Source organism: Erpetoichthys calabaricus, chromosome 15 (assembly GCF_900747795.2).
Source record: "Erpetoichthys calabaricus chromosome 15, fErpCal1.3, whole genome shotgun sequence".
NCBI lineage: Eukaryota > Metazoa > Chordata > Cladistia > Polypteriformes > Polypteridae > Erpetoichthys > Erpetoichthys calabaricus.
In genome coordinates this window covers 101,668,943-101,796,409 of record NC_041408.2, presented here as the reverse complement: position 1 = coordinate 101,796,409, position 127,467 = coordinate 101,668,943, and the positions used below count along the sequence as shown (strand labels likewise).

The window sequence follows — 127,467 nt, the reverse complement described above, 5'->3', positions numbered from 1 at the left end:
TATTTAATTTTAGTTTAAGAAATCTGAACTACAATTAACCATAAATCATCTAGATTTACAAAGACACGATTTTCACATCACGTAAGTAACTGAGAATACACAGGAAGGAAGAACAGCTTACTAGTATTTTGCATCAAAATGCTGGAGAGCTTCTTCATAAAGTGTATGCTTGGATTCTGACAAAAATTCCTCCCATCAGCCCCCATGTTCTGAAGATGAGATACGGTGGCTTATCTGCTCGTCTGGTGCACCATAAGTTCTTTCCTAGGAAGCACCAACTTCTCATTCCTTTTCTCAGACTAACACCTGATGGTCTGTGCTGCATCTAGCAGTTCTATATTTGGTGGGCTTTGGCACAGACCAGCAGGAGTCTCCCCTTCATCTTAAGTAACATAAAATTGGAATCGGCCCTAAAAATTCAAATGGCTTCAACTTAATGCATACTATATAGAAAATGCGTATTGTCCAAAGTATAACTGAATTAAATTATAATTGTGGCCATATACCTCCCATGTGATGCAACATTCAGTGTCCCGCTGAAATGTTTCCTACACAGGCAACTTCTGATAAAGTTGATTTTAGTGTCCTCAGACCCCAAGCCCATGAGTTGCCTTATTACCACAATATTTTGAACCCAAGTCTCAGTACTTTTTCTCATGAGAAACTTAGGGTAGGTCTTGTGCACAAGGAAATCGCACTGAATACTCCATGAATTACACGGAGGAAGTAGAAATGTTAGATTTGAATACCCAATGGGAGGTCTGAAACTTGAAATCACCCTCATCCTCTTCTTATGAAAAGGACCTGGGGTTCATATTGCACTTATCGCTATCTACATTAAGACAGTGGTTCAAAAGCAGTCAAGAAGGCTAATAGAATGTTGGGTTATATGGCACGATGTATGGAGTACAAGTCAAGGAGGGGGTTATACTTAAGTTACATAATGCACTGGCGTATTAGTAAGATTTGTCGACACAAGGAATGGTAGACAGCAGGACTTTATGGTCCTTCAGGTCTCAGCTTGATGTTATTTTAGACGATCTACGTGAATAGCATGGACTAGCTTGTTGGGCTGAATAGCCTGTTCTTGTCATAATTGTTCTGTGTCTGTATTAGCTCTATTCATGTACTCTGGACTTTCGCTGTATTCCAGAGATGTACAGGTTAGGTTCACTAATAACACTAATTTGGGCCTTTCCTGTCAGTCTCTCTCTCTAATGATTGCACGACATACAAGCTAAGCTCACATAGGCCTGCATAAGACATGCTGGGGTAAATCCTTGCATCAAAGACAAACTGTTGCCGATTGTGATCATTAGGTCACAGCACCTATAAAATGCTACATTTTAACCCTGGTAGAGTTTCTGTTTGAGAAACTAATAATACTGTATGCTGACATAATGGTCACCTCTGTAAAGAAAATTAATGAGTGCTGGTCCACCTTAGGCAAATTAAATAAAAAGGAGGGAATTGTTTTTGTTCTTTTTGGTTCTGTCTTTTAATTTAATTCTGTAGCACAGTCATCCATTTACTTCTGCTAAATGGCAACCGGAAACTGGTTACGGATTTTGATTTTGTTTGAAAGATCCCCAAATATTCCACAGGGGATGCACAAACCAGTGTGTTTCTTCGTGACGGTCCCAAGCCCGGATAAATGGGGAGGGTTACGTCAGGAAGGGCATCCGGTGTAAAATTTTGCCAAATAAATATGAGGAAAACAATACAAATTTCCATACCGGATTAGTCGAGCCCCGGTTTAACAACAACCGCCACCAGTACTGTTGGCCAACAGGGTGCTGGCGGAAATTGGGCTACTGTTGGCCAAAGAAGAAGAAGGAGAAGAAGAGGGGGGAGATGTGTCCGGAGGCAGGAGTAGAGGAGGAAAGTAAAGAGTGGAACTGAGGGTAGGAACTTTGAATGTTGGTAGTATGACTGGTAAGGGGAGACAGTTAGCAGATATGATGGAGAAAAGGAAGGCTGATATATTGTGCATGCAAGAGACTAAATGGAAGGGGAGTAAGGCCAGGTGGATCGGAGGTGGATTCAAATTGTTCTATCATGGTGTGGATGGAAGGAGAAATGGGGTAGGAGTTATTCTGAAGGAACAGCATGTCAAGAGTGTTCTGGAGGTGAAGAGAGTGTCAGGCAGAGTAATGATTATGAAGCTGGAAAGTGGAGGTGTGATGATGAATGTTGTTAGTGCATATGCCCTGCAAGTTGGGTGTGCAATGGGTGAGAAAGAAGATTTTTGGAGTGAGTTGGATGAAGTGATGAACAGTGTACCCAAGGGACAGAAATTGGAGATTGGAACGGATTTCAATGGGCATGTTGGTGAAGGGAACATTGGAGACGAGGAGGTGATGGGTAGGTATGGTGTCAAGGAGAGGAATGAAGAAGGTCAGAGGATAATGGATTTTGGATTGTGTGCTTTTTAAAATGATAAATCAGAGCGATTTTATGGTAATTGGATTTGAAAAGCAGAGCCTGGCTTTGGGATTTCAGGTATACTGTTTCTGACAAACCGACCTGTGCAGTTTAGTCAAAGGAAAGAATGCTTAAGCCCCTGGGTTTCTGTGAATTTCTAGAAAAGTCAGCATTAATCTAAGAAGAATATGCAGTGGTATTTCATACCACCTGAAGGCACTTTATCAAAAGGGCTGCAGTGATTGAATTCAAGGCTTCATTTGGACTTCAAAGGAGCGAGGTGAACTTGGGTTCAGAGTCTTAGAAGATGTAACCTTCTTTACGGTGTGGGCCGTCTTATGTTGTTTTACTGGGGTTTCAATCCCTGAATTAGACTGACTAGATTATGCCAGCTTTCTTGTTATGCCCACCATCTCGCACTTACGCTTTATGCATTTTTCCTGAACTGTATTACAGCAAGTGTGACTCAGTGAGAATGTTTCAGACTTTTAAGTCAGCACAGTTAATTGAAAGGGGCCTTTATTCTTCTAGTCCCCCAATGAAAAGGTTACTCTGCAATCAGGCATACAATGTTTAGAGGAAAAATTTTGCCTCCAGTTATGATGGCAAGTAGTATAGTTTAAACACGCTGAATATGATTCACTCTCTTGAAACTGTGATTAGAAGATGTATTTGATATATTAACTCTGGTAAATTTTCCTTTCTATTGGATATTATGTGTTGTCACCCCAGCAGATAATTTATTGATGAATATTCTGCTGTATAAAACATCTAAGTACATGAAGTGTTGAGCAAATGTCTTAGTTTGCGTAATTGTATTTATAGGAGTTTATACTGTAGATACTGTAGCTATAATGATCCTGAGAAACAATAAACAAAATGTTTACTTATTAAACAAAATTATCTAATATTCAGTGCTCTAAATTAAATACACATATATACACTGCTCCAAAAAAATTAAAGGAACACTTTGAAAACACATCAAATCTCAAAGGGAAAAAAAATCCTGCTGGATATGTCTACTGATATGGACTGCATAATGTGTTAGGAACGAAAGGAGGCCACATCGTTTGATGGAAAAGAAATTATTAACCTGCAGTGGGCTGAATTCAAGGATACCTCAAAATTTAAAGTGAAAAAATGATGAGGCATGCTAGTCCAATTTCATGTGCGTCCTTCCAGTGGTGGACATGCCAATTCTGGTATTCTATGGCAAATGCCAATCGGGCATTTGCCAAGCAGTGAGCACAGGGCCTAATAGAGGATGTCAGGCCCTCAGGCCACCCTCATGAAGTCTGTTTCTGATTGTTTGGTCAGAGAAATTCACACCAGTGGCCTGCTGGAGGGCATTTTGTAGGGCTCTGGCAGTGCTCATCCTGTTCCTCCTTGCCCAAAGGAGCAGATACCGCTCCTGCTGATGGGTTAAGGACCTTTAACGGCCCTGTCTAGCTCTCCTAGAGTAACTGCCTGTCTCTTGGCGTCTCCTCCATGCCCTTGAGACTGTGCTGGGAGACCCAGCAAACCATCTGGCAATGGCACATTTTGATGTGCCATCCTGGAGAAGTTGGACTACCTGTGCAACCTTTGTAGGGTCCAGGTATCGCCTCATGCTACCAGTAGTGACATGGACCGTAGCTAAATGCAAAACTAGAGAAAAAACAGACGAGGAAGGAAAAATGTCAATGGCCTCCACCTGTTAAACCATTCCTATTTTGGAGGTCTTCTCATTGTTGCCCCTCTAGTGCACCTGTTGGTCATTAACACCAAAGCAGCTGAAACTGATGAACAACCCCCTCTGCTACTTAACTGACCAGATCAATAGCCCAGAAGTTTCATTGACTTAATGCTATACTCTGATGTAAATTTATATATATATATATAATATGTTTAATCATCCTCCTAGAATCAACAACTGATCGCCCCACTTACAAGATCTATTTTTTTTGTAGTTATTGATGAGCACCTCATAGAGCTATGGCAGAGTTTACTCTCGCTCCTCCTTGCAGAACTCCTTTGATTAGAAGGCATTTGTCAACAGAGTGAAGCTGCAGACTGCAATACCTCTGACGTCAGTCACAGAACGCCCTTGACAGCGCACTCCATGTAATGACGCGATTATCGTAACACTCTTTCCCAACGTCACTCGCATCATGCCCTCTGCGAGACAGTATTGACACGCTCATTGCACAGTATGCTGCAGTTGTACAAATTACAACAGTTTCTATTTGGACAAACATAAATGACTTCCAGTATCCCACTTAAGCTATCCAACCATTCTAAGCACTTTGCCGATATAAAGTAGTTTTTTTTTTTTTTTACTATTTTGAATGGTTGTTCATTACATTTTCTCTGGAACCGTTACATTATAGTAAAAGTAACAAATCTTATTACCATTTAGTGTTTCAAACAGAATGTACCTCATGAAACTCATACCTAGAGATTTTCAATCTATAAATCCATCCATCCACCCATTATCCAACCCGCTATATCCTAACTAGAGGGTCACGGGGGTCTGCTGGAGCCAATCCCAGCCAACACAGGGCGCAAGGGAGGAACAAACCCTGGGCAGGGCGCCAGCCCACCGCAGCAATCTATAAATGTATTTCATATTTCCACTAACAAATTATAAACATGTGAAACAATATTAAGCTTAATTAATTTTTAAACGGTTTGCAAAAACAGCACTACGTATAAAATTGGTTTTAAAATTGTTAGGGAAACATTTTAGGAAACAGTCAGTCATTTATTTATTGATTTGATCCATCAACGTTTTCATTACTAAAAGCTGTATGTGTGAAATACTGGATGTCATGTCCATATCAATTGAACGGTATATGACAGCCAAGAAATTTTACACTTTTGAATAACTTTTGAGTTTGAGACAATCGTGATTGTTCTTAAACCTTTTTCGTTCAACATTTCAGTAGACCGCAAAGACCTAACTTAGATCAACATAAAAGTTGCACTGAACTGATTGATGACTGAATGATATCGAAAAGGAAAAAGAGAATCCTTACCTTTAAGGCATTTGCTGTGTTTAAGCGGGTAAGAATCATTTCACTTGACAGGGCTGTGCCTTTGTGCAAACCACATTTTCCATGCTACAAGGCACAGAAATACAGATTATTAAATATTATGCATTTCTGCAAATCAATTATGTAGCATTCCAATCATTTTAATACATTACAATTTGCTAACAACTACACATAACCATAAATATGCAAATTCAGTTAATGCTACCTAATGCCACAGATGAAACTGATCTTTGAAGAACAAGAAAAACAGTCAAAAAGTTACACTCCACAAAAGCAAGCCTATGAAGCCATTCATTGCCTAAATTTTAAGAACACTAAACTAAATTTGATACTATTCATAGTACTGGCATAAATAATTCAGTCAACATTTTCAAAAATACATGCATTTTATATAACAGTTTGGGTATTTATAGGTGAAAACACTTGAATTTCTACAGTATTCCACTTCAATAGTCTCATACCACATTATACTTTTACAAAATATATTTTACATTATCACATATGGAGTAAGCATACACAATATCAAGACCTTGAGAAATGAGTGAGTGAGTGAGTGAGTGAGTGAGTGAGTGAGTGAGTGAGTGAGTGAGTGAGTGAGTGAGTGAGTGAGAAAAGGAGAGACAGGCAGCATATGCTTCAGTAATGGAAAAGAAGGGACGGAGAAAGGTCCTGGCTGTTCCCTGTCTTGTTTGGAATTACCGGAAGCAGAAATAATTGCCATTTAATAAATCAGTTAGAGCATACAAACCCCCCATTTTTAAGACCACTATTCTCATCCCCCATAATGCCATTGACACAACACAGGGCTGAAGAAAGACACAAGTAAGTGAAGGCCTCACTGGAGGCCTGGTTTGTGACCTGTTGGTCAAAGACTTTTTGTGAAGTTCTAATATATAAAATTAGTGTCAGAAAACTTTTCAACTGATAATTAGGAAGCACTACCTGTGGTACACAGAATGTCCTTCTGTGGAAACTGAAGATGGCTGTCTTGGCTGGAAGAAAAAAAAAATTCAGAAATACTGTAAGATGACAAATTCTGACAATTGTTCTTCCCTTAAAAAAGTTACACACATTTAATGCTGGCTTTCCGAAGTAAGAGAAGACACCACCATCTTTTAATTTATGGCATGTCTTCCTAAGAAATGTAAATCAGGAAATTGCAATAAATTTTATGAATAAAAAATAGCATGCTATTTCTTTTAATCATAACAAACATTATATAATAAAAGATACAGCCAATGACGCTTTTAAACACTGATGAAAATATATTATATGTTGCCTGTCAATTGTAGGTAATGTAACTCCATGCTTACGTTCTTAAAAATTAAAGTATTCGTACTTTGATCTTTGTCATATTCTACTAAATATTTTAAAATAGAAAATTGTGTTAATAAACAGTCATGAATGAATTAATCTAAAGTTAATCGAAGCAAGCTTTTCAAAAGGTGGAAAAGTACACAGTATACTATTTTGTCAGATAAAATCTTGTTAATGTGGAGATCTAGGTGCATTCAATTGTGTTAAAATTGTCAATTGATCAAAGTTTACAAGTTCTGAGAGCTGCACATCCCTCCGTGGACCACCACTGTCCTTTGGTGGCTTTGTAAGCTGCTGATGAGGCCTGCAGAATCTGATCTTTTATAACAAAATAGACAAGCAAACTCCTGAGCATCAAACACAACTGTGGGTTCCTCTGTGGACTTGAATATACTTATGTGTCTCTGGTGAATATAAAATAGATATAAAGTTCTTAAAACTGACAAATATGAACAAGAACAAATGTTTCATTGTATTTCAATTGAACAAAAAAAACTTCAAAAGCAGTATTTTTGAAGAATGCAGGAGAGGTAGGTATGAAAAGCTGAATATTGTTTTAAGAGTTTAAACAAACTATACTATTATTGAAAGAACTTTACAAAATAATAAAATAATAATAATAACTGGCCGTTCTTTTCCCCATTGTCTAGAGTATAATTTGAACTTTCTTGAACAGGAGGTAATTGAATATTGCTTTAACACTTGACCTTTGTTAGTAGCTACTTGTTAAAATTTTCCGTTATGTACTGTAAATATACAGAACTATGAAAAAAGGTCATCTAAAGTGACCTAAGTGTATTCAAACTTTTGGCTAGTAACATTAGTATACAAGATAAAATAGAACAGTATATCCACTATTAATTGTGGTTGTCTTAGAAACTTGTGCTCTTTATCCTCTTTTCAGTGGAAGATCACTTTATATCGGCTCAATCTCTCTTCTCTATCTTTCTAAAATACCAGGTTACTGATAGGTTTTGCTTCTGATTAACTAGCATATACGTGATATACAGGACAATTATAGGGCAGGGCAATTATAAGTTATTAATCACGGTCACTGATAATTTGATCCGTTATACTTAGCTATGGTCAGTTATACTCAACACCGGACAATTACATATAATATTAGTTGTTATAAAAAATAATCAACAGCTGAATCTGTCGATTTACTATTCCAAACAGCCCTGTAACAATATGCTACACAAACCGACGTGCTTGTTGTTTAATACTTTCTAAAAGCGCTTAGTATTGCATGGCACCTGAAAGTCGATTCAACTAACATCTTTAATACACTCTGGTATAACGTAACCCTACCAGTAAAGTATGATGTTATCTAATATTAATAAAACTTGCAACAAACTCACTGTCGTCTTGATTTCCAACTCAAACTCTGTCTTGTTCTTTTTTCCACAAAAAGCTTTCATAAAGATTTATTCAAAGTCCACCATTCCTTTGAGCGCCGACAAAAACAATGATGGACGTATCGAAACTGACATCAGAGGGCGTTCCGTGAATGACGTTAGGGGCATTCCGTGATATGAAGGGCGTTCCGTGTCTGACATCATAGGTATTGTGGGCTGCAGCTAGACCCTTCTCGCATTTGTTGGTGTGTGAATATGACCGTTGTTTTTCTGTCAGGAATGATCTGGGGCTGTACCCCTGGTCCTTACTCTACTACCCTTTAGCCCCACTCTCCATGGGAGTTGTAGTTTTGCTGGGCAGCCCTGTTGTGAATCTTGGGTGCTGCTAGGGGGAGCTGTTACAGGAGGTTCAGTCGGGCCCAGGAAGTACTTCTTGTTGCACTGAAAGTACTCCAGGGTTCATGTTGAAAAGTAGCCGCTCTGCCTCTTCTGGGAGTCAGAGTTGGAAGGAGGTAGACAACACTTGCTCGGAGGAGAGTGGAAGTGGAGAAGAAAAGGAAAGAAACCAAATGAAATGGTATCTTGACTGATTTACCAGGTGATTAAAACCGGTAAAAGGTATTTTGTTTGGATAAAAACCTCTTTGTTTGAACCCATGACTGTGTGATTTGGTTATGCCTGGGTTTTTGGGGTGCAGGTGTGCCCCCAACAGGACACAAACCTAATACAGGATGGTCTCATGTCCCATGTATCGACTTATTTATATTAGATGAACATGTTATCAGCTATAGGCTAAATGTGCCATCATACATACATACATACACTATAAAGGCTTTGTCTTACAATGGGTTGTTAGCACCACTGTGATTACTGATTGAGTGTATGATTTACTACAAAGGCGTCTTTGTTAAATATTTTTCTTATACATTGCTGTAGTCTAAATAACAGTTTATGTGTAAGTGTAGAAGAAGTGACTGTGGACAGAGTGAGAAATTCTTGGTGGTTCATGTCTTTACCCTGGTTGCTTCCTGCTTTGTGCCAAATGTTAGGTTTCAGCTCCCTATTCAGAGAGCAGCTAAATTGTATTTCTTAAAATTTTTTTGTTCCTTCAAATCAAGTTATTTGCTTAAGCTAATAATTAATGTTGTGTGTCAGTATTTCTTAGGGTTTGTTAATAAAGACATATAAGACAGCGGAGTGGTGGCCCATCTTTTTATGGTACAGCATGCAGATCTCTTCAATTGGGAACTTGTTGCTAGGTAACCATAAAAGACTAGCTAACAATACAAACATTTCTTAGTCAGGATGGCCTTTTGTAATTCAAATAAAGTACGGTACTACAATAATAAATAATAAATAACCCGCTTAATCCAGACCAGGATTGCAGGAGCCTATCCCAGCTAGCATAGGGGCACAAGGCAGGTACAAACCCTGGATAGGGCACCAGTCCATCACAGGGCGATCACACCCAAACACACACACACACACACACACACACACAGACGCAATTTAGCATTGCATGTCTTTGGACAGTGGGAGGAAACCCATGCAGACAGGAGGAGAACATACAAACTCCACACAGGGAGGACCCAGGATGTTGTGGTGGCATTTTACTCCGGCCCTCACCCCAGGCCGCCAGGAGGAGCTCTCCCGACAGCATGATCGTGCCCCGAGTTCCAGCAGGGCCTCATGGACTATGTAGTGTTTATACACAGCCCTGCTGGATACCTTGGGGCCACCGGGAGTCACTGTAGGGGGGCTAGCGGGCTCTTATGTGCCCTATAACCCGGGAGGGCATCATCATCACGTGACAGGAAGGAACGACGTGCTCCCGGGCTGAAGAAAAGGACTGTTTACCCTGACCCGGAGGGAATAAGGACTTGTGGGTTTGGACAGGAACCACTTCTGGGTCAGGGGATATAAAAGGACTGTGGGAAAGCCCAGACACTGAGCTGAGCTGGGGGGTAGGAGGGCGAAGTGTCTGGGCGAGGAGGATTGGTATTTGTATTTAGAGAATTATTGTAGTTTATGAGTGTGGAGTGGAGGGTGCTTTGTGCACGTTATAATTATAATAAAGAGTCTTGGACTTTTACCTGGTGTCTAGAGTGGTACCTGAGGGTTCAAGAGGTGGAGCAATACCTCTACTGCGACAATGTGAACAGTGTGAACAGCTCTCCAGGAAGGCAGCGGGGGTCGAGGAGGTTTGGGAGGAGAGCCCCAATGTGAGCCCTATGCCCGTTGGAGACCCAAGCCTAGGTCCGGCGAGGGAGTCTTACCATAGCTATGGGACAGTAGGGACCCGGACCTGAGGAAGGTCAACTCTGTTTGTTAGGGCGACTCCTCTGCTTCAAGGCCCGTATGGGATAAGCAGAGGAGCCTCCAATTAAAAGAACAATGCACCGGGCTTTAGAGAGGACACTTTTCTGCCAGTTAGTTTTAACCTTGTTTTAATGGATTTATTTATTCTAATTTTAACGTCCACCTCACCTTTGTTTTTAATTTGATTATTTATTTACTGAACTTTCTTGAAGCACTGTGCTTTTTGGACACTTGCTTTGTTTAGTTTTTTTTTTAATAAAAGCACTGAGCACTTTGCACCTTCCCCTCGCTTTGTGTGGTGTCCTCATTTGCTGAGCTCATCCGTTTGAAATATTTCAGGCGGTGGTGGCTTCCGGTGGCACCTGGTAGTGTGGAGCCGACCTGCACTGTCACAGTCCATTTTTTGATTTGACCAGCTGCCCATATGAGGACCTTAGAATGGTGGACAGTGTTTTTTGGTGTCACTCATTCCCAAACCCTCTCACTGTCTCAACTGAGATACCACTGCTACTTATTTAACGAATCTGTTCCATATTGTAGGACAAACTGGGCATTGCCCATTCCACTATGCTTTAGTGGCACAACCAGACCTGTCAAGGCAGCAAATTTAGCAGACATCCAGCTGCGAAAACCTACATTTGCACTGCAAACTGAACTCCAGCTCGTACCAAGATCTTCCTTCACTTCATCTGATAATAACAATGTAAACCAGAGTTGACCTGACATCTTTCCAGAGGCCCCAAGGAGTAGTTGGACTCAAGCAAGGACAAAGAGCTGTAAATCAATAATGAATGACAACTCTGATGGACAGAAGAACTCGCTTATAAGGAGGCACTGATTTTGCAATTTTGTAAAATGATTTCAATCTAATCAGGAGATGTTAGACTTTCTCTTAAAAGAAGTTACACATATATCCTCTGGAATATTCCCTGGACACTCTCACTGAACTCATGGGAGTTTCTCTCAGGACGCCCTGTCTGGGATTCTCTCAGGTGGGGGTTAATCTGCAAAAATGACTGAAAGCCTCTGAAAGCTGCTCTCTGAAACCTAAAGGCTGATGAGTCGTTTCCTGTCTGGGGAGCAGAGAACTGACAACCTCTTTCTCTTTAGGGAATCAGAAATTGACAATCTCCCTGCCAAGCAAAGCCAAGCCAATGGGCTGAAGAGGCTGAGAAGCAGCCATCACATCAAGTAGGGAACTTCAGCATCTAATCTCTTGTGTTGGCAAGAAAGCAAGCAGAGAAAGCCGCATTGCAGAACACGACAAACAGAGGCTCACGCAGTAACATGCACTATGTGGCCCAAAGTTTGTGGACACCAGACCATCGCACCTATATGAGCGGGTTAGACATTCCATTGCAAAACCAGGGCCATTAATATGGAGTTGCCCCCAACACCCTCCCCCCCTTTCCTGGCTATAAGCCTTCTGGGCAGACTTTGCACACTCCCAAAGTGTGTCTGCGGGAATTGGATTTTTTTCTTCTTATTTTGCAGCTCTGGGAGCTGTTCACTATATAAAGATGACATTTCATTCCCCTAGTGGAGAAAACTATATTAGTTACTAGCAAAATACCCGCGCTTTGCAGCGGAGAAGTAGGGTGTTAAAGAGGTTATGAAAAAGTAAAGGAAACATTTTAAAAATAACGTAACATGATTGTCAATGTAATTGTGTTGTCATTGTTATGAGTGTTGCTGTCATATATATATACATATACACATATACACACACATATACACACATATACAGATATATTATATATACATATACACATATATTTTTTATATATATATTTTTTATATATATATATATATATATATATATATATATATACTGCGGTGGGTTGGCACCCTGCCCTGGATTGGTTCCCTGCCTTGTGCCCTGTGTTGGCTGGGATTGGCTCCAGCAGACCCCCGTGACCCTGTGTTCGGATTCAGCGGGTTGGAAAATGGATGGGTGGATGGATATATATATACACATACATACATACATATACACACATAGATGCACTTACAATAACATAGAAATCAATATAAACAACATTAACATCATTATCATATGAGAATATGAAGTAATATATAAGAAGCACATTTCATATAAATATAAATTATTAAACAGTAAAATGTTCTTCTATAATTTGCTACCGTGGCTTTTCGTTGGTCTGTCCAGGATTTTAAATCACCTGTAGCTTGCAAACCGTTTCACCTATTGACTTGAAATCTGGTACACATATAATACGTCACGTCTGCTATCCGCTTTATGGGTGATGAATGTATTACTCTTTTTATGTTTATTTTATTTTAGAATCAACTCCTATCTGCGCACACCAGGGCGGCCGTGGGCAGATGCGTATGGTGTATTCACTCCATGTTATCGTGCATTGCGCTGTCACTGGTATTTTCATAAAAGAATTTGAACAATATATAAGAAGCGTATAAATTATTAAACAGTAAAACATTAACATTTAAGAAGTAAAGTTACATTGAGTACTACTGCAGTGCCTTCGGGTATACCTCATTTTTTGTTTGCCCATTACATGCTTAAATGTATACATTTTTTGGTGTACCTACCCGAGAACACGCGACATATAACCGAGCGTGGGAGAAGCATGGATTTTAAACACGCGTTGAGTTCATCTGCTGGTCTCCCTCGTGGAATAACTGGTAATGTTTGACTAAAATGTACAGCGAGTAAAACGACATTACCTCCTTTTTTTTTTTTACGATCTCTGAGATGTTGCTTTTTTCGGTTCAAGGCTTCATAAGCTCTTTTATGTGCCATGGTGTACTTAATAAGTAGTAATTATCCGAAACCATCATCTTTGAATGTTGCAAGACTTTCGCCTTGTATGTAGATCGGGGTAATTACATTCATTGCATTCCTAGTCTGAATCACAATCTGATTGTATGGGTGGTTACCTGGCACTGTAGGGTTGCCACCCGTCCTTTAAAATACGGAATCGTGCCGCGTTTGAGAATGAAATTGCGCGTCCCGTTTTGAATCAATACTGGACGGGATTTATCCCGTATTTTTTTTATCATTTTTTTTTTTAAAGCAGCGTGTCATGCAAATCATCCCACATGCATTTTATGAAGATGCCTCCTTTCGTACTTTTGATTGGGTAATACTTGATGTCATTGTTAGTTTGATTGGTCTTTTTAACTGTCCAGTGAGGAGGGCGTGTCTTTTAAGTACAGTCTGCAAAGTGTTGGCACTGAGATGTGGCGTCAGCGCCATAGTTGAAGCCCCTAACGTTGCAGTCAGCAAGTCGGCTAACATCCGCCATGTGCCGTCTTTCAGTTGCGAGAAGCAGATCATAGAATGGTTGAAACTGTTGCCCCTAACGTTGCGCCACGGCGTGTGGTTCGTTTATACGTCGTGTCTTCTCATTAAACTTTTATCTCGCGAATATGTTATTGCAATCCGCAGCGGGAGCGTTTCTATAAACTTAATTTAAACTTACGTTTTACACCGTGGTTTGTTTCCCTTATGAACATGCTTGTATGCTTCACTCGCTCCGTTCTCAATTGTTTAATTAATTTTTTTCTGTTCGCTGTTTCCGGCTCTTCCTCCATTTCCCCCTACTTCGTTGTTTTATCTCGCGAATATGTTATTGTAATCCTTAACGGGAGCGTTTCAATAAACTGATTGAAAATAGTTTTGCATTAACCTTTTTAGTAAAAGGCGAGCTTTTAAGCCTGAGAAATCACCCGGTAAATGCACACGTTTAATTGCACATGTGTTAATATGTATGGTTACACAGTATTAAAAGACAGTGAACAACGTCAGTTACCTTTGTTCCCGCGTTTGATAAAAGGTGAGCTTTTAAGCCTGAGAAATCACCCCGTAAATGCACACGTTTAATTGCACATGTGTTAATATGTATGCTTACACAGTATTAAAAGACAGTCAAAAATTAACGTCATTTACCTTCGTTCCCGCGTGTGACTCGTGCTGTAAATGTCTTCCTTGTTTTTAGTTCACGTGATTACGTAGGAGGCGTGATGACGCGATACGTGACTCCGCCTCCTCCATTACAGTGTATGGACAAAAAATATGTTCCAGTTATGACCATTACGCTTTGAATTTCGAAATGAAACCTGCCTAACTTTTGTAAGTAAGCTGTAAGGAATGAACCTGCCAAATTTCAGCCTTCCACCTACACGGGAAGTTGGAGAATTAGTGATGAGTGAGTCAGTCAGTCAGTGAGTCAGTCAGTCAGTGAGTCAGTCAGTCAGTCAGTCAGTCAGTCAGTCAGTGAGGGCTTTGCCTTTTATTATTATAGATTCAGAACTTCTCCTTGTTTCTCATCTCTGTTCTGTTCGAATCTGCTTATATTTGTTTGTGTTAAATAATTGTAGGGAACAGAGTACAATGCATTTATTTCAAAGAATACTGCATACGGGTTTTTATTGTTTTGTGGGTTGTTTATTTTGAGGTAAGGGTGCTAGTTTGCACTATGCAAGAATGGCATTTGGGGGTCGCAAGTGGGGCGACTGCCCCAGGACTCGTGACTAAGGGCCCCGCATTTGAGGTTAATTTCACACTTCCTGTCGAAACACTGAAACTCACGTTTTATTTGTAGGCCATAAATATGTTCGGATATTAATGCACAAACACATGTATCACTAATGATAACCGGCTGACATGACATCAACGTGAGTTATGACTATGACATCCTGCATAGCGAGAGTATACCTGCAATTTGGGTACCAGCAGGGCTGAACTTCTAAGCTTCAAACCCGTGGCCTCACTGTGGGTAAGTGGGGTTGCCCTCTCATGTTACAGGGGAGGTGTTGCCCTGAATATGCCCTTTCCCCTGGTCCTTCCATCACAAGGGCATCCCGACCAGGCAAGGGCCCCGCTCGTCCACCACAATATATATATATATTTATATATATACATATATATATACATATAATATATATATATATATATATATATATATATATATATATATATATGGAAGAGAAGGTCTGTGATACGGTTTGCATATTTGCAGTTGGAGATCCACAAAGGGAGAAAAAAGAATCACGTATCATAAAATAGTTTTATTCCTGAGCTTTCAACCCCTGTCAGGGGTCTTCATCAGAGGATAATGCTTAGACTTACAAGAATCAAAGGCAATATATTGGCTATCAGATGAAAATGCCATCAATAGACACTTGGACATAAACCCAGCATATGCCAACTTAAGAAGGACATATGCACTTTAATTTAATGATACACCCCCCCCCCCCCCTTTGATCATACGGACTTAGTCACCTCCACCCACCCCCCACTGAATGTGATGCTATATATTGCCTTTGATTCTTGTAAGTCTAAGCATTATCCTCTGATGAAGACCCCTGATAGGGGTTGAAAGCTCAGGAATTAAAACTATTTTATGATACGTGATTCGTTTTTTCTCCCTTTGTGGATCTCCAACTGCATATATATATATATATATATATATATATATATATATACTGTATAATATACACAGTACTGTGCAAAAGTTTTAGGCAGGTGTGAAAAAATGCTGTAAACAAAGAATGCTTTCACAAATATAAATAAAGATTGTTTATTGTTATCAATTTACAAAATGCAAAATGAGCTAACAAAAGAAAAATCCAAATCAAATCAATATTTGGTGTTACTACCTTTTGCCTTCAAACCAGCATCAATTCTTATAGGTGCACTTGCACAAAGTCAGGGATTTTGTAGGATTATAGTCAGGTTTATGATCAACCAATTATACCAGACAGGTGCTAATGATCATCCATGTCACACGTAGGCTGAAACATAGTCATTAACTGAAACAGAAACAGCTGTGTAGTAGGAGGCGTAAAACTTGGTGAGGAACAGCCAAACTCTGCTACCAAGGTGAGGTTGTGAAGACAGTTTCATGTCATGGCAAGATTGAGCACAGCAACAAGACACAAGGTAGTTATACTACATCAGCAAGGTCTCTCCCAGACAAAGATTTCAAAGCAGACTGGGGTTTCAAGATGTGCTGTTCAAGCTCTTTTGAAGAAGCACAAAGAAACGGGCAACGTTGAGGATCGTAGACGCAGTGGTCGGTCAAGGAAACTTAGTGCAGCAGATGAAAGACACATCAAGCTTATTACCCTTCGAAATCAGAAGATGTCCAGCAGTGCCATCAGCTCAGAACTGGCAGAAACCAGTGGGACCTAGGTATGCCCATCTACTGTCCGGAGAAGCCTGGCCAGAAGTGATCTTCATGGAAGAGTTGCAGCCAAAAAGCCATACCTCCGATGTGGAAACAAAGTCAAGCGACTCAAGTATGCACGAAAACATAGGAACTGGGGTGCAGAAAAATGGCAGCAGGTGCTCTGGACTGAGGAGTCAAAATTTGAAATATTTGGCTGTAGCAGAAGGCAGTTTGTTCGTCGAAGGACTGGAGAGCGATACAATAATGAGTGTCTGCAGGCAACAGTGAAGCATGGTGGAGGTTCCTTGAACATTTGGGGCTGCATTTCTGCAAATGGAGTTGGAGATTTGGTCAGAATTAACGGTGTTCTCAATGCTGAGAAATACAGGCAGATACTTATCCATCATGCAATACCATCAGGGAGGCGTATGATTGGCCCCAAATTTATTCTGCAGCAGGACAACAACCCCAAACCTACAGCCAAAGTCATTAAGAATTATCTTCAGCGTAAAGAAGAACAAGAAGTCCTGGAAGTGATGGTATGGCCCCCCACAGAGTCCTGATCTCAACATCATCGAGTGTGTCTGGGATTACATGAAGAGACAGAAGGATGTGTGGAAGCCTACATCCACAGAAGATCTGTGGTTAGTTCTCCAAGATGTTTGGAGCAACCTAACAGCCGAGTTCCTTCAAAAACTGTGTGCAAGTGTACCTAGAAGAATTGATGCTGTTTTGAAGGCAAAGGGTGGTCACACCAAATATTGATTTGATTTAGATTTCTCTTTTGTTCATTCACTGCATTTTGTTGATTGATGAAAATAAATGATTAACACTTCCATTTTTTGAAAGCATTCTTTGTTTACAGCATTTTTTCACACCTGCCTAAAACTTTTGCACAGTACTGTATATATGTGTATATATATATATATATATATATATATATATATATATATATATATACATATATATATATAAAATATAATATATGTAAAGAGAAAAATAAAACATGACTGAACTGGCAAAGACGGTGGAGCTTCTGGTTTTCAGACCTCCCGGCAGGAAGAGGCAGGACCAAGTGGATGGACACTGGCAGGGACATCAGTGGTGTTATAGCCATCAATCGTATGGTCTACAGAGGGAGGAAAACGGAAAGGCATGAGGACACAGTGCCAACTCCTGATGTGGCAGTAGAATTAGAGTCACTAGAACTCTTCACCTGTCCTCTATGTACGTGTGTGTGACAATCTGCTGTACATATTTATTTGACGCAAGAACAATTCATAGAAAAGTAATGATAATCTTCTCAATAGTTCAGTAATAATAATGAAATGTTATGGAACATGTAGAAAGCACCACAGTTGTTAAGGACAACTCAATCGTTCAATATATATATGTATATAAATTTTTTTTGGCTTACTGATTTGTAATTGATGCCTACAGTGATATTTACAAATCAATTAAAAGACACTATTTTAATCAAAATAATAAAAAGCTGTCATTATCTGAAGGAACATATTAATATTGAAATTGATTCTTTGCGGAAACTATTTCTAAGATTTTATTTGCTTTTGCTTGTTGTGTGGAAATGTTTTAGACCACTGGTCTGTGACTTCAGGAATTCTGTTCCCCATTTTAAGCTCATTTACTGGTCTTTGTACTCGTTCTTCGTTTAGTCACTTTCCTCTTTTTTCTGACCTCATTTGCATGCTGCTGAAAAATTCACAGTATTAATTCACCTCTCTCCTTCTCAGCAGTGTTTTCCTATTTTCTTAAAAGTGTAATACATTTCGATATCCACTTTTTGTTCACTGTTATGACCAAGAGTGGCATTTGGGGGTGGCAAGTGGGGCAACTGCCTCAGGCCCTGCACCTAAGGGGGCCCCGCTTTTGAGGTTAATTTCACACTTTCTGTCGTAAAACTGAAACTCACGTTTTATTTGTAGGCCATAAATATGTCCAAAAATTTATTGCACAAAAACATGTATCGCTAATGATAACCGGCTGACATGACATCAGCAGAATATACTTGCAATTTGGGTACTTTTCGAGACGAGGCCCTGCTAATTTCCGCATGACACTGTATCGTATTTCGCACAGTCGTGGTATTGTCATGAATTATGAATTGCACTTTTTTAATAGATTATATTGTTATATATTTTGATAAACTCCACGTGTTATCTTGCAAAAATATAGCTGAATACTATCATAAGAATATCCGGTGTATGTTAACATTATTTTTATTAAATTTGTGCACAAGTTTATACAGTCCACACATAACGGTAACAGCATTTGACGTAACCAGCCCTGCGTGGGGTTGGTCAGCTTTAGGCCCAGCACACCCCTAAGGCCACCTCTGGCACTGTGCTTCATACTCATCATCTCTTATTATGAAAGTGTGGGTGCTGCTGTCAGCGTAAGCAACAAAGCAGCTCCATGTGTGGCTCTGACTGGACTTTATTACTATAAGACAAAATAAACACATCCCACAAATAATTGAATTGCCACACTGAAACCAACAAACTTTAATATTTTGCTCTTTTCTTTCTGAAGGGAGTAGTGTGTGACCTCTTTTAATAAGATTACATCAAAGTCTAGTTTTCTTTACAGCTTCCCTCTCCCGCATAGTTTTACAATTACTTTCCACAACGTAATACAAACTAAATTTGTGCCTGAAGGCGCCATTGTGAGCCTTCATGTAATTAAGAACTTGGGATATATCCAGTAGTGCTGCTTCCAAGTAGTCAAAAACATTACAGACTCTCCTTCAGTCTATGTATAGGAATGGGTTTTGTGGACGAAGGTTCGAGGCAAACAGCAGGCAGACAGCAGATATAGAGTAAAAAGCAATTTCTTTATTCTTGATAGGCAGAGAGACTACTGCAGCTCCTGTCAGCTTGTGTCACTGACAGTTACCAGCAATAGCCCAATCTTGGGGGGGTAAGCTTCCTTTTCATAAAAGAGATTTACATCTTAGAGACAGTCTGTCATAAGACAAGGTTACACAATTCTTTGGGGGAATTTAGTAATATTACAACACATTTGTTCAAAACAACTTTAGAAGAAGTGAAAGAACCTATTGCTGTTGATTAAACAAAAATCACAGATGTTTGGAAAATAAAAAAGATTAGCAGTTTTCTTGAGTACAGACTATAAGTCAGCAGTTTGACAAAAATGTTGCCGGTTTGTTCTTTCAGCTTTGCGTACACACTTAATTTTTATATGTAAGTCTTATTAATAAATAATTAATCTTTAGTTCATTGGTTTAAGTAAGTCATATTATTAAACAATTAATCCATAGCTCATTAATACAAACTAGTAATATACTTATACTGTTAAAATGATTATACAGGTAATGGTTTTCCTCTTTTAACAATCTTAATGCATTCATATGGTTAACACAAAGAATTCTTATACTTGCAAATATATAAACATATACATTTTCTTTGCATCAGCTGGTTTGCATAATAATATTTTTTCCATCCACCCAGATGCACACAGATAGTAATCATCAAGGCATTTTAGATTTGTTTATCTAAGTACAAAAAATAGGTCAAAAGGTCCTCAGTCCAAGATTCTTTGTTCAACTATTATTTAATATATTGATTTTAAATTTTTTATTACTGTATTCCACAGTTTCAGTCTAAAACTTCGAGCTCTGTGTCACCTTACTGGAAGAGGGGCACCCAGTACTCCACATGTGGGTGCTACATTGTCTCTTTTATGGGGCAAAGATGACTAGAAATAGTGCCATGTTTTTACAGACAACTGCCTGTACTTCTGGTACTACCTCATTAAAGATGTGGTAATTCAGAGAATATAACATTTACATATGAAAGTGTACTTTATTAAAGTATAATAATACCTTACTTGTGTTCTAAAAAGGGTTCTCTTGGTTTTCAATACTTTTTCTAACCAAATGAAAGGCATGCTCAATGAGATTCCCTTTACTTTCATTCAGGTAGTTATTTGTTGCTGACATTTCTGTGACTCCAAAAAAGTTGTGACTTTGTACATAATGAAAAATTCTATCTCATATACAAGTATCAAATAATGGACTTGCAAAATAGGGCCTCAGTGCCTAACATTAATGGTGTCATGCTGTTTATTCTTCACTGTCAGTTAAAATATATGAAGGCACAAGTTCAGAACGCATGGCTTTACTTTGCTGCATATGAAGGCAGGCTTTTGCATGGTGGAAAGAATTTATACAATGCTCATCAGAAATCTAATCAAATACATAAGATGTAAAGATGAGCAAAGAATTATGTTTTTTTATAGAATGAAATTTGAATATTTATTTAGCATTGCTTCCACAATCCAGTCAAGTCATTCTCTGTATCCCAGTGTCAAGAAAATGTCATATTGTGGCCGCATTACCCATTTATCTTGAAGACACAGTGCCAATGCTGAATTTTTATTGTCTGTGGTTTGACAATTGTAATGGAAAGAGGTTTTAGAAAAGGGCTGCATGGTGACACAGAGGTTTGCATCCCAACTTCAGAGTGCTTGGATCCCAATCCATTTTCCGTCTGGGTTGCTTTCTGTGTTTTTCTATGGACCCTCCACTTTCCTCCCACAGTTCTAAGTCACAGTGTTTAGGTCCACTGGCAAAACCAAACTGGCCAGGAATATACAAGTCATCCTTGTGACAGACTGACGACCCTGCAATAAGCTCCACCTGGAACTGGAAGAAAGTGGATTTCGAAAATGGACAGAGGCATGATGGGAAAAGAAGAATCACTCGTAATTTTTAGTAACTCGATTAAGTTCTATTTGTACAGAACGAAGCAAGAGTATATTCTGCTGTGGTAAAACTTTACTCTCCTCACAAACTCCCTGCTTGCCCTTACAATAGTATCACTGTCTTTTAGAGGCAAAGATATCAGTGGTACCTTCCAACCATCCATAAATATCCTCAAACTGCACATTTACTTTTTCATCTATTAAATTACTAATTATATGCAGTTGAACATACAATGGGAACTGCTAGACTAAAGGCTGGCTGGGTATCCCTTCTTGTACAATTATAAAATATTTTATTTGTCAGGTGGCTGCCTCAGCCGTTATACATTTTGGTGTATAAGACCTTTAGAGGCCCTAAGCACTTAAAAGACTTTGGTGCCCCCCAAATATATCTAATTCAGAATATCTCTCTATATATAAAATCAAATGTCTGTCTGTCTGTCTGTCCTCTTTTCACAACAGAACTACTTAACGGATTTAGATCGTGTTTTTTTCTAGAATTTGCTAGAACATTCTGGTTTGATTTTGCAACTTCTCTCATCACGCTAAGAATCATAGTTTGGTTGCAGGAGCGATATATTCGCCCTAATCCGAGGCAGTTGCTGCGGGCCGAGGGGAGGGGGGTGGCGTGACATCAAGAGTGGAGAGCCGGGCAGGGCCATTCTCGTTGTACACAGGCTGAGCTGTGGGGGCAAAGGGACAGCTAATCAACAATAACAAAGCAAAAGATAAAATGTTATTTTTTGAACTTAAACAAAACTTACAGTAAGATGGAGGTCCCTTTTCGTGGAACTGGGATTCAGCTGCACCATTTGCAGTTTTGCACCATAGGGTCCATGGTGAATCCGGCAATGGAATATTTCTGTGGTGCCCCCCTTTCCCTTGATGTGCTAAGCATGTGCTTATTTTGCTTAATGGTTAATCCAGCCCTGTATTTGACTGTGCCAGTGCTTTCCATTGTAGACAACGTCAAACCCATCCTGCCACAAAAACTGAGAGGAACATGATTTGTCTATGTGCTCCCGTCACCATGCGTCAGATCATCTCAGAAGTGTAACACATTTGTGTACATTTCAGTTTCTGGCACAATGTTTGTAGCCTGGAGAGGACTTGGGAGAGCAACACAGCCAGACAAATTGATAAAGGATCTCTATTTCTTCTGTACATGTTTATCGTTTCTGAAATATTTTACCATAATGAGTATAAAATAATTCCTAATTGGAAAAAGCAGTTTAGAATCTACAGCATAATATTTTAATAATGATATCAGACCAGACAAGACCAATTTCTGTGGATTATGTTGTATGACCAGCAAGTCATATTTTTTGGTATATTGTATTTATTCCCGAGGGGAAATTGTCTTTTCACATGACCTTTGGGGGTCAAAGTGCAGGGTCAGAAATTATACAGAGCCCCTGGAGGAAAGGGCCCAAAGAGGTAGGATCCTTTCTGGCAGTAACAGGATTTGAACCAGCAACTTTCCAGATGAGAGTGTAGAGCCTTGGCCCAAAGAACCACCGCAACCCTGAGATTTTATCACTTTGTCTAAATATTCTGAGAAACATTAGTAAAAGAAAATAAACAGCATCTAGCATTGGCTTTTACAGCATAAAATAATTTAAACTGATGTACACTTAGTGGGTGGCAAAGAAACTGTAACCAGTTCAGAAGAATGAGTGAGGGTGCGATACAACAGTTTTATTCAAGTTATATTAGTTCATACAGATGTGGACAAATTTGTTGGTACTCTTCCATGAGAAAAGAAGACTCCACAATTGTCTCTGAAATACCTTGAAACTGTCAAAAGATATTGGCATTCATCATTATTTATTCTGTATTTAATTAAAATCAGACTTTGCTTTAGAGTTTTGATTCAAGCGAATATTTCAAATAATAACACAAATGAAATGGCATGGACAAAAATGACAGGACCCTTAACCTACCATTTTATTGCACAACCTTTAGAGGCCATCACTGCAAACAAATGATTCCTTGTAAGACTTCTGCACCTGTCAGCAGGTAGTCTGGCCCACTCGTCCCTGAGCAAACTGCTCCAGCTGTGTCAGGGTTGATGGGGGTCTTCACCAGACTGCATGTTTCAGTTCTGTCCATAGATGTTTGACAGGATTCAAATCAGGGCTCATAAAAGACCACTTCAGAATAGTCCAATGTTTTGCTCTTAGCAGTTCTTGGGTGCTTTTAGCTGAGCGTTTTGGCTCATTATCCTGTTGGAGGATCCATAATCTGCGACTGGGACAGATCTTTCTGACACTTTCTGACACTGTTTCACTCCAGAATGTCTTGATAGCCTTAAGATTTCATTGTTCCCTTCACAGACCTAAGGCCCTGTGCCAGATGCAACAAAGGAGCCCCAAAACAAAGCTGAGCCTCCTCCATGTTTCACAGTAGGTATGGTATTCTTTTTTTTGAAAGCTTAATTTTACCATCTGTAGACATAGAGCTGATGTGACTTTCCAAAAGCTTCCAGAAGCATTGTGATTTTTCAACATACATTTTAGCAAATTTCAGTGTGGCTTTTTTATGTTTTTCTTTCAACAGTAGAGTCCTCCTGGGTCTTCTTCCCTTGAGCCAACTGTCACCCAAAAAGTGATGGATGGTGCAATCAGACACCGCTGGGCCTTGACCTTGAAGTTCAGCTCGTACCTCTTGGAAGGTGTGCTTGGGTTTTTGTCTACCATTCTCACTATCCTTCTGCTCATTCTGGGGTCAATTTTCCTCTTGAGGCTGACTACAGTTCCATGGACCATAAACTTCTTAATGATATTTGCAGGTCTTGTCACAGGAACAGGAGCTTGGCAATGGTCTTACAGCCTTTGCCTTTAACATGCTTGTCTATCATTTTCTTTCTGATCACCTCAAACAACTTTCTCCTCTTGCTCTCTGTGGTCCATGTTCAGTGTGGGACACACGTGATGATACCAAACACCAAACAGCAGAGTGACTGCTTTTCTCTATTTAAATAGACTGAGTGACTGATTACACAATTAGAGACATGTGTGATATGTGTCATACTAACTAAAGAAAATGGCTAGATTGAAAAATCACTCTAATTCAATTATTTAGGGTATGTTTTAGAGGTACCAACAAATGTGTCCAGGCCATTTTGGAATATCTTTGTATAATACGCAATACTTGATCACATTTCACACTTGCTTTGCGCTTATTTGATGACATCTCAAGGGCAGGCAAGGTATACAGGGGACAACCTGCTTTTCATGTAATCCCTTTTCAGGAGGCATGCAGCACTATTTCAAAGAGCTGTAAGGATCCAACAAATTAACCACACCTGTAATTAATTTTTTTAGTTGTATTAAGTTAATTTTTATTCAGTTTGTTGAGGTCAATACAGTCATATGAAATCGTTTGGGAACCCCTCTCAGCCTGCATAATAATTTACTTCCAACAAAAAAGATAACAGTGGTATGTCCTTTCATTTCCCTAGGAACATCTGAGTACTGTGATGTTTTCCAAACAAAGATTTTTAGTGAAGCAGAATTTAGTTGTAAGAAATTAAATCAAATGTGAAAAACTGGCTGTGCAAAAAGTGGATCCCCTTGTAATTTTGCTGATTTGAATACCTGTCGCTGCTCAATGCTGATTACTTGCAACACCAAATTGGTTAGATTAGCTCGTGAAGCCTTGAATTCATAGACAGGTGTGTCCAATCACGAGAAAAGGGTATTTAAGGTGGTCGATTGCAAGTTGTGCTTCCCTTTGACTGTCCTCTGAAGAGTGACAGCATGGGATCCTCAAAGCAACTCTCAAAAGATCTGAAAACAAAGATTGTTGAGTATCATGTTTTAGGGAAGGCTACAAAAAGCTATCTCAGAGATTTAAACTCTAGAGTTTCAACTGTAAGGAATGTAATCAGGAAATGGAAGGCCACAGGCACAGTTGCTGTTAAACCCAGCAGGTCTGACAGGCCAAGAAAAATACAGGAGCGGCATATGTGCAGGATTATGAGAATGGTTTACAGACAACCCACAGATCACCTCCAAAGACCTGCAAGAACATCTTGCTGCAGATGGTGTATCTTTACATTGTTCTACAATTAAGCTCAATTTACACAAAGAACATCTGTATGGCAGGGTGATGAGACAGAAGCCCTTTCTGCACTCACACCACATTACAGAATCAGTTGTTGTATGCAAATGTTCATTTAGACAAGCCAGATTCATTTTGGAACAAAGTGCTTTGGACTGATGAGACAAAAATTGAGTTGTTTGGTCATAACAAAAAGCACTTTGCATGGCAGAAGAAGAACACCGCATTCCAAGAAAAACACCTACTACCTACTGTTAAATTTGGTGGAGGTTCCATTATGCTGTGGGGCTGTGTGGCTAGTTCAGGGACTGGGGCCCTTGTTAAAGTCGAGGGTCGGATGAATTCAACCCAATATCAAGAAATTCTTCAGGATAATGTTCAAGAATCAATCACAAAGTTGAAGTTACGCAGGGGTGGATATTCCAGCAAGACAATGACCCAAAACACAGTTCGAAATCTGCAAAGGCATTCATGCAGAGGAAGACGTACAATGTTCTGGAATGGCCGTCACAGTCCCGACTTGATATCATCGAAAATCTACGGATGATTTGAAGCAGGCTGTCCATGCTCGGCAGCCATCAAATTTAACTGAACTGGAGAGATTTTGTATGGAAGAATAGTCAAAAATACCTCCATCCAGAATCCAGACACTCGTCAAAGGCTTATAGGAGGCGTCTAGAGGCTGTTATATTAGCAAAAGGAGGCTCAACTAAGTATTGATGTAATATCTCTGTTGGGTGCCCAAATTACGCACCTGTCTAATTTTGTTATGATGCATATTGCATATTTTCTGTTAATCCAATAAACTCAATGTCACTGCTGAAATACTACTGTTTCCATAAGGCATGTCATATATTAAAAGGACGTTACTACTTTGAAAGCTCAGCCAATGAGAAACTAAAATCCAAAGAATTAAGAAGGGTTCCCAAAGTTTTTCATATGACTGTACAATCACCTTGAATGCATTACCATACAGGAAAGCAAAATAACAAAGTATGTGACAAAACAATGTGCAGTATGTGGTGCAAACTTATAATATTTAACAGTCTTAGAGTTAATAGATAGGAGTCAGACAGTCAGGGCCCTTTCAGCTATTGATAACACTCCTGTAAACCCTGGAGTTTAAATGGAGGTGTGAGCTTTAATGTAATGGTACCACCAGTGGTGTGTAATGTGACAGAGAATACAACTGCATCCAACTCAACACTAGACACAGGTACATGTCTTCTTATTTTGTTTTAGGCTGCTTCTAATTCAAATCTTATTGTGTGGCCAGTTTATTAGGTATGTCGACTCATCCAATGTAATTCTCCTCTCATTTAGTCACAACCACAAGCGTGTAGATTGGTATTTCATTGAACATGCATGTGTGTGCACACAAAAGTCAGAGTCAAAGTGGCTTTGTATGAAACAGACTATGCTGCATCCAATGTGCACATATGTGTTAATCAGGAACGATCAAATTGCTTGAGTTTTTTATGCATTAAAGTGTCACAAGAGAATTAAAAACAGGCCTATGGTCAAAAACAGACTGCATGAAGAAAGAGATAACAAAAGCTGCAATTAATTTTGCGCAATATCAGACAGGCCTGATTCACTAAATAACAGCAGGAGTATGAGAGCAGCAAACCAGGTGCTCCGCTCTTATCAGTGCAATACAAGCAGCACTAAGGATCTGCACTGGTATCTGGAAGGTGGCCGGGTTCAAATCTCATTACTGCTAGAAGGGATCCTACTCTGACTTCCAAAGGTCACATGAAAAGACAATTTCCCCATGGGGATTAATAAAGTATACCAAGTAACAGTTGCAATGGCCTAAGGAACACAATAACTAAATAAAAGAGAACTGTAAAAAACATCACCTAATTGGGTGAATTTTAACTGCCTGCTAATTCATACTAAGATGAGTTCAGGACAGAGGTGAAGACTCTTAGATCTGAAATGTCAACCATGCAGCTGCTGGGTGATGCTATAATTGTGCAGTGTGGTTTGTTTTCTTGACACATGCTAAATTACACGACATCAGCAGATTAGCTTCTGGAAGGTCAGCAATACAAAGTTTGGTTAGTAGCAGAGATCTTTTAAGGACCACTGGGAATAGAACAGCGCTCTTAACAGAGGCAGCAAATGAACAAATGGCCAAAACAAAAGGAACATCAGTCCTGGAATCAGTAAGCAGACAAAAGGTTAAAACCAACACCTAAAAATATATCTCTTTGAAATATTAGTTTTCTTTCACCAGTGAGGCTTTCTTTCTTTTATTTAAACAAAGCACAGACGATACAAGGAGAGAATGTGCACTTGAACAGGATGGCTGTCAAAACTGCATGACAACACCCTAGTGATAGCACAGGTATAATACATCACTAACAAACACCTAAAATGGTAAGAAATAAAAATGACAGAATTCATTACAGTCCCTGATACATATGACTGTGACCTTTAAAACGTTTGGATTCTTCAAACACATGGTCACTGGGAGACTTTAGGACTTATGGCCTAATAATTCAGTCTTTGAAAACTGTCAACTATCACACAAACGTTGCAATTTTTTTCAATAATTAATTCCAATTGTTTGAAATTATTAACCTTCACTTATGTACTCATATAGCAAACCCTTCATGTGTTTCTTTGATTTCTATTCTAATTTAATCATTAGCAATCTAACACATCACCAACCAGTCATTAAACCTAAACCCCTTCAACTGCAATTTTCAGAAGAAATTTTTAATTTGCCGATCATTTCTGTTGGCAGAAGAACAGAAACTAACAGATGAAAATTCCACAAAACAATGTCACTGTGTATAAACTAATTTGTTATATATTAATTGTTATATATTAGATAGCAATGGGCAAGTCAGCTTTCCTTTCAAGTGATGTTATCCAGTTTTCTATTTATTGTATAATTTAGTATAGCTGGAGTACAGTTGATTATGAATAATACAAAATGGAAGTGAACTTTTATGAAGAGACAAAGTTGTTACAACTAAAGCTAAAGTCTAAACCCAAAATCAGTCCTATCTTTCACTGTAACCCAAACATTAAAAAGAAACCGTGGTCAGAAATAACAAAGCTCAGAGGTCTGTTATTCAAGGTCAATAATAATAATAACTTTATTTATATAGCGCCTTATCATACATTTTACATGCAACTCTATGAGAAAATCTGTCTAACATAACTGTTCCCAGTCTACTGGTGATAATAATGGGCATATTTAGCCCCTAATGTAAGTCAAAACCCCACCTTCTCTGACAGTCAGTGGTATTCACTCTAGTCTTTCTATTTCTTTAGGTGGGTTTCTTTTCAGTCATCAGGAGGCTGCAATGTAGTTATGTGTTTCTTTGGATTCTTTGTCATACCTCTATATTCACTCGGCAAATAAGTTTCTACAAAGAGTACAGTCTCCCCTCTTATTCAGTGAAGAGATTTAAAAGAAGTGGTTTGATCAAATACTAAGCAGAAAGGAAACATGGATTTATTTTCTGAAAGTACAAATGTAGAGAAACGGACCTAACCCTCTCACCTATGCTTTACAGTACACGAGCCATTTGTAGAGAGTTTTTGTAGATGCCTGGCTATGTTTATAATTAAGTGTCCTTCATCCTCAGACCTCCTTTTAATTCTTACATTTGGCATTTCTGGGCTATCAGGAAACATTCCACTTCAACTATTTTTATTAATCTCAGCTGAAAGCTAATAAATAAATGACCCTGAGCTTTTCTGATATCAGTAACTAGGTATGTGAAGGACAGACCTTAACCAATATTTCTCATAAAGTATTGAGAGTTTCAACAACTAACAAAAGTAACATTTTGATTTCCAGACTCATCTGCAAATACAATAGTCATTAGGCCAAGGCATGTCAAACAGAAAGCAGGTAATAAGCAGCTTTTGTTGGTTATGAAGCCTGGGGTCACTGTGAACAACTAAGTGTAGTACACCAGTTCAGATGGCATTGTGGGAAAAGCATAACTGACTACAACAGACTAACTGAAACGTCAACAGAATCTTTATTATTTTTTCTGTATTTTTATTGAATATACCACCATATCAAAAAATATAAGTATCTGTCCTTTGCTATTTTTCAGATTGTCATTTCTTATATCTCAGAACTACATACAAGTAACAAGATGTCTCAGACTGTCAGGGTTACATTACCAGTGTAATATAGAAAACTGAGTATTACTTACTGTATTTTGAATGAAGCTACATCTCCCTCCATCCATCCATCCATTCTAAAACATGCTTATCTTGAGCAGGGTTGTGTTGAAAGGTGAAGCCCATCCCAGTAAGCATCGTGTTGTTTTTTGCATTCTATGTTTTATTCAGAGGTGGCGCAGTGGGCAGCGCTGCTGCCTCGCAGTTGGGGGACCTGAGGACCCGGGTTTCGCTTCCCAGGTCCTCCCTGCGTGGAGTTTACATGTTCTCCCCGTGTCTGCGTGGGTTTCCCTCCGGGTGTTCCGGTTTCCTCCCACAGTCCAAAGACATGCAGGTTGGCTGGATTGGCAATTCTAAATTGGCCCTTGTGTGTGCTTGGTGTGTGGGTGTGTTTGTGTGTGTCCTGTGGTGAGTTGGCACCCTGCCCAGGATTGGTTCCTGCCTTGTGCCCTGTGTTGGCTGGGATTGGCTCCAGCAGACCCCCGTGACCCTGTGTTCGGATTCAGCGGGTTGGAAAATGGATGGATGTTTTATTCATGCCAAATCTGTAATGGCTCTTAAAATAACAGCACACCAAGAGCAAAAGGGTTAAAGCCTTCTGAGCAGCAGTGAGATTTTATGATTATTTTGAACTCAAGCCTGACACATAGCGTCTTACAAATAAGAGCAAGCAGCAGTGTGTTATTAGATTGTATGGCATTCATATTGTAATATGTTCACATTGCCAGAGGTCAACAGAAACATAAGTGCTGATCTTAAAAGATGTTCCTGTGCTGGAAAAGCTGCAATTGCTGTTCTTTACTGCTGACACCACTGCTCCACTAAAGCAATCCTTAACTTTGTTGCAGTGTTAAGGAATTAATGTAATAAAAAGTAGAAATAGATCGATTCATTCACATTAAGACTTTTAACTGTGAGATTCAAGGATTGAACATACTGTTTTTATGATTAAAAAAAGCGGGCAAGAAATAATAATGAATATCACAGTACAGGAAAAAATGAGTTTCTATAAAGTTGTAGTAATACCAAAGTTGAGACAAAGACACCCACAGCTTAGCTAAAGTTAAACTATTTACTGCTGAGGATTTCAAACTAGTGGCCAGATAATAACAACAAGTTATTTCTTGTAGAGCCCAAAATCACACAAGCAATGCCTCAAAGGTCTTTATTAGACCAGACCCTCTTTCTTTCACAGTCCTTCAGCCTTGACACTCTAAGAAGACAAGAAAAAAACTCCCAAAAAAACTTGTAGGGAAAATAAAATGGAAGAAATCTTCAGAAAGGCAATCTAAGAGAGATCCCCTCAGAGAGGTGGAGTGTTCAATTGGTGTCCAAAAGTTGGGTATAATACAACACACAAAAGACAGAACACAAGTAATCCTCTTCAAAGAGCTAGGATGACCAACCTATCATTGCACCTCAGAAATACAATACAATTGTACTAAACTACAAAGCAAAATGCAAGATAAGATTATACTACTCACTAAATACAGAACTATCAGATATAGGGCTTCAGATTTGTTCAAATACTTCAAAAACAAAGTAGAAACAAATTAACTTAAACAATATCTGTCCATCTGTTAATTGTAGAACCACAATGTGATTGTAGAAAAGGAGTCAGACAAGCCAGACACAGTCAGAGTCCTGAAGAACTCGGCCAATTAGCCGCCTCCCCCCTATTGGCCATTCTACAGCTGAGTCCATGCTGGGCCAGCCAATCAGATGAAAGGCCCCTCCTACCTGATGATTCAGTGCTCCTTTATCTGAGATGACTTTTCCACCAGCACGCAAACAACTTGGCAGTAGTCATTTGGGGTAACTTGAGGTCACAGCTCCAAGAGTCCATGATGGCTCCAGCATTTACCCTTACAAGACACCATATTCACAGTTGCATAGCCTGAGCATAGCTATTTGGATATGAATTTGACTTTCTATTTACTTTACATCTCATAGTGATCTACTGTTCAGGCGTAAAAAAAAGTGGTTTGTTTGCATCTTGCAACTCCTGATTTGAAATGAAATAAATAATAACAACAAAACATATATTGATTAAAAGATTCAGTGACCTTTTTCAAGAAGGCCATCCATTTCACTTTAGTCACATTTTACAAGTAAACAAACTTCATAGCACCCTGGACACTGAACTGTAGCTTTAAGGAGAGCACTAAAGGAAATAAAGATTTAGAAGAAGCAATGTCCAAAACAACCCAGATTTTAACTTTCCACCTTTTCATTTATCGTAAATATGCTAGCCTCTAAATTTACAAAGCAGAAATGAGCTATGCTGTACTACATTTATACTAAAAACCTATACTGTCAATAAAGAAATGTATCAACAATAACTAAACATGTATTTGTCTACCTCAGAGTATTTCAGAAATTTTGAGATTATAGTCTTATTGTTAGATTGTCAGGAGAAGGTGATATGCACAGTGTGGCAACCCGGCTGGGGTTCATGCCCGGCCGGGATGCCCAGGAGGACCGGAGGAGGGCTTGTGCCTCCTCCAGAACATGAGGGGGTGACCGCCCTGGTTCTATTGGGGGCCACGGGTACAGAGCTTGGAAGCTCAACCCTGTAGGGGGCCTGTGGTCACCGCCAGGGGGGCGCCCCGATGCCTTGGGAGCCCTTTACCTCAGCACTTCCACCACACCCGGAAGTGCTAGGGGGAAGAGGATTGGGGACAACCCCAAGGACTTCCGGGTACACAGCCAGAGCTTCCGCCACACAGGGGTGTGTCAACGGAGGCTCCTCAGGAAGCACCTGGAGTCCATCCGGGGGTGTATAAAAGGGGCCGCCTCAATGGCAAGAGTTGGGTGGAAGAGGACGAAGCTCGGTGGAAAGGAGTGGAGGCGGACCAGAGACTGAGAAGGCATTGTGTTGTGTGGCCAGGACTTAAGGGGTGATTGGTGCTGCGGCACTGGGTTTGTGCTCACGAAATACTTGTAAATATTGTAAATAAACGTGTGTGTGGTGAAACCATCATGTCTACCTGTCTGTGTCCGGGCTGTTCCCCACAACAGAAACATTTTATTAAAGTGTAATTGTCACAGTAAGGAAGAACACTGGAATTATTCCAATTACTGGTTATAATTTGGGACAAAACCCAGCTTGTCCCCTCAAAAACACAGCATTCAGTTTATTGCATTGATAACAAAACACAATAGTGAAGAGCGATAGAATGTTGGAGACACAGGCACTTGCAAAACAATTCAAACCCAGTGTCATTTTAGATGTAAAAGCAAATTCATTTACTTCTAGAGTAATCTGGTTCTGCATTGCTCTCATTGAGAACATGAAGCTGTAAACATGCAGCACAACATAAGGCTGCCATCTACTAAAACACCTGCCAGAGAAGCACTGTGCTTCTGTGCACTAGGCCCTCGTTCGTTTTCTTTCAGTTAGCATGATATTGTTGTGTTTGTGTAGGCACCTGCGGAAACTGCAGGGTTCTTTCAAAGACATACTAACTGATTGAATCTTCTTCTTCATCTTTTGGCTGCTCCCGTTAGGATCATCTTCTTCCATATCTTTCTGTCCTCTGCATCTTGTTCTGTTACACCCATCACCTGCATGTCCTCTCTCACCACATCCAGAAACCTTCTGTTAGGCCTTCCACTTTTCCTCTTCCCTGGCAGCTCTATCCTTAACATCCTTTTCCCAATATACTCAGCATCTCTCCTCTGCACATGTCCAAACCAATGCAATCTCGCCTCTCTAACTTTGCTTCCCAACCGCCCAGCCTGTGCTGACCCTCTAATGTCCTCATTTCTAATCCTGCCCATCCTCATCACACCCAATGCAACTGTTAGAATCTTTAACTCTGCTACTTCCAGTTCTGTCTCCTGCTTTCTGGTCAGTGCTACCATCTCCAAACCATATAACATAGCTGGTCTCACTACCGTCCTGTAGACCTTCCCTTTCACTCTTGCTGATACTCGTCTGTCACAAATTACTCCTGACACTCTTCTCCACCCATTCCATCCTGCCTGCATTCTCTTCTTCATCTCTCTTCCACAATCCCCGTTACTCTGTACTGTTGATCCCAAGTATTAAACTCATCCACCTTCGCCAACTCTACTTCCTGCATCCTCACCATTCCACTGGCCTCCCTCTCATTTACACACATGTATTATGTCTTGTTCCTACTGACCTTCATTCCCTTCCTCTCTAGAGCATATCTCCACCTCTCCAGGGTCTCCTCAACCTGCTCCCTACACTCGCTACAGATCACAATGTCATCAGCAAACATCATAGTCCACGGGGACTCCTATCTAATCTCATCTGTCAACCTGTCCATCACCATTGCAAATAAGAAAGGGCTCAGAGCTGATCCCTGATGTAATACCACCTCCACCTTGAATGCATCCATCACTCCTACTGCAAACCTCACCACTGTCACACTTCCATCGTACATATCCTGTGCAACTCTTATGTACTTCTCTGCCACTCCCGACTTCTTCATGCAATACTACAGCTCCACTTGAGGCACCCTGTCATATGCACATCCCCCTTATTCTCAAATATTGGCACCAGTACACTTCTTCTCCACTCCTCAGACATCCTCTCACTTTCCATTAAACAATCTGGTTTAAAACTCCACTGCCATCTCTCCTAAACACCTCCATGCTTCCACAGGTATGTCATCTGGACCAACGGCTTTTCCATTCTTCATCCTCTTCATAGCTGTCCTTACTTCCTCCTTGCTAATCCGTTGCACTTCCTGATTCACTATCTCCACATTATCCAACCTCTTCTCTCTCAGAGTACTCTTTCCATCTGCTCAACACACTCTTCTCGCTTGTGGGTACGTTTCCATCTTTATCCTTTATCACCCTAACCTGCTGCACATCTTTCCCAGCTTGGTCCCTCTGTCTAGCCAATCGGTACAGGTCCTATTCTCCCTCCTTAGTGTCCAACCTCTCATACAACTCATCATATGCCTTTTCTTTAGCCTTCGCCACCTCTCTGTTCACATTGTGCCTTATCTCCTTGTACTCTTGTCTACTTTCTGCAGCTGACTATCGCACTTCTTCTTTGCCATCCTCTTCCTCTATACAGTTTATTCTCCTGTACTTCCTCATTCCACCACCAGGTTTAATTTTCCTCCTTCCTCTGTCCATATTAAATCTAAATTTTATTAATATGAGTTTGCCCTAGGATGGACTGTGCTTGACCATTGTAGTCAGGAGAATTTTAAGAAAAATTACAGGCAAACTGTTATATTTTGTGAATCTTGCATGCATATTTTCTTCTATTTATTTGGGATTAAAGAAAGATTACTTTAGAAAAAGTAAACTACTATATGTTTTACATTGAAAAATATGACAATAAAGTACTGAGTACAAGTTAATGGAGGTTTAACTTGAAACACTCTTTCTGTGTTTATGTTTACTTAATTTGTGTTCAAAGAGCAATTATTCATTCCTAAAATTAGTTTTAATTATTTTATTTTTGGAACACTCTTCAATTTGTAATAATTCAGTAAATAATATCAGTGACATTATATCTGGAGACGACTCACAATTCAATTATAAATTTAAATGCAGCATTTTGCAGTAATACCAATAACTTCACCTTGTGTCCTCCTGCTGTGAAGCAGCTGCAGAGAAATGTGTTTCATAATGCAAGCATAAAAAAGGATAAAGCACCCCAGAGTTTCTGCAGTGCATAGCATCATATCAGACAACTGCATGATTACATATAAAAAAATTATGTATGGCAATAGTGCTGCTGCCTCGCAGTAAGGAGATCGTGGGTTTGCTCCCCGGGCTCTCCCTGCGTGGAGTGCAAAGTGCGTTTATTAGAAAGAAAAGCGCTATATAAATGCAAAGAATTGTTATCATTAATACTTGGGCTGGACAACATAAAATCACCTACATGATAATAAGTTTTGTTTAGGCATAAAGTAAAAAGAAGGGCCAGTACAATTTTGAGAACAGAAAAATGCAGTGGTTATTAAACCAGAGTGAGAGAAATCGCAGTAACTGGTGCATCTTCCACAAGATGGCATTGCCAATCTATTAAAGGGTTTAGTTTCAGATTTCTGTATGTTTAGTATATGAGAGGGAGCAGCATTCATCTATCCATCCATTTTTTATTCTTACAATTAAAATTGCAGAATCTGTCATAATGAGAGGCGGCCTTAGGAGTGTGCGGGGCCTAGGGCTGACCAACCCCACGTGGGGCCGGTTACGTCAAACGCTCTTACCAGTATGTGTGGACTGTATAAACTTGCGTGCGAATTTAATAAAAATAATGTTAACATACATCGGATTTTCACATTACAGTATTCAGCTAAATTTTTGCAAGATAACATGTGGACTTCAACAAAATATAACTGGAGAATATAACACATGAACCTCAAAAGCCTCACTCCCTTAGGTGCAGGGCCTGAGGCAGTCGCCCCACTTGCCACCCCCAAACATGCCCTTGGTCATAACAGTGAATAAAAAGTGGATATCGAAATGTATTAAACTTTTAAGAAAAGAGGAAAACACTGCTGAGAAGGAGAGAGGTGAATTAATACTGTGAATTTTTCAGCAGCATACAAATGAGGTCAGAAAAAAGAGGAAAGTGACCAAAACGAAGAACGAGTACAAAGACCAGTAAATGAGCTTAAAATGGGGAACAGAATTCCTGAAGTTACACACCAGTGGTCTAAAACATTTCCACACAACAAGCAAAAGCAAATAAAATCTTAGAAATAGGTTCTGCAAAGAATCAATTTCAATATTAATATGTTCCTTCAGATAATGACAGCTTTTTATTATTTTGATTAAAATAGTGTCTTTTAATTGATTTGTAAATATCACTGTAGCCATGAATTACAAATCAGTAAGGCAAAAAAAATGTAAATACATACCGTATATATATTGAACGATTGAGTTGTTCTTAACAACTATGGTGCTTTCTACATATTTCATAACATTTCATCATTATTACTGAACTATTGAGCAGATTATCATTACTGTTCTATGAATTGTTCTTGCAGCAAATAAATATGTACAGTAGATTGTCACACACACGTACATAGAGGACATGTGAAGAGTTCTAATGACTCTAATTCTACTGCCACACCAGGAGTTGGCACTGTGTCCTCATGCCTTTCCGTTTTCCTCCCTCTGTAGACCATACGATTGATGGCTATAACACCACTGATGTCCCTGCCAGTGTCCATCCACTAGGTCCTACCTCATCCTGCCGGGAGGTCTAAAAACCAGAAGCTCCACCGTCTTTGCCAGTTCAGTCATGTTTTCTTTTTCTTTTTCTCTTTACATATATATATATATATATATATATATATATATATATATATATATATATATATATATATATATATATTGTGGTGGATGCCCCTGTGATGGAAGGACTGGGGGAAACACCTCCCCCGGAACATTAGAGGGCATCCCTACTTGCTCAAATTGGGGCCACAGGTTTGGAGCGACGCCTGGACAGTTTATGAGCCCTGGGTTGGAGCACTTCTACCACACCTAGAATTGCTGCCGGATGAAGGTCTTGGAGCACCTGGAGCACATCCAGGTGCCCTATAAATGGGGCTGCCTCACTCCATTCGAGGAGCTGGAGTCGGGAGGAGGTGGACAAAGTTTGCTGGGACAGTAGTGAAGGCGGCAGACTGAGAAAGAGAGGAAAGGACTGGGTTTTAGTTTTGGTACAGTATTGACTGTGCTGTGAGTGTGGGGAATGGGAGAAAGCGTTGGCCACGTGGAAAAGAAATAAATGTGTATGCTGGACAGAACTTGTGTCTCGCATCTGTCTGTGTCTGGTAGGGTGGCTGGTACGTCCTCTGGTGGTCCACTATATATATAGGATTTCTGTCTGTCTGTAAAAGCATCATGTGAAAATTTTTGCACCTATTTCTACAAAACTTTGTATTAGAATACAGGGTAATTAAATTTAAATATCCATCCATCCATTTTCCAACCTGCTGAATCTGAACACAGGGTCACGGGGGTCTGCTGGAGCCAATCCCAGCCAACACAGGGCACAAGGCAGGAACCAACTCACCGCAGGATACACACACACACACACACCAAGCACACACTAGGGCCAATTTAGAATCACCAATCCACCTAACCTGCATGTCTTTGGACTGTGGGAGGAAACCGGATCGCCCGGAGGAAACCCACACAGACACTGGGAGAACATGCAAACTCCACGCAGGGAGGACCCAGGAAGCGAACCGGGTCTCCTAACTGCGAGGCAGCAGTGCTACCACTGCGCCACCATGCCGCCCAAATTTAAATATTCTACATATAAATTAAAAAAAATAAATAAAAACTGAGATAAACTCAAAAAAAAGTTGTCCTTATCAACTGAAACAATACTAAATTAATAACACTACATACTGTATCCACTACATGGCAGCAGAGTGCCTAACTAAAAATCGCTAGGAAAGGATGGCACTTTATTTAGAATCTACATATCTTACATGTTTTTCTAATTCGTATTGTTTTATATATACATATATATATATATATATACTGTATATATATATATATATATATACATATATAAATATATATATACATATATAACTATAAATATATATATAACTATAAATATATATATATATAACGGAGTCCTTACCCGGCCGGGACGCTTGAGTATGGACCAGGACCCAGACCAGGAGAGGGCAGTCCCCGTGGCTGCTCAACCCTACTGGGGCAAGTAGCCACCGCCAGGGGGCGTCCGGACTTTTACAGGGCCCAATTTGGCAGCACTTCCACCACACCTGGAAGTGCTGCCAGAAGAAGCTTGTCGGGCACCTGGAGTCCTTCCGGGTGCACTATAAAAAGGGGCCAATCCCCACCATTCATGGGCCAGAGTCAGGAGGAAGAGGACAAAGCCTGAAGAGGAGTGGAGGAAGGACTGGTGGCAAGAGGGCCTGTGTTAGTGCAGTGTGTGCTGTGAACTGTAAATAAAACAGGTGTTGTGTACAACACTTATCTCTCTGCCTGTCTGTGTCGGGTTGGGGTGGCTGCACGTGCCCTGGGCCTCACTATATATATATATATATATATATATATATATATATATATATATATATATATATATCATACAGCATATATATATAGTCACACACGTGCGGTTGGGAGACAACTGAAAGGCCTTAAGAATAGTACTACCATACCAGACCAGGGGGTGGTAAGCTGCACTAACTCTCTTTCTCAGTCTTCTGCAGACCATCCACGGGAAATTTTGTTAGGTTCCAACACCAGCGATGACGTCACTTCTGGCTCTGGTGCCGTTGATGAAGTCACATCTGGTTTCAGTGGCAATTATGACATCACTTCCGTTCCAGAAGATGTCGCTTCCGGTTCTGGTCCCAATGACGTCTCTTCCAGTCTCGAGCTTTAAAGCTGCCATCTTTTCCTATTACATTCAGTTCTGTTTTGGACTCAAACCTGTGAACATCACATTCAATTTCTACCCATTTGCAGCCAAGACACAATATATGAGTGGCTGCCCCAAACCTTTTTATGTCTGCGGTCTGCTTTTATGACAATATATAGAATTAAACTTCTGTCTTTCTGTCTGTTCAAGCATCACATGAAAACCACCGCACCTATTTCTACAAAACCTTGCAGTTATTTCCAGTATAGCTTACCTTTGAATAAGTTCTACTAAAATTTTCGATTTTCTACATATAAATGTCAAGGAAAAAAATAAAAATTGAAACAGCCTCAGTAAAAGCTTCCCTTTTTCTCTGGCATTTTGCACCTTTTTACCTTTGTATCTTAAGACCACAACATGATATCAATGTGATTTTTACTTCAAAAGAATTGGAAACCTTTACAGAACAAAACAGAATCAATTTCAGGTGTTTATGTTGACCACAAAAAAAATGTTCAGGTATTTAAGTGTGTTGGTAAAGAATGAGATTTATATGTTTGCTGCACATTAACTCTTTAATGGTTGATAATCCTCTTAACTGAATTCTCATTTGATGAACAAAAAGGTCATATTCAAGTTTTGTGTATGGCAAATAAAAAGCAAGCACATGACCCATTTGTGATGAGATCAATGCTTCAGCTGGAGTAACAAAAGATTTTTGAGATGGCGGGAGTAAGAAGGGGTGGACACTTTGCTGAGATCTGCCAGGAGCTCCGTGCAGGGAAGAGAAGGGTGCGTGTGTCGCTCAACCCCCATTTGTCTCTCTTACTGACTGAGTTGTACATTATGACTGTGGTGCTTTCTACATCCTCTGTGACATTTCATTATTATTACTGATCTATTGAGAAGACTTTCATTACTGTTCTATGAATTGTTCTTTCTGTAAATCTATGTCAGTGTTTCTAAATCTTACACTTAATTTCACAGTAAAATTTCCCAAGGGCTTAATAAGCTCAGAAACACTGAACCATAAATAAGCTAAAAAATACATGTGTCTCTCTGCCGCGATAAGGAACATTAAGTGTCAGTTCTGCTTTTTATTTATTTTCTGCATGTCACTTGCATTTTATCATTCTTCCGGGAGAAGCCAGATAGAACAACTAGTATAATTACAGTATCTATTAAGCGCTCAATCTATTAACATTCAAATCTCTCTTCCCCACAAAACACAAAAGAGAATATAGAAAATACTAAATTGGTTAAAAGGCTGGCAGCAGTAGAGAATATAAACTGAATGTTACTGAGTATTCTACATACAGAAGGAAAAGCTGATGCAGTCTGCAAGAAACCCAGGGCTTGGGAGAAGATTTGTTTTCCAGCAAGACAACTACCCCAAGCATGAAGCCAATGCTATACAGAGATGGTTTAAAAACAATAATGTTAATGGCTGAGTCAGAGTTGAGATCTCAAACCAACTGAGAATTGGCGGCTGGACTTGATAAAAAGCTGATCGCCATGCAACCTGATAGAGCTTGAGCAGCATTGCAAAGAAACATTGGGAAAGACTGCAGTGTCCAGATATGTAAAGTTGATCAACAGACCTGTGCACACAGAATCAAGGCTGTAAATGCTGCCAAAAAAGCATCTCCTAAATACTTGATTAGGTAGATTTCATTATCCCAGAGAAAAACTTGTTTGTAGCAGGACACTACAAGGAAGTAAGGTCCTCCCTGTGTGGAGGGCGCTTTGAGTAGTGAGAAAAGCACTATATAAATGTAAAGAATTATTATTATTAATTAATATATTGATTACACAGTTACAAGAAAATTAGACAAGGCACTAGACAACCAGTGTTATCATCAGTACAAGCACACAGGATTTCTACAAATACTGTAAGAACAACTGCCTTCAACAGTACAAAGTTATCAGCATTCAGCTGGATCCCTGCAATTACAGTACTTGAATTCAAAAGACTTATAGCTCTGAGAAAAAAATTGCTCTGAAATGTGATGCTATTTACCCTTGGGAACCTATAACTGCAGCCTGATGGCAACAAGTGATATTAGGGGAAAAGAAGAAGGCTCCTGTCTGACTTTGAGTCGGCCTTCTTTCTAATTTCTGTGTAATACAGCTTAGTGACAGGGGGCTGCCGCAAATGAATAATGTTATTGCTACTTTTTACAAAGTTGTTTAGACTGTGTAAATGATCCACAGAGCACAGGAAAATAGGTTTGGGGGCAGTCACCCGTATACTTGCAATTGGCTGCCTAAGTTGAAGCAAAAATGGTGGTTCAAGTGATACAGATCAGTCCATAACAATGAACAAAGCAAACAGGCAAACATGGTGGTTATATAGAGGGAAACAGGAAATGATGTTATCAGACAGGAACCAGAAGTGACATCCTTGGGGGTGGGGCTGGACGTGACGTCATCAGGCCTAAGTGGAATTTCCCATGATCGGTCTGTCAATGCAAAAGAACAAGGATTAGTGCACTCTGTCACCCCCTGGTTTGGTGAAGAATTACCGTCTTTTGAGCCTTTTAGCTGCCTCCCATGTGCACGTGTGTGACACTGTTTATACAGTATTCTTAGAGCTGAGTTACCAAACCAACACATAAAAACAAAAGTGAAAAAAGATTCAGTGAAAGACTTATAAAAATGTGTCGTTATGGCGTTGTTTCTATCATTTCTTGCAAATTTAATCTGTTATCAGTAATTGAAGATGTGAGTTCCAAAATCTACTAATTACACCTTTTGGTAAAATTTAGTGAACACGTGATTGTGACTTTTCATGCAGTTGGTCATGCGCCGAAAATATGTTTGAGCTTCAAAACCTGCTAATTGCAACAGTGTAGCGCTATAGTTTTAGGGATTTAGTTTCAAAAATCTGTCTTACGGACCCAGATTTTCTTATTTATCTCTAAAATTTATCTTTTGTACTTAGCTGATTTTGAAACTGAGCTCTTCAATTGTCCCTAGATGTTTGTATTGCTCTACCATGTCCACAGTCTCCCCTTTTATTACAGCTGAGAGAATTGGAGGTGGGGAGCACCTGAAATGGGCATCAATATCCTTTGGTCTTAGAAATATTTGGCTGTAAAGAGGAATTGCTCACACGATTGAACAAACTCATAGGTCCATGGCTCTCCCCTTTATCTTGTAAAAGGCTCACGAAGACATGGACAGTCATGGACAGATTTCAGGATATGTCTGTTCTTATGTGAACTGCTGCAGTCATCTGTATTCAGAATAAACAGAAGAGCAGACAGACAGCAGCCTTGAGGAGATTCAATAGATGACTATACTGACTTGAAGGGAGTGAATATTTATGTGACTGATGGTTTTGTGTTTTATACTTGTAATTAATTTTGATCACTATGCACAGATCTGTTTTCATTTTGACATTAAAGGAATGTTCCACCCAAACATTATATTTCTTTTTTGTTATTTACCATATATAGTTTGTAGTGATGGCAGAGAAAAATTCTTAATATTTGAATAGCAGACCAATGTTAGAAAACAAAAAACATTACGGAAGCTTCTATTAAAAAAATCTCACATGAGTTGTGTTGCAGTGTCCAAACATCAAGTCACCCAATCATATGCTCACAATGAGAAAAACTCTTATATTTATTGCTAAAATATTGGTAAGTAAAGACTTACGGAAAGTTAAAGTAGTCCACAAACAGGAAGCCCTATAACATGAAATTGCACTTTTGCATTAAAGACAGGACTGTCAATTAATGAGGGAGAGAGGTGGGTGCAGTGTTCCTTTGAAGAGTTTTTGTTTTTCTGTTAATTTTTGTCAAGAAAAAAGCCACATTAAATATGATTCAATGTTGTATAATAGTGAAATGTGAAAACTTCCAAGCGGGTGAATACTTTTTATAGGCACTATATAATCTACAAGCTCCTTTGTATATAAAATAGTGTAAACCTTGTGCTTTCTGGAAACTACAAGGTGTTTCAAAACTCTGTCACATTTACTTCATGTTTTTTCCATATGTCACTTTTTACTAACTGCTTTATGCAGTTAAGGGTGAGACCTTTCAGTAGCGTATTATAGGGCCGCTTTATCCAGTCAAGGGTCTGACCCTCATGCTGCAGGATGTTATACCACTGCAATACACAGTATGTGTTGTAATACAGAAAAACTATGAATAACATAATCCAGGAAACGATGAGTTGTGTTGTGTTGACAGTGAACACAGCAGTTTGACAGAACATCGCCTGGGGATCTGCTGGAGTTGCTATACACAAAATGTGAAAGGCACTACATAACATAGATAGATAGATAGATAGATAGATAGATAGATAGATAGATAGATAGATAGATATGTCTGTATAACGGCAAACTGGTGCTGAATGAACGTACCAGAAAAAGTGTACAAACAAATGGCCACAAACTAAGTTTTGGATCTCAAAAACTAAGAAGACATAAAGTTATATGTAGATTAATAAATATGTATTGTTGATTTATTTACATATACAGTAATTTAAAAATATTAGATATTAGATTGACTAATAATTTTAATGTTAAACTGATCAAAAACAATATTATACACATGACAAATTGTGTAATGTGTTATATTTTGATTAAAATTATTTCCAGTCTTGTACTTAAATGTGACGTGATAGACACATTCTAATTATATTTTTATTGTGTTCATGAATGCAGGTAAAAATAACTTCCTCTTTTGGCTGCCACTATTAGAAGTTGCCACAGCTGATCATCTTTTTTCATATCGTTCTGCCCTCTGCATCTTGCTCTGTTACCCCCATCACCTGCATGTCCTCTCTCACCACATCCATAAACCTCCTCTTAGACCTTCTTCTTTTCCTCTTGCCTGGCAGCTCTATCTTTAACATCCTTTTCCCAATATACCCACCATCTCTCCTCTGCACATGTCCAAACCAACGCCATCTCGCCTCTCTGACTTTCTCTCCCAACAGTCCAACCCTCTAATGTTCTCAGTTCCCAATCCTCGTCACACACAATGCAAATCTTAACATCTTTAACTCTGTCACCAACTATTCACAATTAAAACATTTGTATGTGTTTAAATTTGCAGACACCATTATTACTTACAACGATACTTTTACCACATTTCCCAAGGTTTATTTTCTCCCCGTTATTTCGTCATTTTGAATTTCAACAAATGACAGATCCGTAGAAATGCGCAGGCGCGCCTCCCGACTCCGTAATTGAGCGCGTAAGGACACGAGGGGCCAGTCCTATTCCTCTCTGCTCGAAAGTGGTAACCTTATAGCGTTGGTTGAATTAAACGAGATGCAATCCAAACGTCATTAAGAAGACTCCCTTCGATACTAAAACTTGGACTCCTTTTTCCAGAGGCTGTTGCTTGTTCTTATTGCGTCAATTAATCATCCTAATTCGGAGTACGATGAAAAGTGCATTACATCTGTAATTCCTAATTTGCGGTGAATGTTGAAGTCGGAAAATAAAATCTTTGACGACGAGAACCGGGATAAAGGAATTCCAGAATGATGATGGCAAACTCAAACCCAGTGGTAAAGTATTATCCTTTGGTAACAGCCACATCCATTGTGTTTTATCGCTTTGCAAGAACGCCACCCCTAACTATAAACGCGCTGGAGTTGCAATGGCAATGGCAATGGCTGGGCAAAGTTCAGAGAACTTTCTGTCGTAGTGTCCCTCTATTTGTCCGAGCTTCAAGCCGTATCGTATTTGAATTTATTAAAACATTCCAAATATTAAACGTAAAGCATGACGGACAAAGCCCAAAATAATGTGTGCATCCAACATAACCTTCCGTGCCTAATTAGAGCTCTTTAAATCAAGCTTTGCCAATGATTTTGTTTTAACTCCGCTGCTTCTCATTTATTTGTATATAACAGATATTTTCAAATGCCACTTATGTAAAAGTGCAATTCAATGTATTGTTTATAATGCGCGTTTTCATTTACAAACATTATGAATTTAAGAATGCGAAGTAGTTAAAACGGAACAGAACGTCATGCAGTATGCAGACTAAAATTTACGTTAGTCCCCCGGTAGATATAAGGTGCTGCTTAAAGAACAAAGAGTGAGGCATTCGTGTTGTTGTTGTTGCTCTTTGTTTTTTTTGCAGAAAAGTATTTAACGTATTTATTGCGTAGAGACAGTAAAGGTAGGATGACTACAGAAACTGCTAGAAAGCTTAGTTCTCGGTTTAAATGTTGCAGGTAACATCCGTTGAGTTATGGCTTCAGATTGTATACTTGTGTACGTTATGAAGTGCAATGCCGATTGCCCAGCTAAGGGCTTGAGTTAAAACATGTTTGATAATACTGTAGTTGAATCTCTCAAAGTAGAAACTATTCGGGGCACAACTAGCTTACAACCTCCACTTTTATCTGCTATAACCGACGGGGGATTTATCAAAAGGTGGTAGTCATTAGCATTTAAAGATGACGTGCACGTGCTCATTTTGGTTTTTAGAGATTTCTTTAAATGTCATTTAAACAGGAAACATGCCTGCATATACTGTATTCCTGTACTGTGTGAAAGATTAGCCCCAACACATAGCCTATCTCAGTCAGATTAAAAGTGGTGCAGACAGTTTAAAAGTTGTGCCCCGAGTAGTTTCTACTTTGAGAGATTCAACTATTATCATACACTAGTCAACCTACGCCGCATAATTATTTATTGATGGGTGAACACTTCCTGAAAGACACAGTTATCCAAATGGGGTGGGTTTGAGGATACAACTGTGAGTGAATGAAAAGATGGAACTCTGAAGAGAGCAACATATTATTGTCCGTGACTGAAAACTGGTTTTGGTAGATACAGGCATATCTTTTTGAAAGTTTGTCCCTGTGCCTTATTAATTGTCATTGCAAAGGCCAATCTAACAGGAAATTGTCTGCATGTAAAAGTAAAAGGCAAATTTGAACCTGATGGGGTCTGGGATATCTCGGAAGTCAATGATGATAATAGCTGGAAGCATTTGGGACATTGCCACAATTTCTGCCTCGCCACCATACACTCCAGAAGTATTCATGTAGTCAGCGTATTGTTGAGCAAACTGTATGACTATGCTTCAGTAACTAAGTACAACGCTCTGTCGTGCGTACCCCATGCACACTGCCTGCTCATGCATCGAGAGCGAGGGTGGACGTAGGAGGAGGGTTAGATTTGGCGGGCAGGGTTCTGTCGTGCGTATCCCATGGTCTTAGAGTTGGCAGATACAGGCGTATCTTTTTGAAAGTTTGGCCCTGTGCCTTATTGTCATTGCAAAGGCTAATCTAACAGGAAATTGTCTGCATGTGAAAGTAAAAGGCAAATTTGAATCTGATGGGGTCAGGGAAATCCGGAGAATAAGGACAGTTTTTGAGGTAGCAGCTGTGATAGTTTTACACTCCAGTACATTGCGATGAATGCTGGTAACAGTCAGGCGGGCGGGCAGACGGGCAAGCCAACAAAAACACTATGCTCTTAGTGTGGTATAAATCAGGTTTTTGAAGACAAAGGTTTTCCCTGTTCCTGCAGGACCATCTAAGAAGAAGCATGTTTGTCGCGGATGGGAATCGCTGTATGCAGTGTGTAAAACAGTTTGCGAGGGTGGATGCAGTCGTGCGTATCCCATGACGCGGGAGGAGGGTTAGAGTTGGCGGGCGGGGCTCTGTCGTGCGTATCCCATGGTCTCTGTCTTGCGTGCCATGGTCGGCTGCTTAGTGAATTGTTGGTGGGCGGGGGTCTCTGTCTTGTGTGCCATGGTCGGCTGCTTAGTGAATTATATATATAGATGCTTTATTTTAACTCAAGCCCTTTGCTGGGCACTCGGCCACCAATGGACTGTGGTATTTAATATGCACTCTAAAGAGAGTTAAATCTATTTGAGCCACTTTAATTGTCACTGTTTTCTGACAAGAGATGTGCCCTTTGTTAAAATGTGACGTTTTTCCTGCAAACTTGAATATCCCATTCAAATTCACTGGCAAACCTGACACACTGGGTCAGCCATTGCACAGGCTACTTTGCCATATTAAAAAGAGGACAGTCATCTTAATTTAAAAAATAGCATATAGCACATTGAGTTTGTCATTGCTTGTCCCCGTTAATCCTTTACATTGCCTGTCACATATTGTGGTTTCGCTCATATGGGAGCGTGCCAGGTTACCTAGTAGTCGTTTTGTGTTGGGCTACATTGATGTACATTTGAAAAATACCAGTATTACATAAAACAACCAAAAAAAATATGCATTATTATGGAAGCTTATTCCTTCCATTCACAAAAAATTATTATTACTGCATTAATTTGCAGAAGAATTGCCTTTTTCCCCTCAAGACATTATCTACTGGGGCTGTAACATGATGCTTGTATGGGTTTCAGTCATCTGGTGACTGCTAGTGAGAAAGGTTAAGCACATGCACATCTGGTAATCAAATGAAAAGATTTGAAAAGAAGTTCTAGGTATGCATTTAAACCTATATGCACTGAGTGTTAAATAATCCACCCCGTTTAGGGTCACAGGGAGCCAGTGATCATCACAGCAGCACTGGCTGAAAGGCAAGCAACAAATGTATTGAATGGTATGCTGCACCTTTTCAGGGTTCAGTTGTACAGCCAACCAGTAAGAATGTGCGACGACATGCAGTCTAGTAGCAGTAACATATAAAGTGTCAGTTTAGTTTTAATCCAGTTATTTGCTGTAGATATGTTGAAACAGTGTGACCAGGTTGCGCAGCAGCTAGCGTTCATACCATGAATATTTTCAGGGTACTCGGATCCCATTTTGAGGCGGCCCATATGGGTGGGCGCATGGAACGTCTTGTCTCTCTGGCAAGATGATCGTCTTCCTCTGCTGTTGGAGGAGCTGCGTAAACTCCGCATTTCACTGGCGGCACTCTCTGAGGTGCACTGACCAGATCTCTGTAGGTGGATACACCTTTTATTGGTCTGGTCGGTCTGATGGCTGTCATACTCTGGGAGTAGCTGTTGCTGTAGTGGATTGGCTTCTTCCGATGGTGTCCAATGTCACTCCTTTACAACGAGCGTATTATGAGATTACAGCACTTCCTGGGTGCCTTGTCTGTTGTCTCAGTGTATGCTGTGACTGCGGTGAGTGATGTTTCGGTGAAGGAGACATTTTATTCACAGCTTCGCTCTGTGGTTGTTGGGTGCCCACGAGGTGACACTCCTCTGGTCATGGGTGACTTCAGTGTAGCCCCTGGCACTGACAGGGCTGGCTATGAGGATTCTCGGTCCCCATGGGTCTGGTGACCGTGGTGAAAGTGGCTCCATGTTCCTTGACTTCGCAAAAGGTCAGGGGCTGCGAATTGCTGGATCCAGGTTCCAGCGCCCTGAACCGCATCGTTGGACTTGGTACTCCAATACTTGCGGTGCGATGAAGGAGAACGATCACATCCTTGTGGGCAGACGCTGGAGGCTCTTGCAAAACTGCAGGGTCTACAGAAGCACCCAGTTTGTGAATTCTGACCACAGACTTGTTGCAACTCTTAGGATCCATCTTAGGTCCAGTAGGTTACCACCTACTAGGAAAATGAGCCTGGACTTGGCCAGACTCCAAGACCAGGCTGTTTCTAATGAGTTTGCATGCAGTTTGTGTGAGGAACTTGCAGATTTGGGTATGACTGCCGAACCTAATGTGATGTGGGAGACCTTCTGTGACAAGACCCTGAGGGTTGTGTTGGTGTTACCGGTGTTTCCAGAAGGAGGTGTTTCATCTCGCAGGGAACCCTGGATATCATCGAGAGGAGTCGCAGCGCACGGCTCAATGGCACCTCTGGTCTGTACCGGGAACTGAGAGGGACAGCTGCAAGGGCTCTGAGGGCAGATAAAGAGGCGTTTGTTAGAGGAATCTGTGAGCAAGTGACACACCATCGGTCTAGCGACCCACATCCTGCTTACAGAGGAATCAAAGCATTACACACATCTGAATCTGTTCCTCTGAGAGTCGCAGTCACGGCAGCTGATGGTACAGTCCTCATGGATGACACTGCAGTTGTGACCCGCTGGGCTGGCTACTTTGAGCAGTTGTTCAAAGCTGATCCTCTGGTTAGTACATTGGATATCTCTGGGTCCACGGTCCTTGAGGCTGATCCTCCAATTAGCTGTGAACCACTCATTCTCACTGAGATTGCACAGGTGGTGAACCAGCTGAGGCGGGGAAAGGCTGCAGGGATCTGTGGTATCCGGGTTGAACTTCTCCAGGCTGGTGGTAAGGCTGTCCTTCTGGCATTGCAAGCAATCTTTGCTTCCATTTGGGAGACTGGCATCATCCCATCTGACTGGAGAATGGGACTTGTCATCCCTATCTGGAAAGGGAAGGGTGATCGCCTGGATTGCAACAACTACAGGGGGATAACACTGATCTCGATGCCGGGTAAGGTCATTGCTAGGGTCGTCTTCAATAGGATCCATGATCATTTGCTCACCTACCAGCGACCACAACAGTTTGGTTTTACACCTAAGAAGTCTACCATCGACCGCATCCTGGCACTAAGGGTTCTCATGGAGCGCAAACATGAATATTGGCAGAGTTTCTTTGCAGCCTTTGTCAATTTTCGCAAAGCGTTCGACTCAGTTAAACGAGCTGCCCTGTGGGACATCCTGAGGATTTGCGGGATCCCCTCGAGGTTGCTGGATATCATGGCCGGCCTGTACACTGGTACTGTGAGTGCTGTGCAGAGTGGAGGCAGGACCTCTGCATTTTTCCAAGTTGATTCTGGGGTTAATCAGGAATGTGTTCTTGCTCCCACTCTATTCAGTGCTTGTATGGACTGGGTGTTGGGCAGGGTCGTGGGGTCCAGCGGCTGTGGGGCATCTGTTGGTGAAGAAAGGTTCATGGATCTTGACTTTGCTGACAATGCTGTGATCTTTGCAGAGTCAATGGAGGCTCTGATCGGGGTGCTCGAGAGACTGAGCGAGGAGTCTGAGTGTCTGGGATTGCGAGTGTTCTGGATAAAAACCAAGATCCAGGCGTATAATGACCTCTTGGGCACAGCCATCAGCAGTGTGTCTGTTTGCGGAGAGAGTGTTGACCTTGTTGAGAGGTTTATTTACCTGGGCAGTAACATTCATGTTTCTAGTGACTCTTCCTATGAAGTCACTAGATGGATTGGGAGAGCATGGGGGGTCATGAGGTTGCTTGAAAGGGGTGTGTGGCGCTCTCGATATCTATGCAAAAGGACGAAGGTCCAAGTCTTTAGAGTCCAGGGGCCTCATGTATAAACGGTGTGTACGCACAGAAATGTTGCATACGAACCTTTCCACGCTCAAATCGCGATGTATAAAACCTAAACTTGGCGTAAAGCCACGCATATTTCCACGGTAACTCATACCTTGGTGTATGCAATTTCTCCCCTCGGTTTTGCAGACTGGCGGCACCCAGCGTCAAAGCAGTGCTACTGTTCCTGTGTGATAACCCTTTGTTTCTTAGATCCACATCCACGGCGGCGGCTTTATCAAATACACTGAAATTAACCGCATATCGTTCATAAATTTAATGCATCTGATTGTAATTAACCTGTAACAATATAATGGTCCACAGAATGGTCAAACTACTGTTCCTGTGTGCTCATCCTTTCTTTCTTAGCTCCACATTCCTGACGCGGCTTTATAAATACACTGAAATTAACTGCATATTGTTTATTAGTGTAATGCATCTGATTGTAATTAACCTGTAGCAATATAATGGGCCAGGGAATAGCCATAGTATTCCAAATACCATAACTGCTTTAGCGTTGTTACTCTCACTGCATCTTGTTCTTCTTTTTGCTGTTCCCGTTAAGGGTTGCCACTGCAGATCATCTTTTTCCATATTACAGTACTCTCACTCGCGTTTCAGAAACAGTTTCATCCCAATAACTATAAACGCACTCAATCAGTCCGTCAAGTGCTCCTTGTAGAACTGTTTGTACTTATAAGTACAATCACCTCACTGTAAACTTGCACTACAGTTATAATATTGCACAACCTGCGCTACTTTATAAAGCGCGTATGATGACAGTATCATTTTTAAGATGAAATGCAGCAAAATATGTTGCTTATAGTATACAGATAAAACTTTAACTTCATTTAAATAATCTGTATTGTTAATAATTAAACATGTGAGGACACGGTGCCGCAGCGTATAGTTCAAGGATAGCTCCTGCCTTGCGCTGTATTCTTGCTGCTGCTGACGTGACACTGGAAGGATAGACGAATAGAATAATTAAACATGTACTACGAAGATATTTCAATGTTCCTTAAAAGTTTTGAAGAATCGGCGTTCTAAGCTTACAAATGGCTTAACGTCTATTACAGAGCTGATTGTGTGGCGATTGGAGAAAGAAAAGTATGGACAGGAATTGGAGGTTAGTACGTTTGAAAGAGACAGTACTTCTGTAATAAATTATTTCATCGAAGGTCGCACATGGCACCGCAATCCTCTTGCGTGAGATATGAACAATCACTGCGCCACCGTGTTCCCATGTTTAATAACATGCTTTCATTCCTATCATCATGAAAATGATATCACGTATACATCTCAGTATTTTAATTATTCAGAGAGCTGTAATATCTCGAATGTAATGCATTCTGTGTCCTGTCGGAGAAAGAGAAAGAACGGAAGCACATAGTGATTCACACACACAGAGCACATAGAAGATCAAATACAGAACAAAGACTTTAACATGCTACTTGAGAAACTAGTAAAATAAACGATTTTTGAAGATGAAGTTTATGATGTTCTACTTTAATGGCAAAATAAACTACGTGATTAAAGTGGAAATTTCGAGATTATAGTTGACATTTCGTGCTTTTTTCCCACTGTGTGCCTATGTTTTTTGTTTGTACCCTAATAAGCTTTCATATGACACTCAGACGGTGGGCTACGACTCGCCTTTTCACAGCGACTTTGATATGTGATTTCTTTTCTTATTTCGGGCACTGGGCGACTTTGTGAATTTGATCTTTCGAGTTTTTCAGACACTCTGTCACTCGATCAACTTTCTTTTGTTGATTATACCACTGTTTACACCAACAAATAGTACGTTTTTCCTTTGCCTCCACTTGGTATTCGCTGAAATTCTTATATTTTCCCCTGTGCTTTTCCCATTGTCTTTTCACAGAAGGCTATTTATATTGATTTGCATATTCAAAGAGGCGTAATTCTGGGAGGAGTTGGGGCGGGACAGAAGGCGCGTGCACGTGCGTTACTTTTCACGCGGATCGGGATTTATGTCGTGGAAGAACGTGAAATTTTGCGTGCGCACAGATTCCTGCATTTGGGTTTTTCTGTGCGTACGCACAATCCCGCTTTTGTGCTTACGCCATGTTATAGTGTGAGTTCTACGCACGGCGTTATACATGAGGCCCCAGGTGCTTCCTGTCTTGCTATATGGTTGCGAGACATGAGATGAAGACTGGACTCCTTTGGTACCGTGTCTCTCCGGAAAATCCTTGGGTACCGTTGGTTTAACTTTGTGTTGAATGAGCGGTTGCTCATGGAGTCCCGAATGAGGCACATTACCTGCATTGAGAGGAAGCGTCAGTTACGGCACTACGGCCATGTGGCGAGTTTCCCCGAGGATGATCTGGCTCATAAAATCCTCATTGTTGGGGACCCGAGTGGCTGGACCAGGCCAAGGGGTCGCCCACGTAACACCTGGCTGCAGCAGATAGAGGGTCATTTCCGGAGGGTGGGACTTGGCCACGTGTCTTGCCTGGGGGGTTGCAAACCGAGATCCCGAATTGTTTTGTTGTGTAATGGGTGCAGCAACATGCTGTACCAGTGCGTGCTCCCCAACTTGACTTGACTTGTGTTGAGAATGGAAAAAGGGGATGAGTATTATATCCTTCACAGTTCATGAAGGACTACATGTACCTTCTTAACTGACGAGTAGTTTACCGCTCCATTTAAATTTAAAATAAGCTTCTTTGGAGTTTGTTCTAATGTACCCAATAATAGAACTGACATCATAAGAAATAGCAAAGGCTTAAAATATAACAAAATGAATAGCATTGAATCCAGCTTTATGTTACCATCTTGATCTGGAACGGGGTAGTAATAAATGTTGCAGCATTCTCCATTTTTTTTTGTTCAAGGAAATATTTTATTTGAATTAAAAGTATGGGGTTCATACCTCCATGAGAAGAAAAAGTAATGCAGAAGTAACAATTTGTAATGCATTACATTTTATAATACGTAACCATATAAGATATTTAGTTACTTTTCTTGTAAGTAATGAGTGATGTAACTAAGTTAATTTCAAAAGTAACATTTCCCAATGTTGATCCCTTATGAACTTTTCCCCCATATCTTAGTAAGGTGTGCTTAAGCAACTGGCCGAATAAATAGTTTGAAAATCAATAGTATCGTATTTTTCATCTTCATATTTTAAAGACATAATTATTGACAGATCCAATCAAAGTGCTTGACTAATTTGCATTTTTATGTTGATTTAAAAAAAAAAAAAAACTTTGAGCTGTTGACTGATCAGTGTTAACTGTTGTTTCTGTTATAGAAAACTGTTCCATAAACTAGAATAATTTAATAAGCATATGCAAGTGATTATTAAAACTGTTTTGGTTTAGAAATTGATCACTGAGTATTTCTCCTTTACAGAAAAATATTATGCATAATATACATTTACGTAGGAAATATGTCATTTTGATAAATATGCACTCACATTGTGATTAATATGCAGTTAATTTCAATTAAAAATTTCAACTGTGCAATTAATTGTGATTTAGTTTTTTTTAATTGAACAGTGGCTCTACTGTTTTTTCCTTTTTACTGTTCATTTAATTCGGGGAAATTTTAGAAAAAGTTAGTTTAATCCTGAACTGAAGATGTAAGGATTAAGCAAGTTAAGAGTTAAGCATCACTGTAAAATGAAAATATAAAAAAGGCAGTACTGTTTCCAGTATGTTGTTGATACACAAGAGACGTCTTTAAGATGACTTTTTTAAACTTTGATGTTTATTTATTTAAATTCTGGATGAATTGCAATGCTCTAAATAGTCTTTAGCTGTTGTCTACAGTGAATAATCTTTTACATTTAATTACCAGCAATTATATTTCTCAGTTCCAAAGTTTATTAAATAACTTTTCTTTTTTAACAGCCTAAACTGTACAGATCTATAATTGAGGATGTCATTGAGAGTGTGCATGAGATTTTCGTTGATGAAGGTATAGAAGAACAAGTTCTCAAAGACCTTAAACAAGTGAGTGGTCAGTATGCATAAAGTCATTATTTCAATACATTTATAATCTGTTAAACAGAAAAAAACCAGCAATGGCATATTGTGAGCTTTGTGTCATAATACATGGTTTAACTATTCTCTATATCCACAATTAATGATTTTGTTTTATGCATTTAATCCTTGAAAGGCCTGCTTTTATATTTAAATATACTACAGTAGCAGGAAAAAGAGCTGATACTGCAAATAAGCAATGAACATTCTGCTAATCTGTTGGTCATTTGGGGCCAAGTGAAGGGCAATTTAAACACTAATCAAAAATTGAGTAGGCACTTGGATTTTGTTGCTAGAGCTGAGGTAATGAAAAAAATAGTTATGTACCACATTAAGTTAAAGCAGATGGTTTTTAGCCTTGTTGATCAAACATTGGTGACAGGTTTTATTTTCAATCAGTTTATCTGCACTGTCAAAAGTTAACAATGCCATATTTTCCAGCATTCTGTGGTTAACATATCAGTTAATTGAGAAAGCAAAGTATCCACTTCTTTGTGTTTTGCTTTTATTTTAATTATTTGCTTCATTTTTTATAGATGTGTTATATACAGTAATCCCTCCTCCATCGCGGGGGTTGCGTTCCAGAGCCACCCGCGAAATAAGAAAATCCGCGAAGTAGAAACCATATGTTTATATGGTTATTTTTATATTGTCATGCTTGGGTCACAGATTTGCGCAGAAACACAGGAGGTTGTAGAGAGACAGGAACGTTATTCAAACACTGCAAACAAACATTTGTCTCTTTTTCAAAAGTTTAAACTGTGCTCCATGACAAGACAGAGATGACAGTTCCGTCTCACAATTAAAAGAATGCAAACATATCTTCCTCTTCAAAGGAGTGCGCGTCAGGAGCAGATCATGTCAGAGAGATAGAGAAAAGCAAACAAATCAATAGGGCTGTTTGGCTTGTAAGTATGCGAAGCACCGCGGCACAAAGCTGTTGAAGGCGGCAGCTCACACCCCCTCCGTCAGGGGCAGAGAGAGAGAGAGACAGATAAAAAAATCAATACGTGCCCTTTGAGCTTTTAAGTATGCGAAGCACCGTGCAGCATACTTAAAAGCTGCACACAGAAGGTAGCAACGTGAAGATAATCTTTCAGCATTTTTAGACGAGCGTCCGTATCGTCTAGGTGTGCGAACAGCCCCCCTGCTCAATCCCCATACATCAGGATCAGAGAAAGTCTGCGCAAGAGAGAGATAGAGAAAAGTAAGCTGGGTAGCTTCTCAGCCATCTGCCAATAGCGTCCCTTGTATGAAATCAACTGGGCAAACCAACTGAGGAAGCACGTACCAGAAATTAAAAGACCCATTGTCCTCAGAAACCAGCGAAGCAGCAAAAAATCCGCGATATATATTTAAATATGCTTACATATAAAATAGTCTATTATTGCAGACAGATTTCTACAGATTTCAACTTTGATTTTTTTTTTGTGTGCATTTTGTTAAGCTTATTTTTTGAATTGCATATGCCTGAAAACATATATTAGGGTTGAATAGACATCTGTTTTCCTAACCTGTTTATCCAGGGTGGTGTCATTAGGTAGATGGAGCCTATCCCAATAAGCAAAAGGTGGAAGGCAGGATCAATCCCTATACATGATCATCTCAGGGTGAATACACACACACACTAGAGACAACTGAGGAAAGCCAGTTCACCAAGGTTTCAGGTCTTCGGATTTTGTCAGGAAACCACAGCACCTGGAAGAAACCCACGCAGAGACAGGAAGACGATGCAGACTCCACACACGGAGCTCCTAGGTTATGATCGCTGTTCTTTTGGCTAGGCAGCAGCATTACCTCTGTGCCCCACTAGGCATATATCCTCTTTTTTTTTTTTTTTTTTTTATATATAAACATTTTGTGTTCATAAGAGTTACTTGTACATGTAAATGCTTTAATCATTTAATTGTTTTAGTTTTTTTTGCCTTGCACCGTCATTATGACTTACTTAGTGTAGACTGATGGCAAATTTATGCATTTAAAATAAAGTCTACAACACAAAGTTTATAGAAAGTGAAGTGGTCTGAATACTTTATGGATCCACTGTAGTTGTCAAGGAGATTTGTTATTGATTAGTTACCTTGTAAAATTATGCATATCACTTCATTGGCCAAGTGTGCCATTAATCAGGTTGTGAGATACAGTTGGGGAATATATATAGAGAGAGAGAGGGCAATAAAAATAAGGTAGAGAGTCGAAGACCAAAGAACTTAAAAGTGGAGTTATTTCAGCTTCATATCTGATGATAAGAAATGCATTTCTTATAAGATCTCTGTTAATGAGCTCCTTTGGCAAGGGAACACTTGAAAAGAAAACACTGGCATATTGGCAATATCGCTCATTCACACTTAGGAAAAATTCAGCAGCATTGTTGAAGTTACTTTTCTTTCTTCTGGCAGCTCAAAATCTTCCTCTGACAGTGAAATCTCCAAGTCCACATCAATATGCAAAACATTTTCTGTGGAGTATTTCTTATGATAATATCAGTGTTGATGCTGTACTGTAAGGAAGTGTGCAAGACCAAGTTCATCTCATGGTCTTTAGTGACCTAGGATAAAAATCAATGTACTGTAACAGCCTTTGTTGAAGCTTAACAAATGTTTCATCCTACTACCCCTTGATGCTGACTTTTCTTGACAGCAGCCTTGATAGTGTTCAGCTAGATCTTACACTTGGTAATGAGACATGCTGCTATGCAGTTTTGGCAAATGTAATTTTAGAGCATATTTGTACTGTGATTATGAAGGAAAATATTGTGCAAGGAATATAATGTTCATTAGGATTATAATGCTTGCACGTTTGCACAAGTATTACATGCTTTTAAAACCCCTGATTAATTAGTTAACTAAGTAACCAGCTAATTCACTAGCAAAACAGGTAAAACTATTATGGCTGCATCTTCAAATTCAATGTACAGTATTCCTCATAGTTGTCATTGCTGAAGGTCATGTTTTGAATAAATATTTTTTAAACACATTTTTCAGTTTGTTAGTTTTAAATCTGTTTGGAATTCCCCTTAATTTAGATTTTTTTTTCTCCCCTTCTAGATGTGGGAGTCCAAGATCATGCAGTCCAAAGCAGTTGAAGGATTTGTAAATGAGACCTTCAATCCTTCAAATTTTGTTCTTCAGCTTCCCCCAAACTTTAACCATACTCTACAGAAGTCAACAGGTTTGATTTTAACTTTCAGATAACCATTTTACAATTGAAAACTTGTCTTTGCTGAAAAACTGTTACTTGAGAAGCTTACGTTGGAATACTAATAGCTGTATTTTTGGGAATGCTTTAAAATTTTTAAAATTTCTTGCTTAATTGTAAAAAAAAAAAAAAAAAAAAAAAAAAAGGTTCAAGTTCCCAGGAAAAGCCAAAGCCCAAGCAGCTGCTAGGTTCATCTTTGTATTAAAGCTATTATGTTTTTAAGTAAATGGTGTCTGTCTGTCTATATGTGAACATAAGTTTTTACCATTTTTTTTTTTTTAAATGTCCTTGAATATTTCAATGGACATGTGAAAATGGAAAAGTGTTGCAGACTGCAGGTTTGGCTACCAGTGTCAGTACAGGCACACGATTCAAATATAAGGTTATCCTGTAAAGCCTTTTTCCATGCATCTTCCTTACTTGGCAAAGGAAATGTCTTGCAGAGGAGGTGTATTCTGGTAAATGGCCAGTACTACAGTTATGTGGTCCAGTATACCTGTATTGGAAAAGAACAGAAAAACTCAAATTTTAAGATGATACAGCATCAGCAATTTGGGATTTTCAGTACCGGAAGTAATGTCAACATTCCTGCCATTAACCTCCCCTTCCCTTGACACTCGCTGTTGCAGTTGTGGAAATTCCCATTTCATAGATTTTATGAAATGAAACTACGTTCTACGTCTTGATCTTGGCTTCATGGTTATCAAGTGGAAAGTGTAGTGTAGTGTAGAGTAGAGTGAAGGGGGAGTGGGGCGGGGTGCACCAGGGAGTCTAGCAATTGTGAACACACATGAGGGAGGCTGAGATTTGGAGTTATCCATTATTTGTTTCAGAAGTATTTTAAGAATGGTACTGAAGTCCAAAATCTGAAAACAGTAACAAAGTCAGAATTTTATTTCACGTTCCAAAATTACTTAATACCCAAAAGTGTTCTTTACTACTTCAGTTCTGTTTTTTGGCTGTGGATATAGTATGTCAATGGAGGAAAAGAAAAGCAATCCTGCAGATGAGATGCAGCTAAATGAATATATTATTTTTTTTTTTTTAGCTGAGAGAAGTTTTTTGGGAGAAAAGTAAGAATTTGATCTTATTTTCCCAACTAATTCAGTTATTGAATTTGTAAAACACATTAGTCTCACACAGTCAGCTGCAGTATTAGGACTATATCAAGACTACTTTACTTAGCAGGATACTAGCTTGAATGATCCTCCAGTCTAAGTGCTGTTGTAGTAGAATGATAGCAGAACTAAGTAATTAATTCATGGCTAGTTTTGTTGTGGTGTAGAGCTTACCATATTCATGGGAAGGTGAACGTCTGCCCATTAACAGTGGTTAAGTTACAACTTGCAACTATGCTTTCTCCACATGTTTAAGTGGCAGATCACAGGGAAAAGAGGGAAATTTTTTTTCCCCCCAAACTTATGAAACATACTTAGAAATACCACAGTAAAACTTAAAAAAAAATTTATCACACATTCTTGGAAGCACTGCATTAGATTGTATCAAATGATTGTAGCACGTACTGTAGGATTGTTGCAAATAGCATTCATTTTAGGGCTTATGAAAAGTCTCGATTCTCATATCATTAGGCTTCACTGTAAATGTCCAGATTAATTTTTTTCTCAGGTTATGTTTAATACTGTATTAGTGTGTTCACCCTTTTATGTTGTGTAGTGTTAATCACTAGATCCTCTGTTTTGTATTGTCACCTTATTGAAAAAGGCACCATTATCAGGATAACCTATCTTCCATAAAGAATAACTGGAGAGTGATAAGTTTATAAAAATTTGAGTTGTTAATTACGCATTACTAGAATTGCATCTTAAGCAGCATTGCTTCCTTTGTTTTACTCTTTTTTTCAGTTTTATAAAGTTACCAAGTCCCTGATAATTTTGATGCTTGTCAACTGTTACATTTTGGAGAAACAACATTATTAATTTTATTATTGTATTATCTCATTACATGTTGGATAGCATTCATGTAGAATGTGTAATAAAATAGAAATTCTATATAATCCACATTCTGCTAGTACCGATGAATAAATAGCTAAATGAATAAGTCAAGTTTTCTTTCTTTATGCAGGATAACAGTTTGAATTGATCAATATTAGAGCCTAACCAATATCATCGGGTGCTGATATATTAGCCGATATTTGGTCTCTATGTAGGCACCAATATTAGTTGACCCTGCACCAATATTATGATGTTGACCCTCTTCCAAACAAAGCATGTTTATTAAGTTATTTTTCTAGTATCTGTCATTCAACCTGTTAAACATATTTTAACATTTTAATTTGTCTAAGAAATCCATTTTGGTCAGGCACTAATCAATGTTATATTAATTTGATTCATTATCATGCCATATTTCAGTCCTATTCACGACAGATGCTATATATACATACAGTATGTATTTTATTTAAAGGCTATTTAAATTGTTAATTAGACCAGCCTAAGAGGTTATTTAAACTTTGCTCCTCTGCGCTGGCTCCAAGATGCACATTGCCATATTCACAGCCAATCTTGACCCACTGCTACTACACAGCTTACGTGGATGATGCAGCAGCGCTAAACCTGACAGATGGTATTTTTAACATAAATACATGCTAAGACAAGCTCATCTGTGGATGATCCTTGCTAATACATACTGCAGCTGAGCCACAGCTTTCATTTGTTTAAAGAATGCTGGGCAGTCTGACCTCTAGGAGCAAAAGAAAAAACTATTAATTACTGCATTTAATGTTTAAGCAATAATGAGCAATTTCCTGTGTTTTTTATGTGTACAGTAATCCCTCGCTATATCGCGCTTCGCCTTTCGCGGCTTCACTCCATCGCGGATTTTATATGTAAGCATATTTAAACATATATCGCGGATTTTTTTGCTGGTTCGCGGATTTCTGCGGACAATGGGTCTTTTAATTTCTGGTACATGCTTCCTTAGTTGGTTTGCCCAGTTGATTTCATACAAGGGACGCTATTGGCAGATGGCTGAGAAGCTACCCAACGTACTTTTCTCTCTCTCTCTCTCTCTCTCTCTTGCGCTGACTTTCTCTGATCCTGACGTAGGGGGATTGAGCAGGGGGGCTGTTCGCACACCTAGACGATAGGGACGCTCGTCAAAAAATGCTGAAAGATTATCTTCACTTTGCTCCCTTCTGTGCTGCTGCTTCCTTTAAGCGACATGCTGCACGGTGCTTCGCATACTTAAAAGCACGAAGGGCACGTATTGATTTTTGGTTGTTTGTTTTTATCTCTCTCTCTCTCTCTGCTCCTGAAGGAGGGGGTGTGAGCTGCCGCCTTCAACAGCTTTGTGCCGCGGTGCTTCGCATACTTAAAAGCCAAACAGCCCTATTGATTTGTTTGCTTTTCTCTATCTCTCTGACATGATCTGCTCCTGACGCGCACTCCTTTGAAGAGGAAGATATGTTTGCATTCTTTTAATTGTGAGACGGAACTGTCATCTCTGTCTTGTCATGGAGCACAGTTTAAACTTTTGAAAAAGAGACAAATGTTTGTTTGCAGTGTTTGAATAACGTTCCTGTCTCTCTACAACCTCCTGTGTTTCTGCGCAAATCTGTGACCCAAGCATGACAATATAAAAATAACCATATAAACATATGGTTTCTACTTCGCGGATTTTCTTATTTCGCAGGTGGCTCTGGAACGCAACCCCCGCGATGGAGGAGGGATTACTGTATTACAGCAAGAATGAAGTGTTTTTGGGGCTGTAGAATCCCATTTTTGTGCTAGACTGTGTTTTCATGTGACACATTTGAGTGTTCACGTGCTTTTTTTACACAAAGTAATCAAGGAGTTGAAAGCAGAGTATGCTTTTAAATGCACCATTAAAAAAAGCAAGAAAAAAAAATTAATAGTACAAATGTGTGTGTGTTTCTGTATATAGTACCTGGAGTTTTAAATTTAGGTTTGAGCAAATTCAGATATACGATAGACATATTTCTAACATGAATACTTGAAACCTTGTCTAATTTGACACTCTTAGTGTGAAAGGTGAAGATGCTTCAGCACTTCCTTTAATATAACTGATACAGAAAGGACTAGGGTGAGACCTGAGAAAGCTGCAGTGCTAATGATTCTAATGAAAGATGTGTAACTCATGAAATAGTGAGTAAATAAGGGATCTGTAAAAGATGAGACAAAAAGTTTTTGATTTTTGTTCGTTGTTAAAGGTGAGGCAGCTCTGTCTAAAAGTTAGTTGCACACAGATGTCTCTTTTTCAGTGGTGGTTAAGTTAATAAGGCAACTTTTTTTTTAATGTACAAATTATAAAAAGTTGGTTATGTGTACTTTTTGTTTGTTTGAGACATATACAGAGCCTCAACTGCAGGAAAAAGTAATTTTGATAGGAGGAAAAAAAATATCCCCCTCTTGTCAAAAACAAAAAAATTGGGTACTTTTACATTATCTTGCAAAACATTTGCATTCTCTTGCAAAAATTCCAGTCTAATATTGGGTACTTAAGATATTCAGAGAAGACACACAAGCAACTTGCATCTGCTGTGAGAATGACTGGGACCTTTTGTTGTGAATTTGTGAAATTCTTTGTTAAAAATGGTAACACTTTGCAGAGATCTACACCTTTAAATAATATTTTTGTGAGTGCTTGTTAGACCAGTTTGAGCATGGTTCTTTTTAGTTAATTAAATTAATTGATACAAGTGGCTCAGCTTAGTAATTGTTAAATAGAAAAATATCACATTAACATCGATATCATCAGATGCTCAACATTTAAATATCAGAAAAGAAAGTGTTATTGTGCCATCTCAAATAATGGCTTCCCTACTTGCTAAATTTTACATGTATTATTTTTAGAGAACATACAATTTAATATGTTGACTTAAATTCACTTTTATTTAGATATTTATTCCTTTTGAGAAATGTCAGTATTTTAATGTCTGAAGCACTTTTTTTTTTTTTTTTTTTTTTTTTTTTAATTTGTAGCATCAATTGTAATTCCTGCTGGTCAGAATGTTCAAAACTTTACATCAACTGATGTGGTGAGTTTGATCTCAGAATCCATCCATTTAAAATAATTGTATTTGATTTTGATAAAGTTTTAAGTTGCAGTTATCCAAAACGTACCATTTTGGGGGTATGTTCTGCATTTTTTGTGACAGCGAGTAATTTCTTAGGTTCATAAGGTTAATGTTGTTACATTTACAGAGTAATAGATTCTTGCATGTGTGCTTACTATACTTACAATGCTTCTTTAAAATTTAACCTGTCCCTAACTTTATAAGTTATGGAACGTAATTTTTCTTTGTGGAATGTCATGGAGAAATCTTTGTGACAGTTTCTGCACCTAGAATAATGCCAAGGATGCCAAAGGCCTACACAAAGGTCGCCTTTATGAAATTAAGAAACAAGTGAGGGATGAACACAGATTGCCAATCTGGACATAACAGAAAGAAAATGCTCCTTTCCATATAAGCCTGGTATACTTGTCTCGAGTACCTGCCTGTCTGGCAGTATGATTTGCCCAGTTTTGTCAAAAGCACTCCCTCACAACCTGTTTTTTATGTCTGTCTTTCTCTTGTCTGTTTAGCCTTCATCTTAACTTCCCTCCCAACTATAAAATACTAAGCACATTTTATGTGAAGTGTCTTAAGCCATCTCCCAGTGTTGGGGGATATCCCACTTTTTGTATTGAAACATAAGACTAATGTTTCACCAAACAGCTCCTGGTAACACTTCACTCCTTAGTCACCATACAAGACCATTCAGCTACCGGTGTAAACGGGTGTCGTGGTCTCATTTTTTCTTGTTTGAAACTTTGTGCTGCCACCTATCTAAGTAGAGGAGAAAGGCTGTTTCCTGTCACTCTGCATTTTTTATTTGTCAAGAGAGGAGACCAGTGTGGCCTATTAGTGAAGGCTTGATTTAAGAGCCAGATCAGGTCAGAAATATTCTGGAAGTATATCAACAAATTAAATCAGCTTGTGAAGACAAAGCTCCTCAAATTGATGATTTAAAAATTTAAGTAACAAACTGAACACAAGGACATGAAGTATAGTTAAAATCACAAAAAACTCCTCCTCTTTTGTGTACTGTTGTTTCACTGCTCAGGTAATATGCTCTGAAATAATTAACTGATTGTTTAATCATAGATATGCTCTTTTAGATAATAGTAAGCCTAGTACTTGTGATAAATATACAGTAAGTTATAATTAATATACATTTCTTTGCCTAATTATTTCCTTACTTTTCATTATGTGTGTTGTGTGTTATTTAGGATTAAACAGAAAAGTAAAGCATGTTATTTTTAGGACAAAATGTAATAGGAAGTAGGAGTTTCTGTGCAGCTATGCTTGAACTTACAAAAAAAAGAAAGATATCTTGAAGACAGGTCTGAATTTGTGTAATCACTGCTAAATTGTTGTATGAATATTTATTACATTAACTACTTAATAGAAAGTAATAACCATACACAGGAAACAAGATAAAGTATTATTACATATCAATTGCATTTAATCTTTTATCTTTGTATTTTATTCCTCAATAAATAAGATAAAAACATTTAACAGTAAACTTGGTCTAGATTCTTAGTTTTCTGCTCTAAAAAGTAAAGGTGTGGGAGGGATATCACTGACTGATCAAGTAGGAACAGTGTTCTGAATTACAGGCCTGTGGGGTAAAGGCCTACAAAATGTAAACCAAACCTGTTACAGCCCCAGCATCAAGTTCTAGGACCAGAGATCTGGAACTGCTGGCCGAAACGTAACGGCCATAGGGTCACCATTGCCTCTGTAGAATGGAAAGGAGAGACTGATAACTAAGTTGCTCTCGACCTGTTGCTTGGTGCCGTAAGCTGCCTCTGCACCATTTTCGATTTAATCGATGTACAATAATAAAACTCCTAGCCTTTTGATTCCTGGTGATAATGGGGGAAAAAGTGTTCCTTTGTCCCTTTTTATTCATAGTTCTTATTTACATGTGTTTTTTTTTTTTTTCTTTTTGGGATGTGTACAAAAATTCCTTTTAAATTTGTGAATATTAACACTTTATTCTGGAAATGTAACGGTTCATTTTGGTTAAACAAATGATATTGTAAATATTACAGTAGTGCTTACAAAGATCTATACAACACTTTATGCTTAGTGCTCACACTGACGAAAATGGAAAAAAAAAATGAATGCTGAGGTTGATTCCTAATTCTAGAATGCTGACTTTACATGCATTCAACAACAACAACAATAATATTTATTTACAGTATATAGCACATTTTCATACAAATAATGTAGCTCAAAGTGCTTTACATGATGAAGAAAAGAAAAATAAAAGACAAAGTAAGAATTAAAATAAGATGACATTAATTAACATAGAGTAAGGTCCGATGGTCAGGGAGGACAGAAAAACAAAAAAAAAAAAAAACTCCAGATGGCTGGAGAGAAAAAAAATAAAATCTGCAGGGGTTCCAGACCATGAGACCGCCCAGCCCTTATAGGCATTCTACCTAATATAAATGAACAGTCCTCTTTGTATTTAGGGTTCTCATGGAAGGATTTGATGATGACGATCATGCAGACTTCTGGCTTTTAATCCATCAATGTAGGAACATCCTGATGCTTTGATTAGGTGGTGGTGGCGCAGGTTGCCACCACAAAAAACCAGGAAAAGAAACAGAAGAGAGAGTAGGGGTTAATACGGATTTTAGAGCCACCATGAATAGTTTATTATAATGAATTAAATATACAGAGTATCAGGATTAAATTAAAGTGAAGTTATGAGAAGGCCATGTTAAAGTAATGTGTTTTCAGCAGTTTTTTTAAAGTGCTCCACTGTATTAGCCTGGCGAATTCCTATTGGCAGGCTATTCCAGATTTTAGGTGCATAACAGCAGAAGGCCGCCTCACCACTTCTTTTAAGTTTTGCTCTTGGAATTCTAAGCACACTCATTTGAGGATCTGAGATTGCGATTTGGAATATAGGGTGTCAGACATTCTGAAATATAAGATGTAGCGAGATTATTTAAGGCTTTATAAACCATAAGCAGTATTTTAAAGTCAGTTCTGAATGACACAGGTAACCAGTGTAGTGACATAAAAACTGGAGAAATGTGCTCGGATTTTCTTTTCCTAGTTAGGATTATAGCAGCTGCATTCTGCACTAGTTGCAAACGATGTCTTTTTTTGGGTAGTCCTGCGAGGAGTGCGTTACAGTAATCTAGTCGACTGAAAACAAAAGCGTGAACTAATTTCTCAGCATCTTTCAATGATCTAAGAGGTCTAACTTTTGCTATGTTTCTTAAGTGAAAAAATGCTGTCCTAGTGATCAGATTAATATCCATCCATCCATCCATTGTCTCCCGCTTATCCGAGGTCGAGTCGCGGGGGCAGCAGCTTGAGCAGAGATGCCCAGACTTCCCTCTCCCCGGCCACTTCTTCTAGCTCTTCCGGGAGAATCCCAAGGCGTTCCCAGGCCAGTCGAGAGACATAGTCCCTCCAACGTGTCCTGGGTCTTCCCTGGGGCCTCCTCCCAGTTAGACGTGCCCGGAACACCTCACCAGGGAGGTGTCCAGGAGGCATCCTGATCAGATGCCCGAGCCACCTCATCTGACTCCTCTCGATGCGGAGGAGCAGCGGCTCTACTCTGAGCCCCTCCCGGATGACTGAGCTTCTCACCCTATCTTTAAGGGAAAGCCCAGACACCCTGCGGAGGAAACTCATTTCAGCCGCTTGTATTCGCGATCTTGTTCTTTCGGTCACTACCCATAGCTCATGACCATAGGTGAGGGTAGGAACATAGATCAACTGGTAAATTGAGAGCTTCGCCTTGCGGCTCAGCTCCTTTTTCACCACGACAGACCGATGCAGCGCCCGCATTACTGCGGATGCCGCACCGCTCCGCCTGTCGATCTCACGCTCCATTCTTCCCTCACTCGTGAACAAGACCCTGAGATACTTGAACTCCTCCACTTGGGGCAGGATCTCGCTACCAACCCTGAGAGGGCACTCCACCCTTTTCCGGCTGAGGACCATGGTCTCGGATTTGGAGGTGCTGATTCTCATCCCAGCTGCTTCACACTCGGCTGCGAACTGATCCAGAGAGAGCTGAAGATCACGGCCTGATGAAGCAAACAGGACAACATCATCTGCAAAAAGCAGTGACCCAATCCTGAGCCCACCAAACCGGACCCCCTCAACGCCCTGGCTGCGCCTAGAAATTCTGTCCATAAAAGTTATGAACAGAATCGGTGACAAAGGGCAGCCCTGGCGGAGTCCAACTCTCACTGGAAATGGGTTCGACTTACTGCCGGCAATGCGGACCAAGCTCTGGCACCGATCGTACAGGGACCGAACAGCCCTTATCAGGGGGGCCGGTACCCCATACTCTCGGAGTACCCCCCACAGGATTCCCCGAGGGACACGGTCGAATGCCTTTTCCAAGTCCACAAAACACATGTAGACTGGTTGGGCAAACTCCCATGCACCCTCCAGGACCCTGCTAAGGGTATAGAGCTGGTCCACTGTTCCGCGACCAGGACGAAAACCACACTGTTCCTCCTGAATCCGAGGCGCGACTATCCGACGGACCCTCCTCTCCAGGACCCCTTGATAGACTTTTCCAGGGAGGCTGAGGAGTGTGATCCCTCTGTAGTTGGAACACACCCTCCGATCCCCCTTCTTAAAGAAGGGGACTACCACCCCGGTCTGCCAATCCAGAGGCACTGTCCCTGATGTCCATGCGATGTTGCAGAGGTGTGTCAACCAAGACAGTCCTACAACATCCAGAGCCTTGAGGAACTCCGGGCGTGTCTCATCCACCCCCGGGGCCCTGCCACCAAGGAGTTTTTTGACCACCTCGGTGACCTCAGTCCCAGAGATGGGGGAGCCCACCTCTGAGTCCCCAGGCTCTGCTTCCTCATTGGAAGGCATATTAATGGGATTGAGGAGGTCTTCGAAGTACTCCCCCCACCGACCCACAACGTCCCGAGTCGAGGTCAGCAGCGCACCATCCCCACCATATACAGTGTTGACACTGCACTGCTTCCCCTTCCTGAGATGCCGGATGGTGGACCAGAATCTCCTCGAAGCCGTCCGAAAGTCATTCTCCATGGCCTCCCCAAACTCCTCCCACGCCCGAGTTTTTGCCTCAGCAACCACCAAAGCCACATTCCGCTTGGCCTGCCGGTACGTATCAGCTGCCTACAGGGTCCCACAGGACAAAAGGGTCCTGTAGGACTCCTTCTTCAGCTTGACGGCATCCTTCACCGCCGGTGTCCACCAGCGGGTTCGGGGATTGCCGCCACGACAGGCACCGACCACCTTACGGCCACAGCTCCGGTCAGCTGCCTCAACAATAGAGGCACGGAACATGGCCCATTCGGACTCAATGTCCCCCACCTCCCTCGGGATGTGGTCGAAGTTCTGCCGGAGGTGGGAGTTGAAGCTACTTCTGACAGGGGGCTCTGCCAGACGTTCCCAGCAGACAACACGTTTGGGCCTACCACGCCTGATGAATATGCGATTTTAAAATTCAGGTTACAGTGAACAGTTACCCATAAGTTTTTTACCTCCATCTTGACTTTTAATCCTAATGCATTGAGTTTATTTCTAATCACCTCATTGTATCCATTATTGCCAATCAATAAAATTTCTGTTTTCTTTTTATTTAGCTTGAGAAAATTACTATTCATCCATTCAGAAATACAAGAAAGACATTGTATTAGTGAATCAACAGAGTTGGGGTCATCAGGTGCTATTGATAAATACAGCTGTGTGTCATCAGCATAGCTGTGGTAGCTCACGTTGTGCCCTGAGATAATCTGACCTAACGGAAGCATGTAGATTGAGAAAAGCAGCGGACCCAGGATAGAGCCTTGTGGAACACCATATAGGATATCCTGTGTCTTTGAGTTGTAATTACCACAACTAACGAAGAATTTTCTCCCCACCAGCTAGGATTCAAACTAATTTAAGACACTGCCAGAGAGGCCCACCCATTGACTAAGGCGATTTCTAAGAATGTTGTGATCAATGGTGTCAAATGCGGCACTCAGATCTAAGAGGATGAGAACAGATAAATGACCTCTGTCTGCATTTACCCGCAAATCATTTACTACTTTAACGAGTACAGTTTCTGTGCTGTGATTTTTTCTAAAACCAGACTGAAACTTATCAAGAGTAGCATGTTTATTGAGGTGGTCATTTAACTACATAATGACTGCCTTCTCTAGAATTTTACTTAAGAAAGGCAGGTTAGAGATGGGTCTAAAATTTTCAAAAGCAGAGGGGTCAAGATTATTTTTCTTAAGTAGGGGTTTAACTACAGCAGTCTTAAGATAGTAAACTCGTCATTAGATACGGGGGTCTTCCAAGACTATGTCAAGAATACTATCAATTAGCAAAAAAACTTGTTGGTATTGGGTCAAGGACGCAGGTGGAGGGTTTCAGATGAGAAATTATTCTATGTAAATCAGGTAAATCTAACCTGGTGAAAGAATTTAATTTGTTTATAATAGAGTACTGGGGCTTAAGAGGATCCGCAGTGTTGGGGAGATATACTATGTTATTTCTAATATCATTAATTTTTTGATTGAAAAATACAGCAATAGCCTCACAGGTTTTACTGGAAGTATTTTGGAGGCATTCCTTTGCATTACCTGGGTTTAGCAGACGATCAATCGTAGAGAATAAGACTCTGGGATTACTAACATTGTTATTTATAATCTTAGAGAAATACTGTAGCAGCTCCTCTCAAGACGGATTGTGTTATTGTATTCTGTTCTTTTAACCTTCACTATTTCATAGTGGATAGTTAGTTTAGTTTTCCTCCATTTACGCGCAGCTATACGGCATGTTTTCTTTAAATCAGACACTCTTTGGGTCTTCCATGGTATAACAATGCTAGAAGATTTTTTAACTGTCTTTTCAGGTGCAACTATATAAACGGCAGCTCTCACTTTAGTATTAAATTTTTCCACCTTACTGTTTACATTATCCTCGCTATTATAGTTGGCACTATAAACGTACTGGTTGCTTAGAATGTTTGAAAGTTTTAAAGCTGCTGATGAATCAAAGAAGCGTTTAACAATGTGCTTCTCATGAATGTTTTCTATCATTCTTTCTATATTAAATAGTAAAAGAAAATGGTCTGATAGACCAATATCAATGACCTGCTTTACATCAACTTTTAGTCCTTTGGTAATTACTATGTCTAACGTATGACCTGCTTTATGTGTAGGCTGATTAACGAGTTATCTCAAATCAAGAGTCCGGGAGGTTCATGAATTTTTTTACTTTTGGGTCACACTGATTATCGATATGAAAGTTAAAGTCGCCGACTATTAGGGGTGTGTCATAGTTTGTAATTAAAATTGACATTAAATCTGAGCATTCCTCAAAGAAAGACGCGTTAAATTTAGGAGGTCTATACACAGATAATACTAGAATGTGAGAATCTCCATGAATAACAACGGCGAGATACTCAAAGGACTTGAATTTACCAAAACTGACATCTTTACACTTTAACCGGCTCGAGTAAATATTTCCTAAGCCACCACCCTTCTTTCCCTGGCGATCCACACGAGTAAAACTGTAATCCGTAGGCGCAGATTCGATTAGAACAGCTGCACCATCTGAGCTAAGCCATGTTTCACTTAGTGCAATAAAATCAATTTTTCTATCACTAACAAGATTGTTGATAAAGAACGTCTTGTTAGTTAAAGCTCTAACACTTAATAGTGCCGTATTTAATGTTTCGGAGGGGCAGAGCTGAATTCTATGTGCATTATTGGTATTTGGAACAGAACTTAAGTTATTTTTGTTAGCGCCGCTCTGTGTGTATTTTTTATTTAATCTATAATCTGTTTTTATAGTTTTAATACATTGTTCATCTAAAGTAGTAATTGTAATTAAATTATTGGTGTTTATGCCGCACTGCCTAGATTTTTTACGTGCATTGAGATTGGTTATTAGAGTATTAATGTTGTGTACTTTTACGGAAGACTTTATTAAGCAATTATCATGTTCTAGCAAAGCATTAGCATTACGGAAGGGGTTAAGAGTAGAAATACAGTCAAGAGAGACGAATTACCTTAGCAATGTTTTTGGAGAGGACTCGGGCTCCGAATCTATTGGGATGCAGGCCTTCCCGCTTGAAGAAATGCGGCCTTTCCCAGAAGAGGTCCCAGTTATCGATGAACCCGATGTCTTGATTCTCGCAGAAGCCTTTCAGCCAGTTGTTTAATCCCAGCAAACGACTGTAGTATTCATTTGATCGTCTAACGAGAGGTAGTGGACCCAAAATGAAGATCCTTGCCGATGGGGTCCTCTCCTTCGTGTATTTAATTAGTGCTGCGAAGTCAGCCTTGACAATCTCCGACTGTCGGTGCCTCACGTCGTTTACACCGGCGTGTAATACAATGGATCCCACTGCCCTGTTCTTGTGCTTCTCGTAGATTGTCGGCGCACGTCTCATCACATCTTGGACACGAACACCGGGAAAACAAGAAACAAGATTTCGACTGTTTATACATTATTGCTTTTTATGTGCTGCTTTTTTTTAAAAAAAAAAATTATTTTAGGTGTTTTTAATACTATTTTAACCATATAAAGGTACTGTTGTGTTCGTTTTTCTTTAAATTGTGCATCTGCCAGATAAAGTACTCTTAATTGTGTAATCTTAATGAAAGGTTGTTTGTGTCAACCTTTGTTTCTGGGCTTGTATTAACAAATGGAATTGTCTGTATCTAGCCGCCAAACACTTCCTGGCTTTACAGAAAGGAACAGACATAATAAGGATTTTTTATTCAGGGCTGTTTGTACCAGTGTTAGGTCAGGGTGACTTGGTTTTATGATTGATAAGGAAAGAGAATTTTACTTGTAAATGGTGTGGAAGTAAGAGGAAAGACCTCTTTTATAAAATAAATGTTTTTTTTTTCTTTAACATCTTTTTCCCTGCCCTCTAACTTTGTTTTATTGCTTTTTTTATTACTTTTTGTTTAGAAAACTTAAACACACTGCAGAACCCATCTTTTTAAATTGTGGGAAGATTGTAATTTTTGTCACTTGGTGCACTTTGCTTAAATTGAAAAGAGTGCTAAAATAGTTTTATATCTGTTAGTTCAGCTTTACACAGAAGCCCTTGTAGTGTTATTGTCTTAATGTATTTTCAAGTAGAACTGTGGCAGAAGTAAAAATGATACATTTAAATATGCAATAATTACGAAGTCTAACTTTTAAAATGACCTCTAATGTGAAGGGCTTAGACCCGTTTCTGTAGAGAAGCTATTAAGACGACTATGTATAGTACAATACAGTTCAAAGGAGGTTATGCTTAGGCTCTAAAATGCATTGCTGAGGCTTCCTCTGGAGTATTGCATGCTGTTTGGGCCTTCGGGCTACAAAAAAGACATAGCAGCACTTGATACATTCCAGAAAAGAGCAACTAGGCTGATTATAGGACATCGAGTTAGGTGTTGTGGAGAAAATTTTTTTTTCCCATATCCAAAGAGGTAGGATGATTGAGGTGTTTACAGTTATGAAGTGATTAGTACTTTACAATGGATTCCAGCTGTTTCTTTAACATGAGTTTTTCAGAAGGAACAGATGTAAACTTATTAAAAGTAAATATTGCAGAAATCATAGGAAGTTTTTGTTCTTATAGAGAACCATAACCATATTCAATAAATTACAAAGTAGTGTTGATAGATAGTATAAACTGCAGTGTCTTTGAAAACATGTTAGTTTGGAGAAATTAGGTGGATAGGATTAGTGAGTTTTACTGGGCTGAAATGCATGTCCTCATCAAAATTTGTTTGATGTTGTAATTAAATAGTCATTACTTTGAGTAGGTCAATTACCAGTCACTTGTTTAATGAATATGAATGATAAGCAGTAGCAATTAAATTAACAGGGAAGTATGGTTAGTGACATTTATTCATTATCCCATGCAACATGGGAAACACTGCAGTAGAATTAATTTTAAACTGTTTCTGAAACCATAAGAAAACTAAAAGAATACAATATTTATAAGAAAATAACCTGATTTATTTGGCAATTGCATAGACAGAACATGTTTTTGGACATGGCAAGCTAAAACTCTTTAACAAAAAGTACTGTTTAGCAGTATTTTGAGACATGAATAATGGTAACAAGGCCAAGTGCAAAAATGATGATATGGTGGTCAGGCTTGTGGAGGCTCTTAAAGGGCAAGTACCAAAAAAAATCAAACTGCATTCATAAAGAAGTCAAGTTTTGTCATGTGGGCAGAGTACAATGAAATTCTTACTTGCAGGTTTCCTCAGAACAGTTGACAAAAGTACAGTACCAAAAGTAAAAGGAACAAAATGAATACAAAACATACAGTATGTAAAGTGTATATTGTAAATTATTTGCAAAGTGGTATAAATATTCACAAACAAACATATAGTATTCACCTGTCTGTAGTCAAGGATCTTCAGTCCATCCATTATCCAACCCGCTATATCCTAACTACAGGGTCACGGGGGTCTGCTGGAGCCAATCCCAGCCAACACAGGGCGCAAGGCAGGAAACAAACCCCAGGCAGGGCGCCAGCCCACCGCAGAGGATCTTCAGTTGATTGTAAATAAACATTATTGGTTTCCCAAAATCGTGGAACTCTTTTTCAACTTGGTAAAAAAAAAAAAAAACACAAATTTAAAAAATAGAAAATTTATTGAAAATACAAAACATAATAATGCAGATCTATATTACTAAACGATAGTTTAATTTATGCACGGAGGCGCATGCGCACACGCCTCGGCGTCCCAGAGTCAGTAGGTGGCGCCCAAACAACACAACCTGTAAACTAAACTTGCTCTAATCCACTGTGCCAGCAGTCAGTGTGGCATATTTGGATCACATGACGGTAATTCAGTATTAAAAGTAATTTCAATTATGATTCCTAACAGTAAACGACATCTACCTAACGACACAGCCACAGAACAACAAAGACGAGACCGCATAGATAAAAACAATAAACGGAGGCTCCTACAATGTGCTTCAAAAACACCACACGCAAAGAAGTCACGGCTCCAGACAACAAAGACGACACCGCATGGATAAAAACAATACACGGAGGATTCTACAACGCGCTTCAGACACACCAGAAGCAAAGACGTCATGGCTCCACAATGAAAGAGCTCAACTAATGGAAATACAAAACAAGCCCGTATGGATAAACACAATGAACAAGTGCACCCACAACGCGCTTCTGACACAGCACAGGCAAAGGAGGCACGGCTCCAAATGGAAGGAGCTCAACGATTAGTAATAGAAACACGAGCCCGTATGGCTACGACCTGTAAACGAGCCCATATGGAGAAAAACGATGAACGAAGGCGCCCACACAAAGAAACCGCTTTAGTACAAATAGGTTTATTTAATTAAATGGAAACTTTACCATGGCTACGACCTGTGAACTAAACCTGAGTAAAGCGTGCACGCCAGGTTGTAAAGCCGCCCGAACGCGACCTCCCACACCACCGCATATACGACGACACAGCAATAGAAAAACAAAAAAGAGACTGCATGAATAAAAACAATAAAAGAAGTGCGTTGAAATGAACTTTCCCAGGACGCACCCACCCTCCATGATATTTCATCCCTCCAAATATCAGAGGAAACAGAAAGTGATTACCATTCTTGGATTTGCGATTCTTTCGAGAATCGCGGGCTTGCTAGTTAGTAAAATAAAAGCAAGATGATTATTAATACAAATTTTTAATATATAATATTGAACTTCATTCCTTTTAGTATCCTTTCAAAATCTAGTTTAATTGTGGATAGCTGAATTCTTGTATAGGGCTTGGCATCTAACTTCAATGTTTTTGTTGCAGCATAAGGAGAAAATCTGCCTTCACATTAATATGATACTAAACGGAAACAAATAACAAATAGCCTTTTTGATTAATTTTGATATTCTTTTAAATCTGTGTTTCTCAGCTACTGGTGGGTCGTGACTTTCTATTGTTTATATTGGTAGTGGGTTGCTTCTCACCCTACTCTGACAATCATGTTCAATTAGTGGAATAACCTGGTATTAATGCATCTGCATCTGGAAGGTGAGTCAGTATTGTGGCCTAAACTACACAATGTATAAGACTCCAAAATAAAATAAGACTACAAAATAAGACTCCAAGCAACTCAATGGGAAAAATGATTAAAAAGCACAAGTCGGGGGATGGAGATAAGAAAATATTCAAGTTACTGAATATCCTGTGGAATCCATTTAAATCAATCGTTTAAGAAATGGGCAATGTTGTGCAAGTTCACACCTCACAAGAACTAGGTCAAAGGTCAGTACACACTGATTAAAATGAATAAATTCACATTCATTGTTCACCATTTCAATTTTGAACTAGTTCATTTTGAGTTAATTTTGTATTTTTTAAGAAGTGAGAATAATGACCCATGAGTTTACTTTTTTCAATTTTGCACACCTTATATTAGGCTATTAGTGTGTTCTTGAATAATATACAATAATTATGAAGACTTTTTTATTTAAATACACTTTATTGAGTTATACCCAGTAACAAACACGATTAACCATACAGTACAGTATATGCTAATATCCTCCTGGTCAAAAAAGAAATTAAAATAGATGCAAGTATCCATATAAATTGCCGCTTTGTTTCCAACCGTGTGACACAAATGGTGACTGTGGAACCAGTGTGTAGGTGAACTAACCTATTATGCTGCTGGTCAAAAATCGCGTCACATATTGCATGTCCAATGGGGAAAAATATAAAGTAGCCTCGTAAAGTACATTTTCCTAAAAGCGAAAGTGGAGCTTCACCGCATGCTCGTGTCAGCGGGAGTGTAGCTTAAGCACGAGCAGGCAGACACAGACCGTGCCTATTTGATTTTATGTTGTTTTTTCTCAATTCAAATAAATGGCAAAATATTCATACGAAATAAATATTCGTAAAAATCTACTATTTGTGCTTATCCAAATACTGGATTTGGCTCCACCCCTACATTACAGGGTAAGGCAACATGTTTAATCTGGACCTAAGCCTGATCCAGAATGTCCAATAAAATTGAACTAGTTCACCTTCAAGTTGTTCACTTGCAAATATGTTATGTTAAGTTCAGTTCTTAGAAAAATGAGCTTGTTCAATGAATGCGCTCTTTTGAACTAGTTCATGCACGACACTGGAAATGGGGGGGGGGGGGGGGGGGGGGATGCACAACCACTAACATAAAGCATGGTGGTGGCAGCATCCTGCTGAGGGGTGTTTCTCTGAAGCCTAGAGGAAAACTCTGGTGAAGTCTGTGGACCCTAAGCATAAAGCAGAAACTACACAGGAGTGGCTTAAACATCACAGTGTTAATGTCCTTAAGTGGTGAATCAGAATCCAGCTCTAAATCCAATTGAGAATGTGCGACGAGGCTTGAAAAAGGTGGTTCACTTGTGATCCCTATGCAATCTGAAAAGACTGTGGAGTTCTGGCAAGAAGAACCTGGAGAAAATTGCAGTGTTCAGATGTGAAAAGCTGATAAGAGACCTATTCACAAAGACGCATGGCTGTAATTGCTGCTAAAAAGTTCATCCACTAAGTTAGTGATGCGATCAATTGTCTTGTTTTAAATTTGTAATTATTTTAGATCACTTTGAACAGAGATCTGTTTTACTTTGACATTAGTCTTTTTTTTTTTTTTTTCTCTATTGCTCAGTATCTAAAAAGCCAAATTAATTTCACTGTATTTCAGTGGTGTATAATAAAATTTGAAAACTTCCAAGATGGTGAATACATTTTGTAGGCACTGTACACACAGTCTACGAAGAGGTTTAGGAATATACAGTAAAATACAGGAAAAATACAAACTTGCCAAAGTTGGTAAAATGGCAGGCTATGTGTAGTGAGATCCACAAAAACAACCTCCTTGCTTTATAACCGACTACTGCATTACATGCACTGCTCGACACTTTTGTTGGGGGACAGATCTACAGTAATTGGCAACAATTTTATAATGCTTTTTCATTTATCCAATCCACTTGGTCACATTTTTTTTTCTTCTGTACTTTCTGCTAATCAAAATACACAATCTGCAACACCTCCAAAGTAGCAGCTTTACTAAATAATCCACACTTGCCGTAGTCTGGTTTTGGCAAGTAACACTCACTGCAGAATCAAAAATCCACAGTGTGGTGTGAACTTGATCCAGCTCCTTTCATGCCTCACTCCATGGGCCAGAGTCTTAACCAGATCAGAGGGTGCCTTTCACATATGTGGAAGTCGCTTATTTTATTATTTCTACGCATAGTTCGACTACTTCATATGGAAACGCTGAGCAATGAAAAAAGTTCAGGAGATGGCAGTCAAGAAAACAAGTAAGGGTTGATGTAAGTAGGTAAGTGTGTATTTAAATAGATCTCAAAATGTGAGGCAAAAAAGCATAGCGAGAGGGTCACCACCATAAAGGTGACTCATTAATTAGCTGAAATGAGAGACAATAGAAGTTAAGTAACCAAAAAGAATTACATCTAATAATATAAGCTGCAAAGTTCTTTGAAGGATATCTGTATACTCTGATGATTTAGAAATGTGCAACCACGACCTTTATCCAGTTGTGGCGCTGACATTATGAAATGCGCACCTCTGATCGTTAACCTTACTAGCAACTGCACATCAAAAAATGGCAGTATTTTATACAAATGCAGTATGGCATACTTGGAGGAAGAATTCAAAAAGAAACATTCATAAAAATGTATCCAAGCAAAAAAATAAATAAATGCAACCATTGAATTCCTCGACTTCCGAAAGGGCCTAGTGATTTTTGAGGCCAAGAAACAACTACAAAAAAAATGTATAAGGTAATAAATGAAGGCACAGTGAAGGTTCTTTCTTGCATGAAGTTTGTTGACACCTTATTTTTAGTAGGTGGAACTGGATCAGATCCAATTCTATCTTTCTGGACTTTTGGCAGTGCAGGGATAATCTTTTTTTAGCTGACAAGTTTTTAGAGTTTTTTGCAAAGATAAGATTGTGCTGTTTAGAGAGTTGGTCCTTTTTTCTGTGTTCAGTAATTCTTAGTTGATATGCTGTTCTCTAAACAATTTAGCCTGATGAATATTGAATAAACAGACTGATGGCTCAAAACCTTGAAATTTTGTGCTGGATTGCTGGAATCTCAACAGTTATTTTAAAATCATTTTTGGTTTAATTTAATAAAGCAGGAAAGTCCCCCTGCTTTTTCAAGGTGAAAAGGCTTTGGTTATTGCCATTTTTATCACATTATGGAAATAGTTTAGAAATAAAAACAACAACGGAAACGTAATTTAATGTTTCCATATTTATTGTTTTGTTGTATTTAACGTTTTTGGATACTTCTTTTGATTTAAGAAAAAGGGTCTATTGTCTGGCATGGATGAGAAATAGACAATGTAAAATCATTGTAGCGTCTTTGAGGCTAGTTATCACTGCCGTATCTTTTCACAGAAACCTAGAGATATGACATAGGTGCCAGGACTGCTGGCAGTGAGATGCTGGAGTTTTCAAACAGTGATAATGCAAGAGAGAGAGAAATTAGGAGCATGCACTGATAGTGTGTTGCCGCACCCACCACATGACAAACCACCTCAGGATCCCAAATTAGGACCCGAGTGCAACCGTACTTATGAAAGTAGTGGATAACCTTTCTGAAGAGTTTTGCTACCACGTCATGTTTTGTTGATCACACTTCACAGTGAAAAAGTAGGAATTGAGCTGCAGGTTTTATGTACCATGCTGCAGTTGGCTTCTGGCTCAATGGTACAGTTGTTATCAACACAACTGGGCATTAAAGGATAAGGTTTTTTTTTTTTTTTTAGGTCAAAGGTAATTCTTCACAAACATGGTAAATATGCATTTGCCGTGCGAAACTGTGTTCTAAAGTTAAGCATTTTCTGTACATTTTATAAAATACAGTAAATAGATAGTCCTGGCATTTTATAATGTAACCTATGGAAAATGTGCCTAACAACCTGCCATATATACCATGTTTGTGACTTAAAAATACTGAACTATTCCTTTATTGAAAAAGAAGAATAATCCATAACAAACCAGGAAATAATTTCAGAAATTAAACAATGTATCAGGACACATTCAAAATGGTTCGTAACTAGTAATCATAAAAATTGCACTGAAACTATATTTATAAAAAAAAAAAAAAAAAAAAATTTTGGGTGGAATGGTGCAGTGGTGGCTGGGAAAATTTTTAATCTCCTGTTTTCTTGAAGAAGCTACATATTAAAGATTAAAATTGCACAGGACCCAGCCATGACCAAGTCTGGACAGCGGTAAACGATGTGAAAAACATCCATGGATAAAAGACAAAATTCTCACAGAATTTGTGTCCGATAATCCACATACAGTATCTATTATCCATTTGAAAGCTGAGAATGTGCAAAATGTGATTTTTTTTTTTTTTTTTTTTTTAATAATATTAATACTTCTGGAAAAACTACACACACATGATGAATAGGTAGGAGGTCCTTCCCACTTTGCAATGCATTTGAATTGAACACAGGATTCTTTTTCAGTTAATGAGGGGGAGAGGCATATCTCAAGGTTCAAACCGTATGGAAATTTGTACACCTGCTACTAGTCTACAGGTTAAATACAAAACAAAATTTATTTTAGTATTTCAAAGAATCCGTATTGGTAATAAATACATGTAGCTCAGCTTATATTTCAAATATAAGACAAATCTAATGATACAATGTGTAATGCACTAATGGAAGTTTCCTCATGCAGAGATGCACAAGTAAATGGAGCTGTTAAAACAGCATGCTTCACTGCTTACAAAAAGGACCAATAAACACTCCATTTGTGTCATGCATTTGACATTTTAAGGTAAAAATAATGTTAATTTGTATATGAACAGTGAGGCCATTTTTGTATTGGATGTAAAACATTAATTCTGTATCTTTTAAAGGAACACCCCATGCAAAAAGAATTTTTTAATACTTACCCCATGTAGTTGGTAGCGATGTCTGGGGAAAAATATTAAATCTCAAGAGTTTTATGCAGAATTGAGCTAAAAATGTTTCATACTACAATAAGACAATGGTGACCAATGCTGTACAACTGGAAATGAAAAAATCTTACATTGCTCATGTCACATAATCAGTTGTCAAGTTGTGTGCTCAAAACATGTAAAATGCATTAATTCTTTGCTAAAATATTCTTAAATAGATGCTTCCTGCTCCCTTCATAGAACAGAAACAAAAGTTATGTGGTATTGTCTTTTTGAATTGAAGATAAGGCTCTTGACCAATAAATGAGGGGGAGAGACAGATCTTCAAATCAAAAAGGCACTCCCATGTGCAGATGTTTTAAAGATGATTTTATCTAAACATTAGAACAGAATACATATTTGAAGATTCATTTTGATTTACTCAAACAAAGATGTTTAAGTTGGTAGTGTTTTTTGATGATTGATATATAGTGGTACTGCCCATGTTAGCCAGGTGTATTTAGACAAGCATAAGGACAACACAAATGCCAATAGCAGAAATATGAGCAGAGTTCAGTTTCTACTTATGCACAGAGAAACCTTGTGTACCAACTCTGACCCTTGGCTGGCTACTTGAAATCTTGCAGAACTACCTGTACTGTTGGTTAATGAACTTTAACATTGTCTGCAGAAAGCTGCTGACTAGTCACTCAAGTCTATCAAATTGAAAAAGAGGGAAATTGTCCTTGTGCAGCAATATATTGAATATCTAGAAGAGTGTGAATTACCTGTCTTCACACAGTAGGTTACTCTGGATTACTTCATCTGATGTTTAAAATGACTAGTGCTGCAAATAATGAATAGTCTACTCCCTGAACAGATGGATACTTCAGAAGAGAACTCTGTACAGCCTGACTAAAACTTCTATAATCTTAATTTTTCTACAATCCTTTTGTTAACTATTGTAGGCAAAGCATGCTTTTTATAGTCTTCATGAAATAGCCATTGTTTTTAAAAGGCTAAAATTCATTGTTTCTGTAAAAGTAAAAACTGTGAGGTAGGTCAATTAAAGTAAAAACTAACAATTGTTCAAACGTTTATAAAATTAAATGAACGAAACTGAAAATTAAGTGATGGGTGAGAGAGAACTAAAATAACTTTGGTTATTACTGTCTCATAGATCTAGTGTCCTAGGTTCAAAACTCTCACCATGTGTGAAGTTTATGCATTGTTCTTCTGTCTGTGTGAATTTTTGTTTGGGTATGCAAATTGCCTTACATCCCCAAAGAAGTACATGACTGATGAATATAGGTTGGAACTACATATGTGGGGGCGTGTACTTTTATATGAGCAGCGTCTGCAATGGACTGATTTGCTCTCCAGTTGTTTTCTATGTGTGTCTGGTGCTGCTAGGGTAGACTCTGGCCTGCCTTGACCTTAAATTTGATTAAGAAGGCTTCAGAATTTATATATTTCTGATCAATCATTCCTCTTCCAGTTTCTCATATTGTGTTCCATCTAAATAACGAAGAGTCTGATAAGATAGTGTACATTCATTACTGCAACCATGAAGCATTTTTTAACATGCATGTGAATCTGGAACAGCGGAAATTGTAATAGAGTTCTAGCATATACCCCGATTGTTCTTAAACTATTTGATAAAATATTTGGTCAAATTAGCTAGAAAACAAAATGACCTTGAAGTGTTTAGTATTTTATGCTCTTTAGGCAAAGTTATATTCAATTCAATTTATCATTAAGTGTATTTCTACTAACAAGCTTAGCAGGCTATAAAAAAAATTGCACATAAAAATATGAAAAATGCAATAAATACAAAACAGTGTTGCAACATAAACAGAGAAGCATTGAAGAAATGCATTATGGCTGCTGTGTCAACCATCAGTGGTGATGTGCTACAAAGGGTATGGAGTGAATTAGATTTCAGATTGATGATGGGCTGTGTAACATAAAGGATGCGTATTGAGCTGCATCAATAGCTTCTGTAAAGTGTCTGGATGTAGATCGTGACGTGTTCACTACTACTCCTAAGTCCTTCTTGTTGGTTGTAAATTCATGTAGTTAACTTCCATTGTGTATTTAAATCTAACATGTTTACTTATCTCGTCCTAGTTATGTGTTTTATTTCAGCCAGATTCATCTAAGCAGCACTTCTTTGGGTACTATTTCCAAATCACCTCCTTCATTATACTTTTGGGACTTCATGTGTACACTTCAGAAAAATGCAATTTTATAACATATTTTCTATTTCACAGTCTGTATAATTTAGTCTTCCCTCACTCTTCCTAATGCACTTTAACTTCTCCTTGACCGTTTTTATACTACTAAAATCTTAAAAGAATGTCTATGGGACATCTTTAACCTTTTCCACAATATTTCTCCCTAACTACCTTTTTAGATTTCCTAATATCCTTTGTAATCATTTCTCTCACACTCTAAGCCTTAGGAGTAGGACTTGGAGGAGTTTGTCTTGCACATTTTATGTATTTTTTTTCTCTTTAATTTCTTACTGCATTTAAATTTCAGAATGACCTTGATTAACATTTAGAAGCATAACCTCGTTTATGTTTTAAGGAGCATATAATCCATCCATTTTCCAACCCGCTGAATCCAAACACAGGGTCATGGGGGTCTGCTGGAGCCAATCCCAGCCAACACAGGGCACAAGGCAGGAACCAATCCCGGGCAGGGTGCCAACCCACCGCAGGGAGCATATAATGCACAACAAAAATTTGGTCCACTGCTGATAGGCAGACAAACATGGGCTGTCACAATAGGTGCTTATTGTGATACCCCATGTTTGTCTGTCTATCAGCAGTGGACCAAATTTGTCTCAAATTTCCTTGAAGAACAAGTGCACTGCTGTATTTCAACAGTTTTATCTGAGATAACAAAAATTGATTACCCTGTACAGACTTTTGAAATTCTGAAATCTTCTATTGAAAACATTGACAAATCTGCAGAGTCTTCTGTCTTAAAGCAGAGAAGCATTGTTTTTGACTTAAATTACGAATTAGTGTACTGTTTTAATTGTATCTTGGCAGTGGTTACGCCAACCTGTATATCTTGCACATTTTTGTCTATTTCACCTCCAATAGCAGCTACTGACGGCAAAAAGATGCCCAATAGACATTAATGAAATGCCAGGCGACTGCGTGTGCAGTTGCTCAATATCACTGGCTTTTGGCAAGGGCAGTCAATCCAGTGTCTGCAAGGCTGTTCGGCACACATGGAAACCATTCCATCAACGCATTGTTTCTGCTTTGTGAAATCCCTCCGCAGCTCGGCTTCAAAAGAAAGAGAACCAGGGCACCAGTATTTCACTCTTCCAAATACTTTAAACCATTGCCTCCCATGGGCTGGCTCTGGTCCATAGACATTTTGTGCTGGTCTGAGTAAAGAAAGACATGGCAAGTACGTATATCAACCATGTCATTGCCTACTACTTGTCCATGAAGATGCACCACTGGTAAATCCAGAAGCAACCTGCTCTTCTGTTTATTTTTTATTGATCGAGAGGCTGTGAACCCAATACGGGACCTTTGCTCTTCAATCTTCAGTGTTAATCACGCTGCTTGAAACTCTGCAAAGGATCCCCCAGTCCACAAAGAGATTCTGTAAGTAAAAACGGTCTGTGTTTGAAAATCAACCCATGGTAAAGTGTTTTGTACTCTAACTGCTGGAATGGTTTAAACGAAAGTGCATGTTTCATAAACCAAATGACTGATTCATGATAGAAATTAATACAATAATTTAAAACATTATAAAAAAATAAAAGCCATGAAACACAAATGTGCTTAAAGGTCTGTGGTGGAGTCCAAGGCCGGTATCTGTTTCTAATGTTCCTATTTATTAATTTAGCAAGCTGCTGTCTTACAAATGTATTGCCTTTGAAGTAGCATTCTGAGAATTGTTATAGGTTGTAGCAGTAGGGGGCACTACTGCTCCCTTGAACCCTCAGGTACCACGCCAAACACCAGGTAAAAGTACAATACTTATTATTTTTATTATAATAGTACCGTGCACCCTCCACTCCACACTACACATACAATAAACGATACTCTAATTACTCACTAAACAATCCTCCACTCTCAGACACTTAGCCACCCTTCCTCCCAGCTCGGCTCAGCGTCTGGGCTTTCCCAAGGTCCTTTTATATCTCCTGACCCAGAAGTGGTTCCAACCCTGCAGTCCATGATTCCTTATCCCTTCTGGGTCAGATAAGTCCTTTTCTTCATCCCGGAAGCACGTTGTTCCTTCTGTCCATGTGACCAGGATGTACTTCCGGGTTATAGGGAATGTAGTACTCCCCAACCTCTCTACTGCGGCGCCTGGTGGTCCCCATGGTATCCAGCAGGGCTGTTTGTAAAAACTACAAGGTCCATGAGGCCCTGCTGGAATTCGGGGAACCTCCATGCTGCTGGGAGGGCTCCATCTGGTGGTTTGGAGGTGTGGCCCGGAATATATGGCCGGCCATCCCTCACAAGGTATTAGGGTGGTTATTGTCATGTGTACAGAGCATAGTGAAATTCTTATTTGAATGTGTTAATCATCATACAATACGACCGCAGTCTCTAGTGCCATGATTAGTGACTATCTATCTATCTATCTATCTATCTATCTATCTATCTATCTATCTATCTATCTATCTATCTATCTATCTATCTATCTATCTATCTATCTATCTATCTATCTATCTATCTATCTATCTATCTATCTATCTATCTATCTATCTATCTATCTATCTATCTATCTATCTATCTATCTATCTATCTATCTATCTATCTATCTATCTATCTATCTATCTATCTATCTATCTATCTATCTATCTATCTATCTATTACTACATTCCCTCCAAACTACTGTCTGTCTTGACTGAAAAATCTCAGAACATATTTGTCATTAACAGAAGAGTAGAATCTGACAATTTATATTAAGCATTTTTTAGGCTTGCCCTGGAATAGGCAGTACATTTTTGGTTTACTACTTGATTCGCACAGAAAGCATTTAAAGTTTATGAATTAACGTGTACCCGCCTTTGTGGTCCCCAACTGTGGCATGCACATTCTGCTTGGCTCCTTCCCTAAAAAGGCACTCTTTGCTACTGATATTTCAATATACTGTAAATAGTGGCACCACGTTTGTTTGACCACCAATAACAGAGTTGACATTTAATAAAGCATTGACAGAAAAAAAAACATTAAGCAAAAAGTGATAAACACATCAGCATCTGGTCTACTGTAAGTGAAGCATGTATAGAAAAGTTGATCCTACTGAAATAATAGATGTTTTCTAGAAGATAAAAAAGAAACTCTAATGGAGAATTTTTCAGTAGGTAAATGTGAGTGACCTGGTGGTACTATAGTTAGCTGTACTGGTTTATAGATCTAGCCTTGTGGGCCCTCTGTGTGAAATCAGATTTCTGATATTTCTTTGTGCAGATTACACATTCCCTGTAGGTTTTCTACATTCCAGAGATCTGTATGTTAGATTAAGCAGTTAGTCGGTCATTAAGACCTGGAGAAAATGTGATATTTATGAATAGGCTGAGCTTTGCTTCTGTTTTTCTTTGACAAGTGTCTTTGAGGGACTGTGACAGAATACAAACGGATCAGTGTGGCTATGATCAAGGGAAGTGAAGTGTTCTACAGTAGGCTTTGTAAGGTCTTTGATCTTACTGTGTTCCTTGATACTTTCTACTAGCCATCTGCCTGCATGGTCTATGTAGATGGCTGGAGACTTCAGAAAAAGTAATGCAGCCAATGGTGTTTTTGTATCTGCAGCTTGTGAGTGTGTATTGTAAGAGAAAATTGTATTTGAAACTATCTGCCTATTTAACCATGAAATCCTGACATTTGTATCAGTACATTTAAATTAGAAAATGGAATCATATATAACATTTAACTTTTTGTTCTCTGACAACAGTTTACATATGAGAAGTCTTATTTCTTTTAACCAGGTATACACCTATGACTCTTAATGGTTAACTCTTCATTTACTGAGTATTTTCCACAACAGTTTTGTTGTGTGTGTATAATATGTAGAGTAGTTTGGCATGCATTGAGTATTTTTATTTATATTAATTCACCTTGTGTATTGGCTATTGCTTTATAGAATACCCAAGATTCTTTGGCTACATTTAGACTTCAACCTGGTGTTAATTATCCAGTGCAAATACCTGCTGGAGTGACATTGCAGACATCATCTGGTAAGAAGTAGCATTTGTTAGTCTTAGTGTATGAATTTTTGTTACTGGTGGAGAAGGCACACCAGTTAGTGTTGCTACTATACAGCTGCAGAAGCCTGGGGTAAGTTATTCCAGACCTATGTCTGAATGGGTTTACCCCTGGTTCTTTATTTGTCCTTTCAAGACTGGGGGTCTGCCTTGTGCCTATTGCTGCCAGCAAGTGTGTGTGTGTGTTTTTTTTTTTTTTTAATTTATTGAAATTCTCCCATTTTATATAATATTTTTGCTACATTTGGAAAGCATTTTTTGTAATTACCACATGCTAACAAATGTTTCATACACGCTAAAATCTGAGCATACATAAACCAAAATAGATGGAAGCTTGCAATAAGACCTTATGTGCTGTGTATAAAAGCATGCATAGTATAATCATTTTAAGAAACAGAAGTGAATTTAACATTAAGGAAGATAACTGACCTCACTATATACTTTTTATTGTGTCAAATGCAATATAGTTCACATTTCTGTATGGAACTGAAGATATTGCCACTGCCATTTTAAATATGCAGTGTCAAAAGTATCTTATTTGTTAGATTCTATTAACTAAACATATATTAATAAGTTAGTGTTTAACTGATAACTTGACACACTGCCAGTGTCGTTCTGAATGAGTTATACGATGAGTCACATATTCCTAGCTGTTGCACAAGATTTGATGTGAAGGGATCCCTAAGCAACATGTAAAGGTATCGGCAAAAATGTATAGTAACTTTGTCTCAATGCACACAATACTTTTCTCTTTATTTTGTATGAGAAAGATTTTCCTTTTTATTGACATTGTTTTATGTTGTTTCAATTTTTTAGGTCATTTATATAAAGTAAATGTGCCTGTTATGGTGACCCGTGCCTCAGGAAATCAGAGAGTTCTTCAGCAACCAGTTCAACCACTTCTTGACCAAAGAAAGCCAGTTGGTGGACAGGGCTGTGGTGTGCAAAACAACATTTTTCCAAATGTCTCTTCTCAAAGAAATGAAACCATGCAGCAATGTTCTAGTGGTCAGGCTGTACAGCAGGTGTTGATTGGACACACTGTAAACTCTAGACAGATGGCAACACAGCAACAAGTTGTCCTTCAACCACAAGTGGCAATAAATCAAGTCATACTTCAACACAGTGATAACCCAAACAATAATCAGAGAGTCGAGGAAGCTCAAGATTGTAACCTTATACAGTCTATTGCAGATCCTACATCTGGCTTTACAGTACAACCAAATAAATCAAACCAGGTTCTGAATCTTCTTATGGAGGAAAATGAAAATGCTACTCTCAATTCTGAAATATTTGGACAAGAGCTCTATGATGATGCAAATTCGGGAATTTCAGAAAGTGAAAAAGAGGTAAAAATAAAGCAATGCATGTTTGTTACTTTAATGATTGAGTGCATCTGTACAAGTAATAAATATGCAAAAAAAACCTAACCTTTTAAATTGGTTGTATTTATTCCTGGCCTCTTACAATGTACTTAGTTGTGTATTTATTCTCTGCTTTTAAGATTGACTTTAATACATCAAAGGATTACAATTTTAATGACCTCAAAGATGTAATTCAGATTGATGGTACCTATGACTCTTCATCGGAGGAAGATGTAGAAAATTTGAAAGAAGTTATGGAAAATGAATTTCTTGGAATTATTAGCACAGAAGATATTAAGGCATTAGAAGAGGATGATAGTAGCTGTACTGTGGATTCCTCAAGTGTTGGTGATGATGAAGAGCCTCCGGAGGAGATTATAGAGGAGGTAAATAGGTTTCTTGTTTGTTTCTTATTCTTCAATGTCCAAATAATCTACTGTGTTGACTTGCGATTGAAACACAGGATTCATGATTCATTGATCAGTTTAGCTAATGTTCTGGATTTGTTGATTTGTGCAGTAAGTGGATGATTGTTACTTGATTTTTGAATGTGATCAAAGTTCATAAACTCCTGTTTATGCTGTTGATATGTGGTGGCTTGTATTTTAAAGGAGTGGTGCAGTGGTAGTGGTCATTAGGTTAAGGTATTGGTATGGTTGATTTTAAATTAATTTTTATTCAACATTTTGTTTTTTTTGTTTAATAGTGCAGATTGTTCACTAGTTACTGAATGTGCAGAATTATTAGGTCAATGGTCACCAACTAATCAATTATGATTGACTGTTTCATCTTCCAGAGGCCAGTAGTTGATAGCTGTCAGGCTACTTTTTTCATTATAGTTACGGTGCACCTTTGGACCGATGAACTGGAGAGCAACCAAAAAAAGTATTAAGAAAAAAAATTACCTTAAAATATACACAAAGTAGATATTAAAAACAATTAAAATGTATCTATGCACATATATGCAAATGTACATATGCACAAATATGTTTGAACACACACATTTGCAAAATGCACCTTTTAGATGAGCCAATGAACTAAGTTCAACTTATACTGTATATCCACCAATTAAAACAAGCCTAGCACTTGACCCAGGCACAGTACCTCCCTCTCATGGTGGTGGTGGTGGTGGTGTAGTGGTGTTTTTTTGTTTTTTCTTTTAATCAAACACATCTCCAGAGTGGCTTAAAAGCAGAGAAACACTAGAAAAAGTCTGTCATTAAGAGGTAAGCTTTAGTTACTAGACAACTTTGAAAAGGTTTTAGAGCCCTAAGTTTGTTTATATTTGTCTTCACATGATAGCTTTGTCAATAAAAAAAAAAGCATGTAAATAATTTTTAGATGAAAACTGTGTAGGAAGATCAAAAAAAGAAAACACTTAATTCAAACCTTCTCTACTTGGTCCCCACCAATTGCAATGTGATTTACAGAAAAAGCAGGGTTACGGTATAGCATGGACGTGTAATTTGACAAGGAAACTTTAAATCAAATGTACATATCTGAATCATATGAAGTATTACAGTATAACAGAGAGCTGTGATAAATCCATGCATTTCACATGCTCTAGTGATGAGAATGTATAAATATAATAAGTGTTCTTACACTCGCACCTTTATTAAAACAATAATGGAAGTCATGTGTGCAAGCGTGCAAAGTAGAGAGAGAATGTACTTTAGTGAGATTTAGATAATGGAGTGAATTTCAAAACTATTTTGATAAGAACAGGCCATTTAGCCCAAAAAGCTTGCCAATCCTATTCACGTAGGCTCTCCAAAATAACAGGGTCTGGGTTTAGTCTTTTAAGCCCTGCTTTCCACTGCAAAACTTGTTAATGTATTCCATATGTCTGCAAAATTTACTTTTTAATAAGTTAACTGTGTCCCTAGGTTCTTGTTGAGGAGTTTATTTTAAAGTAACAGCAGGAATCCACTTATATTTATTTCCTCTTGGTGAACTCTTTTGTGTGCGGATTTGTATTTTTTATAAGAGTTTGTATTTTTGTGATTTTTTTTTTCCTGTGTTGGAATGGCCCACAGATGTACCCTTATCTCTCATGCAACAACAAATGAACAAAATGCAGAAATATTATACAGTGTATGTGCTCTACTGTACATAGAAATTTATTCATACACTTTTTTTTAATTAGGCTGTTAAAGTTAGTATGTATTAGTAAATACTTCAAGTATATACTGTAAGTTTATGTAGAACAAACTCAAGATTTCAACTCAAATATGCTTACATTTTGCTTCTCATAACTGTACTTAATCAGTCTTTCACTGAATAAGGCAGAAGGAGAAATATGTTCTGATATCTTTAACTTCAGAAATCTTCACTTCTAAAATCACTTTACCAAAAGTAAAGACTAAAAAATAAGAACAGCAAAGTTTCCTGTTTGTTGGGTTTGTTTCACAGTATGTTTTTTTTTTTTTTTTTTTTTTTATAAAGTGTCTACCACACAGTATCAAAATGTACCATGCAGGAATGGGAGTTTGTTTATGCCTGCATGCTTGCATATAAAAGACTGTCCTCTTTACTATGTCATTTTGTCTGTGAGCAGGATCCTTTAAACTCTGAAGATGATGTAAGTGAGCAGGACATTCCAGATCTTTTTGACACGGATAATGTCATTGTTTGCCAGTATGATAAGGTATACATGTTTATCTATATCTTATTTTTCATAGTATTTTTAATGTAACAAAAAACAAGAGTATATTTTCTAAAATCATTCCATCAGTAAGTGAAGATGTGCAAGGCTAAAAACATTTTTGAATTGACTTGTTACACAACTAAACTGCACCTAATGTACTAAAAAAAAAATAATAATTTTGATTTGTATTTGACAGTTGTGAGTGCCTTTCACACATGCAGACAGTAGCAGAAATTTGCTAGTAAACTGCTTGACGTTAAGTGTTTGCATGAAGAAAATCTGGTGTTGATGTTCTGGAAGTCCTGACCAGGCAGGTTTCCCAAGTTAAGATCAAGTGTAATTACTGTAAATGTATCATCTTGCTATACTGCCTTACCAACAAAGGAGAATATCAATTGTGGTTTCTATCAGAAGAAAACCATGTGCCATCCACTTCACACCCCTACTTAGTATTTTACCAGATCCACATGTCAGCCATCCATTCTTTCAAAATGCATCCTTCCACTTCACATCCATTTTTAGTGTTTCTGTAATAGTAACTAGAAGTCTGTTCCTGAGTCCATGCATTCAGACAGTTGTGCTGTTGGCGTATGAAGCAATTGTAAAACTAACTTTGCACTGCATTTATTAAGTTGAGGCCAGGCTAATGTTCGGTAACAGTAAAAATATGAAAGTAATATGTCTTTGAATCATTCCTGTTTCGGTATTTCATTCTTTTAATGTTTTTATTTTGAGAATAATGTTTAATCACTGCTGGTCACTATTGAATTTTCTTTCATTCTAGGATCAATTGTGATGTCAGTGGTTGAAGGTACATATAGGAATACTCCACCAAAAATTATTTATTTTTTTAATGTTACCTCATGTTATTTGTAGTGGTGGTTGAGAACATTTTTAAAACTCCTATTTTCATGCAGAAATGAGAGGGGAAAAAAATTCAACATAATGGAAGCTAATAGTGACCAATGCTGTACAGTGGCAAACATGCCCAGATCTCGTTATTTTTATCGCCTAATGCACGTCAGTCATCCAGTAATTTACAACACATGCTTTTTTGCTAAAATATTGTTAGTTACTTCTGGAATTATCACCACATGCTGTAAACAGCAAAGCTAAAGCCTCATAGAAGTTACTTTTAGAATTGATGACAGTACTCTTGACTAATGAATGAGGGGGGAAAGGTAGGTATATAGTTCAGAAAAGTCATTCTCATGGGACTTTAGGTTTCCTATTTATGATGTGCACTGATTCCGGAAGTATGTATTTAACAGTAATTCAGCAGAAAAGCATGCATTTTTGTGTGTTTTGACACAAGTACTTTGAAAATTTTTTTTTTCTGTTTTCCCTTTGATGTTGTTTTACATTGTTTACCATTGTACAGCGTTGGTCACTATTGGCTTCTATTATATCAAACTATTTTCTGTCCATTCTGCATGAAAAGATGTGATGGCCAAGAAAAATTATTAATCTATAAAGAAGAAAAAGTTTCCATAGTGGAGCAATTATATAATGAACTGAAGAGTCACAGTGCATGACGTAGAAGACAATATAGAGACCAGCTGAATCCATTTGTCTTGAATAACTAAACATGATAAAAATTTGTGCATGCTGGGAATGCAGAATTTGAACTGCCAAATTGAAGCATTACCATTCCCAGTTTTCCAAGAACAATTTTGAGCTAATGAATTTAGAATGGGAGAAATTTAGTGAAGCATTTCGTAAGTGGGGATAAAACTCTAATACATCAATATGCCCCAAACGATAGTTGAAAAACTGAAAGCATGTTAATTCTGCATGGTCAAAAAAGTCAAGGGGCAAAGAAGGGCTGTCAAGATAATGTGCACAATATTTTATGAGTTTGGTGGTGTATTCCATTTGATTACATAACACAAAAGGCCCACATAATTGGACAATATTACATTGCTACTAACAGAAAAGAAAATTGGTATGTCAGGGAACAGCAGTGCCAGTCCACCATCCCACTTCAGTATCACAGATGTGCTGCTACTCACACTGCATGAATTTCAGAGGCTTCTCAGTGAAGCTTAATATGAAGAGATGGGTAACTGCCACCTTTTACCCAATATGAAGGCCTATCTCCACGTAATATGCTACGCTAATAACGTAGACATCAAGGCCGCTAATGAAGAATGCTTGCCACAAGCAAGCTATTGTTTTCAGTGCAACAGAAAAGCCTTACAAAATTATTCCCTGTAAACACAAATGTTTGTTACATGTTGAAAAATGTAAATTTGTGTAACTTTACTGGTGTTTTGTCCAAGTCAGTTTTAAAAACATTTGGTAATACATTGTATGTGTCTTACTAGATTACTTTCTCCTAATAAAGTGATTTTAGATGGTTTTCAAACACCTTCATTTTCTGCAAACTTTATATAAATATTAAGACCCTTTGCTGTGGCCCTCCAGATTGTGGTTAGGTGTATCCTGTTTGCGTTTATTATTCTTGACATGTGTCTGGAATTTGACTAGAGTCCACCTGCGGCAAAATTGTAACTGATGACCAGTCAATTCAAATTCCACAATTCACAGTGCATGTTTGGGGGGGGAATAAAATAAGTGATAAAGTCCAAGGAACTCTGTTGGCCTCTGTGATCAAATTGTGTTGAGGCATAGATCAGTACAAGGGTATTAAACCATTTCTAAAGCTTTGATTGTTCCCATGGACATTGTAAAATGGAAGAAGTGTCGCTACAGTTGGCTATCCTGCTAAACTGAGTACCCAGGAAATTAGCACCTTGGTCAGGGAGATGAGAAAGAAGCCATTGGTTACCATAATAGAACTTCAGAAGTCCTCTGCTGAGGTAGAAGAACCTATTTGAAGGACTACCTTCTTAACCAGAACTCCATCAATCAGGCATTTATGGGAGAGTGCCTAGAGCAGGGGTCCTAAATCACAGTCCTGGGGGACTGCAGTGGCTGTAGGTTTTTGCTCCAACCCAATTGCTTAATAAGAAGCACTTATTGCTCAAGTAACACGTCTTTCACTTTAGTTGTCTTGCTTGTTAAGATTTTGAACTCTTATTGCCTATTTTGGTCTTAAACAGCCATATTCTTGGCTTTTAATTTCTCCTAATTAGCAATAACATGCAAGTGACAAAAGAGACCAGCATTTCTCCATTTAGCTTGTTAACCATTTACGCCCGTGTGTAATCATGCACTATTCGGTTAAATTAAATACTTGGAAGGAAATTGAAGAGGAAAAAGTGAAGGACTGAGAATTACTCATCCATTTTAGCCTTCAAATCATTTGGATGATATCCTTAGAAAGGGAAAGAAAATCCAGGACATGAGAATTACCTGACATAGCAGAGTTAAAGCACTAACAAGCCATGAAATTAAATTATTAGCAAGAATTGCTTTCTAATTAAGCAACCAGGTTAGAACAAAAACCTGCAGCTACTGCGGCCCTCCAGGACTGTGATTGAGGACCCCTGGCCTAGAAGAAAGCCACTCTTGAGTAAAACGAATACAACAGCCTGGGTGGAGTTTGCCAAACAGCATTTAAAGGACTCTGGTGAGATGAGATGCAACTCTTTGGGCAGAACTATGTCTGGCAAAGACCAGGCACTGCTCATCGGATGTCTAATGCCATCGTCTTGCTTAAGCATGGTGGTGACAGCATCATGCTCTAGGGGTGCTTCTCAGCAGCAAGGAAAGAAAGATTGGTCAGAATTGAGGGATAGATGACTGCAGAAAAATAGAGAGAGGTCCTTGAAGAAAATCTGCTCCTCAGTGCACACAATCTCAGACTGGCATTATGGTTCATCTTTCAACTTAAAAACAATTTCCCAAAGCATACATACAGCACAATGCTGGAACAGCTTTGGAACAAGTCCTAGACTGTCCTTTAGTGGCCCAGCCAAACCCCAGACTTAAACCCATTGAATGACTTTGGAGAAACCTGAAGATGACAGTTTATGGATGCTTTCTATCCAGGCTAACAGAGCTTAGGGGAGTCAGCCATGAGGAATGGGATACATACATCCAGGTGTGAAAATCTTGTAGAGTCTTGCCCATGAAGGCTTGAGGCCCTACTTGCTGCTAAATGGCTTCTACAATATACTGAAAAGGTACTCATGTAATGGTTCTTGATTGTAAATTGATGGGCAAAAATGGCAAATGTAACCATTTAAAATTTTAATCTTCGACACAAAGTATGTTGAAGGGGTCTGAAAACTTTCTGAATCTACTGTATATTAGATGTATTTTTTGCATGTAATATTCTGGTGATTGCGTTAATTTGCTTTTGAAAATGAGCCCCTTCAAAAACCAAACCAGTGTTCATTGTGGTCAGCAACACTGGAGCGCCACAGGGGACTGTACTTTCTCCGGTCCTGTTCAGCCTATATACATCGGACTTCCAATACAACTCGGAGTCCTGCCACGTGCAAAAGTTCGCTGACGACACTGCTATCGTGGGCTGCATCAGGATTGGGCAGGAGGAGGAGTATAGGGACCTAACCAAGGACTTTGTTAAATGGTGCAACTCAAACCACCTACAACTGAACACCAGCAAAACCAAGGAGCTGGTGGTGAATTTTAGGAGGTCCAGACCCCTCATGGATCCCGTGGTCATCAGAGGTGACTGTGTGCAGATGGTGCAGACATATAAATACCTGGGAGTGCAGCTGGATGATGAATTAGACTGGACTGCCAATACTGATGCTCTGTGTAAGAAAGGACAGAGACGACTATACTTCCTTAGAAGGCTGGCGTCCTTCAACATCTGCAATAAGATGCTGCAAATGTTCTATCAGACGGTTGTGGCGAGCGCCCACTTCTACGCGGTGATGTGCAGGGGAGGCAGCATTAAGAGGAAAGACGCCTCACGCCTGGACAAACTGGTGAGGAAGGCAGGCTCTATTGTTGGCATGGAGCTGGACAGCTTGAAATCTGTGGTAGAGCGACGGGAGCTTAGCAGGCTCCTATCAATTATGGAGAATACACTGCATCCACTAAACAGTGTCATCTCCAGACAGAAGAGCAGCTTCAGCGACAGACTGCTGTCAATGTCCTGCTCCACTGACAGACTGAGAAGATCGTTCCTCCCCCAAACTATGCGACTCTTCAGTTCCACCCGGGGGGTAAACGGTAACATTATACAAAGTTAGACTGTTTTTACCTGCATTGTTATCAATCTTTAATATTGTTTTTTGTATCCGTATGCTGCTGCTGGATTATGTGAATTTCCCCTTGGGATTAATAAAGTATCTATCTATCTAAGTCTTGCAGAAATGGTCTGAAGTCTTTCACTGTTAAGTTATTGCATAAACTTGTTTACACTGTGTATTCATAAATACATTTATGATCATTGTTTATGGAATTCTTCTTGTCCTAAGTTTAAACCAAGAAAATGGTGTCTTAAACAAGCCTTGTTAATTTTGCTATGACTTGGACAATAGTTCTTAAACGTGGAGCAATATACTAATGTTTGTGTGTCTTCTTCTTTCTTTTTCTTCAAACTGTATATCAACCCCCTGCCAAGTAGATTCATCGAAGTAAAAACAGATGGAAATTCTACCTTAAAGATGGAATAATGAGCTTCAGTGGAAAAGATTATGCCTTCTCAAAAGCTATTGGAGAAGCAGAATGGTAAAAACCATATAGGAAAGCAGTTACTATAAATATTTTGGTCAAATCTGTAGTGTTCAAGAGAACAAAACATTGTTGAAGTATTTCAGTGTAGACTATTAATAGTTTCTCATAAGAATGCAAGTTTTGGGTAATATCTAGTGATAGAATTTTTTTGTTATATTGTAGAAAATCCTCCATTTGTGAGCATTTAGTTAGTATAGGAAGTTTTTGAGTTGAGCTGATAAATGTTGAATTATGTCTGATGTTTTATTTTTGTTAAATATCCTCAACGAAGGTGGTATTTGTTAAGAATTAATGCTATTTGAAGACTTAGTTTTGTGATTTTGTTTACATCAAGTTGCTGTTGATAAAATACTATACAGGATTTATGTTTAGACTTCTTTCAGCTCTTACAATAGTTTTTTTGTCTGTATAAAATAAAAATGCAGAATTTCATGTTTAAAATGAGTATGTCATATTTGGATAGATGTATCGTCAACTGTCCCCATTTTTTATATTAGCACTTTATCATCTTCCATTATAAATGAGTAAATAATGATAAAATGTGTGATTTTTATGAGCCACAAGTGATTGAATTGTGCACAGTGCCATGAGAATAGGTGGTAACCATGTGACTCTGTGCCAAGTTGAGTATTTTTGAAAATAAGTGGATCCACTTATTCGTTTAATGTCTCTATTCAGAGCAACTTCAAAATCCTAAACTTCAAGCACTGATAAGTTATGTTTGTTGAAGTATTGTATTGTCTAGTATTTAAATCTAGTACCTTAAGCAAAGAGGCCACATGTACTAGGAATTGTTAGTTTCTCACCAATTTATCTGTACTTTTTTTTTTCTATATATGATAATTTGCCATTTTTCAACATTAGATGGGGACTGTCAAAAGTTACTATGTCATTAGAATATTTGGTGATTGTATACAGCTCTGAATACCCCATCTGCATTTACAGAGCATATTGTCATTATAAAGGTAACTCCAGGACTGCTGTCTTAAGGGCTGAATGCTTTTACAGGAGAATAAAACTTGTACCTTCCACATCACTTAATATAATGCTTTCACCGTGGTTGACATTTGGAAAGATTCTGACAGTGTTAGGACTGAAATAAGTAATCCATTGGATTTGTAGCAGGGATCCTTTATTTAATTTCTTATCCTTGGACTTTGAATCTAGGATTGGTGTTGGGTAATGTGTTCAGGTGGATTAGAAGGAGGTGGTGAACTCATTGGAGTGTTGTTTGTATTAGTATGCTGAGGTCAATTTTTTTTTTGGTACTGAAACACATTGGGATAAATCAATGCTTTACTATAAATACAGTTATACATTCCAATCCATAATGTATGGAATGCAGCATACCTGTGTACTGTACTGTTATTTTGCTGACGAAGCAGGATGTAGGAGTTAAATTATAGATGATACAGACCAGAGTTGGAACAGAGCACTGTTTAAGAATATGACAGTTTGCTTGTTGACATCCACACTTGACAATGGTACACATGGCAAATAAAACAGAAATTCCACAGGGTTGGAGACTGGGGAGAGCATATTAGTCTTGTTTCTTGCTGATCTTCACCTTGCACAGTGTTGTGAACCAGAATAAGAGTACAGTAGCTACGCAATCATGACTTCCTCATTCTTGTTACACTGCACACCAGAGTATGGAGAAGAACATGTCTCATTTGTAAAAATCCAAGGCCTTTCAATTCACTTGACTCGTTCAGTTCTTTCAAACTACCTGTTTAAGTGAATCGGTTAATTTGATTCATTAATACTGTAGGACCTGGGGTTGGCAGCAAAAAATAATTTTCGCCTTTGAATTATATGTCAAACAGTCTGCATTGACAAAAATTATATGTCAGACAGATCTCCACATTGAAAATCAAGATTAATTACAGTGGCAACTCTGTGCTAATAGTAAGAATAAAATGTGGCAAATTTAATAACCATCTGGGGTGTCTTTTGCCAACAACTGTGGTTTAATTACGATGTATTTTCTGACAGAAATGGCACCCTTCGTATTTTTCTGAGAGAGTCTTGTGGACATAAGCATTGACAAGTAATTGAACATCCTTCTGGATATTTTAAAATCATTGTCAAATCCTTGTTTTACATCAAAACCTCTACATCTCAGTCCCACCAGTACTACTGTAGTACTAGCACTAGCTACTTTATGTTCACAGGCCTCTGTGTATAGATATGGCAAGGATAACGGAGTTAAAGCAACAGCTACAATTTTAATTTCTATTTCTCTTCCTTGCCATCATTAGCTGAGAAATTTGCAGATGTTCAGTGCAGAAAACAATGTTAAGAAGTGTGCTTTTGGTGTTTGAGGTGGTCTATCAGGTCACATCAGATGAGGTCAGGTTGAGGTGCATGTACTAGTACACCTCGGGATCCTGGTTGGGAACCTCCCAGGCAGACATGCAGTCCAGTCCCCACCCTCCAGAAATGACCATCTATCTGCCTCAGCCAGGTGTTATGTGGATGACTCCTTGGCCTGGTCCATCCAGTTAGGTCCTCAAAAATCAGAATCGTGCAAGCTGGATCACCTTCATTGAATTGTGCCGTATGACCATAGTGCCATAACTGACACTCCCTCACAATGCAGGTAATGCGCCTCATTCGGAACTCTATGAGCAAATGTTAATTCGACACAAAGTCAAACCAGCGGTACCCAAGGATTCTCCGAAAAGAGACAGTACTGAAGGAATCCAGTCTTCATCTCTGTTCACTGGATAGCGTCCATGTCTCTCAACCATATAGCAAGACAGGAAGCACCAGGACTCTAAAGGCTTGGACCGTCATCCTCATGCAAAGACATTGGGAGTGCCACACGACCCTTGTCAGAGACTTCATGAACCCCCCCCCATTCTGACTGGCTTCAAAGGAAGAGTCACCAGAGACGTGAATGTCGCTATTGAGGTAAGTAAACCTCTCGATAAGGTCGATACTCTCTCCGCAGACAGACACACTGCTGATGGCTGTGCCTAAGAGGTCATTAAAGACCTGGATTTTGGTTTTTATTCAGAACATACGCAAGCTCAGACACTCAGACTCCTCACTCAGTCTCTCGAGAGCCCTGATCAGAGCCTCCATTGACTCTGTGAAGATCACAGCATCATCAGCAAAGTCAAGATCTGTGAATCTCTCTTCACTAACAAATGCTCCACTGGTCACATCCATCTGACAAAATGTTATTAATTTTACACATGAAGGGCACATTCAGGATTGACATCTGCACACTCTCAATTGGATAACTTAATTCAACAGTCAAATAAAATTAAAAAAATAAAATTAAATAGGAGCCTACAATTGGAGTTGAGTAATTTTTTGGTGCAGTGTGAACATTGCCTTATTGTTACCTACTCTGTTGTCACTCTGCTTTTCTAGGTACTTAACGACTGTTACACACGTCTGCCTCGCTTATTTGAATAAATCTTCACATTGTGCATTCAAAGCTAGTTAACTGTTGCAAATTAGAAATCCCTGTCATTTGATACGTTTTATGCCTCTGTATGTACCGCTTAGATCAGTGGGTCATGACCCCTGATGTCTATAATTAAGGTGCACGGAGTCGTGAATTACATTTGAATTGAGTTAGAAAGGGTCACATTTGGTTTGCAGAAAGGTTTGTGATATGTTGCTGCTTGCAAAGGTTAAACAAACCATCCGGACAATGATCGGTGGCCATGCTTCACGGGGAAACTGAACAATGATCAGCAGCGATTCTCTTGGTGGGAATAGGACGATGATCAGCCGCTGTTCCACAGAGATTATGGGCTGTGAAGACGCACAATTGGACTGTGAAAAAAGTAATTTTAAGAACCACTGGCTTATAATAATATTGGGATGTCCAGGACCCCTGCATGCTTAAATGTAATAATTAACCAGTTACCCCATGTAGTGGTGTATAATGTAGCACAAAATAGGAGATGTTCATTATATAGGCCTAAACTCCTGACTCTTAACTGGTAAATCTCATTAGTCCAATTAGATTAGATTGGGTCATGTATTTTAGGAGTTATTTTGAAACATTCTTATCACCACCTTCTCTTTCCCTTTCCTGTTGGAACTGTAAAATGTTTTTAATTGTTGCATTTTCTTTTCATTTGCTTTGTGAGGTCAATGACAGTTGAAGCTTTATGTCTCATAACTATGGAAATGTCTGTCAAATGTGTTAAAATATTTTGCTTATACACAATTGGTGTATAAAGTTTGCTTAGTTATTACAAGTTTTATCTGTGAACCATTCTGGATGTTCACAGTAGAAAGTAAAGCAGAACACATCCTGCAAAGAGAATACATCAAAACTTTTCTGAATAGAAATAAGGTAATTTTTAGAATATGATTTTATACTTTTAAAATTGAGATGAGATTTACTCCAATGTCCTATGCAGATCTGGAAGTAATCTACCAATTTATGTGGTATTTTAATAGTGCATTCTGGTTAGAAGTGGAACAGTGACCAAAAAACAGTAGTACTGACAGCACTATTGTCATATGTGCTATTGAATACATGGTTTGCTCAGGCACTTTTATGCAAGTATGGGTGGAGTTAAAATTAGCATTAGTATAATAATGTTTGTTTTGATTCCTATTATTCTGTTGGCACAAAATATTTCATGTGATCAAGTAAACCAGCTTGGTTTTCTAAATTATTTGGCAGCAGGAAGAGCAATGCAACGATGACAGGTGTGTTTATTAATTTATTCACTTTTATGGGATACTACGACGACAACATGTGAATACAGCACTGCAGCAAAATCTGAAAGGCAGTCTTAATTTAATGTGCACAAATGACACCTCGCAAAAGAATTTATGGAGTATCCCTAACTACAAGTGTTTAAGCAGAAATTTTGAAATAATTGTCATAAATGTAACATCATTACTGGTAGAGGTAATAGTAAGTAATATTGAGTAGTGATAATTATGGAGGTTAGTATACCTGCTGTTACTACATATGGAACTGTTCATAAAAGTGTATAGTGAGGTTGTCTCAATTTTAGATGAAAGTGTACAGTATACAGTTAAACAAGACTGTTTCATAAAAACAGTCAAGTGTAGAGTTTCATTTCTTCTAAATATATATATATATATATATATATATATATTGTCATTGTTCATGACCCATGTACTCCTTGCTATAAACCATTATCAATTAAGAAGAGACCTTAGCAATGTATAAAATCTGTCCGTCTTATTTTGAGGATGCTGTGCATAGTAATCCCCTAATAACCCTGCATAGTTACATTCAAAGCCAGCAGTTTATATGGCAACTATGTCATTAGTGATTTCATTAATCTTCTTCTTTTGTCTGCTTCTGTTAGGGGTCGCCACAGCAGATCATCTTCTTCCATATCTTCCTGTCTTCTACATCTTGCTGTTACCCCCACCACCTGCATGTCCTCTCTCACCACATCCATAAACCTTCTCTTAGGCCTTCCTCTTACCTGGCAGCTCTATCCTTAGCACCCTTCTCCCAACATACCCAGCATCTCTACTCTGCACATGTCCAAACCAAAGTGATTTCATGAGTGGATTATTAAAATAAGGATTTAAAGTAAAATAATAAAATACTACTTACTGTGGCATACTAAAATGAAAAAAGTACACAGTACATTATATGTAAAGATTTTTTTTAATAAATTAACTCTATAGCTAACGGTTTATGCAACAAGAACGTGTTCCTGTGGGCACATTTTAAAACCATATTTGCTGGATAGTCCTTCCAACGTATTTAGGAACGCTTTCTGCTTGCATTCTTTCCCACAATTTTATAGAATACGGTGAAAAATCTGAAGTTCACATTATTCCGTTTGTGTTTGAAAAGCACCACAATGAAGGCTTACTAGGCGTAAAGATCCTTGATGTCGATGATTAATTTCCAGACGTTCCAATGCATTCATCTATGGAAGACTCAGGCACTTCCCTTGCTTCCCTGTCACTGCAGAACACTGGCACTGGAATGTAGTCACAGTAAATACCGCTTGGCTGCTCCGGTTGGTGCTGCTAACAGAGCTAAGGTTTATTACATTGGATTTCTGCATCGAGAAGCTGTGCGTTCGGTATGTGTTAGCGTGTGTCTTGCAGCAGCCAAGTCTGCTCATTAGCATGAAGAAGTCCCTTCTGAATGTCTTGGTAAAAATGGCATACAAGAATGGATTTGAACACGAGTTGATGGGATAGAATAAAACCAAAAGTATCTTGGAGTGTCTAACAGAAATGAGGGGCAGTTTAAAAGCAGCTAATATGGCAAAAAAAGTTATGGGGGCTGTGCACAAAAAATCGGTGAAGATTAGTATAGCCATCTTCTTGGCAATCTTGGCATCACTGTGTTTACCTGCAAATTCTGGGTTTCGTATATTTAAGTAGATCTTAATGTAGCAGGTGCATATGATGACAAAAGCAACAATGTTGAGAATCAAAATTACGATGATATAACCTTGAGCAAGTGGTGTTTCAATGTCCATTGGCAAACACATGCTAACCTTTGCATAACTGCTGATGCCCAAGATTGGCAAGTAAGCCATGATCAGAGAAAATGCCCATCCGCCTGCCATGATAAGTACAGCATGCCTTGGCCGAAGCTTTCTCTCCAACTGCATAGCATACGTGATGGTATGCCAGCGCTCCAGTGTGATAATCGTTAGTGTGTATATGGAAAGTTCACTTGCAAAAACAGATAAAAATCCTGCTATGCCGCAGCCTGCCCCAGTTTGCCATTTAATTGCATGGTTGTAATACTGGCCTTTTGAGCTGTAGTCAATATAGGCAATCATGAGCAAGTAGACACCCATGCAAAAGTCTGCAAAGGCAAGATTGCACATGAGGAACCTAGGAGCTGTGAGCTTGTATTGGCTAGTGACTAAAACCAAAAGAACAACACAGTTCCCCATAATAGCGAAGATATGTATAATCCAAATCAGGACTCTTAGGAAGCTGTAGCCCATGATGTCCTCACAGGGGTTGAAAGCATCGGGCTTTGGTGTGCATTTTAAGGGAATTTCTATCTTGCAGGTGTCCAACTCCGGATACTGAAGGTCCAAATTGTAGGAGTCAATCCCTTCAAGAAAGCTGACAAAAAACAAAAACAGATAATTATTATTTGCACTGTACAGCATGTATATTTATTAGCTTGAAAAAACTTAATACAAATCTACAAAAACCCTTCAGTAAAGATGCATCCCCTTTTCTGCCAAAGAAAACAAGTGCCTTTAGCTTACAGTATGTGGTACTAATGTATGAATGTATGAATTTATGTTTACTTCATTTTATAATTTAATTGCTAGTAGTGAGTAGCTAATGACCACATTATCTGCTCCTTGGTTTTGATGGAGGCTGTCCTTTTTCTATGGAAAAAAAAACCTGCCAGCAACGGCATTGTCTTCACTCCTGTAACCGAGCAGAGAAGGAAGCCAATATGAAACTGTGTGTATGTACTTGGTTTATTCCAGATTAGAATTGTGAGAAAAAAGCAACAACAACAAGAAGAGAAACAAATCAGTAGGGCAGCTGTAATAGAAGGCAGGAGATGATGGGTGAATTGCAGCACAAAAACCCAATCTAGTGTACAAAATGAAAGCTTCCTCTGAGTCGAGTAGTAAACAAAATTGTTTCAAGGACTGGCATGAAAAATTTTGAAATTAAAGGTTTGGATGAGTACATAATTATACTTACATAGTTACAAATTGTTTACTTGTTGTTTCAGTGTCAGGTCACGTCAGGTTGGGGAGCCTGCACTGGTACAGCATGTTGCCGTACCCACCACACAATGAAAACAGCTTGGGAGCCCAGTTGGCAACCCCCTAGGCAGACACGCAGTCCAGTTCCACCCCCTGGAAATGACCATTTATTTGCTGCAGTCAGGTGTTACATGGGTGCCTCCTTGGCCTGGTCCAGCCACTTGGGCCCTCAGCAAAGAGGATCCTGTCACCCAAATTACCCTCGGGGAATTGCACCACATGGCCATAGTGCAGGTAATATGCCTCATTTGGGACTCTATGGGCAACTGCTGGTTTGACTTTGTGTCAGGTTGGGTCAGGTTAAGGAGCATGCACTAGTACAGCTCGAGATCCTGGTTAGGAACCCGCCAGGCAGACACTCTGTCCAGTCCCACCCTCCAGAAATGACCATCTATCTACCTCAGCCAAGTGTTACGTGGACATCTACTTGGCCTGGTCTAGCCAGTTAGGTCCTCAACAATGAGGATCCTCCAAGCCAGATCACCCTCGGTGCATCACAGCAAATGGCCATAGTGCTGTAATGGACACTCCCTCACAATGCAGGTAGTGTGCCTCATTCGGAACTCTGTGAGCAAATGTTCATTCGACACAAAGTCAAACCAATGATACCCAAGGATTCTCCAAAGAGAGACAGTACTGAAGGAGTCTAGTCTTCATCTTAGGTCACTGGATAGCGTCCATGTCTCTCAACCATATAGCAAGACAGGAAGCACCAGGACTCTAAAGACTTGGACCTTCGTCCTTTTGCATAGATATCGGGAGTGCCACACACCCCTTTCTAGCGATCTCATGACCCCCCATGCTCTCCCAATCCGACTGGCTTCAAAGGAGGAGTCACCAGAGACATGAATGTCACTGCCCAGGTAAGTAAACCTCTCAACAAGGTCAACACTTTCTCCATAAACAAATACACTGCTGATGGCTGTGCCAAAGAGGTCATTAAAGGCCTGGAGCTTGGTTGTTATCCAGGACACTTGCAAGCCCAGACACTCAGACTCCTCACTGAGTCTCTCAAGCACCCTGATCCGAGCCTCCATTGACTCCGCGAAGATCACAGCATCATCAGCAAAGTCAAGATCAGTGAATCTTTCTTAACCAACAGATGCCCCACAGCCACTGGACCCCACAACCTTGCCCACCACCCAATCCATGCAAGCATTGAACAGAGTAGGAGCAGAACACACTTCATGGGATCCCCACAAAGTTGCTGGCTAGCATGGGCGGCCTGTAAACTGGTAATTGAGCAAATACATTATTTTTTAACCAAACAAAAGGATTCTGTATGTTATCCATGATAGTATTGGTGTATGTTTAGGGTGAGGTTGGTCCCGGCCAATTCGAAAATTACGTTGGTGCAACATTTTAACAAAATCTATTACAGTGGCACCAATTTAGACTTGGCCATCTACTGACTTCATAGGAAGAATCACCAGAGACATGAATGTCACTGCCGAGGTAAGTAGACCTCTTGACGAGTTTGACACTCCCTCCGCAGACAGAGACATTGCTGATGGTTGTGCCCATGAGGTCATTAAAGGCCTGGATTTAAAGTGTTTGTGTGTGTTCTAAAACATAAATATACTGTATAACTGCAACTGCATTACTTGTTTTAGGTGTAAGAGACTAAATGTTTCCAAAAAGGGACAAACAGGGGCATACCTTGTGCCAAACAGTGCAAAGGGATATGAGATATAAACTTAGTACAATGACAGCTGATAGACTGGGGCACAAAAGAAACTGGATTGAAGGGTTGTGTATCCTAAAAATGTCTTGGTTATATGCAGTTTTTGGGAGAAAAATCTCTAATGCACCATATTTTTGTGTCTTTTTTTAAAAGTTGATATTGGTGTAAATAAAGGTTTTTAATCATGTACTTTATTTTACATTTAGTTACTTGGCTGACATTTTTATCCAAGTTGACTTACAACATTTATGACACAATTGCTTACATTACTGTTGTTTTTCCAATTGGTGCACAGGCAGGTCAAGTGACTTGCTCAGGGTCACACAATGCCAGTAGTGGGATCTGAACCAACAACTACAGGGTTTAAAGTCCAAAGCCTTAACTACTCCACCACACTGCTTATACTATACTATACTATATACTTTCTTTAAAAAAAAAAGTGTTGTACTTGCTACTCTTCAGCCATTTGCAGCAAGAAAGGAGTAATAGCAGTTTATTTTGGGTATGAAATTTAGAGTGCAATAATGCCATTAAAATATATCAATATGAAAAATATACCTGCTTACAAAGTGACACATTTGGCACGTTGCAAATGAAATTGTATTGTTATGTATTGAATGCACGGATTTTTATCATGCATTGAAATCCTAGATTCTCTCTATGGCTATCCCAGTGTTAAACAAAGAAAGTTGTCTGTAATCCTGAGCTAAGAAATCATGTGAGACCATGAGATCCAATGAGGTTAGTGGCCCTGTTTACATTTTGGGAACAATATAATTTAAAAAAACCATGAATGTTTCACTGGTTTGCTCTTCTGGCTGAAAAAGTGGTGGCCAGATGAATATGACCTTTATTGCCAGTGGAAGCTGCAGTAAGCCAGGTCATAGTTACTCTTTCTGTCTGTCTTCGTCACTCTCACAAACACACAAAGCTCACGATGACAGCAGCCACCTGAAGCATCCTTTAAGCAATGTGTTTTCTTCACTGAATATAGTCAAATTCCTCCCACCCTCATACAGTATTTGTTTCTTATGTCAATCAAGGAAGTTCATTTGAGAAATTAAACACTTCACTAATAATCCAGTTCAAAGCGTTTTGAAAAATGTACAAATTCACACTTGGCTATTTAGTGTGTTTCTTTTTAGTACTAACTAGGATGCTTATTCCCTGCTCGCTTCACTTGCCAACCCCCTCGGCATGCGCTATGTGCCAGCCACTTTGCGTCTCTACCGCTCACATTGTGAAGACGGGGGCTGAACAAACCCCAAGGAGCCGCGGTTGCTCCTCCGAAACCCCCTCTTAAACGGTGATACAATGGGAAACAAATACAGTTGTTTTTTTTACCTCCTCTTTGTTCGATCAGCTGCTGACTTGTTGCAGCTGCTGTGCCACATGACATACATCTTGTGTGGCGCTTCGAGCATTTAAAAGTCTGTACAGCCACTGTCTTTGTCATCTACTCTTTGTCTTTTAATTCCGGCCCCAGGTGTGGTTAAATCTCTTGGCACAAAGTCTTGTCTCGTGGAAGGTGAGTTCTTGATATTTTTTAGTTTATAATTTAAAAACGGAATAGGAATCTTTAATGTGATGTTAGATTTTAAGTTCGATAAATTCTGAAAAGAATCATACCAAACATATATATGTAGGTTTTAAAATAAGCCCGATTTAAAGCGTGACAAAAAACGTGACATAAAAAGTCACATAAAATCATTGCACTTTTAGGCTTAGGATTTTATATATATATATGTATATATATATATATATGTATATATATAGTGAGTCGATTATCTTGTCACTTGTAATACTTCGCCTTCACACTAAATTTTGACAGCCTAGGTTTGACGCGTCGTTCTGAAACTCCATACTATGACAACCAAAATTCCAGCAGGAGCAGGTCAAATCACAATTGCTATTCTAACTCATCAAATTAAGTCAACTTCTTTGTAGGATTCACTTACAGCAAGAAGCTAAGGCCACCCTAAAGGGGTCTCCGCTAATTAATTACTTCTGCACTTTTAATTGTGTATTTTCTGAAATGTTTATAGTTTATAAAAAAATCAATCATATACAGTGCAGTAATTGTATAATTGTAAAATACAACAAAGCTTTTGTACTTACAGGTTTTCAATGAATGTCCCATCACTGCAATGTTTGGAGAGGTTGCTGAATGAGTCACTAAAACTGCTTTGCCTATAATAATGAGGGCATAAACATTCATAATCAGTTATAAAATAAACAAATCTTGAAAAGTATGCATCTACTGTAAGTCTAATGCAATAAGCCAAGCTGAGATAGCTACATGTTACATTGCAAATAAAGCAACTACAGTATATACTGTAGTGGCCCGGAAGAGAGAAATGCGGTTTGTACTCTGAAGAATAAGAAGTCTAATAAGAGAAGCTAAAAATATCACTCATCACTCAATTTCTGAGATGCTAATTAAGAGATCTCTTTCCCACCATTCCCTAGGATCTTTGAGAGGTATATCCTAGAAATGTGTTCATATATTGTTAGGATACTGCCTGAGTCTTGATCAAGACTGGTCATTATGGCATGAGATGTGCTAAGTTGGGAAGAATTCTTTTAACAAAATTTCTGATTTTCAGAAGTAAAAAAAAAAGGTTTCATAAGATGCAAATACATTAATGTCTATATAAAGATCTCTTAGTGTCTTAATCCTTAATGGTTTCCATGAGTTAAATACTGAGTACATCTCAGAGGTTTGAAACAGATGATTATTGTGTATGGGAGTGAAAAAGAGCTTCTTTACATTGAAATGTGTCCTGCATTTTAAGTGAATGCTGTCACACACCTGCGCATGGGAGGCAGCTAAAAGGCCTGAACAAGAGTAATTGCTCTCCAGACCGGGAGAGGGTAGTGCACAGATTCTTTTTCTCGCTTTTCTGCAGACTGTTCACGGGAAATTCCGCCTGGCCCTGATGATGTCACTTCCAGGTCCGAGCCTATGGATGAGGACCCTTCCAGTTCCTGCCCTCTTCACGTCACTTCCTATACTGGCCGCCATCTTTCCTGTATCCCCTCAGTTCTGTTTTGGGACTCCGATCAGTACAAATCTAATCCTATTTTGCAGCCAGGATACAATATATGAGTGGCTGCCCCAGACCTCTTTTGGACTTGTTGATTATTGTGACAATGGTGTAAGTAAACAACTGGATTACTGGTGTGCTAAAGATAGGCAGTATTGAGTGGAACACAAAGCAGGGCATGCAAGGAAGATTTAGAACATGATTTGTTTTGCATTGCAGGCTAGACTGGTCTGAATTTGAGTTTCTGCTGATATTCAAGGTTTTATTGAGTGTATATTTGCTGCCCGGTAGTAAAATTGAGAGTTAGGTGGTGCCATGCCACCTTGTATTTTAGATCTTTGTAAAGTCACCTTTTGAATACATGGCCATTTTGAACTCCAGATGAATGTTATGATTTGAGTCTAATTTATTCAAAGATTTGTTTCTCTATGGAATAAATACAGCACCTTAGGGAGGATGTTCATTTTGACAGTGTTAATTCTCCCTGTTAAACTGAGATGGAGGTTGAACCCTCTGTTAATATCTTGCTTAATTTTATCCATGGTACTTCCAAAATTGTACTGGAAAATATCTTTATACTTAACTTGTGATGGTTACCCCATGATATTTAAACTGTTGACATTATGAATCGAGGGAGATCTAATCTTGTATAAAATCCTAGAGAGTTCATTGGCAAAAGCACACTTAAATCCAGAGATCTTATCTAATTCTTCTAATGTATTTCAAGACTAAAGTTAAAGGTGATTGTGGGGCTGATATATAAAGCACCATATATTCTGCATATATTGATATTTTCTGTTTGAGTCCTTCTTTGATAATCCCCTTTACATCTGGATTATTTCAAAGATGAAAAGCCAGTGTTGAAAGTCACCCTTGTCAAGTACCTCTTTCTAATCTCAAGTATTCGGAGTTTGTGTTGTTAATGAAGAGTGAGGCTTCTAGAATGGTAGAGAGCAGTTTAATCCATGCAGATATATTGGGGCCAAACCTGAATCTGTGCATTGTAGCAAGTAGATAAACCCATCCAACTCTATCAAAGGTTTTTTTTTCTAAGGCCAGAGACAACAGGACTTCTAAAGAATTGGACTTTGTGGGCGAGTATACTGTATGATACAGGTGTCAAAGGTTTGTGGCTCAGTGTCTGCCCTCAATAAATCCAATTTGATCTTGTAATATTAACAGCATACATTACTTCCCAAGAAACAAGCTTGCCTAGTTCCCAGATAGATATCTAAAACAGCACAGGAACAGTGACTCATCCATAATGAAATATGTCATTTTTAGCCAGAAACACCTGTAGTCTTTACTAGAAGAGTGTTTATGGTTGTGATGTTCCTGTATCCAATAGGACCTCCATCTATTTTTTGATAGAATACTATTTAGGCAATAACACCAATTTGTGTTTTATTTAAAATGAGCTAATATATTTTCAGCAGCTTCTGAAACAACAGTTTTTAAAGCTAAAGTAACAGGAACTGTTAGGCTGCTTAGATAATGAGAAGTATAGCAACTGATGGCTTTGAACAGTTGTCAGTCCCTTAGACAAGTAGGTGGCAGCAGAGTAATGCTGCTAAGATTTATACTCCAAAAACACCCCCCTGTGGAAGGTAAATGGAAGCTGCTTCACAGAACTCAATCAGGCTGGTCAGAGATCTTTTATGGGCTTCTAGATGACCTAGAGATGTTTCTCAGGAATACAGGCTTGAAACTGCAAGTACTCCTGTGTCTAACTTTAAAAGAGGTTCTAAATTCTTTCTGAGGAAGTGTCTTGAGTTGGAAGCAATGATAAGGACTCGCTCAATGGAATGGTAGAAAAGACCATTGTTAGGAAATGAGGGCAAGCGATGAAAAGGAAGATGGTGAGACACATACTGTATGGCTTAAATGGCAGTGAGATCTGCCTTATTCTGTGTAGTTAGGCCCAAAGGGCTTAGTCGTTATTGTGTTTCTTTTACATCTTTCATTTGATGTCTTCCCTAACCCAGCCACAGGGGATGCACAAACCAGTGTGTTTCTTCGTGCCGGTTCCAAGCCCGGATAAATGGGGAGGGTTATGTCAGGAAGGGCATCCGGTGTAAAATTTTTCCAAATCAATATGTGGACAACAATACAAATTAACAATGACCGCCACCAGTACTGTTAGCCAACAGGGTGCTGGCGGGAACTGGGCTACTGTTGGCCGAAGAGGAAGAATAAGAAAGAGAAGAAGAGGGGGGAGACATGTCCGGAGGCAGAAGGAGAGGAGGAACCAAAGGTAGGAATTTTGAATGTTGGCAGTATGACTGGTAAGGGGAGAGAGTTAGCAGATATGATGGAGAGAAGGAAGGTTGAAATATTGTGTGTGCAAGAGGCTAAATGGAAGGGGAGTAAGGCCAGGTGGATCGGAGTAGTGGATTCAAATTGCTCTATCATGGTGTGGACAGGAGGAGAAATGGAGTAGGGGTTATTCTGAAGGAACAGTAGGTCAAGAGTGTTATGGAGGTGAAAAGACTGTTCAGGAGAGTAATGATTATGAAGCTGGAAAGTGGAGGTGTGATGATAAATGTTGTTAGTGCATATGCCCTGCAAGTTGGGTGTGCAATGGATGAGAAAAAAGATTTTTGGAGTGAGTTGGATGAAGTGATGAACAGTGTACCCAAGGGACAAAAAGTGGTGATTGAAGCGGATTTCAATGGACATGTTGGTGAAGGGAACAGAGGAGACGAGGAGGTGATGGGTAGGTATGGTGTCAATGAGAGGAATGAAGAAGGTCAGAGGATAGTGGATTTTGCCAAAAGGATGGACATGGCTGTGGTGAATACATATTTTAAGAAGAGAGCAGAACATAGGGTTACATACAAGAGTGGAGGAAGCTGCACACAGGTAGATTACATCCTATGCAGAAGAGTTGATCTGAAGGAGATTGAAGACTGCAAAGTGGTGGCAGGGGAAAGATAGTTAGACAGCATAGGATGGTGGTCTGTAGGATGACGTTGGAGATCAAGAAGAGGAAGAGAGTGAGGGCAGAGCCAAGGATCAAATGGTGGAAGTTGAAAAAGGAAGACTGCAAGGTTGAGTTTAGGCAAGAGGTGAGACAGGCACTGGGTGGCAGTGAAGAGTTACCAGACAGTTGGGAAACTACAGCAGATGTAGTAAGGTGACAGCAAGAAGGGTGCTTGGCGTGACATCTGGACAGAGGAAGGAGGAAAAGGAAACCTGGTGGTGGAATGGGGAAGTACAGGAGAGTATACAGAGGAAGAGGATGGCAAATAAGAAGTGTGATAGTCAGAGAGATGCAGAAAGTAGACAGGAGTACAAGGAGATAAGGCGCAAGGTGAAGAGAGGGGTGGTGAAGGCTAAAGAAAAGGCGTATGATGAGTTGTATGAGAGGTTGGACACCAAGGAGGGAGGAAAAGGACCTGTACCGATTGCCTAGACAGAGGGACCGAGCTAAGAAAGATGTGCAGCAGGTTAGGATGATAAAGGATACAGATGGAAATGTACTCACAAGCGAGGAGAGTGTGTTGAGCAGATGGAAAGAGTACTTTGAGAGGTTAATGAAAAAAGAGAATGAGAGCGAGAGAAGGTTGGATGATGTGGAGATAGTGAATCAGGAAGTGCAACGGATTAGCAAGGAGGAAGTAAGGACAGCTTTGAAGAGGAAGAAGAATGGAAAGGCCGTTGGTCCAGATGACATACCTGTGGAAGCATGGAGGTGTTTAGGAGAGATGGCAGTGGAGTTTTCAACCAGATTGTTTAATGGAATCTTGGAAAGTGAGAGGATGCCTGAGGAGTGGAGAAGAAGTGTACTGGTGCCGATATTTGAGAATAAAGAGGATGTGCTGGACTGCAGTAACTACAGGGGAATAAAATTGATGAGCCACAGCATGAAGTTATGGGAAAGAGTAGTGGAAGCTAGGTTAAGAAGTGAGGTGATGATTAGTGAGCAGCAGTATGGTTTCATGCCAAAAAAGAGCACCAGAGATGCAATGTTTGCTCTGAAGGTGTTGATGGAGAAGTATAGAGAAGGCCAGAAGGAGTTGCATTGCGTCTTTGTGGACCTGGAGAAAGTATATGACAGGGTGCCTCGAGAGGAGCTGTGGTATTGTATGAAGAAGTCGGGAGAGGCAGAGAAGTATGTAAGAGTTGTACAGGATATGTACGAGGGAAGTGTGACTGTGGTGAGATCTGTGGTAGGAGTGATGGATGCATTCAAGTTGGAGGTGGGATTACATCAGGGATTGGCTCTGAGCCCTTTCTTATTTGCAATGATGATGGACAGGTTGACAGACGAGATTAGACAGGAGCCCCTGTGGAGTATGATGTTTGCTGATGACATTGTGATCTGAAGCGATAGTAGGGAGCAGGTTGAGGAGACCCTGGAGAGGTGGAGATATGCTCTAGAGAGGAGAGGAAAGAAGGTCAGTAGGAACAAGACAGAATACATGTGTGTAAATGAGAGGGAGGTCAGTGGAATGGTGAGGATGCAGAGAGTAGAGTTGGCAAAGGTGGATGAGTTTAAATACTTGGGATCAGCAGTACAGAGTAAAAGGGATTTTGGAAGAGAGGTGAAAAAGAGAATGCAGGCAGGGTGGAATGGGTGGAGAAGAGTGTCAGGATAAATTTGTGACAGACGGGTATCAGCAAGAGTGAAAGGGAAGGTCTGCAGGACGGTAGTGAGACCAGCTATGTTATATGGGTTGTAGACGGTGGCACTGACCAGAAAGCAGGAGACCGAGCTGGAGGTAGCAGAGTTAAAGATGTTAAGATTTGCATTGGGTGTGACGAGGATGGATAGGATTAGAAATGAGTACAGTAGAGGGTCGGCTCAGGTTGGACGGTTGGGAGGCAAAGTCAGAGAGGCGACATTGCATTGGTTTGGACATGTGCAGAGGAGAGATGCTGGGTATATTGGCAAAAGGATGCTAAGGATAGAGTTGACAGGCAAGAGGAAAAGAGGAAGGCCTAAGCAAAGGTTTATGGATGTGGTGAGAGAGGACATGCAGGTGATGGGTGTAACAGAACAAGATGATCTGCTGTGACAACCCCTAACAGGGGAGCAGCTGAAAGAAGAAGAAGAAGAAAGAAGATTTGATGTCTTCCCTGTTATCCTTTATTTTTTTGTAGTAAATCTCTCTCGTTTGGAACGTGGGCTCCTCTAAGGATTATTCTGCATATGATGTTTTGCTCACAAAGTCACAGTCACAACTCACAGTCTAGTCATAGGCTTTTTTTTCCCTGGGCACATTAAAAACGGCCTCAAATTCTAGCAATAAACTTTAAAAGCTATGAAGACAGAAATTGCTGAGTTCTGTTAAAGATGTGGCCACCAGAGAAAAGTAAAGAAATGTTTAGTGTAGTTTTCAGGTGGTCAATACAGAATGAGAGAATGGTTTTATATTCATTTAGAAATCTGCTACCACCATTCTTTTCCACAGCATAATGCTGGGATGTACAGTCCTTTGACTAAAACAACTGGTACTGCAGTGACTCTCCCATTGATAATCTACTGTAAAGCAGCAGGTTTGTCTATAAGCTCATGTAAGGGATTTGCCAGCTTCTTTACCTTCTTGACTTTCTAAATTACTCACTGGAGTCTGCAATGCTGAAACTTTAAAAACAAGTCAGTGGGAAGTTCAGAGATGAAATTCTAAAGTCTGCACTTATGTTGTGCTTGTGTGGTTGTTTGAGGAGTGATTTACGGTGTAGTGTGTGGCAAGACGTTAGATTAGGGGCATCCCTCAAGAGCAATCAGACAGGCCAGGTCAGTCACATTAAAATCACTACAGCAAATGAAAAGAAAATGAACAAGCAAAAACTGAACTCATTTTAAACAGCCCAAAGCTCTTAAACCACACAAATCTAAAACCTAAGAACTACTTCAGAAGCCCGGCTTCTTCATCTGATGAGTTTTTAAGAACCAAGTGCAGCTACTCAGAGTAGTGCCTTATTGTCTGTTAATGGCTGCTGCTGTGACAACGTGTATGAATGCCCCATAACGACAAATAACGTCTTTGGGTAAACGAGCACACAAAGTGTCAGCAATGACATTACCAGTAGAAAACTGCCAAAAAACACCAACCGAACGATTCTTTTAATTCCTAACCATTAATGTACATGGAAATTGCTACAGTATTTGGCATACTTACGTTTTTTTCAGCATCCAATTTCGAAACGCACAGCAGTGGCTGGGGTATGTTAAATGTGCTTCCTCTAGATTAGCAAATATATCTAAGGGGGGCAACACTTTAAAAGCGTAAGCCGTTTGTGCAAATAAAACTTTAACAGATTGAAGTCCATAGGTTGGCAGAAGCTGAAGACCAGTTGAAGAAACATCTCTGAAAAAAATGGAAATAAAAGCAGTGGATGATACAGAAGTTCACCTGAATTCATAATTCCAAGGAAGTTCAGGTCCATTATATTGTAAAACTAGCCTTATTTCTACAATCTTCTTGTGATCAGTCTAATTGTGAAGGACTTTTTAAACTTTGGATTCATAAAAATATATTGGAAGAGCCATACGTTTAAATCGATGAATGTGTACATAGTTTTAGATTTTCTTTGACATTTTTCAGTTAGAAGGTAACCATTCAGGCTATCATGTTTGTCTGAACATGAAACAAATACAATGGTGGGCCAAAGTAGGTTTGCAGTTGTGAGTACGCAAAACACAGAGATTGTACCTAAGTGCGTTGTGTCACTCTTTAAAGTTAATAAAACTATTGTATTAATCATAACCTGCATGTCTACTTCCATAGGAACAACTGTAAACCTACTTTTGCCAACCCCTGTTACGTGTTTGCTTGGATTCCTTATCCACCATTTAAAGAGGCCAATGGACATGTAGAAGAGTAAATCACGTTTAAGATAAAGAAACTTTAGTTTTAGCCAGAGAAGATTCGTCCATTTATATTTTTTCTGAGCTCGTCTTTTCCATCTCTTCCAAGTTGCAGGCATCTGGACCCTGTCTGAGCAGCATTTAGCACAAAAGACTGCCAAGATTCCGGTAGATTACAGGGCATGCTCACTAACAGCCCGGTCATATGAGAGTCATCATTTAACTTAACATACCTGCCCTTGGAGGGTGGGAGAAAACTCTAAAAATATTTTAAAATATACAGACTATAGGTAGACTACATACATATACTGTATAACATGCATACATAACATCCTATTAGGCTGCAAGCACCTGGAGGTTAAAGGGAGGCGGGCAGATTTTTGCAAGATATAAATACTGGTTAGGGGACCATGAAGCATTTGGGAAGTCCTGAATGATTCAACTTTTGAACAAAGGTACAAGAAATTTATGTCACTGATAAGTTAAATGGAAAGAAATGTAATAAGCTAATAGAACCAATGAGAATTAAAGCACCTCTGCTATGGCTGTGCTGTTTGAGTTGTTTTAGATTATTAACAGCAAGGAGAGTATACCTGCTGCTTGAGCTAAATCAACAGTTAAAGTAAAAAACTTGGACAGAAATTAATGTAATAGGAAATTAATTGTGTAAATATTTAAGCAACCTTCCCTCCATCCATTATCCAACCCGCTGAATCTGAACACAGGGTCACGGGGGTCTGCTGGAGCCAATCCCAGCCAACACAGGGCACAAGGCAGGAACCAATCCCGGGCAGGGTGCCAACCCACCGCAGGACACACACAAACACACCCACATACCAAGCACACACACTAGGGCCAATTTAGAATCGCCAATCCACCTAACCTGCATGTCTTTGGACTGTGGGAGGAAACCGGAGCGCCCAGAGGAAACCCACGCGGACACGGGGAGAACATGCAAACTCCACGCAGGGAGGACCCGGGAAGCGAACCCAGGTCTTCTAACTGCGAGGCAGCAGCGCTACCCACTGCGCCACCGTGCCGCCCACTTAAGCATCCTGTGAGCAAGTATTTACTTAGGATTTATTCAACAAATAAAATGCTGAAACTGCCAAAAACAAAAGGATTCATGTCGTACTTTTGGTGATGGAGTATAACTCACAAACCGCTGAGATACATAAGGCAGCAGGTGAACTAATGGTCCAAACCAGTGCTTCCCACCTTGGGCCTGGGGACCCACTGTGGCTGCAGATTTTTGTTCCAACCAGTCTCTGTTCTTAATTGGACTCCTGGGCTAATTAAGTGAACTGTTATTTCCTGAGTTCTGTGGTTTGGGAACAATATAGAAATTAGAAAACAAAGTTTGTTAAAAAGGGCGGCATGGTGGCGCAGTGGGTAGCGCTGCTGCCTCGTAGTTAGGAGACCTGGGGACCCGGGTTCGCTTCCCGGGTCCGCCCTGCGTGGAGTTTGCATGTTCTCCCCGTGTCCGCGTGGGTTTCCTCCAGGTGCTCCGGTTTCCTCCCACAGTCCAAAGACATGCAGGTTAGGTGGATTGGCGATTCTAAATTGGCCCTAGTGTGTGCTTGGTGTGTGGGTGTGTTTGTGTGTGTCCTGCGGTAGGTTGGCACCCTGCCCGGGATTGGTTCCTGCCTTGTGCCCTGTGTTGGCTGGGATTGGCTCCAGCAGACCCCTGTGTTCGGATTCAGCGGGTTGGAAAATGGATGGATGGATGAAGTTTGTTAAAAAAAAAATTTTTAATGTACCAAGTAGTTATATAGGAATAATGTATTTTTTTTTCTTTTTAACAAATTTAATTTTCATTCTACTTTTCCAGGTGTTGTAATTGTATAATTAATCCATTATTTACTAATTGGTGGTCTGATGCTAAAGTACTTGCAGCCTTTCTCGATTCAGTGTTGTTTGTCTGGGTGTCTGCTCTACTCGTTTTTAATGGTCATTAATAAGATACAATGAAGGGGGAAAACTGCACAGAGAGAGGGCAAAATATAATGAAATCAACAAAAGAGAGTTAAGCATTTAAATATATAGCAAAAGCAGAAATATTTGTAAACGTCTTATAAATGTAAACAGCTGTAGTGCCATAACTGACACTCCCTCACAATGCAGGTAATGTGCCTCATTCAGGACCCCGTGAGCAACTGCTCATTTAACACAAAGTCAAAGCACTGGTACCCAAGGATTCTCCAAAGAGACACAGTACTGAAGGAGTCCAGTCTTCGTCTCAGGTCACTGGATAGCGTCGTCCATGTCTCGCAACCATATAGCAAGACAGGAAACACCAGGACTCTAAAGACTTGGACCGTCATCCTCATGCAGAGACATTGGGAGTGCCACACACCCCTTTACAGCGACTTCATGACATGAATGTTGCTGCCGAGGTAAGTAAACCTCTCAATAAGGTCAACACTCTCTCCGCAGACAGACACACTGCTGATGGCTGTGCCTAAGAGGTCATTAAAGGCCTGGATTTTGGTTTTTATTCAGAACATTCGCAAGCCCAGACACTCAGACTCCTCACTCAGTCTCTTGAGAGCCCTGATCAGAGCGTCCATTGACTCTGTGAAGATCACAGCATCATCAGCAAAGTCAAGATCCGTGAATCTCTCTTCACTAACAGATGCTCCACTGGTCACATCCATTTAACAAAATGTTATTAATTTTACACATGAAGGGCACATTCAGGATTGACATCTGCACACACTCAGTTGGATAACTTAATTCAACAGTCAAATGAAATTATTTAAAAAAAAAAAAAAATTAGATAGGAGCCTACAATTGGAGTCGAGTCATTTTTTGGTACAGTGTGAACATTGCCCTGCTGTGCTTTTCTGAATGTAGAATAAGAGAAGCAAATACCAGCTAGTGAGATGAGATCAGTGTTATTAGGTTTTGTCACTGATTATGAATCTGGTTGGAACAAAAATCTGCAGCCACAGTGGGCCCAGAGGACCGAGTTTGGGAAGCACTGCTCTAAACCAATCCTGCAGCTGGTACGCTGGTTTTGTAGGAATTGTTCATCATGAAAGGTTTTTTTTTGTCTTTCAGGCTCTTTTCATAGATGTACAAAGCCAGAGTACACAGAAGACTAAGTCAGTAGTCAGCAAATTCTTGCTACTTCAAAAAATATAGATGATGGTAACATTTCTACTAACAATACAAAATTAACACAGACTCACAAAACAGTAGGTCCCATTGCTCCTTTGAAGGCATCATTATGGATTTTTCGGAGATATTCGTTGCCTTTTAGAGACCTATTAATAATAATAAAAGAAAAAAGAATACAAACAGGGAATACATCAGTTTTGTTTCTGTCACTCATTTTATATGACACCTATACATGCAAACACTGATACCATTGCAAGGAATAAAACAAAATGATAAAAAGAAACCCAAGTCACTTATTTCTAAAAGACTTCCATGAAAGGTACAAGAAATTTACGTCATTGATAAGTTAAATGGAAAGAAATGTAATACGCTAATAGAGCCAATGAGAATTAAAGTACATCTGCTATGGCTGTGCTGTTTGAGTTGTTTTAGATTATTAACAGCAAGGAGAGCATACCTGCTGCTTGAGCTAAGTCAACAGTTAAAGTAAAAAAGTCTCTTGGACAGAAATTAATGTAATAGGAAATTAATTGTGTAAATGTCATTTTTTAAGCAACCTGTGAGCAAGTATTTACTTAGGATTTACTTTACACTATAAACAAGATCACTGCTGCATTCTGATTCAATGTTTCTCTGGCCTGTGGTGGGCTGGCACCCTGCCCGGGGTTTGTTTCCTGCCTTGTGCCCTGTGTTGGCTGGGATTGGCTCCAGCAGACCACCGTGACCCTGTAGTTAGGATATAGCGAGTTGGATAATGGATGGATGTTTCTCTGGCATTATAAATTTGTCAGCAAACAAGTAGATCTGCCCTCCATCATGGTCCAAAGCAGCCATCAATTTTACTTTGAGACTTCAATAGAGATTTCAACTTCGTTTTATGTTTAAGAAATTTGTATTAGCGTAAGTCATAGACCCTCTACCACCAGCAACTAACAAGACAACATTAATCAATGCCATCAATGCCTGTTAGTTTATTTTACTCTATTATGACATGTCTCAATCTTAGAAAAATATTTATTGAACAAAAATATGATAACGATAATGATAAATTAACACAAAATATTTCAAATACTCCAACTTTCAGATCAGTTAACTAAGCCCCTTAATGCACTTTAATGATAGATAGATAGATAGATAGATAGATAGATAGATAGATAGATAGATAGATAGATAGATAGATAGATACTTTATTAATCCCAAGGGGAAATTCACATATTTCATATAATATTATATATTATATATATAATTATATAATCACATATAATGTTGCACCATATGTACATTTTCTAACTTATTTCAATTACTTAGAGATGGGTATCACATTTTTGATCATTAAAAATTTCACTGGTTTATGAGCTGTAAGTGAGCAGGTCAGGTCAGATCATATTGGGAAGCATGCACTGGTATGCACCAGCCACACAACTAAACAGCTAGGAATCCCAGTTGGCAACCCCTCAGACAGTCCCAACCACTGGAAATGACCCTCTATCTGCTGCAGCCAGGTAGTACATGGGTGTCCCCTTGGCCTGGTCCAGTCACTCGGATCCTCAACAATGAGAATCCTATAAGCTGAATCACCCTCGGGGAATCACACCACATGGCTGTAGTGCCATAACTGATACTCCCTCACAATGCAGGTAATGTGCCTCATTCAGGACCCCGTGAGAAACTGCTCATTTAACACAAAGTCAAACCACTGGTACCTAAGGATTCTCCAAAGAGACACAGTACCAAAGGAGTCCAGTCTTTGTCTCAGGTCACTGGATAGCCTCCATGTCTCGCAACCATATAGCAAGACAGGAAGCACCAGGACTCTAAAGACTTGGACGTTCGTCCTTTTGCAAAGATATCGGGAGCGCCACATACCCCTTTCCAGTGACCTCATGATCCCCCATGCTCTCCCAATCCATCTACTGACTTCATAGGAACAGTCAACCAGAGACATGAATGTCACTGCCAAGGTAAGTAAACCTCTCGACAAGGTCGACACTCTCTCCGCAGAGAGACACACTGCTGATGGCTGTGCCTAAGAGGTCATTAAAGGCCTGGATCTTGGTTGTCATTCAAGACACTCGCAAGCCCAGACACTCAGACTCCTCGCTCAGTCTTGAGAGCCCTGATCAGAGGTTCCATTGACTCTGCAAACATCACAGCATTGTCAGCAAAGTCAAGAATCTGTCTTCCCAACAGATGCTTCTGATTCCATTGACAATCTCACTGCAAGCTTGAGAATAAACCTGATAAAAACAGCAGCAAAAGGTTTTGCTGTAATAGTTAAAGACACTTGACTTGAATATTTGAGCACATTTAACAGTGAATACTGAAAATAAATAACCTAACATTCAGAATCCCACTAAATCCAGTGGAGTGAAGATGATAGGATGTACCCCAACAGCAGCCATAGACAGGCTACTGTATTACTCTGCAGTGTCCACTCAAGTACACAATCCTCAGGGTTAATTTGGGATCACAAGTAAGCCTAAGCTGCACATCCTTCAGGATGTGGAAGGAAAAACTATGCAGAATAACTATAAACTCTAAAGAAAGACTGGGCTTGGGATTAGAACCAAGGACACTGGATCCATGAGGTAGCAGTGTTAACAAACACAAGAAACAATAATATTAATTGTATTTCTTTAACCAATAAATTAAAGCTATTGAAATAAAGTTTTATAAGCCACCCCTATCTGTAGTCTGGAGATAACTTTGTACTGAAGATTTTAGAATTAAAACAGTCTTTAGAGCCATTTCCAAATTATTGTTTACAAAAAATGTTTAACATTTAGTTCATACAGGTCAAATCCTGTTTTTGCGAATACCGAAGTAACAAACATTTTCAGAATAACACATACTTTTGGTTGGCTCATACAACATCATATTTAACGGATTTTGTTTTAACAAATTTAAATTTCAGTATAAAGAATGTTTTTTTGACAAAAAATGGCCACCAAAGATGATAAGGCAATGCAAAAAATACGTAATGCCATGCCTATAGTTTCGTCGACTCACGGGAACCCTGCGACAGGCTTGTTAGACTAAAAGAAAGTTTGTTGAGTAATATCTGGTCTCGGGCATTCTCGGCAAGGGTTAGCGAGAGTGTAAGCTCGACATCATACTCACAACTGAATTCGGAGTCAGTGCTCCATCGAGTGTCTGTGTGGGTAGTTGTATTGTGTGTGGATACCTTACTGTTCGAGCTTCATAGTGCTTCTCAAAGTATTCTTTGCAATGAAGACAAAAGTGAGAAATGGCGTCAGTTTAAGCTGGAAAAAAAAGTTACATCTAACGTCTCATTTTCATTTTGTATTCATATCTATTATATACTGTATATAAAAAAGTGACATCTAACGTCTGATTTTCAAATAAAATATTTTTTGCAGTTTAAGAAATAAGTTTTTTTTTTTTTTTAATACAGGTATTGGGTATTGTCAAGCTTGGGTTATTGAGTTGCAGGAGAGACAGAAAGGTGAGTCCAGGTTTCTAAGGAAAATACAGGTACTTTATTACTGTATAGAGAAGGCAGGTACAGTCTTGAGGCTTCATTCAGAATAGGAGCTGTTACTTTACAGGAGCAATCGCCCTGCTTTATCTCCCATCTTCAGATTTAAAAAAACCAGCGGCTCAGAATCATCGCTGTGGCAGACCAGAAGAGTGTGAGGAACAGCAGGTTAGAGCTCAGTGTTAAATGTTCTAAACATAATGCAACAAGCATGTTACATGCTAAGCCTGATCCTACAGGATACAATTACAGGTAAAATTCTGTTACAACGATCTGCCAGGGACCTAAAAAATATTTTGTTGTAATGAAAATTTCATAGTAATGAAATTCTGCATTTGTTACTATAGTCCTTTCGTGTTAATTTTAATCTCCCCCTGTCTATAAGCTATGCTGATAAGAATTTTTCTCAGCATTTCCTTGCAATAATACACTATCAGGGTGCAAATGATGCCCAGATCCAATGGCTGAAGCACTGCGGTGCAATTGGGTGGGAGGAATCCAAATCCAAATGTGGAAGCATGTTGTGGGCAGCACAGTTATCAATCAGAAGCTGAATCATCCTTTTCTTGTTCTTCATATTGTGAGGATTCTGAACTCTTTTGGGATCCCCCCATCCAACAGAAACGACATGCTGAAGTGCGTACTGAAGTGCGACTGCGCGTCTGTGGAAGATTGTTTGTCTGTTGCTGGGCAGGGCAACAGCAGGCTCACAGCGGTGCAGTGAGGCACCACAGAAGCAAATCCTAAAAGATCGAGGTCACGCTATAAGTCCTTGTCTTCTACCCCAAAACACAAGGCTGAGTCTCAGTACTTTAGCAAAACCAGCTTTATTCAGCTTGAAACAGGAACAGCACGGTTATTTATTGTAGCGTGATCTGCCACTCTCCTATACACAGACACAGCAGTCAGGCAGGGTGGTGGCTAGGTTAGCGGGCCAAGTAATACTGATCCCTGCATTTACAATGTACCTTGCATCACCCATTGAGATCTTTTCTGTCTGCTTCGGTGAAGAGCTGCAGTAGAGCTGTGAGCCTGCTGTTGCCCCGGCAACAGATAAACAGTCTTCCACAGACGGCGGTGATCGCACTTCAGGACGCTTTTCGTTGTGTTGTCCGGTTGGGGGAGGTCCCAAGAGAGTTTAGAAAGCTCACATTTTCTTGAATGAGTGCTGCATTAATAGGAATGTTTTTTGAAGGAGCATCACCGAACCACATAAAAACGGCTTTTTCGACGTCTTCAAATTCAGCACTTCGCATACGTTTGCAACCTGAGATTTTTCTTCTTTTTTTGCCTGGCCTTTCAAGAAAGTTGACGGTGTCAATGGCGAAATTCTGAACTCACTGGCAAAGTCTTTTTTCTTTTTGCCAGACTCGAGTGCCACAAACATTTAAAGTTTTTTTTTTCTAATATGAACTGTTATTGTTTTTTTTGTGTCTGCCATTTCTATAGGAGGGTGACAATGAGTTAAATTCCAATGGATTTTTTCAAATGTTGACGAACAATAAGCAAAAGGTATCGCTGAAAACCATCCATCCATCCATCTTCCAACCCGCTGAATCCGAACACAGGGTCACGGGGGTCTGCTGGAGCCAATCCCAGCCAACACAGGGCACAAGGCAGGAACCAATCCCGGGCAGGGTGCCAACCCACCGCAGGACACACACAAACACACCCACACACCAAGCACACACTAGGGCCAATTTAGAATCGCCAATCCACCTAACCTGCATGTCTTTGGACTGTGGGAGGAAACCGGAGTGCCCGGAGGAAACCCACGCAGACACGGGGAGAACATGCAAACTCCACGCAGGGAGGACCCGGGAAGCGAACCCGGGTCCCCAGGTCTCCCACCTGCGAGGCAGCAGCGCTACCCACTGCGCCACCGTGCCGCCCCCGCTGAAAACCACCAAAAACAAAAACAGCAAAAAAACAGTACGAGGAAAGTTCGAAGAAAGAAATTTTTTTTTACAATGTTTCTGTTTGGGGGATCGTTGTGAACAACTGAGCTGCGACTACAGAACTAACTGCTCTGTGGATGATTCATTCAGGAATTTCAATGTCTTTTTGGGCACTTTGTTGTAATGAAAGTATCTGCTGAATGTATTTCATAGTAACTAGATTTCTATAGACTTGTGTCATATGGAGAAGCTGTTGGGACCATAAAAATACTTTGTTGTAATGAAAATTTCGTTGTAAAGATATTTGTTTTATCGGAATTTTATCTGTAATTGCTTTGCCCTTGGTTTACTGTTTACCAGACACAGCAGAGCAGCTATGGAACTGTTCCTGTGCTGCTGCCGTTAGAGATGGGGAATAGCTGATGACAACCGTCACAATAGCATACGAATTTTTCCCATATTCCGTTATAAAAGATTTCCGTTATAACAACATTTTTATGGTCCCATGAATTTCGCTAAAACGGGATTCCACTTGTATACGTTCTTTCTAAATCTGAATTATATCTTTATATAAATAATACGAAAAGAAAATGTTATATAGACCCCAAAAACTGCTGCTCAGCTATCATGCAATGATTGACTCATTAGGTAGAAGAAACAACAACAACAACATTTATTTATATAGCACATTTTCATTCAAAAGTAGCTCAAAGTGCTTTACATAATGAAGAAAATAAAAATTAAAGACAAAATAAGAAATTAAAATAAGACAACATTAGTTAACACAGAAAAAAAAAAAAAAAAAAGGTCCGATGGCCAGGGGGGGACAGAAAAAAAAAAAAAAAACTCCAGACGGCTGGAGAAAAAAAATAAAATCTACAAAAACAGAAATCTAAAAACAGAATACATACAGTTTTTTCAGCTTTGTCCCATTGAATGCATGTTTCTGTATAACTTTAAATCCATTTTTAAAAAGGTTCCTGAAAAAATAAAAAGAACACATTCTTAGTACAACATCATGAACATACCTTTGTCTTTTTTCCTGTTTTCTGTCAAAACCACAATAGATATTTTTCTCCAGTTCACTTTAGTAATGTAATTTTGGGTTAACTATATTTATACTCGATAACAGGGTTGTCAGTGAATAACATGATAGTAAAGTAATTGTATTTTTGCACATTCCATAGATCTACTGTAGTAAAATATAGTACAAGAATATAGAAATTATTTAGTAAAATTGACTATGCATGGGTGGACTTTAGGAATATTTCAACATAAAATAGCATCACCGTGGTTTTCTAAACTATTTGCTGGATTTATAAGACGTAACAAATGACTAAACAATTATCTTTTCATAAATACAATTTATTTTTGTATGGCCCAAAATCACACAGGAAGTGCCGCAATGGGCTTTAACAGGCCCTGCCTCTTGACAGCCCCCCAGCCTCGACTCTCTAAGAAGACAAGGAAAAACTTCCAAAAAAAAAACCTTGTAGGGAAAAATGGAAGAAACCTTGGGAAAGGCAGTTAAATCAATTCTGTCCTGCATTTTGTGAGTAAAGGAATTGCTAATGGAAGTGCTTTTATGATTTCCTCCTACAGTTACAGTATCTGTAAGGTGTAATCTATTCAGATTTACAAATTAATTCAAGAAACTGCCGAGCAGTCTTTTCCCCTCTCCCTCTCTTTTGGTATTTAACCATAGGCACTTTCCATTCTTAATATGTTTAAATCTTTGAAGTTCTGGCTTTACCCTGAAAACACTTTCTCAAAGTTTAGAGTGAAATGTTGTGGTGCTCTGTGTGCGTTGTGTTAAGGGGGGCAGACAGACAGGATCAGGAGCTAACTTGTGTCTGCCTCGCTCCTAAATACTTTCATCATAATCAATGTTTACTTGCTTTAGAAACCTGCATCTTTTGATAAATTATACTTCAAAATTATTTGATTTACATTCATCCTGGTTCAGTTTACACACAGGTATTCTTGGTAAACCATTGAACCTGGCCAGTTGTGTTGTGTATATAACCTGCAGTATTTCTAGAGAAGGAAGCCTGTTACAAATAAGTTGTCGCAGTCAAAGACTGGAAAGGCAGGTTAGCATAAATGGCTGTTTTGATTTGATGAGCCAAGAGGATGTTGTTTTTTTCTTCTAAATTTACGACCCAGAAGAGTTCTGAATTGTCTTAGGAGACGACCAGTTATTTTGTGTCGCAGGCTGGTGTTAGTTGTGCCGCATGTTACTTCGGTGTGAAATTTAACTAAACTGCACCTGTTGAACTGAAAAAAATCTGTTTTGGTGTGCCATTAAGGGGTCGAGCAGTACTGTTTATATCATTTGTTCCTTTAGGAGGGGTTTTTGGATGCTTTTCAGCTGCTTAGGAGTATCATTACCTTTGTCAGTAAAAGGTATGTTTTCATATCTGCAGTGCTTTCAGATGAGGCTGTGGTAGGTATAGCAGAAGAAGCAGTCGGACAGCAAGTAAATAGTTAATTGGGACCATAGTCACAAATTGGAAATATGTCAGTTTCATAGTATATAAGGACTTCTAGGATAGAAAAGGAATACTAGTTCAGTTACATACATTACCCTCAAACTGACCAGCATCTGGCAAAATGTGAGGGTAAAGAACACATTCTTGGGGGTCGCATTTAAATAGGTATCTGGTAGTTGAGTCATGGCAACTGGACTTCTTTCTTGTTAGGTAGATACGTTTCACTGCTCATCCAATCAGCTTTGTCAGTCTGAGGAATGTTGTTAGAGACCACAACTTTATTCTCCTGGTTAGTTTCACTTCACACCTGCCCTGATTAGGCTCGTTGAGTAAAACAAAGGAAGGGGGCTGGCGCCCTGAGTAGTGGCTGCAGTCTCCCTTTATAGCCCACCCGGAAGTGCTTCAGGTGCTAATTAACCTAAATTAGGCTGCACTTCCGGGTGTGGCTTGCGTTGCCACCCACATGGGCTCAGGAAGCCTTGCAGCTCCCCATGGTGGAGGCCATGAAGCCCAAAGAGGATGAGCTCCGGTGTTCCATAAAACAGGCCCCGATGCAACCCATGGGGGATGCCACCAAGTGTTCCGGGGGATGTAGCGTGCATCCCTTGGCTGCTACCCCGGATCCAGTGTTGTAGGGGCATCCTGGCCGGGCATGGGTCCCGGCTGTCTGCCACACTGCACAAATGCTGAAGACAATGACTGTCATTCATAATATGGGTTTTCTTTACTAGTTCAAGGGAGCCAGAGTAAGTATTGTAAAGCTTTCCTACATATTTAAAATGTTGAGTGAGAGGTCTTTGTGTTATATGACACATGCAAAAACTACACAGCATGAGACTGGCAAACAAAAAAAGATGTAGACATTTACCTTCCTGTGGCTTTACTCACATTATTGAACATTCCTCAGCCATTCCCAGAAATGCATTGGATGGCACTGTGGTAATATACATGTTGTCAGTAACCTCCCTAAAATACAGAATAGAAGAAAATGAATACCTTAAAAAAGAAAGCTATTTGATGCCCATCCCTCAAGACATTGTCTTTTTGCTTAAATGTATGTTATTCACGTCTTGGTAATGATGAATTAATATCTCTGGACTCAAAAGCAGTATTCAGGCAAATTTTTCTTCAAGTAGCTAAGGGATTTAAAAGTCTTTTAAAGAAACACTTCCACTTTTTCAACCATGCATTTCCCTTAAAGGCAAACATTTTGCATTAATAATTTTAGATGAGTGGGTTAATAAGCCTGTTAAGATGCTCTTTTACTGTTTGCGTAAAAACTGCGAAAAAATGAACAAATATAACGTACACATTTGTCAAGAGATTTTAGTAAGCTTTTTATTTATATATGAAAGAAATAACTCACAAATTCATGGTTTAAAATAAACTCTTTATATTTTATAATCTTGTTACAAGTACCAAAGGCTGATGAAATCACAAGCATGAAACGTGCAACAAATTATGAAATATATCATTTAATGTGTTACTCTTTTAAAAAATGTATGAATATTTCCATCAGCGATTTCAATAGAACACATATTGTAGATCACACAAAATGTATTTATTTATACATTACTAGCCATGTGCGCCCAACTACGTTGCGCGTGTTAAAGTTGTCTGTGAAGGGCTCCCTGTTTAAACGCGGCTGCCAGTCGTGAACTGGGCCCTTCGTCACACAGCATTATGATTTTTTATAAGGGAAACAAAATTACAAAACAAAACCCTTGGACATTGATTCGATAGGAACGGCCTACTCGGAATCACTGTCCGAATAGTAATTATGTGGTGGTGGAGGAGCATTTCTGCTTCTCTCCGTTCACAGTCCGTCTCGTTTTCATGACGCTGTCGTTTCCTCTCACGATCTCTTCTCAACCTTTCTCCAATCTCGCAGGTTGCTTTGTGGCAATCCAAAGAGTAAGGAAGAACCAATGCTTCTTTCTTGAACTCCAAACGCCGACTGATGGAAAATCACAGAAGTGTGTCCGACTTATATACTCTGACTGCCGACTCCAAGA

At 39.2% G+C, this 127,467-nt stretch overlaps 2 protein-coding genes across 3 annotated transcripts; one reads left to right on the top strand and one right to left on the bottom strand.

The window, feature by feature from the left end:
* Positions 1-44,111: 44,111 nt before the first annotated feature.
* gtf2a1l (general transcription factor IIA, 1-like) lies at positions 44,112-95,233 on the top strand. Of its 2 annotated transcripts, XM_028820982.2 has the most exons (10): positions 44,112-44,184; positions 44,280-44,458; positions 54,022-54,123; positions 57,201-57,324; positions 62,310-62,365; positions 85,406-85,499; positions 86,343-86,875; positions 87,031-87,276; positions 89,448-89,537; positions 95,047-95,233. In XM_028820982.2, exons 2-10 carry the CDS (start codon positions 44,432-44,434, stop codon positions 95,152-95,154), a joined length of 1,380 nt encoding a protein of 459 aa, XP_028676815.2. In that variant the 5' UTR covers positions 44,112-44,184; positions 44,280-44,431; the 3' UTR covers positions 95,155-95,233. The 2 variants fall into 2 exon arrangements, with proteins under 2 accessions (XP_028676815.2, XP_028676814.2); XM_028820981.2 differs by having other exon boundaries at positions 44,126-44,458.
* A 5,614-nt stretch (positions 95,234-100,847) lies between these two features.
* LOC114666209 (lutropin-choriogonadotropic hormone receptor-like) lies at positions 100,848-126,826 on the bottom strand. The gene is made up of 7 exons (XM_051919263.1): positions 126,819-126,826; positions 126,341-126,448; positions 123,872-123,940; positions 117,635-117,709; positions 113,752-113,940; positions 106,695-106,766; positions 100,848-102,224 (listed from the first exon to the last, which is right to left on the bottom strand). The coding sequence occupies exons 1-7, from the start codon at positions 126,824-126,826 to the stop codon at positions 101,057-101,059; spliced, it is 1,689 nt and encodes a 562-aa protein (XP_051775223.1). The 3' UTR covers positions 100,848-101,056.
* Positions 126,827-127,467: the final 641 nt, after the last annotated feature.

Excerpts from the sequence above, each read along its gene's own strand:
- gtf2a1l (XM_028820982.2), top strand. The coding sequence starts at position 44,432 with ATGATGATGGCAAACTCAAACCCAGTG. Across the intron at positions 85,500-86,342 it reads GACATTGCAGACATCATCTG|GTCATTTATATAAAGTAAAT; the intron begins GTAAGAAGTAGC and ends TCAATTTTTTAG. Across the intron at positions 89,538-95,046 it reads TTGTTTGCCAGTATGATAAG|ATTCATCGAAGTAAAAACAG; the intron begins GTATACATGTTT and ends CCTGCCAAGTAG.
- LOC114666209 (XM_051919263.1), bottom strand. Across the intron at positions 123,941-126,340 it reads GCTGAGGAATGTTCAATAAT|GAACCTTTTTAAAAATGGAT; the intron begins GTGAGTAAAGCC and ends TTATTTTTTCAG. Across the intron at positions 113,941-117,634 it reads GCAATGGGACCTACTGTTTT|AGATGTTTCTTCAACTGGTC; the intron begins GTGAGTCTGTGT and ends CATTTTTTTCAG.